Source organism: Hippocampus guttulatus, chromosome 9, assembly GCF_054856545.1.
Source record: "Hippocampus guttulatus isolate MCC_2025c chromosome 9, RoL_Hgut_1.0, whole genome shotgun sequence".
Classification (NCBI taxonomy): Eukaryota; Metazoa; Chordata; class Actinopteri; order Syngnathiformes; family Syngnathidae; genus Hippocampus; species Hippocampus guttulatus.
This window is the reverse complement of record NC_141269.1, coordinates 3,581,037-3,699,518: the sequence shown is the minus strand read 5'-3', so window position 1 is coordinate 3,699,518 and position 118,482 is coordinate 3,581,037. Positions and strand designations below refer to the sequence as shown.

The following is a 118,482-nucleotide window of genomic DNA, read 5'->3' as shown; positions in this document are numbered from 1 at the left end:
ACGTGTAAATGGTTTAAAACGTCCTTTCTTTATAAATCTTGTTTAATCAGAAAGTGCATTACTATATTTTTCAATACCAATTACTTGTTAAAGTTTGTACAATCAATGGGATCAGTATCAATGCATATATGTGAATGATAAAAGTAAATTGCACATTTGTTGAAGGAAATGTAAGGTGCTTCATGAAATGTTTTGTAAAAGATACATTAAATTTCAACATTTTCCAAATGTTCTTGTGCTTCTTCATACCAAAACAAAGGAAAGACATGTTGTTTTGGTTGTTTATAGCAAAATATGGTATCATTTTAATGGTCCGGCACACTTGACATCTACCGAGGCCGTATGTGGCCCACCATGTGAAATGAGTATGACACCAGTGATGTATAGTAAGGCGTTTTTAGCCGAAAAAAACAACCATGTACAGAAAGGGGTTTTTAGCTGAGAAAAACAACAATGTATAGAAAGGCGTTTTTAGCTGGAAAAAAAACGACCATGTGTAGTAAGGCGTTTTTAGACAAAAAAAAACCCCCGACCATGTATAGTAAGGCGTTTTTAGACGAAAAAAAACCAACCATGTATAGTAAGACGTTTATAGTAAAAAAAAAGACCATGTATAGTAAGTCGTTTTTAGACATAAAAAAAAAACGTGTATAGTAGGGCGTTTTTAGACAAAAAAACCAACCATGTAGAGTAAGGCGTTTTTAACCGAAAAAAACCGACCATGTATAGTTAGGCGTTTTTAGATGAAAAAAATGACCATGTATGTTAAGGCATTTTTTGCCGAAAAAAAAACCTACCATATAAAGTAAGGCGTTTTTAGCCGAAAAAAACCGACCATGTTCAGTAAGGCGTTTTTAGCTGAAATAAACGACCACGTATGGTAAGGCATTTTTAGCCAAAAAAAACCGACCATGTAAAGTAAGGCGTTTTTAGCCGAAAAAAACGACCATGTTCAGTAAGGCGTTTTTAGCTGAAATAAACGACCACGTATGGTAAGGCATTTTTAGCCGAAAAAAAAACGACCATGTTCAGGAAGGCGTTTTGAGTCAAAAAAAACAACCATGTAAAGTAAGGCGTTTTTAGTCGAAAAAAAACGACCATGTTCAGGAAGGCGTTTCTAGCTGAAATAAACGACCACGTAGGGCAAGGCATTTTTAGTCGAAAAAAAACAAACATGTATAGTAAGCAGTTTTTTGCAGAAAAAAAAACAACCATGTATAGTAAGCCCTTTTTCGTAAAAAAAAAGACCATGTATAGTAAGTCGTTTTTAGCCGAAAAAAAACGACCATGTATAGTAAGAGGTTTTTAGCCGAAAAAAACAACCATGTATAGTAAGGCGTTTTTAGCCGAAAAAACCCCAACCATGTATAGTAAGCCGTTTTTAGTAAAAAAAAAGAAAAGACCATGTATAGTAAGTCGTTTTTAGACATAAAAAAAAATGACCGTGTATAGTAGGGCGTTTTTAGACAAAAAAAACAACCATGTATAGTAAGCCGTTTTTAGCTGAAAAAAACCCTGACCATGTTTAGTAAGGCGTTTTTAGCCGAAATAAAGGACCACGTATAGTAAGGCATTTTTAGCCGAAAAAAACGACCATGTTTAGTAAGGCGTTTTCAGCCGGAAAAAAACGACCATGTATAGTAAGGGGTTTTTAGACGAAAAAAAACGATCATGTATAGTAAGGCGTTTTTAGCCCAAAAAAACCGACCATGTACTGGATAGTAAGGCGTTTTTAGCCGAAATAAACGACCATGTATAGTAAGGCATTTTTAGCCGAAAAAAACGACCATGTTTAGTAAGGCGTTTTTAGCCGGAAAAAAACGACCATGTATAGTAAGGTGTTTTTAGCCGAAAAAAACGACCATGTATAGTAAGGCGTTTTTTACCGAAAAAAAACCCAACCATGTATAGTAAGCCGTTTTTAGCTGAAAAAAACCCCGACCATGTTTAGTAAGGCGTTTTTAGCCGAAATAAAGGACCACGTATAGTAAGGCGTTTTTAGCCGAAAAAAACGACCATGTTTAGTCAGCCGTTTTTATCCGAAGCAAAAACGACCATGTATAGTAAGGCGTTTTTAGCCCAAAAAACGACCACGTATAGTAAGGCGTTTTTAGCCCAAAAAAACCACGATGGATAGGAAGGTTGTTTGTGAATTGTTCGTTGGTGTGAGTGCAAAGATTTGTCTGGAGAAGAGGATCAGAAAATGGATGGCCACGCTTGTTTCTGAAAACACAGAAGCCCGGAGCCGGAATCGAACCCTGCACTTCTGCACTGTGACGCAGACACACTAACCATTCGACTACCAGGCCGCCGTGAACGCCTCACATAGTTCCGATACAAGACACTTTTTTTTCAAAATACAAGGGCATGAATTGTCAAGATTTTTTTTGTGTGTTGGAAGGCATTTTTCACAATAAAAAATGACCATTTATAGCAAGGCGTTTTTTTACAGCCAAAATGATGACCATGTATTGTCAGGTGTTTTGTGAATTGTTAGTTGGTGTGAATGAGAGCGAAAAAATTGATGGCCCCACATGTTTTTGAGAACAAATCGCCAGAGCTGGAATTGAACCGAGCACCTCTGCACTGGGATACAGACCCACTAACCACTCGACTAGCTGGATGGACGTGAGCAATCAACATTGTCTCAATATGACACTTTTTTTTTCAAGACACCATTCCTAGGCTTTTTTTTCTTTGTAAAGAAAGGCATTTTTCACAATAAAAAACAACCATGTCCAAAAAGGAGTATTTTTGCTGAAAAAAATGTTGATGCATCATTGCCTAATGTGAATTGTTCCTTGGTGTGAGTGAGAGCGTGAAGAGAATAAAAAAAAGATGGCCACACATGTTTTTGACAACACACAAACGGCCTGAGCCAGAATCGAAGCCTGCACCTCTGCATTGGGACGCGGACGCACAAACCACTTTACTAACAGGGTTGTAATGAACATCCTGCGTAGACCCTATGTGATAAAGTAAGGCTTTTTTAGCCGAAAAAGACGACCATATATAGTAAGGCGTTTTCAGCGCAAAAAACGACCATGTATATATAGTAAGGCGTTTTTGGACGAAAAAAACGACCATGTATAGTAAGGCGTTTTTAGACGAAAAAGACGACCAAAAAAACGACCATGTATAGTAAGGCGTTTTTAGCCGAAAAAAATGACCATGTTTAGTAAGGCATTTTTAGCCGGAAAAAAACGACCAAAAAAACGACCATGTATACTAAGGCGTTTTTAGATGAATAAAAACGACCATGGATAGTAAGGCGTTTTTAGACGAAAAAAAAAGACCAAAAACGCCTTACTATACATGGTCGTTTTTTTTCGTCTAAAAATGCCTTACTATAATACATGGTCGTTTTTTTGGTCGTTTTTTTTCGTCTAAAAACGCCTTACTATACATGGTCATTTTTTTTCGTCTAAAAATGCCTTACTATACATGGTCGTTTTTTTGGTCGGTTTTTTTCGTCTAAAAACGCCTTACTATACATGGTCGTTTTTTTTCGTCTAAAAACGCCTTACTATATATGGTCGTTTTTTTTCGTCTAAAAACGCCTTACTATACATGGTCGGTTTTTTTTGGTCGTCTTTTTCGGCTAAAAACACCTTACTACTATATATTGTCATTTTTTTCAGCTAAAAGCGCCTTACTATACATGGTCATTTTTTTCGGCTAAAAGCGCCTTACTATTTATGGTCGTTTTTTTCGTCTAAAAACGCCTTACTATACATGGTCGTTTTTTTCGTCTAAAAACGCCTTACTATACATGGTCGTTATTTTGGTCATTTTGTTCTTCTAAAAACGCCTTACTATATACATGGTTGTTTTTTTCGTCTAAAAACCCCTTATATACATGGTCGTTTTTTTGGTCGTTTTTTTCGTCTAAAAACACCTTACTATACATGGTCGTTTTTTTCGTCTAAAAACACCTTACTATACTTGTTCCTTTTTTTCCGGCTCAAAACACCTTACTATTCATGGTCGTTTTATTCGTTGAAAAACGCCTTACTACACATGGTCGGTTTTTTTTCCAGCTAAAAACGCCTTTCTATACATGGTCGTTTTTCTCGGCTAAAAACGCCTTACTAAACATGGTCGTTTTTTTCGGCTATCAACGCCTTACTATACATGGTCGTTTTTTTCGGCTAAAAACGCCTTACTAAACGCCTTACTGTACATGGTCGTTTTTTTCGGCTAAAAACGGCTTACTATGCATGGTCATTTTTTTCGGGTAAAAACGCCTTAGTATAAAAGGTCGTGTTTTTCGTTGAAAAACGCCTTACTATACATGGCCGTTTTTTTTGGGTTAAAACGCCTTCCCATCCATGGTCGTTTTTTTTTCCCGGCTAAAAACGCCTTACTAAATAAACATGGTAGTTTTTTTTCGGCTAAAAACGCCTTACTATACATGGTCGTTTTTTCGTTGAAAAACGCCTTACGATACATGGTCGTTTTCTTTGGGCTAAAAACGCCTTACTATACATTGTCGGTTTTTTCCTCTAAAAACGGCTCATCGTTCACTTCAAAGAGCCGATCTTTGCACCGGCGCGTTCGCGACCGACACATCACTTGTGAAAATGTAGGTGATCGAACAGTCAGAGGTGCTGCCAAAAAGAAACCTTTCTGCACTGAAATACAATGAAATTAATTTTGATTCCGTTTGCTGCAACACAAACCGGATACTTCATACTTGACCATAAAGTTAATTTAAAACTTAGTACCTCAATTCAAAAACAAAATCTGACATTGAAAAAAAAGTTGTTTTGTATTTGTAAGACTGAATATGAAAATAAACAGAATTTCATTTTCAGTGAGGATCAAATACAGTTTCAAAGAAAAAAAAGTATTTTGTTTCAAATTCAGATTGTACAATTCAGATTCAGTTATTCAATATGATTCAGAGTAAAATATACAAATCCATCCATTATCCGAGCCACTGACCTTCAATTCACGTCATTCAAATTCAGTATAAACTCTTTAAAAGTTATTCACGTTTAATTTTTGGTGGCAAATATTCCGCCCCACAGCGTCACACCTAGTTTAGTTTTGGTTGTAAAGTGTCCTAGAGTGTCTTGAAAGACGCTTATAAATCCATTCATCCATCCATTTTCCGAACCGCTTAATCCTCACTAGGGTCGCGGGGGTTGCTGGAGCCTATCCCAGCCGTCTTCGGGCAGTAGGCGGGGGACACCCTGAATCAGTTGCCAGCCAATCGCAGGGCACACAGAGGCGAACAACCATCCACGCCCACAGTCACACCTTGGGACAATTTAGAGCGTACGCTTATAAATGAAATGTATTATTATTATTATTATAAGAAATTTCAGGGGTTATTTTTACTGACTATTCATTGTTCATGACATGTACAAATGTTTGTTTTCCTAACACACTGTCCATTCTTGTTTTCTTACAGTTTTCACAGTCGCTGTGAGACCTAACAGCCTAACATCTTGGGCCTCAGACCAGGAAATTGATGTCACAATCAAAAGATGGCTACATCTACATCACTGCAGGACCGTCATTCATTGAGGTATGTGGGCCGAGTGTACGTGCCGTGTCTGCCCCAGAGCTGGGCCAGACCAATTTTGCTGACTGGGTTGACTAGCATGAAAGCTAACGTGAACGTACCCGCCGCAAGGGAAGCGCCCCCGTCCAAGGTGTTCCGTCGCCGCCGGGGGCTTAACGCTGATGAATGACTCCCTTAATGTCGCCAAACACTTTATCTCTGCTTCATCTGTTTTCATTAGGCAGCGCCGACCTTTGGCTGGCCGGGAACGTGCCGCAACTTTCATTATTAGCACCCACCACCCCCGCCCTCCCGTCGGCCCCGTAAAAAACACGGCGTGACAGAAGCGATACCTTCCGACGACGAGGATAAATTAGAACAAGTGATTTCGGTCAGAGATGATCCGACAACTCACATTTTAAGCCTCTCCAGTGGACTGGGTGGAACTGGAAACATTTGATTTTCATTTGCTCCCCCCCCCCCCCCCCCCCTATTTCCTTTTCATTGTCCTCGGAAATTGACGTAGAAAGAGTGCGATGGAGGCCACTCAAAACTCGACTGCAGTCTGGAAGGACTTTTGACAGGTGGGACTGAAAGTGTCTGCTTTGTGCTCTGATATTGACGTGCAATTTAAATTTTAATCTTGAGACACAATTATGTCCAACGATAAAGATGTATCCTTACAATGAGCCAGTCTTGTGTGTGTGCATTTGTCTTGGGTTTTTTTTCTTTTTTTTGGGGTTGTACTAACTGACATTTGTATACATTTTTTTCCAACATTTTCTTTCAGGGCGCATTTATTGACTCAACTGCCGGCGGCAACTGGAATCTACTGGGCTCATGTATTTTGCCATCCGTCTATCTGAACGTCTGATCCCCGCAAGGGTCGCGAAGAATGTTTAATATTTGTTGCGACAAAATTATTGCAATTATACACACAATAATGTAGTCATATACTATTGGCGCTGTCCAACAAAAAGCATCTTGTATCATCATGTTGGCTTTTCGACCGGTGACGGGTAGACAGACACTTCGCCCCAACGTAGTCCATGAAAGGTGTTTTAACAATACCCGGTCACTGAAGGATGTTGCCAAGTGTGAGGAAACTCGAAAAGACAAGAAGACATTTTAATATTTGATGTAAGCTTTACTTTCAATCCTGTTACATTTAGATCCGGCATGTTGAACATAATACCAACGGAACAAATACAAAAAAAAAAAGTACAAATGATCTATTTACCAGTTCTCGTCACAACCCTGTACAGCCTTAACCATGGAGTAATAATAATAATAATCATCATCATATAAAAAAAAAGCTTTGTACAGCATATACCAATTGTTACCAAAGCAAATGCGGCAGGTTGAGCCTTTTTCCCCCCTCTCAATCGTAAAAACGCCAAAATCAAGAAAACAAGTGCTAAGATACCGAGGGACTAAATGTTGAGGTCATGCTAACAGTGGGGAGTGCAAAGTGTTTATACCAAAATTGATGACATTTGAAATCCTCAAAGAAACTATTTTTATTATTATTGTGTGTGTGTGGGGGGGGGGTCTTGATTGAATTGCAATTAGCATCTATTTAAAAAATAAAAAAGACACTGATAGTGAGTTGGCAAACAACAGGGAGACAAAACAAATCAGGACGTGACGGATTGCATCCTAACATCACGTCCCGCGGCTACGTACGTTTTGGTCGAAAACAATTCTCCCATCCAATCTGGCACAATTTAATGTCGAAAATAATTTTAAAAAAATGATTTCAAAATGCATTTGTGTCATGGACAAAAAAAAAAAAGGTAGACTTTGAGTACCTTGACAAGGGATTCAGGCTCTGAAGGCCACATGATGCTGTTCGGTGAGAAACATGTAACTCCACATTTTAGGATATTTAGTACATGTGTGTATGTGTATGTGTGTTAAAGAGGGGCTTTTCTTCCCTCTGAATTTAGAACACGTTTGTCCATTTTGGGAAGGAAAAAAAAACAAAAATAAAAACTAGAAAAAAACTATTCTTTGTACTTTTGTCGAAAAAAAATATTTTTGTTCAGTTTTTCAAAACCAATGGCAAAAACATTTTTTTGAACGAGAGAAAATTGTTTTGATAATACGAAGAAAATCAAAATGTGGAGATACACGTTGCCACTCTACAACTTAATGGATAAAGCTTTTCAAAAATCAAATTGAATTTCAAACAAAACGCTCTGCTGCCCCGTTCTATTCAGAACAGGTCCATCGAGTCTCATCGTGAAATAAAAGTGCAGCGTCGTGCAAAAAAAAAAATAATAATAATAAAGATGCAGATCACAAATTTAGCCTGGGGTCCCTTTTAGCTCCCAGGATGAGCTTCACCTCTGGCTCTCTAATACACACAATTTGTGCCCATTTAATTATCGGGTCTGCATGGGCGGAGCCTAATGGTGTCATGTTTGAGTTGTTTTCCCAGCCAGTGCGTTTGAAGCTTGCTAAGTGCTTTTGCCTTAGACGTGTTCACAAAAGTAAGTGCTGAGTTGATGTTTTCAGGGATGGGGTGAAACTTGCTACTATTAGGGTTTGGCATGATAGTCAATGACAGAGGTGTTGGGTTTAAAACTGTTCTGAGATCCATTAGTGATATTTACTTGCTTACAAATTTGGGTTTTGTCACTGTCGTAGAAATGGAACTGCGTTGTGCACCAAGGACCACCCTCTCGATAGATACTGGTGGTGTTCCACAAGGCTCTATACTTGGTCTCCTCTACATATATCTCAAAATTACTTGGCAGTATGAAAACTAGGCAAGAGCAGTCGGGTCCTTGGTTTACAACTCCACCGACATGAAATTTCAAGGTTACAAATGTCACGTAGTTAATTTGAGCGGTGGCGTAAGAACACGTCTTGCCTCTCACAGAAGGCTCAGGATCAACGAGCACCATGGTTACTGTTTTTCATTTGATTGTTTTTTTTCCCCATTTATAGCCTACAAGTAGTTTTTTTTTTTAAATTTACAACTGCTTTAGCATCGCATAGCGATCACTCGTGAACAAATTCGGGTTACATCACAACTCAGTTGTAAAGAGAGGACCTAAAAAAAAAAATCGACAAAGGAATTTTGATCAAAAGCACACCCCGTCGTTCGCGTGTCTGCTGGAAGATAAAGGGCGAGCGATGGATATTAGCAAAATTATATTGCATGACAAAGGCTCAGTACAAAGAAACAAAATGGGGGGAAAAAAATCACAAAAAGTAAAAAGAAAGAGGCAATTTTCAGTCTTTTAGCACACACAATGTCCCTGTTCACACTTTTTTTTTAAAACATCAACAAAAATACATTCATTCAAGTCATTTTGGAACAGTTTTTTTGTAGTTATTTAGCTTCTTTTTTATACAGAAAAATTACAAAAAGCTTCAAAAAGCACCATTTGAATCGACTCTGCGGCGACCAAGCAAACTCCAGCCGGCCGCCTCCGCTAACCCGTTAGCACGGTACATAGAATTTTGTCGTTGGGGATCGGGTGAGTGCAAAAATTATCTTGAATCAGGATGTCAAATTTTTTAGGTTTGATTCTCATAGCTTAGCAGGGGGAAATAAAGAGGTGACGTCAGGCAGCAGCTAAGCAAAACATGGTTTGACCATCATACAAAAGAAAATGACAAAAATTACAAAATATGGGTAAGGGCTACAAAACTATGTACAAGATTGATAAATAAGTGCGTGGTTTGAGGCGTCTGCTTTGGAAACGAGCCTTTGTCCGTTTCATTGGTTCCATCTGTGCCGCAACGCCCCAAAAACCCAACCCAAAACTCAACATTAGCTTCCTATGCTAGCTTGAAACACAGAAAGAGGCATGCTATCTTGATGCAGCTTTAAAACGAGCTAGCAAAGTTTTAGCTTCCTGGAGCTAAGCGCTCGTCCAACGTAGCCGTCGTAAAATTCAATAAACTTAGAGGAGGAAAAAAAAAAAGCAGCTTTTGGATATAAATGTATTTTCTGTTAGCATGTACAGCTCTTAGAAATGTTTGTGGTGGTCTGATTGAATCAAAACAAAACAAGTCAAACAGTCTCAGCCCTCTCCGTAAGTCCCAGATAGGCCAGGAAGGAGTGTTTGTGGGTGGCAGGAGAGGGGGCAGCGGAGTGGGTGGCGGCAGGGAGGCGGGGCAGGGGGTGGAATGTGAAGCTGTGGGTGAACAGGGTGGTGAGGGGGATCAGGTGCACCCGCTCGCAGTCCCCGTACGGGTCCACGTCGTCGTCGCCGCCGCCCAACGGGGGCCGGCTGTGGGGGCGCGCCAGGCGAGTGCGGGTCAAGGCGACAGAGCGCAGCGCCCGGGACGCAGCGAGTCCGCCTGGCGTCTCCCGGCCGGGCCCGCCACCTCCCTCCTCCGCCGCCTCTGCCCGGGGGGTGGGCGGTGCGTGCTTGAGCCTCTTGTGCAGGTTGAGGTTGTCCTTGCGCTTGCAGCGGTACGGGCAGCGGTCGCAGTGGAACGGCCGCTCGCCCGTGTGCACGCGCACATGCTCGATGAGCTTGTTGGCCGTCTTGGACAAGTAGCCGCAGCGCTCGCAGCGGTAGTGGTTGCCCAGGCGGTGGGAGCGCGCGTGGGCCTCCAGGGAGGGGCGGTCGGGCCACAGTCCCCGGCAGATGCGGCAGCGGTGCTCCGTCTGGAGGTGCGTCTTCAGGTGGCACTCCATGGCCACCGGACGACTGCTGGAGTAGATGCAGAAGGGGCACCTGGAAGGAGCGGCGCAAAAAAAAAAAAAAAAAAAAAAGGGGTCGGGGTAGGAGGACACCAGAACGGTTGAAGGCGGCGAGAGCAGTGAGAGGGGACGCGGACGGATATTGATTGTGATGGACAGGAGGGGCGTGGGTGAGGAATGGAGCGGCACTTACATTTTTAAATAGCACCTTTCATCTGCTCTGGGCCCCAAAGCGCCTCACAAACCCTGCAGAACAGAATCACAGGGTTTTTCCTGCATATGAAATTTGGAGGCGGCCGCCTGCGCCTAATTTCAGGCCGCCTCCGGCTCGAAAACCTCTGACATCACGACAACTGTTATTATTTGACCGGCCTTGCACTAAATTGGGTCTCATCTTTAACTGCCATCGCGCCACAGCGAGCCTGGATCAGAAACGGGTGCGAGTTGCTCCGCGAACCAAAGACGACGACGGAGAGGAAGACAAAGCCGAAGGAGACAATGAATGAAGATGGTGATGAAGAGCAAGAAGAAGACAACTGCGAAGGACGAGACGAAACGGACAATGACAGAAATGAAGACGATTAAGAAGACAGGAGGAAAATGAGAAATAAAACGAGAGAGGACAATTTACAAAGACGCCGGCAGGCTGTAGAGGAGGAAAAAGAAGGCGCACGAATGACAAGATTTTCTTTCCAAATGCGCCGGACAATTTTTGCTTGGGGTGGCGTGGACCCGAAGGAGGTTTCCCTTGACATGAACCCAAAATGGACGCTACAAAAACCAAGTTTGTTGGTTTTAAGAAACATGTTGTCACTCGTGTTTCTAAGTTAGCAGCACCTCTGTTATCATGAACTAAGTTGGTCATTATTTTAGTTTTCCGAGCCAAACTTCGTTTGAGATAACGCTATGCTTGTGTGATGGGTGAGGGAGGGGCCGGGGAGGGGGGGGGGGGTGGGGGGATGGGCGGCGTTTAGGAGAGGTGTGACTGTACTTGCTTTCCTTACTTGAGTCCTCCGGCGGGGACGCTGTGACACTTCTTGTGCTCCAGCAGCTGCTCGGGCGTCTTCAGGAACTTGTGGCACACGTCGCACTCGAACATCCGCGCGATGAGGTGGATCTGCAGGTGGCGCTCGTACATGCTGCGCGTCTTGCACACAAACGTGCAGAACACGCACTCGAAGCCTGGGCAGAGAGGCGTCAAAGTGAGCGCTTCTTACTTTGGGCAAATGCTCAGCAATCCTCAACCTGTTCAGGTTTTTTTTCCTTTTTTGGTTGCGTGTTTTTCATAGGGCAGAATGATTTAGAACAAGAACCTACATGCAACCCCCGCCTGTGAATAGATAGTGTTTGTGTTCCACAAGGCTCTGTACTTGGTCCATGCTACATTGTCGGAATGTTACAACATTCGAGGTTTTGAGGTCATGTAAGCGGTGTATTTACTGTTTTCTACTGAATTTCATTCAAACTTATAGGAGAGTGAAAATGTCCCCAATGTCCATAAGATGGAGCCTGCCTGTATTTTTTGCATTTGAGCCCTTTTACCTTTATCGGATTTGTCCTCCGTGCCCGAGCCCGCGTGGCTCCCGGCGCTGGATTGGCTGCCAGCCGAGGAGGGTGGGGCCAGCAGACTCTTGAGCTCTTCGCCGCCCTCTGAGCTGTTGAGCGAGTCGCTGAGCGCCGAGAGGGATGACGACGTGCTCTTGGTCTCGCTCAGGGGACTCCTCGAATTCAGGCCTGGAATGTTACCAGATGAGAAGGGGGACAGGAGGTCAGATGACCAAAGGGAAATTTCTCACTGAATTATTACAAAATATATGAAATAGCATACTGTGTTTTCCGCACTAATAAGGCGCACCTAAAAGCATTCAATTTTCTCAAAAGCTGACAGTGCGCCTCAGAATCCGATGCGCCTTCTTTATGGATCAATATTCTGATTTCCTGGACGTAGTATTTCTAATGTTTTGTAAAGCGCTTTCATACAGCTGCAGCGATTGTGAAAGCTCGATATACTGTAGATTAAGCTGTATTGTATTGTATTCCTTTAGCGTAGCTCCATCTAGTGGATGCATAACGCATATATATAACAACCACATATGAAAACAGTTTTCAAATAAGCCATTCATTGAAGGTGCGCCTTGTACTCCCAAGCGCCTCATAGTGCTTTGTTCATCTATTCTATGCCAGTGGTGATAGGCAGAACAATTAAACACTCTCCGTTTGAATTTTGAGATTATTGAACAGTGTCCTCATTTTTGTTTCGGGGTGTGCTGTGAGATTCTCGACTGCAAAATAGGCGTTTTGCCTCTGACAGCCACCATGGGAATAACCTCACATTTATCTTTGATGCCGACACACAACTGCGATTGAGGTTTTGCCGGCAGGGCAATCGAGCAGCGGCATGCGATTATTGATCCACGTCTTTCATTCACCGGGAAGTGGCAGTGAGGGGAATTCAAAGTACAGGGACAGAGAGGGTCACGGCCAAAAATGGCAGAGGCGCGCCCCAACAAAGGGCTTTCGCTCCAAAACGTCAACGATAGGGAAGCCCCCACACTTGCTGAGTCTGGTGGCGTAGACTCGGTTTGGGACTCCGCGGGGGGTTAAGCTCTTTGAACTGCAGACGCGCCGGCTGAGCTCGGCCACTCTGGTTCTGAACCACACAGTCGACTGACAGAGACTAAAAGGTGGCGTGTCACTCAAGAGTTGCACGATGCTGTGGGTGGTGTGCTAATTCCCACGATGGGGGACACTGGGGCTACGCAGAGGGAGGGGGGGGGCACGGGAGGCAAACCTTTTCGATTTAAAACCAGACAGATGGGCCATGTCATTGAGAGATCAAAAAGAAGAAGAAAAAAGTTAAAATCTGATTTTGATGTGTGATTTGATCACATTTGGATGTTTTAATACATTCATGAACAGGGTTTTTCATTATCAATACTGAACCAAATAAGTAGATCCAAAACATACAGTAAGCATGTTTGACTATTTTAATGCATTTGGTATTTTTAACATCTACATTCTAATTCAATTCTTTCATATAAACATTTTTTTCTTTATAATAGTCAAATTAACGAATGGCAAATGAATAAGAACAAAAATGAACAACTAAAATTCCGCAATTATTTTGAGAAATTCATGCAATCCTTTTTTTGTAACATACAGTAATTTAATCAACCGATTACTTCTATGAAATAAAAATAGTAAATGCATTTTAACGAACCAATTTATGAGGAAAAAAAAAAAGCCAAATCAAGGCAACAACCAACAACCAATATTTAACTATTTAGCTATACCATCTTTTAGAATGAAGACAGACATTTGAATTCACAACTGGGGTCGAGCACCAAATATTCCCAGACTGTTGCTAATGTGAATGGCGGGTGGCCAGATATGGTGGGGCCATCCTTTCGCCAGCGTAAAGCAGATTTCTCGCCTCACCCTTCGGGGCGAGAAGGGCCAGCGGCCTTGCCGGATAAACGAGGCCACCGTGGCCCGTGAAGACCCTCCTCATGTTGCCAATCCCACGCGCACGCACTCAATAAGCCCGGCGGCACGCACGTGCGTGCACGGACTTACGGTCACAGTGGGAAAAGCCAAAGAGCAGCAATAAAACATGTTTTGGGACAAAAACGCTTGCCATCCATCAGCAAAGGATCACACGAGGAGCTCCAAATGTCAAAACAGTAAATAAATAAATCAAGAAACGCCTACTGGAGTTCGTATCGGAGGCAAAGGAAAGAATTTTGCTTCCGGTTTTTATTCGAACAAACTTGGTCAGAGCTCAAGTTTGAGTCTTACAACAAAGTGAGCAATCGAACTTTTGTTCTCAGCAAGTTTGCTCTCGTTTTTATTCAACCCAGCCGGTCACTGCTTTCTTTCTTGAACAAAGTTCAACGTCAACCGTTTTAATCACCAAGTTTGCCATAAATTCATTTGGATAAACCCAGTTTGCATTTCCTTTTCGAAAAACCAAGTTTGCCTCCATTTTGTTTGGGTAAACCGCCTTCGCTGTTACTCAAATATGAAGAACCGAAACTTGTTTTTATAAACCCATGCTCCAAAAATAAAATTGGAATCCCCTTCCCCAATATAGAGAGTTCACATTAACTATTTCTTTCATCAACCAACTTTACTTTTATTTAAAAAAAAAAAAAAAAAAAAAAAAAACGACCCCTGTGAGCATTGCAGACTAGACGACTGAATGAACAGTTTTATGCAACGTTTGTTTTTTTTTGTTTTTGTTTTTTAAACCAAGTCTCCCACGGCTTTGTTTCAATAAAGTTGACTTTGTCGTTTATGAAGCACGTTCGCCGTCACTTTGGTTGAATGAACCGAGGCGACCTAACATTGTATTAGGTTTGGAACTAACCTGAACCCTTTCATGCACCCTGTCACCCGATAACGTGAAAAGCCGTCCGCTGTAGTAACCGCTGTGCCTCAAACAGTTCAGTTACTTTGAGAAGTCATCAACATGTTCAATGTAACCGTCGATTTTTTTAATGGACCAAGTTTGACGTTCCTGTGCTAAAAAAAAAAAAAAAAAAAAAAAGTTGGTTCATTATGACAAAAATATTCTGCACCATTGTTTTGATAATGCGAGTTTGTGTTCATAAAGCGAGCTTGTCGTAACTTTGAATGAACTGAAATGACCCAAGTTAATCTCTCCTAGGATTCAATAACCAAGTTCACTTTGTTACTCGGCTTTCAAAAAATGTTTGGTGTAACTTTTGGGGTGGCTTCAATTCTTGATCCATTTTGTAAATTTTAGGGAACGAGGAACCTCGCTCGACGAGTTGTCGTCAACTCTGTTTTTTTGGTTTGCATTGCACAGCATCACCGAGTGCCAACAAAGGAGCCGCTTCCTGCGCCGACAGGTTTCGAGTCAGGCTTTTGAGCCATTTCAAAAAAAGGTGGGGCGGGGCGGGGGCCGTACCTGCGTGTCCGCTGCTGATGTGGCTCTTCATGTCGCCCTCCTCCATGCATACAAAGTCGCAGACGCTGCAGCAGAGCGAGAACATCCACTGCTCCCTGTCCACATGGAGCGACATGTGGCCCACGAACTGGGCGTTGAGCTCCGTCTGGAAGCCGCAAACATGGCAGCTGCCGGAGAGAGCGCCAGAGAGAGGGAGACGCAATGTGTCAAGCCACGCCGCCGCGCATTTGCTAAGTGGCACAGCTTGGCTTCTTTGGAGAGCTTGGAAGCAGATTAGCGCAATGATGGATTTCTTAAAACCCAGGAAAAAAAAACACGGGAAGTCATTTCACTGGAGAAGGAAAAAAAAAATATAGAACAGAATCATGACACCTGTCTTGATGCTAAGCTAAGCTTCTGTCTCCTGGCGACAGAAATACGGAGCATAACGACGAGACTATTTTAGTCGTAGACATAGCGAAGGCTTTTATTAATTGATCTACAGCCAGAACAAGAGGAAGATCTTTTCTTTCTAAGTTTGTTTGGCCAAATATTGACACGAATCAGGGGAAGGAAAAAAAAACAAAAAAAAACGGACGTGTGTTTCCTCGCCACATCTTGCTCATGTTTGGTGTCAAAACAGATTTTGAAGTGGCAGACAGCGATACTTTTATTTTGCTGGCAATAATGATGACATTTTAATTGTTCCGCTTAAAATCATTTTGTTGACCTATTTAACCCTTTCGTGCAACTTGTAACCTGATTACATGGTCAGCTAGCCGTCCACTGGAGTAACCGCCGTTCCGTGAAAGGGTTAATTGACTTCTTAACTCATTCAGTACCAGCCAATTCTGGACCAAGTCTGAAAAGACGTTTAAAAACGTCTTTGGGAGTGAATGAGGTAAGTTAATTGCTGCCAAAACATAAACTGGACCTGGAGACATTTAAGAAATAAACTGTAATGGCAAAATATTTCACGTTCAAACTGATAAATGTCATAGAGCAAATGTTCATTAAGTGAGAATTTTATGGCTGTTTTATTTTTATTTATGTTCAACACGCCCCAACTTCACTGGAATTGGGTTTGTACATTTTAATCAAATATACTTTGATTTCATTTGCATTTAATACATTTGTAGCATTTTTAAATGTTTAGCTCCAGATTTCCTTTTTTGAATTATCGATCTATATCTTAGCATCTATAAATAGCCGTATTAATTACTGGGTGTTCTATTTTCATATTTTAGTTTCTGAAATCATAGTTTATTCAAGACCATTTTTTGGACGACTTTTGCCTAAAAAGAAACATTACGGATTAGAAACCCTAAAGTTGAACACCACTGAAGTTAGAAATTAAATGAACAAAAACTGCAAAGCAAATCCCGTGAAGGCTCGCGACACTTCAGCTATGGGCACATCCAATTTCCTTTTTTGTGCGTGTGTGTGTGTGTTTTACATTTCACACTGAACATCATACTTGATCTTTGAGGTTCCACAATCTAAAAATACCAGGTCAAAATAGTTCTTGCTCTTTTTGAATGAGAGCAACCAAAACATCGCTCCGGTTCAAAGTGTGTCATGAGCAGTGGTTCTCAAACTTTACACCAAATGCCACCTCCCAAAAATACTCAGCTCTTCCATGTACCACCAAAATACACAAGTGCAGTAGATGTTTGTGTTTTTTTTTAACCCCTTTCGGGCACCGCGGTTACTACAGTGGACAGCTTATCATGTTGTCAGGTGACAGGGCGCATTAGGTTATATTCCTAAAGAGGACATTTAATCACCGGTGTCACCTGTAGTAGTAGGCGCAGTTCTTGCGCTCGGCGCCGTCCGGGGCGGCGGCGACGGCGCTGACGATCTGCTCGGCGTCCGTGTTGACCAGCTTGACGGAGTGGATGGTCAGGTGCTGATTGAGGTTGGCCCTGCACTTGGCGGCGTAGGGGCACAAGTGACACTTGTACTTCCTCTCCTCTGCCACAAAAAAACAAAACAAAAAAACACCCACACGCAAACAGTTGCGCACATTAGTCGCACTCTGGAGCCGGTTGAGATCTAATTACTTAGCCCTGCCTCACCTTCACTAAACCCGCTGTCCATTTAATCCTGAGAGGATGGGGCGGGGGGGGGGGGGTGTTCATGAGCTACGTTGAAAACAGCACCGAGAAGAGAATCAAACCTCCTTTTTTGCAAGGCGGATCCCCTCAAACGCTGTCGACGGTAAGAAATGCTCGTGTCGTTTTCTTTTCTTTTTTTTTTGTCAAATATCTTATCAGATTAATTTTCGTTGTTATTGCTGTTTTCTTGAAAATATGTACCAGTACCAGCACACCAGTGCCTTCTTGAAGCACGTAGGCACTTGATTGGCCCCGAGGACACAAAGCCAAGTAACCTTTATGTCACCGGGGAGACCAAAAAGACCACCACGGTGACATATGCCCCAGTTCTGCTCTCTGTGGTGTGGCCAAGCTGTTCGCAAGCCAACAAGCTCAGATGTGTGTGTGTGTGTGTGTGTGTGTGTGTGTGTGTGTGTGTGTGTGTGTGTGTGTGTGTGTACGAGCATGTCCAATTGTGTCGGGGGGCATTTTCTACACGGGTCTCAATTTGCGCGCTTCTTGATTAGGAGCGCTACGCAATGCTCACACCAGGAGCAGAGGAAGTCTTTGTTTCCCCTCCGTTTTAATCAGCTTTGGAGTGAAATCCCGCAAGCGGGACGGGAAGAAGCAACGGCGAAGAGGATGGATGGTGGATGTGGTCTGGGGACGTGAGAAGTTAAGAATTCTTGCGTCCGCGTGCGTGTGTGCATCATTCAGATGGCGTAATGAGACGAGGGCGGGGGGGGGGGGGGGGTGGTGACTTTTCCCGGTGAGACTAATCACGGTTGTAATCACTTTAAAGGAAGGCTAATCTAGTCTAGTCAACCTCATTCACCGATGCTCGCACTGGCGAGTCCGCGCGTGCGTACGGATTGACCGATAAACCGTGAGACAATTTCCAACATTTCCGTTTAAAATGGTAATGACTTTCAAGATGATTTTTTCCGAGACTCAAATTGTTCTAAGGCTCCTTTTTGAGGCCGCCCGCTCAGTTAAGACAACATGAGCCATCGCATCCACGATGCTGCAAGATCATTGTGGTACCTGAACGACAGACGGACGGCATCATGTCCGCTGGGGCGCCAAAAGTAACTTCATTTTTGGATACACATGATTGAAATGTTGACACATAACATTTCTTTATTTTGGGGAACAGCGGACAAAAATGACAGTTCAGTTGACCACATTTTAATCATGAACAAACGATGTACATGTTCGAATCAAGTCAATCAGAACTTTTTTTCCCCAGATGTTAGTTTAAACTCGGCGGCCTGGTCGGTCAAGTGGTTTGCGTGTCGACCTCACAGTGCAGAGGTGGGTTTTCTCCGGGTACTCCGTTTTTTTCCCACATTCCAAAAACAGGCATGGCAGGCTGATTGAACACTCTAAAATTGTCCCTAGGTGTGAGTGTGAGCGCGGATGGTTGTTCGTCTCTGTGTGCCCTGCGATTGTCTGGCGACCGGTTCAGGGTGTCCCCCGCCTACTGCCCGAAGACGGCTGGGATAGGCTCCAGCACCCCCCCGAGACCCTTGTGAGGATAAAGCGGATCGGAAAAAGGATGCAACATACGCATATGTTCAAATAAAGTAAATCCAAGGGATTTGTTTTTTTCCCCCCAGTCTGACATTTCGCCTTTTTTTTTCGGGCGGCGGCCCTGTAGGGTGACCACAATCCATGGGCATAATACTACTACTACTGCTAATGATAAAAATGGGAGGGGTGAGAGTTGAAATGTTGTCATTTTCCAGTGCCTTGTTACCTGTGTGTAGGGCCAAGTGTCGCGATAGCGTCTGTTGCCTCCCAAACACTTTGCCGCAGACGGGACACGTGAAGAGCTGCTCGTTGAGCCGCCACCGGGCGATCCCGTTGCCCGGTTCGCCGTCTTCCTTTTCGGAGTCTGCGACACAAAAGAAAAAGACCGCCGTCGTTGGTTGCATTGATACCACCGATGTCACTGCAACGACGGGACACATTTAAAAGCCTCCCGTTATGTCGTAGAACAAGCGGACCGATTTGAGGAAAAAAAGATTGGGGTGAAACTTTGTGTTTTCTTCTCTCTATCTCAGCATTAACATGTACACCGTATTTTGGGTTGTTGGTTTTGTTTTGTTTTTTTTGGGTGGGATAATTGCTTTTTCAGCAGAGTAGTTATCTTTTCTAATATGATTTTCCATCGAATACGTGATTTTATATATATATATATATATATATATATATATATATAAAACTGTAAAAATAGAGCTATATATACTGTATACATATACAGTATATATAGCTCTATTTTTACGGTTTAATATGTTGTTTCTTTCTCCTTTTCTGTCATTTTCCTTTTTTGAAAATATAAAATGTGCTTTCTTTCCTTACATTTACAGTTTTCTAATACTTCTTTTCCATCAAATATGTTTTCATATTTTTAAACATTGTTAAATTTGTAATCAGAAAATATTTTCATGAAAAAATGAATGTAAGATGTGTATTGTTTTTGATTTTTTTTTTACTTATTCATCAAACATTTGAGTGTTTCTGTTCTCATATTCCTTCCTTTTCTAGCCTATATTTTAATGTATAATAAATATATTGACATTTTGACAGCGATTTGTGTATTTTCCATCTTGTAACTTTTGTCAATGTTTTGATTTTTTATTTAACAGTTTGAACAAATAGTTGTTGTTTTTTAAGAAAGGGGGTGCTACATTTGGCTGGTCTTATTTTTTCTCTTCCTCGTGATATTAATTATTAATTCTAAAAATGTATGAAAAAAAACCTATAAAATATTTTAAATCAATCATTTTGTATTCGTAAACCAGGAGCAGGTCACGTTGACCGATGAACATTTTTTTTTTTTTGTGGAGCCGGGGGGGGGGGGGGGGGGGGGGGTTGGAGTAGGATAGGGATACCCAAAATGCAGGGGGATAAAAAGGCGGTCTGATATTTTCCCTGACGTTCTAATGGGACGAAGCCCATCAAGGCATCCGCCTCACAGGTGAGAAGAGAGTCACGGGTCCGCTCACGTCAGCCGACGACAAGCCCGCCAAACAGCAAGTCGATGAAGCCAATTAGGTCGAGCTGCGGGGCTTAACGTGGCTAACGGTCTAATTAGTACCACTGAAGACAGGACAGACGGGGACGGACGGGATTGTGGTCAACCCAGCACGACTTAACGAGACAACATGAAAACCACACGCAGTCGGGGTTTGGTTTTTGTTTCCACTGCAGGGAGGGTTGCTACCTACAGTCAATAACGATCAACAATAAAACAATACACTGTATGTAGCGTTTGGGACTTGAATCGGATGACTTCATCCAACGGAGGATAACATCCCACATCAACAAAGTCATTTTAGTTTTGGCTTAGATGTTTCGACTCGTTTTGTGTATTTTTCATCTAATATTCTGATAGATTTTCCTAAATTGCAGTATTTTCACATCGTAATTGTCCAAATATATTTATTATATGACTCATATTTACTTAGATTTCATTATTTTCAGATTTGTTTGGGAACAAAACTTGTGTATTTTCACCTATTTTTTTGGTGTTTAATTTTGAACGTATTTTTAGCTTTGTTATAGTTTGCCATTTAGTCTTATACTGTTGCTTTTTTTTTTTGTATTTGTATTCCCCCCCCCCCCCCAGGTTTTCACGATTGACGAAAACATTCCTTCCGTCTTGTCCAAGCCATTCCTCAAAGAATCTAACCTCATGCAGAAAAAAAACAAAAAAACAAAACGTGCCCAGCACAGTAAAAAGATGCAATGACAGTTGATCAATTTAAGTGGATAAAAGTCCAAACCTTGAATATGAAATATTAAAAAAGGCAAATGTGTTGCTTTCATTGTATTTATTCAGTAATTTTTTTGGGCTATTTTATATTTTGTCATGCTTTTTCATTTTTTCGTTCACTCATGAAGTTTCATTGACCGTACTTGTATTTTCAGTCTAACCTTTTGGCAACTGTCCAACGACGTAGCGGCCGGAAAATACCCCCCAATGCCGCATTCCCAATAACAAGCATTCAAATGTTCAAGACAAGTGGAACGAGGAAGCGCGGTTCACACGCAGAGCAGATAACGACTTAAAAGAGGAGTTGAGTTAAAGGGAGCAGCAAGAGGGTTCAAAAGCACAAGGGAACCGGCGGTGTGTGTGTGTGTGTGGGGGGGGGGGGGGGGGTTGAATTAACTTCCAGGCCACTCTTTGACACCCAGGAGCCAATCAGCTTTCCATTAACTGGCAGTGGGACAGGTAAAGCTGGCACAGGCTAATTAACCTCCGGACCGCCGTCTGCCACAGCAAAGGGGACTGCGGGCGGGGCAGGCCCCGGGCAAGGGCCGCACGGAGCCCAAAGGCTCGTCTGAGATCTAAGCGAGGAGCTGGAGGTTGACGCAGTGTAGTTAATTGAGATGTGTGTGCAAATGTCTTTGTCTCCTCCTCTGTTTCACTACGAAAAGAGTGTGTGTGGGTGTGTTACCGTGGAAAGGCGCCCGGGTGGAAGAGGTGGCCTCTGCCGGGGAGGAGCTCTTGGAGCGCGAGTTGAAGGGTGATTGTCGAAAGCACTCGTCCAAGAACGGACTGGAAAAGACGCAGAGGAGACCAAGGCCGCGTTTTCAACATGTATTTTTTTCAATATGGACTTTTTTGTTTTAACAATACAATACTTAATCATCGACGCACCTGTTGATTCCCACCATGTTACCGTCCTTGTGGTTGTTGGCTTTGCTCACTTTTTCTGGAAAACAAAAATAAGACGAGCACACTTAAGCACATAACGATAGGAATTGCCGATTTCGGTATTTGTTGTGTTTTGAAATGAAATGAATGGAAATGCAATTAACCTGACCCCCTCCCGCCACCAGGGGGAAAAACACACACACACACACAAAAAAAAGCATTCTATAATATTGAGTACATAATTAAAATGAAGAAAAAAAAATCAAACAAAATGAATGGCCATTGTGCTGCTCCTGCCTGCCTTGGCCACCAGGGGCAATGTAAGATATACAGAAGGCCATACTGTTCACGGGCCTCCATACAGGCTAACTGTCGACATCTCAGCTAGGTTTATATATTGAAAACATGGCAACATATTTTTTAGTCAGTAAAAACTTGATCACGAGCACTTTGGACCAGTTGCAGCTGTCAAATTGATTTGTATTTTTTTCCCCCCTCTCAGAACTGTAAAGAAGCTGTGACAACCCCTCTCTTCTTGCCACGGTGCGATCCAACAACATCCCTGGCCTTACCTGATTGACATTTAGCAGCGGTTCGAACATGCTAAGTCAAATCAGACAGAAAACATGCTGCCGACAGCCACGAAAGAGAAGGAGAAGCCGCACGTGCGACTTTCAAGGAGACGAGGAGCATCTCCAAAGCGGCCGAGCGCCCCCCCCCCCCCCCCCCCCGGCGTTCTCGCCGACCTTGCCACCGACGCATTTCTGAGGCCTTACCGCTGCGGGTAATTCATATTGATTGTTCATTGTGTGACAGCCTTGCACCGAGACCCCCGCACCCACCCACCTTCCACCATGTACCATTTCCCTTTGCATCCAGATCCTCCTTTGTGGCATTTGCTGCAGTTTGCCAGGCCCCAGAGATGCCCCGGTCTGCCTGGGTGGCAGCCCCCACCCCACCCCACCCGCATTTTGTCACACCACTCGCCAAGGACAGAGGTCTCTTTCCACGTTGCCATGGCGATGCGGCACGGGAGAAATGTAAAGGCGGGAGGGGGGTGGGGGGGGGGGGGGGAGTGTGCGCAGCCAAGTGTGCTTCAGCCGGCATGTCTGAAAACGAGTCAAGGGAGACAGAATGAGAGAAGGAGTGGATTGTGGCTGACATTTGTACAGCCCCGGCGGGGAGGTGGGGGCGTGTAAAGGTGGGTACGTACGCAAGGCTACATGCCTAAAGATAACCTCGTGTGTTAATTGTGTGGAAAATGTTCTGCCCTTCATGAAGAAGTACAAACAAGTGGCCCAACCGCTTCAATCTCAGCCATGTGGGCACTTGTGATGTTGTACAGGAGAAGTAGTTTTACTCGACTCTAAAACCAGAGGATGGAAATGGAAATGGAAAGTTTTATCGTGGTGGGAATCCACAGTGACTGATAAGCAACTTCATCAAGCACTGGAGATGTTTTGAAAATGAAGTACGTCTCCATTGAATATGTCCATCCATTTTCCAATCCGCTTTATCCTCACAAGGGTCGCGGGGCATGCCGGAGCCTATCCCAGCTGTCTTCGGGCCGTAGGCGGGGGACACCCTGAACCGGTCGCCAGACAATCGCAGGGCACACACAGACGAACAACCATCCGCGCTCACACTCCCACCTAGGGACAATTTTGAGCATTCAATCAGCCTGCCATGAATGTTTTTGGAATGTGGGTGGAAATTGGAGTACCCGGAGAAAACCCACACAGGCACGGGGAGAACATTCAAACTCCACACAGGAAGGCCGGAGCTAGAATTGAACCCGGTACCTGTGCACTGTGCGGTCGACGCGCTAACCACTTATATGTATGATTCCTTTTGTGGTGCGTTTTCGTTTTACAGTCCACTTCAACTCACGTGTCTTTAAACACTCGAAAGCACGGGCGCTTTCACAACATAGGAACTCGCATCTGCACATTGCAACGTTGGGCACGTTAATCGTTTTTCTTCGATGAGAATGTTTTTAATGAAAATCATGATGACATGTCGATGAATTGCCCAGCCTTATCCATAATGACAGAATGTGAAACTTTTACATCATAATTGTCCACAGCAGTGACCGACTCAATTAAAGACTCGTCTAACGAAAGAAATGAATTTGGAATAAATGTCCAAAGTAGTGACGGATGCCCAACTTCATCAGGACTCACACCTATTTAAGCTTCAATGTCAGCCATGTGGTCACTCGTGATATGTCGCGTCCTTGACTTTACAACGGCGAGGACAGAAATGGAAGGTTTTACAGCCCGCACGCACGCGCGCGCACACACACGCACGCACACCTGCCGTCCTCGCTGTTGCTTGAGGCGGTTGGACAAACGTGTTTCGAAACACACCTGACAATTTGAAGAGGAGCTCGGAGGCCATTTTGACCGAGATGTCCTGGGAGAAGAGGTCCTTTTGGGGGCGCGCCAGAGGCTCCGGGGCCAGCTCTGTCTTCTCGCGCGCCCCTAAAGTGCCGAAAGCCAGCAGGTGGGGAGGCGGAGCAGGTGGGGGGACGGGCGACGAGACTTCGGCGGGGGCCGGGTCCACCTCCATGGGCTCCGCTTTTACCTTCACCTTCTGGAAGTGGCCGTCTTTGTTGTTCTCTGTGCGGGAAGAAGATTCGCTCGTCATGCTTGAAGCACAAAAAAATGGCAAGCTGAACTGTCGAAGTCTCTTGCTCCAAATATCCATTGCTTCCGAAACCTTGACTATCGATGCTAACGTTAGCATGCTACGCTGACCTTTTCATAAGGCAAAGCTACGACGGGTAATTCTCTTCGTTTTGTGTAGTCTGACCGCAAACTTTCAGTGGGAGTAGCGCCACACAGATTGATGCCTGTTTTAGAGGAGCGCTTCAACATTTGCCAAACCGCTGCTCAGCGAAGCGAGTCGACAGACGTTCACCGCCGCCATACGGCGCTTGTATCTCAAGTTTGCGATTGGACAAATGACAGCTCGTATCGCGAAGAAGACTCGGGAGTTGGATCACATGTATCTCGACGCATCACTGTTCTGTAACTGCGCACATAAATTCTGCCTTAATCAACATTTTCCTTTTATGTGCACGAGTCTTGATGTCAACGTTGTACTACCCGGCGTGTCATCTCACACGCCGAGACTCACTTCAGTGGACAGTTATTCACAAGCTGTTTTTATTGCTCGATAACGTGTCATTTCGCGCACAGGCACACAGCGTTCAGTCTCAGTGCACCGATGCTGCAGTGTGACTGACGCTCAACTTCAACAAGACTCATGAAGGAAATCTCCTTTGAATGTACATTGGAGTGATCGATGCACAAATGTGATGTCAAGACTTCGACTGCATTCAAATAAAAATCACCGTAGCGACCGGCGCTCCGTGTCATCAAGAATTTGTACACACGCACAGAAGGAAACAGCGTTTGAAGCGACGTCCACTGTGAGTGAATGAGGACTGCGCATTAAAGGAAACCGCTTTTGAATAGCTGCCCACTCATGATGTTGGACCTGTAGTTAAGTCACATCTGCATTACGAATACGCCGCCGCCTAAGGTCGGAGAGCGAGGAGAGTCGGTCGGCGGGGGCATTCCGAACAGACGCCACGTCTCGCTTAACTATTTTGAGCGCGCCTGCTTCACGTCACCTTTTCAGCTGGACTCGCCCATTGAGTCAACGGCGTTTGTGCTCAGTCAAGCCAATCATCGACGTCGTGGCTATCATACACATTTTGGCGGACCCCGACACCACAGACGCCCCCCCCCCCCCCCATCAGATGCTGACGTGACCTCGCAGTGCCCTCGAGGCCAGATAAACACACAGCTAAGTGTATAAAAGCTATTTGGACTGCTCCTTGGATTTGCAGGTTGTATTTCTGCCGATATGAATGACAGAGAGAGAAGCTCAAATGTAGACATTTATTCAAAAGAATATGTATGATGAATCACATTCTCGGGAGTAATAACGTGTGAATGTGGTTACGACCATTTGGTTCGAGGCCAAAAAGCTTGCGCACATTTCACAGCAATTAAAATTTGATGGCTTAAATTGCATTTGGTGGCAAACAGATTGCAACCGTCGGATGTGTTAACGAACGCACACACGGTGCTTTGTAATAATTATGCCCGCTAGTGCTGGTTTGAGGTAGCAATATAGCAAGTCTTGACATTTTTACTTTGAGTATCGTGTACAAAAATGAGTCTGCTTTGTCAACAGAACATTGGGATGTTTCTCAAAGAGGGAAGCAACTGTTGAGGAGAGTACAATACTTTTTGGACCAACTGCTATGAAAAGTACAAAATGTCAGTTGACATCGAGACATTGCTTTTTGTACTACACCCCCCCCCCCTTTTTTTTTGTTAACCCTTTCATGCACCAATAATATAAGCTGGAACCTGATAGGCTCTCCACTCTAGTAACCGCTGTCACTGAAAGGGCTAAAATCAAAATCTCCATATATTCCAATTTAATTTAAAAAAATTAATTGTGTGTATACACATATACTTTATATATTTCTGGGAAAATGAAATGACCGCAGTGAATCAATGTATCCTTGGGTCAAAACAAAGCTGTAAACCAAATCATCAAAAATAAATAAATAAAACAATTTGAAAATGCCGGTAGCAAACAAACAAAGGCACAAGAAACCCTTGGGGGAGTTCATAAAAGTCCAGGTGTCAGTTTGATTGGAGGGCAGAACAAAGAGAGAGGATACAGACAGCCATCAAACGCCTCTAATCCCTTAATCGGGCGGTCGTGTCGGTCTCGGAGATGTAGTGGCGGTGGGGGACGGTGCTTGGCAGGCTTTAAGGGGGTATAGCGGGTCAACCAGGGGACGCTTGAGCATCAGTCACTGGATCGCTACCTTCAATAACTCAGGAGGAAAAAAAAAACACATGCTAAATGTCACGACGATGAACTTGAACTCCTACACCCCGCCGACACAAACATGTTTACCGGCGTTACCCGGAGATGGCACGCCATGGGTGGGAGGTATCTGATGGAGAACACCCGGATCCCCTCTCTCAAGTCCACTTGTCACCACATAAAAGAGGAAAAATATAGCCCGACTCCCACGCCGATGATACTTTTTCTTTGACCTCATGTTCTGTTGCCATAAAAAGAAGTCCGCTTACACCCTCACCCTGCTTCAGACTACAACGGAACCACCCAAACCCAAAAGTGCTACAATTTGGAAAAATAAGCCTCCAAAGTCAAATAAAACCATCAGCAACCAAGCGGAGAAAGTAATGTGTAAAAATTTAGGGCTGAAAGGAGTATTTTTTGAAATATCTGGGAACGTTTGGGGGGCTTGTTTTTGTTTCAGGAACTACAAGTATCGAGAACTAAAATTTCCTGCAATTGCAAATGAAAGTTTCTGTTTGCTTTTTTAGTGCCTTTGCTTTTACTTTTTTTCCGGAGACGCAGGAACTGTTGGAAACATTTCGCTCTTGGGGGGGGGGGGGGCAAAAGAAAAAATGTTCATGATTTTTGGGAGGCCCACAAAATCTTTCTTCCAGGTACATGCACAAGGTTACTTGAAGCCCCGGAAATGTGCGTAGAAGCAATTTTTGCTTTGTGAGAGACTTGTCGTCACTTTTATAACACGCACAGCTGTTGAAGAGCCGTAGAACTTCACTTTTCCGTTCCTTTTGTTCTAGCATATATATTTTTAGCAAGCGTGCTGTAAAATATTGCAAGGCCTTCGAGTATTTCACAACTGCTGAAGCTTTTAAAAACTAGGAAGAGTGCTCCCGTTGGGTCCCGCTAAACACCCCTCGCATAAAAAATGAGCTCAATTAATGCGACAACAATTTCTGTCTTTTTTTGGCGTCCTTGATTGTGAAGCCACTTGATGCTTTTTTTTTCTTCAGTGGTTGAACCTGTAAATGAGTCAACGCGCTTTCTGGAGTGAAGGTGGCTTGTTGTTGATGAAATATTAAATGTAGTAAATCCGCCAGTGAACTCTTGAGCGGTGCTTGAGCTCAATACTGTAAATACAGTACGTTCAATGTGTGAAGAGGCGAGGAAGATTCCGTTTCCTGCACTATTCTTTTTTTTTTTTTATTTCAAAACAGATTGAAGAAAATCGTCTGTCGCATAATTCGAATTGTTTCTGCACGGAATGGGTCTATTATGCATTCGGCGCATATTGTATGTTGAGTTTTAAACTGTACCGTACTGATAATGGGATTCAAAATCGTCATCAGATTGCTTGCATTTCCCCTTTTCACCCCTAGGAGTACTAACCAGTAGAAAGTGTATTTGAAAAATGTTTTTAAGACCCAGGCAACATCACCAACTACCGGTTAACCATTTACTAACTCACCCAATTTGCATAGTTTTTTTTTTCTGGAGAGCCCAGCAGCAATTCCCTAGAAAATTCCATTTATCACGATTTCTGTAATAAGATATCGCTAAAATGCCCATTTAAGTGACAATATTAGCGGAGGAGTCGCTAGCGGTGGCCAGCGGCTGATAGCTGGCCTATTGTATACGGTACGCTGAATAAAATAACTTATAAGAAATAAATCAATGACAGGCAAATATTTGACGGTTTTACCACCAACCGATTTTTGCAGATTTTAAAAGCGCTAATGTTGGCCGATTAATCGGTCGGCACCCCGTTTACACCAATCGGTTTGGTTCAGTTTGGTTGAAGGCAGTGTCGGCTGTGCTTTCAGGAAGAAAACGAACGAAAAGTTTGTGGAATTGTAGGTGGTAACGCAACTTAAAAAAGTGAGCCTGACTGGCTCCGTGCAATGTATTGCACATATATTAGGAATAAATGACAACGGCCAGCTGTTATTTCATGTCGAACTAAGTGAGAAAGCGCCGGAGGTTGTTGTGTTTTAAAGCGATAAACTCTTGACTTCCCATGTCAACAACGATTCAGTCGAGCGCGGCGCACACGCACACTGACGGGTAAATAAAGGCAATAAAGTTAATAACCCCCAAAAAACGCATTGGCCCACTTTGACGCGTCGGCATGCAAACCTGGCCGCGGCGTAGGAGTAGGCGGAAGGCTAAAGGGGGGTGGGGGGGGGGGGCATTGTCAAACGATGCCAGAAAAAGAACACCTGGGGGTAGTGTAGGGGAGAGGGGAGACGGCTCAATTCAAAGTGACAATCCTCCCTCCCCTACATGGTACATCCGAGTCTACCCCCGTCCTTGCTCTGTTATTCCGCATCCATCCTGCCCCCCCCCCCCCCCATGCACATCTCCTTCCTCCACTCTCTCCAACCTGCTCGTCAGACAGGGGGTGAAGAGTTCAGGCCGCTTCAAAGGGCTGCAGTGTGGAGACGGCGTGTCATGTGGGAGCCTGCAGACTTCACACACATCTGCTGCAGCTACCATTGAGCCCCAGTTAAACCAGCTCGCAAACAGCCATAAACATAAGTCACCAAATAAGGTTGACGCAACAACCCAAAAGTGCTACGCTGTGAGGCAGCGGCGGTGATAAACAAGGAGACAGAAAGAACTACGCTCAGGTTGAGAAGCTGGGAGGGGTCAGTGAGCGGCCACACACCGAAGGGGGCACGGTGAGGACAGCCGCCCAAAACCAAGTGCAGGGTTTACATGACGCCAGATTACGCCACCGGTGTCAATTGACATGCATTGTGTTGCGTGGTGTGTTGTGCGCGAGTGCGTGTGTACGTGTGGTATGTTTGCATCCAGTGTGGGTGCTACTTTTTCGGAGGGGTGTAAGGAAGGATGAATCAGAAAACTGGTTGGGATTAAAAAGATGTGAGTGCATCAGATCAAATCAAATCGTTCTCCTTTTAAAAAAAAAAAAATCCACAAATACCACACTCGGGCAGCTTTGATTTGCGAGGCTTCCTGGCGGTAACGTGAGACGGGTGTGAGATGAGACGTCAACGATGTACAACGAACGTGGTATTTGAATTTGGCTTTGCAAAGCACACAAATTACTTTTGACTTCTCCACCAAGTGTCAAGCGAGTAAAATTGAGAGTAAAACTCCCTTTACTTGGTGTTTGTCCAGTTCGCGCCAGAGACTCCTCCAGGTTGAGCTGCACATGTGAGGAAGTAAATACAAATAAAACTGTTAACTTTTATAAAATGCTATCAATAAATCTCCAAAGTTTTAACTTTGACAGAATATATCAGGCCATGGCCATGTTACATTACTTTGACACCATCTGGTGGCATCTTGGTGCGGTGCCATGCATCGATGATAAACTCGAGGGGGAGGGGCTTAGTCAGGCCAGAGCCTTGTCTAATCTTGCGTCGTCTTTTGGCAATTACAAACCTTTTCGTGTGAGCGTTAGTTACGTGAGGATTTTCGCACGGGGCTCACTCGCTATGCCGGAGCTTCACTGTCCTTGCGTCGGTGCCTATTGAATCATCCTTTGATAGCCAACGGTAGTCAATCACTCTTGTTTGAGGTGAATGTGCAGGCAGGTCATTTGTAGTCTGCAAGCTCCTCAATGGTCAGACTGGCTTTTGATTCCAACGAGTGCCAGCGAGCACAACGTGTGATTTCACACCTATGGCAGCAACACCGAGCTGGCAAGTGGGCGTCACGGCTGTTACCCGCATTGATGCCACTCTGTCAGGGCGCCACCGTACATCGCCCCCCCCCCCCCCGCCCCCCTCCCTTACCCCACAAACACCAGAGCCCATCTGCTGGCGCGCCTTTAGCCGGTGGCGCCGGGGACTATTTAGCCCAGCGTAATTAGCCCCCAGACACTGGCAGCCTGTTTTTTTTGTTTTGTTTTTATTATTAGTTTTTAAACAGATGTGGGTGGTTGCATGACCGTCCAATGTGTGATAAGAAAGCGAGGAGCGATGGAGTGGAGGGTTGTGAGTTTGGGGGCTGGGGAGGGAGGGGGGGGGGGTGACCTAGTTAAAAACGGGATGATGCAATTCATGTTACCACACAATGTGCAGTAATGATGACAACACGGGTTGTGTTCATATCATATATCCCCAACTCTATCACAGTTCATCTTTTGTGATGATTTTTAAGCAATCATCAGCACCGAGCGCTCCTAGAGAAAGCATCATTAAGAGCAGGAAGACGGGGCAGAGAAGGTCCGCTACTAAGCGGTAGCAACAGAACATATGCCAGTGAGTGTGTGTAGAATGTCGTTTGTACGTATTGCTGCTCTCGCAGTTGTTACTCATTTTATTATCATTCCGATAGCCCATCTGTGGCATTTTGCAATTTCTAATATAATTTCTGCAACTGAAGATTTTTTTGTGGTCGATTAATCGATCATTCAAATCCACCCTTTTATTGAAAAGGCCTACATTGATTTCCTGCACACAACTACGGTATGACACATTGGGACGCTCTGGCTAAGACTTAAACCCGCTCTGACTGACAAATCACATTGAGGGCCCCCCCCCCCCTCAATGTGATTTGCGTATTATGCATCCTTATTGCATTATGGCTGCTCTCCCGCTGACCCCTCTGCAGTGGACATAGAGAGGAGGTGATTGTGCGGACGCCCTTGAACCTCATGACTGTAATCACATGTGACTGTGAACGCGCTGACCTTTCCCTGGCCCCCTTCTCCTCATCCTTACATCTCCTCCTACCCCCACCCCGGGGTCACTCCAGGGCCCAGACTCTTGTCAAGGCTGTCACTCTCCACAATCCTCTCCATCCACCCTCCCGTTGCCCTGGCAACCACAGGCACTGCGCTCTGAGGACAGAGAGCGAGCGAGCATCAGATGAACGTTTCGCCATCTTTTGTCTAACTTGGGTCAACCGAGCAGCGGCACAGGAAAATAGTGTAAAATGACATGAAAGATCCTGTCCGTACACAGGAGGTGGAAGCTGTACAAATACAGGATAGATGTACTTTCTACACAAATAGTCAAGATACTCAAATGGCAAAAATACCACATCGGAGACTTAACGACGGCATTCGTCTGCCTTTGCCTTTCGCACGAAACACAGCAAGCTGTATCCGCGAGCCCTTTCACGCAGCAACTCAGCATCGCTGCAATGAGATGCAGTTCATCTTTCACTTCCAGGCCATGTTGCAGACTGTGAACCCCAATATACAATACAATACAATACAATACATGCTGATTTATATAACGCTTTCACAACAGCGGCAGCTGTAACAAAGCTCTTAACAAAACAGTTAAGATAAGATAAGATAAGATAACCTTTATTAGTCTCGCAATGGAGAAATTCCCAATTCACAGCAGCAAAGTTATCAAAGGAAGTAAATAACATAAACAGTAACATAAAGTAAAATAATAAACATAACACATAACCTAAAACACGGACAGTCGTGCAGTCCTAACCACTTTTCCGTCACACGCTTTGTTGTTTGAGATGAAAGAGGAGAGAATCAAAGTGTCCTTTAACCAGTGGATAAGAGACGTCATACTCAAAATGTGTACAGGTCGGCTACAAGCTAAGTAATATGGGTTTTTATGGTCACTCACTTTTCTGTCGGCGTTTCGAGTTGCGTCCCTTCAGTGTAGTACCGCGCTGCGCCATAACATGCCTGAGTTTAACTTGAGCAGATGAAGCATAGATGAAGCATAATTCAGCGTTCATGTAGCAGAGAGAATATATGCCTGTGAATACAGTTGTATGTTCCGTTTGCCTTGCTGGTCCGTGTTGGTTGTTTAAATGCTTACTACCATATTTTCCACACTAAAAGGGGCACTGGATTATGAGGCGCATCTTCAATGAATGGCCTATTTTGTCATTTTTTTCATACATTGGGCGCACCGCATTATAAGACGCAATGCATCCACTAGATGGAGCTACGCACAAGGAAACACCAACAGAACGATCAGATGTCAAAAAACTTATTTAATAAAGCAGCAACACAGTTCACGTAACCAACAGCTAGTTATAACATTGACTTGTTAACGTTGAGCTCTCTTGCTTCTGCTCTATTTCCGTGTTCAACTGCGTAACCGATCGCCTTAAGTTTGAACTCTGCGATGTCAGTATGTCTCGAGCAAGGAGCCATTTTGGGGTCAAAGTATTACCGTAATGACCATACACAAGGCGCATCGGATTTTAAGGTGCGCTGTGAGCTTTATAAGAAAATGGAAGGCTATTAGGTGCGCCTTTTAGTGCGGAAAACACGGTACTTTAGTTCGACAAAATTTGATGGTTTAATTGCACCTGGTTGGTGTTGAAATATACAAAATGTAATTGTGTTCTCTGGATCGGTTTGACAGTCAACTTTTCAACTTGGAGGCTTTGCAACCACCTGGTCAACAATTTTGTCGTCTGAACGTGAGAAGCTCCATGAACTCCTCTGGGTAGCTTTGCTCTGCTCAACACAAAGCCGGAATCGAGTAAAGAGCTCAGAACAATCAAGAGAGATTCCCCCATTCTTTTGTCAAAATCAAGGGAGACCACTCTTTGCTGAGCAATGAACCGACAGTGACACCCAATTCCTACGATGCACCCAAATCATCTAAATCAAAGCCGATTTTCCAATTCAAATTTTGTTACACCCGAGGTAGAAACACCACACTAGTTTTGGTGCCCACAAAGAGGTGACGCAAGCTACAATGAAGTCAAAGGAAACTCCTGATCCGCAGCAGTGGAATAGGAAGACGATTGTGTGCTAGCAGCAGCTTATTACTGAGTTTATCACAAGCATGCCAACCAGAATGTTTGTTTTTTTTAATTTTTATTTAGACGTTTTCCAAATATCAACTCAACACTGAACTCGTTGGCACACAGTTGACATTTTTAAATTGCCTGAGAGTCACTCTGCAGCAATGGACAAACAACACACTCCAAGTCGACCTGGCATTCACAGCTCATTTTGGACTCAAACAAGCAGAGGCAGAGCGATTTAGCAATGACGCACCAGTTTCCAGAGGCGAAATCATTTTGCGCCATTACCATGGGGGGGGGGGTTCTCGATTGCATTAGACCAAGAGTCTCATTTTCTAATTGGTGGCCTCAGAATTTATTTATTTTTAGGTTGGGGGCAAAACAGTACAAACAATCTTTAATATACCTAATAGGCTGGATTTACACTGCAGGGTCCAAGGACTATAATTCCAATTTTTTTGCTCTCAAGTGACATATGCTTCATGGCAGTGTGAAGGGAAAAAAAGCAAACAAAAAATAGATTAAGTATACCACAAAAGAAAGCCACCCATATTGTACCCCCTTTCAAAGTGTTTCAGTCTGGCGGAGTACAGCTAAGAATGCAACTTGTTGTTTGGCCCAACCCGCAGAACGCCGTAGCAAAAAATATCAATAACAGTGCGTGACCTGGAAGCGTCTCGAAGAATTCTCTCAGTAAATGCAATCGTTTAAGAGATACCAATACCAGGGAGGTCATGTTGTTGTTGTGAGCCATTTCACACAAAAACTACTGGCTGTAGCTTGGCGTGTGGGTCAAGGAGGATTTTAATCGTTTAACATTGCTAAGCACGGCATTTTTTTTTCTTATTACGCTTGAAGGTATGCGAGCTACAGACTGCACTTCTAGCAGTCTACAGTCATTATAAATAAAGCGTGTTCCTCAGTTGCAATCCTATGATGGCAAAGGAACCAAAATTTGTTTGCAAGTCAGAACTTGCGGGAGTTTATGACCAACCTTCAATCATGAATTATTTCTATGGAAAATAAATTTTCTTTTGGAAAACAAATACCAAAATTGGCGAGTGGTTAGCGCGTCGACCTCACAGTGTAGAGGTCGTGGGTTGGATCCCAGCTCCCTGTGTGAAGTTTGCATGTTCTCCCCAGGCCTGCGTGGGTTTTCTCCGGGTACTCCGGTTTCCTCCCACATTCCAAAAACATGCGTGGCAGGCTGATTGAATGCTCTAAATTGTTCCTAGGTGTCAGTGAGAGCGCTGATGGTTGTTCATCTGTGTGCCCTGCGACCGGTTCATGGTGTCCCCGCCTACAGCCGAAGACAGCGGGGGATAGGCTCCAGCACCCCCCCATGACCCTTGTGAGGATAAGCGGATCAGAAGGTGGATGGATGGATGGATGGATAAATACAAATATAAAAACATAAAAGATTGAGTTAGTCGGGTTGGCCGTTTACCACGTAGTCCAGTTGGAGCATCGGCTCCATACTGCTTGCGAGTGTATTCATTGTGTATTTGACTGTTCGGCCAGCCTGTTTTACAGGTTTCAAATGATCAGGATCGTTGTCATCAATAATGTATTGATACCAGACGATGGGATGCCACAGTGGTACCTTGCCCTGACATGTACAGATGCCCAAGTGTGTATTCATTCTACCTGAAAGCTTGATCAGCAACTCTGAGGCCACTTTCATGTTGATGTCTTGGCTCAGTAAGCTGTTGGCAGCCGGTGGGCTCCCTTGGGTGGGTTTGAGGGACCGCGGGCGGTCGGAAGCTGCTGCCGCGGAGCCCGTTATCCCATCCTGGCAGAATGTCCCGGGGAAGCTTGGTGGGATTTGACACTGGGAGGCCGGTCTTGGACTCAAGGCTTCCTCTGTTTTGGGTTCTTCCTTCACGTGGAAGGGCGACTTCAATGCCTCCCTCTGGTTGGCTGCTGTGGAGAATAAAAAGATGGTGTAATTGTGTTTGTAAATTGGCAATGTGAACCGCGTACACGTTGAAAAAAAAAAAATAAGCAAGCAACATTAAGCATACATTGGCGGCTTCACTGCATGGGGAACACCAGCAGTCCGTGAACCACACTTTGAGAAACATCAACTAATCCCCACCTCAAATCATTTATTTCGCTGACTTTACTCTCAACTTTCGTCCTCCTGCACGTCTGTGATCCCTCTCCCATAGTGCGACTCTCGCGCAACTTGCGTACACGGCGATATAAATCACGGCTTCGTCATCCTTATCTGGCAATCGCCGAAGGACGCAGCCTTCTGGAGCTTCTGGAGAGAGCTGTCACACCAACGCCGCCACCGTCGCTTCGCAGATGTCTTCAAGAGAAACTGGGCCACATCTAATCCGCCTTAGATGAATAATTAATAATTAGCCACGGAGCCACCTCCAATAAAAGTCCGCTTTGTATCTCATGTCGCATCTCATTACACAGTGTGCCAAACCAAGACTTTCGAAAGACAACTAGCTTCAAATTTCCGTAAAAAAGTACACCGTGTTATGGCTGACTGTTTGTCATGGCACAGCCTTAAATAGCGCTTCTGTGAGATAAAGATTGTCTGGGTTAAGGGCCATCGTTCAGAATCAGAAGCCTGTCCACTTGCCACTGTCCACAGTAGAAATCAACACCCCCACCACAGGACCATCTCACCTAACATCTCTACCAGCCAAAGGCCCGCCAACCCTTTCATCCCGCCTCATCCATCTGCGCCGACTCGGGGCCCCTCTGATTAATGAGTGTCATGCCGTCGGGGTAGAGGGCTCAGCAAAAACGGGACAGGTGCCGTGTGGTGAGCAATGCCACAGTGCCACACCATGGCAAGCCGGGGCGCAGGGGGTACATGTAATTCAAGAGGGAGAAAAGCCAGCGAGGGGGGTGGGGGGTGTTGGTGGCAGGGCAACCTTCAAGTTCACGGGCAGTGGTGCGGGGGTCGCAGCCTGTACCAGCTGGAAATGTCACGTCGTCGGATGTAGGCGGGCAGGCTAAGTATAACCTGGTCAGCACCTGGAAGGACGTCCTCTAATTAGAAGCATGTCAGGCCATGTTGGATCTGACGGGGACAGGACATTTACTCGCCCATTTTACAAAACACATAATTTTTATTTATTTTTTTACATGAGCAGATACATGCACTCATATAAAAACAGAAGGCAAAGCTGCAAGCAGAAATGAACTAGCCCTCACCCGCATTCCATTTTTCATGGCCATTCTCCTGTACAGTATAGACAGGTCAGGCCCCCGCAGAAGATAAACAATCCTGCCGAAGAATGTGAGTACTCTTACTGTATATGTAATTTAATGTCAAAAAGTGTTGCTGCACTGTTTGTGTTCAAACATCAGTCGTATATATGTGGGCGCCATGGTGGTCGACTGTTTAACCCGTCCGTTTCACAGTGCACAGGTTGGAATCCAGCCCTTTGCTCCTCCCTTTGTCGTCATGGACAGAGAGAACAATTCTCCCACCCAGCCAATCAATCAAACTTGTAGAGCGCTTTTCATACAAGACCATAGAACTTGAAAATGCTTGACATTGTTAAGAATCAACCGACCTGCGGCCACCCCTACTACCCACAAGCTAAAATTATGGTAAACTCAATTGAGATAGAAAGAGCGTATGAAACCAAGTTTCTCGGATTAGTAATAGACTCAAAACTATGTTGGAAGCCACATATCGATAACGTAAAAAGAAAAATAGCCAAAACCGTAGGGATCCTCTACAAAACCAAGGAAGTGCTAAATAAGAGATCTTTGTACACATTATACACTTCATTATTATTACCATATATGACATACTGTGTGGAAATATGGGGAAATGCCTGCAAAACAAACACACTCCCTATTCTGAACCTACAAAAAAAAAAGCAATTCGAATTATTAATAGATCAAAATATACGGAACCCACAAATCCACTATTTATCAAATTAAATACGATGAAATTTTATGACCTGGTTGACTTTAAAATCGCCCAATTAATGTACAAAGCACACAATAACCTGCTCTGCCAAAACATTCAGAAGTTTTTCGAAATTCGAGAAAGCAGCTATGATTTAAGAGGTACCAACTTATTCAAAAAACTCAAAACAAGAACAAACATCAAGCAAAGAAGTGTATCTTTCAAAGGTGTTAATCTGTGGAATAATCTCGAAACGGACCTGAAAATGAGTAAATCGCTTGCTGAGTTCAAAAACAAATTCAAAAAAATAGTACAAACAACCTACATCAATCAGAGTTAAAAGGATAAATTCAAAACATTAAATATAATGATAAATCAGAACTAAGTTGATAAATAGAGAAAGGTATATAAATATCCATTATGAATACAAGAGAAAATTGACACAAGAGTGTCAGGGTGTGGAAGTATATAATCCCGATACAAACCAAAAGTTGTAAAAATATCACGGTTAAGGGTAAAGTATGAGCCTTAATGGAGACTTCTTTCTTCTTACTTTTTTCTTTTCTGATTGATATAAAAATGATTTATTAGATACAATCACATAACGGGGTAGGACTAGATAAGTTTTTTACTTCTTCCTACTCCCTTGAACATAATAACTGTGTTGAATGAAGATTGATTTCTTTCTTTTTACTTTTTTTATCTACCTTATTTTCTGTCAAATTATTACTGTATATATGTTTTATGTTCAATAAACAAACAAACAAACAAGGACCCAAGCACGCAAATGCGCATGGACAATATATGAAGGTAAAAGAGGAGCAGATGACGAAAAGAACGAGGAGACATGAAACGTTCCAGTAAAGTGCTGCTTCTACAAGTAGTAGACTATTGGCTCGTTGCAAGTCGCCATGGTAACAAAAGCTGAACTGGTCGTTGGCCCTACGGTATCAGGGGTGGGGCGATGACACAGGACCGCCCCTTCAAAACGGGCTCATTTCAAACAGTGTGACAAGTGGACGTTCAGAGTACTGTATTTCTTTATCCCACGTGTGTTTTGATGTAAGAATGCCCTTTTATTAGGATCAATGGGAGTCATTCGCAACTGCGAAAGGAATATGCATCATATGAGAATTTGTAAAGATACGCAGGCGCCCAGAGTGTAACAACTTTTGCTTGTCTTAAAATCAGCCAGAGCCAGAATTTCCTAATAGCATACCGACGCTTCTCCCGAGCTTTTAACACTCTTCTTAACAAAAAGAACAAGCGTTCCGCACAAGTAACGGTTCAATCCCGACAAGGCCGAGCTCATGCTGCAGCCTTTTTTTTGTCTGTCAGAATCTCACAAACACAACACGGGAGACAAGTGTCCAGTTTTTCTCGCATGTCATCGTGTGAATCGAGCCGAGAAGCAGACGGAGGGTGTCTTTCTGGGTGACTGGCCATCTCGAGCTCTCGAGTCTGCTCCCTTTCTGCCGCCGCCGCGACGCTATCAGTCTGTCTGCGTGGTATCACAGCCTTCTGACACCTGCCACCGACGCTACATACATTGGTGTTCTTTTTGCCCGCGCCTCCGCCGCCTCCCGCTTTTCTCGCCTGGTGCCTCATCCGTCTCGCTGCCAGGCGCTTGTCCGCCGCGCCTCACCTCACGCTCCGCGGCCAGGCCCGCCGTCAAATAACTTCATTAGCTTTCCACCTCTGTCACGCCGACCTGCTCTCCCTCTGACAATTGGCTGCTGTTTTATACCGGAGGTAGAAAGAGGGGGGGGGGGGGGGGGGGGGGAAGCACAGGGCTGCGTCGGGCAGGTTTGAGAACCCAACAGGAGCTGATGGCGTGCAAGACGCCGGACAGTGATACTGATGGCTGCAGAGGAGATGTATGGACAAGAGAGGTCATGCTCAAAAGGTCCTTCCCGTGTGTGCGCGCTCTCATGCGGAGCAGGAAATGGGAAGACTATTCAGATCCACGACGTATGATATAGACAGCGACAAGGACTCCAAATATATCAAGTACCGGTACAATGTCACCAAGGACAGACTGTTTTCATTATATCAGCGGTACGCCCACTTCATCGCACTCGTCCACTCTATTATGAATATTGGTCCGTGTGTTTTGACCTTTTTGTCTGCTCACGTGCGATGCTTTTAGGTCACCGAGCAGACTACGGCGTTCCCCTGATAAATCGCAGTTCACCTACTGAATATTGCAGATTAAACATAGATAGGGAATTAACATCAAAAAACAGGATTAAAAAAAAAAGTGTTAAGAATAGAGTGCTTTTATAAAGTGGAATTAGTGTATTACTGTAGTTATTTGCGTGTTTGATTGATGGGGTGTGGTCTTATGAATGACGTCCGCTGATGGAGTTTGGTTGGCTTAGTCTGCGTCTGGGCTCGAGTTGGCGGCAACGTGGCGGACATTTGCCACCTTGAACGAACCCTGACGTGAATGCACATTTTTCTACCTGCGCCAATCGTGAGAAGTGTTCGCCCCCCAGTGGGGTAGGGGTCGAAGTGGCAAACACTGAGTAGCCCTCGCTTTGTCGCAACGCCCTTGCTCCACCATTAGTCATAATGGTATCGAGATGTGACCGCTCCCCGTTAACCGAGTGATATCAACCAGAGTGGGACAAGTGGATGTTAAATGTACTCTCAATCCTTCAATTTATCCATCCATCCATCCATCCATTTTCCGAACCGCTTGATCCTCACTAGGGTCGCGGGGGGTGCTGGAGCCTATCCCAGCCATCTCCGGGCAGTAGGCGGGGGACACCCTGAATCAGTTGCCAGCCAATCGCAGGGCACACAGAGACGAACAACCATCCACGCCCACACTCACACCTAGGGACAATTTAGAGCGTCCAATCAGCCTGACATGCATGTTTTTGGAATGTGGGAGGAAACCGGAGCACCCGGAGAAAACCCACGCAGGCCCGGGGAGAACATGCAAACTCCACACAGGGAGGCCGGAGCTGGAATCGAACCCGGTACCTCTGCACTGTGAAGCCGACGTGCTAACCACTGGACTACCGGGCCGCTCCTTCAATTTAATCTTAGCCAAAGAATGTTGGGTCTTTTATTCAGACACTTGTTGAAATTGTGCCCCAAAAAATTGAATAATTTGCCTCCTTTTAGGTTTCGAGCTGTTCTTCATGTGGATGATTAGCTTAGGAGTTTAATTAACTGCGTCGCTAATAGCAATTTGGTGCAAATTGATGACATTGAAATCCGAAGCACGGAAGCACACACTGCTACTGTTCTGTCACATGTCCTGTGCGGTGTTAGATTTCTGCCCGTGGTGCTTATTGCAGTGTCAGGAAAGCATTATATGCACAGTATTCCCCTGTGGGGCAACAACAATCAGAGCTACAACACCTCCCACCATGCCCCCGCATGCCAATTACTCACACCCAGCCACGGTCGAGCTCGCTGTGCCTATGTCAGTGGAGCGGGAGCACGGGGGGAGGGAGGGAATGGGTGATATCTGGATGATGCCCACATGATTAAGTCTGGTCCACTGGGAACGGGGAAGCGAGCGGGCGGCGTGGCTTTCATCGCAAAAATCAAAATGTGCATCACGCTGGATGGCTGATGGCCGAGTCAGCACGCCATCATACAAAATCAAAATCTATCGCCACCACGCTCAAAAGAAAGTGCCCACTAAACATGCTGGTTTTTTGTTTGTTTTTTTTAAATCTGAAAATGGTGTCAGAAGTAGGATTCGTGGCCCGCCCAGTTGGGAGGACCCCTGCGCCATGTGATGATGATTAAAATGTGTAATTATGTTTTGATCCCAATTTGGTGTCAGAAGTGCTATCCGGGGAGTGCCTAGTTGGAAGGATTCTTGAGACAAGTGACCTGTGTGCAATGGACCCCAGCGATAAGAACAACAAGTTGTCCATCTTTATCCCAACATGGTGTCAGAAGTGGGATCTGTTGGCTGTCCTGTTCAAGGAACTCTGGAGACAATGGCAATCATGTCCAAACTGTGCGTATGCACCAATTTGAGCACAAAACGTGCGTTCGTATGTTTGGCCCGTAAATGTTATTTATCCATAACTTCGAACTTGAATCGGTGCATATTCTGCAAACAAATTTAGAATAGCGTCAGACCACGCCTACACAAATAATGAAGAATTAGCTTTTTGGGAGGCGGGACATCTTTTACGCAAAATGCACAACATATTTATATAAACACTAATAATAATTTTTACAGGAATAACAAATTGAGAATTTGCTAATGAGTTGACTAATGTACTAAATAAATGAAGGACCCTTCCCCTCACTTTCACCACTCAATGCGTGTGTTATATTTATTCCCGACTAAAATTCCTCCACATTTATTAGTTGATGAGGGCCAATGTGTGTTAGACCTGAGAGATGACTGGAACGGAACGCGGTGTCAGAAGCGGCATCCGTAGCAGGTCCAGTAAAAAGGAAAGGTCCCAATATTCTTCTGATGTCAGGGTTCAGTAGGAGTTCACTGGCTTGTTCATGTGGAGGGAAGTGGATGCAAGTCCCTGCCTTTGCCTTCTCTCGCTCTCTCTGGCCTGCCTTGCTCAGATGTCACTTCATCTGTCTGGTCTTTATATCTTTCACCCTCCGCCTCCCTTGCTTGGCCTTGGGGGACCGAGGCAGGGAACCGGGGGTGTAAAAAGTAGAAGGAATGAGCTACCCATGAAGACACTCAATCTGGCTTGGCAGGGAGGAATGGAGTTCGGAAATCCCGAGAGGAGCTCCCTCACCTTCCCTGACACCCCCCCCCCCCCCGGCCCCCTCCCGCACCAATGTTTTAAAAAGAAATTAGCCCCATTTCTTCTGAGCAGTCCCCCTTCTTTCGACAAAGCAGATACTTTGTGATCAAAGGTATGGTATTCATTAAAGTCCATAATCATCACGTCTTTTTTTTATTTTTTCAATTTTTCATGTCCGCCCACGTTCACCTTGAATGACGGTTCGAACTTAAGATGTCCGCCGCTGGACTGACATTGGAAGGAGTCACCGCTGGCTCCTCCCTGGAGGAGTCTGAGCTTGATTGCGCAGTCTGGGAGTGGAGTGCAACCCCCCCCCCACCCCCACCAATGGGGCATTTGGAGTCGGGGGCACAAGCGGGGGGGGGGGGGGGGGGGGGGGGGGGTCAGTTAGTGAACTGAGTCGTTCTAGTCCCCCTGGCGCATCCTGGCTGGGTCACAGGATGGTGAGCCAAGGGCGCTAATCATTCCAAATTATAAATTCCTTTTTAATTATGCATACATTTTTAATTAATCTAATGTTCCTGGGTTTTTTTCCGGAAGATCTCAATCTAATTACACAGCATTAAGCGCGAGATTGGCAGCGGTCGTCTCGACCCCGCCGCTGAACCTCCCCTAACCTTTTCCCATCAATCTTCCCATCGTCTCCGAGTGCTGCTTTTCATATTGTGCAACACTACAAAAATATTCTCAACAGCATCGAGATTTAACAATCCCAAACAACAGCGTGCACGTCAAGTTTGCCCAAACAATCTTCCCTTCTTTCAAAGTTCAAAAATCCATTCTCAAGCAGAATGGCAGCTCATTATTATCCAGCGTGGAGTCCCAGATTAAAAGAAAATTAAATATTTTTCTCGTAAGCCTGTGCTGAGCAGTTTAAATTAGTTTTATTTTAATTTTTTTTAATGCTCCGTTTGGATGCATTTGAACCTTAGAATTCCCAGTTGGTATATTAACCCCCAGATGGCACGGCATGAATTTGTCTTCATGCAAAGAATGTTCCGCAGCTCAGTGTGAAGGTCTTTCCAAAACAGTGATATGCGAGTTGCATATCAACCCTGTTGTATAGTTATACAGTATATTTTACGATGGACTGGTGAGACGGATTGAGGCGGCACTCTTGCTACATAGATGGGTTGTTTTTTTTCCCTCACAATTATGCTGGTACATTGTAAAGAATTAAAGCTCATTTGCTATCGTGTTTTAGAAAAGGAAACCAAGATTCAAATGGTTACTTTCGAGAACTACGATTCTTTTGCTAACATACGACTAAAATTCAAATGAGATCATCTAAGATTCATTTGCGAACATGATTTAGAGACAAAAACCAAGGTTCATTTTGCCGGAGAATCATTTGCTAAATTGCTTCAGAGACGAGAGCTAAGATTAATTTGTTTACATATTTAAGAGAACTAAGGTTCATATTCGGGTTGTCACGTGTAATACCAAAGCATTTTCCGATTTCAGATGACTCTTTATTAAACGATCGTTGTTGTTTGTTTGGTATTGTTTGTCGCCAGCAACACAATTAAACAGTTAAGCAATATCACACGAGAGGGAAATGATGTTGTAGTCCAACTTTTTGAAACTGATTCAGTTTCCGGTTCGGCCATTGTTTTCCCAAGTTAAAACAGATGTTTGCAAATGACTTATCTTGATTAAACCCAAAAGAGCAGTCTGCTTTCACGAAGCACTGGAGAAATCACAGAATAATTACGACTGAGAGGCTAGAATCAGAGAATTTGGACAGTTTTAAGATAAACAATTGCTTTAAACCGGATGATTCTGAATTGATGGGCAGGGGCCCAAAAGCTGGCCATGGACAGCTAGTAAAAAAATTACATGCATTTGTATTCTGACTTTTTTTTCCCGGAAAAGTCTGACAATTACCAAGTTTCTACACAGGACATCCAATATAGGGTAAGTGTCGAAAATGTTAGTCACTTGTGCGGGCTCTCGTCCGTAGCTGCTCAATTGTAGTGCGGCTCAGTTTTTGGCTAACAGATGTCACAGCGATCAATATGCTTTTGGCAGTAAAGATCACACAGTTGAAATGGCATTTAAAAATGTGTGCATGTATTTTCAGAGGCCATTTTGGGGGAAAAAAAAACATTTTACAGAGTGGGCGAGTGGTTAGCACTTCGACCTCACAGTGCAGAGATACCGGGTTCAATTCCAGCTCCGGCCTTCCTGTGTAGAGTTTGCATGTTCAACCCCCCATGCTTGCGTGGGGGGTTCCAAAAACATGCTTGGCAGGCTGATTGAACACTCCAAATTGTTCCTAGGTGTGAGCGCGGATGGTTGTTTCCTCTCTGTGTGCCCTGCGATTGGCTGGCAACCGGTTCAGATTGTCCCCCTGCCTACTACTGCTCGAAGACGGCTGGGATAGGCTCCAGCACGCCCCGCGACCCTTGTGAGGATAAAGCGGATCGGAAAATGGAGAGAGAGAGATTCTTAACTTCTACAAAATAGATAGTATGCTAGGTGCTGACTGGTAACCAGTTCAGGATGTACCCCATCTACTGCCCTAGCATGCCCATGCCCTGGGTGACCACAGGCAGGTGGGTTGGACTTTGCAACAATAGGAAGTTGCGGGTCCCAGGGTGACAACAGTTGAGGATCACTGCTCGAGACAATTACTCGATTCTTTAAATATTTGTGAAGAGATTAGTTGTCAATTAATTAATTAATTAATTGTGCTATATGGCAACATGCTTTACCGAACTAAGTTTCATATGCTTACATTGGATGGACCCTCGAGACAAGTGACACACTATGTGATGGCCCCGTGAAAACTACTGTCAGAAGTGGCAGACCAGTTGGAAGCACCTTGGTACAACTACAATAAAGCACTAAAGGATAGTCCTAACTTGTACTAACCCGATAGCTTCATAAGCAGGTCAGTGGCCGTCTTGGTCGTGATGTCCGGGCTGAAGAGTGAAGCCGTAGGTGGACCACTGGGGCTGGAGTGTACCCCGATGCTTGTACCGACGCCCGGCAGGTCCAAGGAGTTGGCGCTGCTCCTGGGTCGCTCCCTGCCGATGCTAAAGGGGGACAGCGCAGAAAGGTCCCGCTCCAGCGGCTCCTCTTTGATGTGGACGTGATTGGAGGACGCATCGCCTGGCGGGGACGACTGCAGCCGGGCTTCCAGGTGCGGAGGGGACACCTGGGTCCCCCTCGGGTCAGCTGTGCCGCCGGCGTCGCCCATCAGGGAGCCCTCGCCCTCCGTGTCGGTGGTGAGCTCCTCTTTCACCTTGACGTCACTGCGGGGAAAGTGCTGATGGCAGCGCATGTGGAGCTTCAGGCTGAAGTGACGGGAGGATGTGAATGGGCAGAGTTCGCACTGGAACGTCTCACCCCGGTCTTGGTGCTGATGTACCTGGAAGAGGGAAGGCGAGGTGTCGCATTTTAATACAGTACATTGGTGTCTTCACGAGATGCACTTTCAGGTGTTTATTGAAAACGTACCACTGTCGCGCTACCTGTGGTATTATTGCGTTTTTTTTTGGACAATGGAAGCGCGACGATGACAAGTACAGACTCATGTCGTGGAAAAAAAGAGCAGATTTCCTTTTTAAGGTTAAATTCTGGAGATCTATTGAGCATGATTTGGACTTTCGGACAGGGGGGTAATTATCAACCTCACCTTCATGTGGGACTTAAGATTGTCTTTGCGGGCACAGCGGAAGGGACACAACGGACACTGGTGGCTTTTCAAGCCTGTGTGGATGACCATGTGTCTCTTCCAGTAGCTCTTGCGCTTGATGACCAGGCCGCAAACAGGACACTGGAACGGTTTGCCACCGTCCTCCGGCGAACCTTGCGGGGGGGGCAACAAAATGGCTGTAAGTGACATTTACAAAAGCCCAATTAAAATCCGGCTTTTATGTACTGTGTGATAATGTCGCAGCTTTGTTCCTGTAAAGAAATACAATTCAGAATCTTTTCAGTGCGCTCAGGTCCGCAATAAACCTTTATGAAGACCATCAGGGTAAATGCCAGCTGGAAACGCGTGCACAAATTTAAGGCGTTTTAAAAATTTTTATTTATATATATCTATATATATATATTTTTTTTTTAAGCGTCTCGATTATTGATGTTGGCTTTGTATCCGGCATCCATTACCGCTTAATTGGTCTTTATTAGAAAGAAACATGATGGCATTACAAATTCTACGTGGGCCTGTCAGGATGGGCCTTCATGAGTATTCCAATCGTGTTCCTTGGACGAAAAAAAAAAAAAACATCTGGTAATCAGTGTTTGGCGAAATAACTGCGCTCAGCCATTCATTGACCTGAGGTGTAAAAGCTCGAGACTGCCTATTTGCAACAATAAATGGCCATCTGCAGCCAGAGCTGAGAGGGACGGTGGAAAGAAAAAAAGAGAGAGAGAAGGGGGGAAAAAAAGGATTCTGCTTGCTCCAAACAGCAGAAATAGAAAGAAACCTTGGTACCTTGAGACTTTGTAAAATTTATTTGCTCACGAGTTTTAGACAAAAGATTAACACGCAAAGACACTTGAGAAAACTAAGATTTTTTTTTCTCACACTTTTGAGAGCAATCATTTGCTGTCATGTTATAGAGAAGTACGGCATGTTTTAGAGAAGAGAACAGAGATGTCTACATTGTACGGTAACGTGCGACAGAGACCAAAAATTCAAATTCTGTTATGATGGAGACTCAAAAACTTGCTCTCCAGGAAAGAACAAAGAGCCGTTTACTGAAATGGTCTGGAAAAGTAAGATTCATCCGCAAACATGCTTCAGGAGAAGTAATATTCATTTGCTACGGTGTTTTATAGACGGGTACCAAGATTTATATGCTATCAGGGTGAAGAGAAGTGCAAATGAATATACATTTTTTAAGAGAGCACTGATTCATATGCTAACATGGTTTTGCGACGTAAGATTCTTATGAAAACATGTTTTAAGACAGGTGACTGCCGTTACCGATGACGACCGGATTAAGTACACCCAATACTGAAAAGCATTAAAGGGAATTAAAAACAAAAATGGTTTTTGCAAAATTAATCTTGAAACGACATCTCGCCATGCTAAAACTTTGAGGTACAATTTAAATGCATTTATTTTGGTTTTGCTGCATGTCCACGCAGAAGGAGGAAGGTCAGACAAGTCCTTTGAGAGTTACCGTTGACTTTATTACACAACACTTAGTGACCTGTTTTCACCCCTGGCACTCAACATCACACTCATACTGACAATAATAAAAATGAAAGTCAAATCGAAATAAAAACTAACGATAATGAAAAATCCCAAACTATTACGACGCTGGTTTTAAGAAGAGCACTGCAATTTAGAATACACCAACATCCTTTGTAGAAATAAGGACCGGTATTCTGGCAGGTTTTAGAGAACTACGGTAAGTTTCATCAGCGAGAGATGAGCTCCAAGCGTTATATGCTGAACTAAGATCCATTGACAAAAATGTTTTAGACCGGTGGTCCCCAACCTGCGGGCCGCGGACTGGTACCGGTCCATGGGTCATTTGGTACCGGAGCGCACAGAAAGAATAAAGAACTTACATTGCTTCCGTTTTATTTATTTCGGAATCTGAAAGATGTTTTATTTTGAAAAATTACCAGATTTTCTGTCAAATCCGTTTGTCACTCTTTGACGCAGGTCAAAGTGTGCTTCTCGGTCACGTGATTGGTTACCGCTAAAATGAAACCCCGGAGCTAGCAAAATAAGTAAAAAAACAAACGTCTTTGGTAAGGGGAAAAGGCCCAGCCAGGAGACAGAAGAGGAGCCTATGACTTGCAAGAAAACGAAGGCTACATTTATTAGACAGGATCAGGAGTCTTACTTAAAATACGGATTTATCTCAACGGGAAATTCCCACGCACCAAGTCCACTCTGCATAATATGCGGCGAAGGTGAGTCGTATTTTTCATGCACTTTGTATTTGCGGTATCTTATTTTGAAGGCACGTTTAAACGTTACCATAGCGACTAGAGTGCTGCGGTCAGATAGGACGTTCCTCGTGTCATGATTAGGGTCTTTCGAAAATACCACAGTTTTCATACAGGTCATATCATTTTATTTTGTTGTATTTATCCGCCACACCTTAAAAGGCCGGTCCCTGATAATATTGTCTGACATTACACTGGTCGGTGGGGAAAAAAAGGTTGGTGACCGCCACTGTAGACAACAGAACTATACGTGAACATTTGTTAGAGAACAAATCGCAATTTGTGAACATTATTGAGATAACTAAGATTCATTGGGTGACATGTTTTCAAGAAGACAATCATGACTCGCATGTCTCAGAGAAAAATTACATCCGCTAATGTTTTAGAGAAAAGAATCAAGAGTCATTTGGCTGACATGTTTTACGAAACCAAGATGAATTTACTAACACGTTTTAGGGAAGACAAGCAAGGCTCGCACGAAAGGCAGAGGACAGAAAAAGAAACGCTAAGGTGACATCATTTAACAAGCACCGATTCGGTCTCGAGCAGATTGTTGATTAACAAAAGTGCCTTTTCGCCCAACGCACTTAAATTGTGTCTTAATAGCTTCTTTTCAAAGGTACGATATATCACGTCGTCATGTGCAACCTTTTAAAGCACTCTCTTGTTGTGTCGTCTCTCGCACGGACTAACACAGCAGCGCCGAAGCCTTCGGGAAAATGTACAGAATTAAATCAACGCCTGCGGGCCAGGGTGAAATTGAGGATTTATTGCGCAGGGTCGCTTTTGATGGTGAAGGGCTTTCTGTGTGGCTCCGTTTAGCCCAGGCCATCACTTTGAATCGCGCCGCAACGAAAATGCATATGCAAATCACAGCACATTTGGAGTTACGGCGTTAAATCAATCAACAACGGACGAACCTCCGGCGCGGCGGCGCTACTTGCTGCGGCATAAAACCTGCCGTCTTCCATTTCTTTTTACACCTAGAATGTCTTTCTTGTAGGACATATAGACCACAAGGGTTTTGGTCGATGAAGGAAAGAGTGAAAAGAAAAACGGAACATATATAAATACAATTTACTTTCTTTTTTTGCGTAACTTCATGATATATTCTTCTACAAATTCTTGTAAAAAACAAATTCAGATTTTTCTTGGAAAACAAAATTACAATGTTCCCCTAAAAAGATTTTTCTCACAATTACAACAAAAACGAGGACAAATGATCCACCAATTTTTATTCCGCAAATTGAATCATTACTTTTAAGCATAATCCTGAATCAAAACGTTATCATTGAAAAATGAAGATGTCTTTGGTTGAGTGTTTTGGTGTTAAAATTTCGAATGTTTAATTGCTGTGTATTCTGTCTTTTTTTTTTTTTGTTTGTTATTTAAACAGCAACATTTTATTAGTTGACAAACCAAATGAAACAAGCTGGCTGTCGAACTCTGCTCGTTTGTCTTTATTTTTCATTTCCTCAAAGTGATGTTACACGACACAGTCTCCCATTTCGTTATAGTGAGCGTGAGAATAGGCGTTGAAAAGGCGACTTTGGAAATTTCAAACCACGCATTTGTGGAAGCTGACGAATTTATTTTAGTGGGATTATGAATTGTCTGAAATTCAGACTTTATTCTCATGAAATGTTTTTCTTGCGATATCATGACTTTCTTTTCGTAACAGTACGGCTTTTGTATCCGACTTCTGTCTCCACTTTGACTTTTTTCTTGCAGTTACTACTCAATTAACGATCTTAAAAGTCCTTCGCATAGGTCAAATCAATTTCCGGCTTAATTAATTTAGCTTTGCGCGAATACAAGCTCAGAGTGCAAAACAACATGAAGATGACTGCGAGTGAAATGCGGTGAAGGAAAAACAAAATGGAGTGGGGAGGGCTAAATGAAAAAGGAGCAGACGAAATGAGCACTAAATGGGCTTTATGGTGGGAGTGGCGAGGGGAGGCCTATAAAAAACAAGGCATGGCTGTCAATAATCAAGGTCACATTTTTCAGTCTGGCGACCAAACAACATACCTGCACTTTTACAGCACCGCCCGACCTTGACGGCTCGCCGGGTTACAGCATCCCCCCCCCCCCCACCCGCCCTCTCTTTCACCATCACCTTTTTAACATGCAGATCACACAATATTACATCGGCCGCCTCATCCGTCTGAAGTCAATTTCATCCCGCCATTTTAGATTTGCTCGGGGTTGCGACACAATCCTTCAAAAGTGGCCATCCATCTCTTTGAAAACATTCTGTTCTTCCCTAAAGGCCACTTAGTCTCTCTCTCTCTCTCTCTTTTTCCCTGTTTGGGTTACATGTCCACGTCTTCCAGAATAAACGGCGCGCAGGCGGCAAATGTACACACATCTGTATTCAGTCAGTGGAAAGTATGACGCGTTTGGCCTTCAGGTCTGCCCTCCCAATCAGTGCACCGACGGCTCCGGTTAGCGGGGTTTCGCGCTGCCCGGACCCACACGAGGGAGGGCTCCACCCGCTGCTTTTTTGGCAGCTCCCCCGAGCGCAAACGAGACCGTCGAGGAAGGCGGCGAGGTCTCGGTCGGGAGACCCCCGTGGAGCTCGCACTGCCCTTTTGTGAGACCCGCTTGGTTGGCTGATGCCTCGGTGTCTTTTCTGTGAAGGTAATTAAGACTGCAGCGGCTGAAACTAGTGGCGTTTCAAGGAGTGTTATCGCCACACGGGGGGGGGGAGGACGTTTATGACACTAATGTCTGAGAAAAGTCGGACTATCGTGAGTTATTTTTCCAGTAATAATGATACGACTTTTTTTGAATAAATATTCTGACTTTAGTCTCTTAAAATGTATATATACTACCACTTTTAAGAGGATATTTCAACATTACAGCCAACCCCCGCCATTTGCGGGGGGGGGGGGGGGGGGGAGTGACCAAGCCGGCCCACGAACAGTGCACATTGAAATCATTGAGGGCAGGGGGTTGGAGGTCAGAACTGGGCGATAGAACAATATATATGGCGAAAATGATCCTCTCGTGTCTATCATCACTTGTCCTCGACTAGGTGAACATTTCTGATGCAGATGATGGCAAACGGCAAAAATAAATAAAATGGAATGACAAAGGAAGCTTGATTTGATGGAGAACGCTTTCGCTTACTACGCTTGTTTCACACAGCTGACTCCAGGTGGCAGACTGAACAATTTGGGGAAATGTTAATCATCCATAGTCGCCGTTCGGGATTTCCCGATTACATTTCATTGCACCAGAGTCTGAGTTACCTGATTTTGAGGATCTGCAATACCGTGGCAAAGTAGGAGGGAGAAAAGAGCACATCCAAATTGTCTTAAACACAGTGTACAAATAATCCCTTTTGGGACATTTTTGTTTTGCGGTGGGGAGAGATTTTTCGAAAGCAAAATGGGTGCCTTGACTCAAAGGTTAGAAGTAGATCATATCAATTACCTGCTTGACTGTTGGGTTTTCCTCTTCCTTTGGGTGTAGAGGGCAACAACAGCTCCAGGCCCTGGGTGGGTGTCGACGGGGTGGGGGTTTTGTGGTTCTTGTCCAGCAGGGGCTTGACATCCTCTTGGAGGACGCCACCGCCGCCCGACAGTGGGGAGCCTTCCTTCTTCTCGCTGAGCAGGTTCCCCGCCGCCCTGGCCGCCACCTCTTTGAGCAAGGCGGCCGATGAGGTCATGGACACGAGCGACAGGAAGGACGTGGCCGAGTTCTGCTGGTCAGCGGGCGCACCGGGCGCCGACGAACCGTGACTGCGCTCGCTGACTTTCTTGGAAAGTGCGGCCAAAGTGGAGCTCGCCGACTGCGGGCTGAACGGAGAGTTAAAGGCATCGAAGCGCACCACGTCGTCGCCTCGGGGGCCGGACCCTCCGAGGGGCGGCACGACAGACGAAGCAGCGGTGGTGGAGGTGGTGGTGGCGGCGGCGGACACAGCACTCTTGTCTTGAAGCACCGCGTTGGCCGCCGCTTTTAACTTCTGGATGGCCGAGTCCGGGGAGAGGCTGGACCCGCTGGGCGTCGAACGGCCGGTGGGCGGCCACTTGTCGGCGACACCCGCCCATACGAACCCACCGCCGTTGCTGTGGGAGTTGAAGTGGTCCGGCGGCTCTTGTTTAACGTTGGTAAGCGAGGGGGCCAACGAGGCAGGCGAAGCAGAGCCACTGTTGTTGTTGGCCAGCTTGCGAGCGAGCGCGCTTAGCTGTTGAGCGTGGTGTGAGGACGGGGAGAGGGTCAGCGGCGAGGCGAGGCCCATCGGCGGGGACTCGCCTCCCCGTGAGGCCCGCCCGAGGAGGTCCCCCGCATCGAGCTTCAGTGACCCGGCCTCCAAGAGGCGGCGCAGGTTGCTGCTGAGGGGCTTCCCGAGGGCGCGGGATGCCGCCTCACCGTACAGCGATGACACCACCGACGAGACGGCGTCCTGCGGCGAGAAGGCGCCGCTGCCCAGTCCCAGGAGTTCCAAGGAGGCGCGGTGGACGGGCGTGGGGCAGCCTGTGGGGCTCTCCTGGTTGGCATCTGGTGACGAGCCCCTCGGCAGGAAGAGTTCGTCCTGGGTGTCACCGTAGGACGAAGACTCAGAGCGCGTGTCGGACGCATTTCCGAACCAGCCTTCCTCCTCCGCAGCGCCGCCGTCAGGCCCTCCTTCGTCATTGCTGTCCACATCTAAAGATGGAGATATTACGATGAGAAAAATGTGCAAATGCTGAGATTAGCTTGAACACACATCCCACTCTAGAATTAAGGCCAAATCCTTTTTTAGACAGTGGCCAGGAATCAGTTTGCGGACGATAGATAGGGGGGGAGGAAGAAAATGAATAAATAAATGAGGAATATGACATCACCAAGTCCCTGACCTTTAACCGAATCGAACATGCCTCTTAGCAGGTAAATTTTGTGTCCGAGAGAATTTTTTGTGCTACGTTGGTGTGCTGCTGTTTGGCTTAGCAACAACATTAGTTCCCATGTGTGCATCTGTGAACTGAGGGCATCGCAGGTAAGAGGCAGAGTCAGTCAGAACGGTGCAAATGAGTCACACGCGAAAAAATGACAACAATTGCCTTGCTAAAAATGAGCTACCCTTTCGAACATTCACAACACAATGACCACCTTTTTGCCAAAATAAAAATTTTCACATCACTACTAGAGAGTGCCCCCTACCCTCAAAAAGTTTTTGTTTAGTTTGCAAGATGTTTGAAGCAAATTTCATTTGTCAGACTTTTTTTTTTCCCCCCCAAACCTTATTCTTCCCAATCATGGACTCAAGGAGTAACAGCGTTACCATGACAACACAATCCATCTGGGAGGCTAGACAGCAAAGATTAGGGTAATGGAGGTTACAGAACCCCATTAATATTCATGAGCCCGCAAGATACCAACGGGGAGCCAATAAGGATAGGGTTAAGGTCACCCAGGGTCATTAATATACACTTTGTGTATCAATATTCATAAGCAAAATATTACAGCTTGCCAGACAAGGGCGAACAAAGAGGAGTGAGCGTTCCTGATACATATTAACAAAATGGTCAAGGGAAGGTTTCCTGCCTTTGTATGTTACTGGCCAAAAAAATAAATAAAATAAAATAAATCATTCGATCCAAACAATTGAAAAAATGCAAATGTCTTCACCTTTCACAGACCCACTGACCCACTCTGTGTTTACAGGCAAAAGCAAAACGGTTGCCAGGAAACGGAGCCCCGGCAACCTTGTGATCGGGCTCTGAACGGTACACGGTGGTCGTCGAAAGGTGAACAAAGTCACTGCCACCACCGCTCCCCCGCCTGCATGGGACCTCCAGACCGGTTTCCTGACATTTGGTTGAACGGGAACTTGGTTGAGAAAATGTCTGCATCAGCAATCGGACGAGATCCAAATCAAAGTCTCTTGTTCACAAAAGGTCGGTCAATACGCAGCTCTGGTTGAGAGAGCCCAATAAGGAAGGGAAAAGTAAATGTCCCAAAAGAAAAGTAGTTGTGGCTTTAACCATCATTTCATCACAAATGACATTGGAAGTAAACATTTAAATCCCTGCATCCCTCAGATCACGACTTTAACATCCGCCGAGCTATGACAGCTATTTTGACGTGACCCGTTTGTCTTATAGATATGCTACAAGTCAATAAAAAAAATACTTGGACATATTAGGGGTGGCCATCTCTCCACAAAAGCTGATTCGATACTGCATCGATACGGCACTGATACGGCGATATGTTCACCTTGTCTACTTGTGGTTAAGTTAGGATTAAGGTTTCTGTTTTCCAGGGAAGGTAGAACGATTTGATTCGGTTCGACTTGGTGGGATTACGATTCGATTCGATTCGATATGGTACAACTCCGTTTGAGAGATGTCATGATTTTTTTTTTTTTTTGTGGTCATTTTACAACAAATGAAACGATTCGATGCACTTGGATCTTTTAAATTAAAAAAAAAATGAATTTCTGATTCTAACCTTCTATTATAATTTTTCTTAGCGCATCACAGTGTCCTATCACTGGTGAGCTAGAACAGACCCGTTTAGCTACTCATTTTGTCCTTGTTGAGGATAACACGCTCATATTTTTTTTAAATAACGGCAATTCACATTAATCAAGGCATCTGCGTAACAGTCTCTTATGTCAAACTTGCCTCGGTCTCCCCTCTTCCTGCGTCTGTAAATGGAGGGGAAAAATGGACTTGCCTCCAATTAACTCCAAGAGGCGGTTTATTTACTCAACTCTGCAAGCAGCCAATCATATTGTGCTCTGCCTAGGAGTCACTTCAGAAAAGAAAAGCAATGAAAACGTGTGTTATTGAGTATTCATTGGAATATTACTGCATTATGATATTTTCGGTATGTGTGGCAAGAATTTTGCAATAGTCCGTAATTAGAGGACTCCGCACTTCACTCTCCAAGTAACCGCATGACTTATCCATAGCGTCCACCCTAATAAAAAATGTGAACAGAAGGATGTATCTCTCTAAAGGTCCCTTTGCAATCTGAGTTGAACTGACCAGTACTGAAAGAAAGTCCGAGAAAAGTGCCAGTGTGAGTGAGTCATGCAGGGCAAGGCTCGACCCATTTCCGTGTGACATGCGGAAAAGCAGCGAGGGCCGCTAATGGCTGTAATGTGGTTAGTGGCAAATCACTAGATTGCTGACCCGATGTGTCTCAAAGCTTTTTTTTGGGGGGGGGGGGGGCAGAGGGGGGCTTACTCTTGAACCTCGAAGTGAGAGACGAGCCAAATATTGCTGCCAATCCGGGTTTTTGCGACAACCCTTCAAAGTTTTGGCCTCACCGTAGTCAATACAGTGGTACCTCTACTTGCGAACGTCTCTTCATACGAAATTTTCAAGTTACGAAACGCCTCAACAGGAAAATATTGCCTCTTGTTACATAAGAAATTTCGAGAAACGAAAGGTAAAAATAGCTAATCGCAGCTCGGAGTTTCATGAACACAACATACTTCTATGTCGCTCACAATGCTGATGTTTACCTTGGGCATTTTCAAAGGATTGTTCAAAGCCGACAAAAGCAATGATAACAAAAATAATACATTTATAAGCGCCTTTCAAACCACTCAAGGACACCTTACAATCAAACAAGAGCAGTAAAATGTACTTGCCGCAGTTCTTCACAAAACGCCAGGCAAAAACCACTTCTGAGAGAGAACATGAAGTAAAGAGGGCAAAAAACGTTGAGGACGCAGTTAAAAGTTAAATGACCGTTTTTATTCTTTTCTCTGTTTTGTTTTGTTTTTTTACACTATGCACAATTCTCATTTATTGTGCAATAATCTAATTGTAGCATGTATGTTTCAAATTATGAAGCGTTTTTATGCCTAAATTTTGGGGAGACTTGGAACGGATTAGGGCATTTAAATTGAAAATGCGTCTCTACTTTCAAAATTTTCGATTTAAGAAAATCCTTCCAGAACCAATTAATTGCATAAGTAGAGGTACCACTGTACAAAGAAAAAAAAAACATCTATAATACATCACAATATATACGTTTTTGGAATGTGGGAGAAGGCCAGACTACCTGAACAAAAAAACCCATTCAAACCTGGGACCTTTTGAAGGCGAGGCTGGCTTGCAAGCCATTACTCCCCCATACTACCGAGTACATGCATTCAAGTCAAAATGGTGACACGGACAAGGGTTTTTCATTTGGCAACAGCTCATCCCTGAGAACCTGCCACACAGCCTCAGAGATGATTTAAAGCGGATTGCACATTGGCGACAGCTATAAGTGCCCAGCCTGCGGTACGGCGACCGCTCCCCTCCGCTGACAGAGTGGCTGCGACACGGGCCGCGGCAGCTAGCATCTGCTACAGGAAAGGGGAAGCGTTTTTAACGTTTTGTCAAGGCAAAACAGCCCGCGGGGCGAACAGCGGTCTGGCCGCGTTATCACTCACACGCACACATACGCGGGTGATTCAGCAGCACGGCGGCCAGGAATGTTCACGGGTCACACGGACGTTATAATTCTGGTGCATTGGAGACAAAGAGGGAGCCTTATCGAGTCAAAGTGCAAACGCCGGCTGCACAAATAGCGGGTCGTAATATGGTCGACGTACTGCAGGCTGCGTTGCGCCGTGCCAGGGATGTGTTTGCTGTATTAACCTTTCAACAAGCCAAGCAACGGGGAGTCAACGCCTGGAAAGGCAGCTAAAACGGAGCGACGCTGCAGCAGAAACACTCTCCATTTGTGGATTTGGCATCTTTTTCATTATTTGAGGTCGGGGGGAGGGGGTTGGGGTGTCATCAGTCAAGGCCATGTCCACAAAAACACATCCCCCTTTCCCCTTTTTTCGGTGCTGGTGTTCTGTTTAACTGACATTTTAACTGAATTTTCTGCCTTCGGAGGTAAGAAGAAAACGCCCAAATCGTGGATATTGACGGGGGATTCCATAACACTGGGACACGTTTGCAGAGTTGAGCACCTGGACACTTTTTGAGTACTTCCCCCGTTACGTTGTGTTGTAAGCCAATATCCCCAATATTTTATAGGCACTATTTTTTTTTTCCAGCAACGTCTCATACATCAAGTGAGTCGTGCGTGACAGTGAAACAGCACACGACGATTATAAGCAGTCAAAACTCAAAGAATTCCTGTTACCGATGTCAGGTCTGAGAGTAGGAAGACCCGTGAAATGGAGAGGACCAATGAAGGCCAAGGTTCGTAACAGGACATCCTTGTGTTGTATATCGTTTGTACGTTTTGTATCGAGTTGATATAAACACGCATTTTCCGATAAAACCTTTGGCCCGCTCGGTATGCACACAAAGCTGGTGTTCAAATCATTAAAGTTCCTGTAAAGTGAAAATTAAAAAAAAAAAAAAAGATTTCACCGCAGAGAAGGGTATTCACAATCCTTCCAAAATTGGAATGATTATAAAAGTTGTGAATATATAAAATGTTTTTTGCTTAAACCCTCTTGTGGCGGCAGTCCCGGTCCACGCCCTCCCCACCCTCCTTATGCCTTTCTCTGCGTGACGTGCGCACATTCACAGTCAACGACGAGGTGCTCTCAAGTGGCCATGGCAGCAGATTTTCTGAAGGGAAGTTGCACCTTCACGGTGTAGGGATAGCGAGATGGCTAGCCGCAAGTTGCAACTGCAAAGATTAATGCCACACTTAAGTACTATCAGAATCAGAATCAGAATCAGAATCATCTTTATTTGCCAAGTATGTAGAACACACAAGGAATTTGTCTCCGGTATAACACGCTGCATTAGTATCATCGTAAACAACAAATCATTGAACCATTTTAGAGTAACCAGTAGCAGTATTTGTAGTACAAGAACGTCGGGGGTACATGACATGTTTTGCCTTCTGTGTAAAAAAGGAAAGGAAAGGAAGAGGATAAAAATTGCTCTTCTATTACGGCTGATCCATCTTTACATTTTCACAATAGCTGTAACAAAGCACGTTACACAACATTACACAGAAAATAAGAATAGAACGGAACACATTAAAAAAAAAAACATGGAATGGTTCAGAGATGTCATAACAAGCATACTGTACATGGTGTCACAGATGTCTGATACAAGCTAAGTTTTCAAGTAAACAAGAAGCGGTCGCGCCCATGCGGCACCTTAGCCAAAACAGTAATCCAGAGATTGGTTCAATTCTCCTGTCCCATGTGTCAATTTGTATCTTTGTTGAATATGGACTGATAACAACATACAGACGGCTAATTGGTGGGGCCCTACAGGAGGTACAGTATTTGCAGTATGCGCTAGCACTTTTAAACCCACTAGGGCTCGGCTGATTTCATTTTTTATCGAAGGCAAAATTGTCCTATTTACGATTGAATGAAATACATTGACCAAATTTGAATTTCCTTTCTGTCACCAAATTGTCAGGCGTGCCGGAGGCGTGGACCAGAAAACGCCCTGGGTCCGCCGGAACGCCCAGAGAGGTGCAACGCGGTCTGCCAAATTTCCCAACGGTAAACGAGACTTGTGCCGGCCGGCACGATAATGAAGAAGCGCCAGTTTTTCGCCTGTCGCCGAATATAGGGCCCATTATGTTAGGTCGTAACAGCGGGCTCCATCTTGGGAGTTGCAGTCAGGGGAAAAGGAGGGAAAAAGCAAGGACTGGACTAAAGGTAGGTCGAGTTGGCGGGGGGGGAGGTCACCCACCACATGACTTGTGTTAGGCTGCTGTGCTCACACGCCCACACACACATACAAAGCCATTCTGTCACTTAGCCAGGCATGAAAATTGGCCTCACTGACCTCGGGCCCTCAAGAGTGGAGAGGGAGGAGACGGGAAGGCGAAAGGGACGGATGGAAGGATGAAAAAAGGGGAGGGCGGGAAAGAAGAGGAGGCCATTAGCCGATTAAGGGTGGACGGGGGAGAGGGGTGGGCATCAATACGGCGGCGATGTCAAAAGGAGAAAGACGTGTCCAAGAGTGACTACATGACGGAGGAGATAGAAGCGCAGGGCAGCAAATGCTGACATCAGAAGATAAGCGAGAATGCAGCAACTAGCAACGGCCGTTTCGAGAGAGACAGCGCGACGAACAAACAACTGTTCATTTCTACCATCGCTTCTCAAATTGTGCTTTCAACCCCAACATTTGACAACCAAATGGAAAAAACAGACATTATGTGTGATTACAAGAGTTAATTCTTGTTGCGAACCAAAACAGCAGCACCGGCCTCGGTGGAGCATCTCGCCGTATCCAGTCAACGAGTAAGATTATCAGAAGTTATTTTGTGCAGCTTTAAATTAAATCTCTGTTCGTGTATTATTTTCGAATGGTTCATGGAGTCACCTGATCTAAACTCAACAGAAAATGATTCTCACACCATTACTTTTTTTATAATCTGGCCCACGAGACTTTAATTGGAGCACAAACGTTTCCCTCCCCTTGGTTTAGACCACAGATGTTAAACTCGAGGCCCGCGGGGCCAGATCTGGCCCAGCACATGATGTGTCAACTTCCATGAGCCTTTCGAAAAAAATTTAAATTCTCATATGTAATAAATAAGAGATATATTCTAAGCATTTCCTTGTTACCAAGCCCCTCATGACAGTAACTTCATCAACAGTTGAGTCCAGTTATTCTTAACTTTGTCAATGGTTTCAGTCCTAACGGCCCTCCAAGTGAAACGGTAACTGTGGCCCGCACCATGAATGATTTTGACACCCCTGGTTTAGAGGTTTCAAATTAAGTTTGACCAAGCAGATGCTCAAAAATGCAGAAATCATGTCGCTAAAATCCATTTTCTTACAAACTACTTCGGGTCTCTCAGACGGATGGATGCACAACAACTTCATCCACCCATTTTCAACACCTCTTGTCCCGTTATGACCTTTCACACTGCACTCGCTCTTGATGGAGGAGTCGTGCGGCAACGCGAATGACTGGGTTGCAGCATGCCCATATTTAGAAGTGCTGCCGAAGCAACTACCAGGAAGTAAAACGGGTGATTTTGCCGCCGGTTAGATCGCACCGTGACAAGATGTATGTAACTTTCACTGTTGCAAAAGAAAGCCCCGACTTTGCTCATTTTCAGGGGGAGGACACAAGAGCGTCACAAATGCCATTACTTGTAAAATAAGTCCCCCAAAATAACACAAAATCACTCCGCCTGCTCCTCTCCAATTCGAGGTGACTTGCCGACACGGCAGAAGTCATCCTGCTGTGCCGCGCCGTGCCGTCCCACCCAGCGACGCCCCATTGCGTTGCCCCCGCCCCCTCAGCACATTCACAATGAATGCGTTTGACGAGGGGGCGCCGCACCATGCTAAATGCAGTGTGAAAAGGGTTTTATGCTTGTGAATACCTCATTTTGGCTGCAGTCGTGAGAGACGCTTACATGTAGAGTTTTTACCAAATGTTAACTTCCCTTCACGGCAACTAAACGGCAAACCCGGCAGCATTTTGTCATCTTTTTTTCCAGCCTCTTAAGAATCCACTCTCTCATTTAATGCAACGAATACTCCATGCACGGCAGGTTAAACACTTAACACCGGCGGGGAGTCACATTTATACCAGTGATGAATATGCCTCCCGTGTTGTTATTTAAATGTCGTATTTATTCATTTACTTATTTTTTGCCTGACACCATTACAGGAACACAAAGAGGGAAAATATTAGTCCAAATGAATGCAGGTAATTGCATCAGAGCAATGATGTAAATGAAGCTTGACCCTCTTTAAACAGCTATTTTTAGTTAAATGTCTGGCCAGATGCATAAAATGGAGGCATTGCGGAGTTGTACTTGTTCGCGTTGGAGACACATTGTGTATAGAAACAGCCTGTACGAATATTAACAAGTAGAACACCTTTTCTTTATTATTATTATTTTTTTTTACTGGCATCACTGCGTGTCTGATGGCCCGGTGGTCCAGTGGTTAGCGCGTCGACCTCACATTGCAGAGGTACCGGGTTTAATTCCGGCTCCGGCCTCCCTGTGTGGAGTTTGCATGTTGTCCCCGGTCCCGCATGGGTTTTCTCCGGGTACTCTGGTTTTCTCCCACATTCCAAAAACATGCATGGGAGGCTGATTGAACACTCTAAATTGTCCCTCGGTGTGAGTGTGAGTGCGGATGGTTGTTTGTCTCTGTGTGCCCTGCGATTGTCTGGCAACCGGTTCAGGGGTGTCCCCCGCGTTCGGCCCGAAGACGGCTGGGATAGGCTCCAGCACCCCCTGCGACTCTTGTGAGGATAAAGCGGATCAGAAAATGGATCACTGCGTGTCTCACACTTGCTGTACTTACAAAACTATGCTGTATAAAACCAATCTTTCGTTGAGGTTGCCTCAAAACTTTAGTCATGTTTTTGTTGCATCTTATAACGAATAGGCGCAGAGAGGCATATTTTCCAAGAGTAATTTTGATCAGACTCCTAATGGTAAACCTTTTGGGCATTAGAGTACAGAGAAGGGATGACCAACTCCGGTCCTCGAGAGCCCCTATCCTGTATGTTTTAGATGCTTCCTTCCTCCAATACACTTGATTCTAATGATCAGCTAACAATCCCGATCATTTGAATCAGGCGAATTTGATGCTTAGATCATTTGACTATGTGATCATTTCAACTGAAGTTATGTTTTGGTGTCCGTTTGGCTTGACTTTGTCGTTTTGAGATGCGACCTACAAGCTCCAAGTGGGATATTTCCGACTTCCCCCTGCAGCCTCGAATGCAAGCACTCCCAGTTAGCCGCAACGGGAAATGGCGACATTAAAAAGCGCGAGAGGGCTAAAGTGAAGGATTCTCGACGAAGCCGCCCGGATCCACTGTGTGCCAATTAATAGAATTACCTTCCTCCTCGGGAGGACTGTTAGTCATTTGCAGAGACTCGGTGGCCGCCACTGGAGCGTCTCTCCCACCATATTGTCCAGCGAGCGCTAATAAGGCAGTCCTGACCGCCGGGCGCACTCATTAGCATAGCCTGCAGCCGTAGCAACCCCTGCCAGGGCCCAGCCGGACACTTAATTACTGCCACAGCACCTTCTTCACGACATCCATACTCGTTGCCTTCCTTCCTGCGTTCTCACCCCCTTGCCCTAACCTTCTTAACCCACCCGCAAGAAAGACACCACTACGGGGAAGATGTGTGGTGAGGCATTTTTCCGATGTGAGGGCTTTAGTTAAGTATCTGCTGGTGGTCAGAGGTGAGGAAATAAAACGAAAAGTGCATTGCTTTGTTGCTAGCATCATTTTAGATTAGCATTCGGACTTCACAGACGGTGGGGTCTATTCAAAATTTGAAAAGTGATCACCATCACATCGTACATCCCGGTCGTGCTGGCACTCGTTAGCTTTGTTTTTTTAATTGTTGTTGTTTTCAAACAGAACTCAATGTAGTCATCATTTTAATGTAGGCTTTGTCAGGATTTATTATGGGGGGGGTTGGGGGAGTATGTTGTGTCATGAGTATGGGTGCCGTTTGTTTATTTATTTTTGGTAGATTGGGGGTTGGGGTTTCAAGGATAGGGGCACGCCAACATTGTCGGAGAGTTGAAGGGGGTATGTGGTTTGAAAAGATATGGTAAGGCTGTTCTGCATGAAATCGGCATAGTGTGACACTAGATCGCATTTTTTTGGGGGGGTATATATTATAGTGTGTGGGGGTGGATAGGTATGCGCCAAATCTCTTAGTAGCAACATGACAGCGCCACTAATGTTCAGGTGTAGAAGTGGGTGGCCAAAAAGGTTTGGGGAAAGGCTCTTGGTTGGCATTTTCTCAAAAATAAAAATAAATTGTGTCTTCACCCTCCATCATTCCGTCACCATGGTGCATCCACAAAAGCAAAGACAAAAATAATGTACAGCGTATCCATCTCCCACCGGAATACGCTTTGTATTCCCATGGGTGGACTGGCAGATATAAGCGCAGAATGTCCATTTTTTTTTTTTTTTTGCCAATATGGCGATTTACAAACAATACATAGACGCCTGACACACTCCCACCTTCCACCCTCCTACTCGCTCTCACTTCTCTCGCGCACAGACACACATCCGGGCACACGCGCAGACACACACACACAATCACCTCTGTGAGCTGCTTCGGCATGCCAGAAAACTACACAGCAGGGTGATGGCCTGTTCTTTTCACACTTTTCTTGCCCAAAAGAATTGCAGCCTGTCTTCTCGAGATTGCCACTTTGACACCCGTGCCTACTGTGATCCGTTTTCAACAGCCACGGGCGAGTCCTGCAAATTTTCCAGAGTCGTCACGAGATACAAAGTAGGGGTAGTAGTGCTCTACTAATGTTGGGGTGTAGAGGGGAAAACACGTAAAACACTCGACAGGGTTTGTTTTGATTTTGCCGACAGTTGAGGTGTCACAGATAGGGGTGACCCAACTCTGTTGTGGTGTCAAAGGGGCTGCGTGGCTTCAAAATTCGAGGGAAGGCCGTTCTACAATGGAAAACGAACGGAGCTGGACATTAAACAGATTGTTTGGCTTTTTAATTGATTGGTTGCGGTGGATTGGGGGTGCTGTAGTGTCAGGAATAAGGGTGCGCTAACTTGGGGTGTTGACTGTTGGCTTAAAAAGTCTGTTCTACAACAAAAAAAATTTTTTTGTTTGTTGTCAAGGATTGATTGTGCTATGTCAATGTACTAAAAGGGATTTTAAAAAATACTTACAGGGTTTGCTATTTTTTTTGTGGGTTGGAGAGTTCACCACCTTAACTTCCTCTCCGCCATCCTTTTTCAAGATGAAAAGAAAAACATCTCGTTTTGACTTGGCCGTCGCCACGTGAACGCACCCCCAATGCTTGTCTCTCAGCATCCCCCGCACTGAGCAGAGGAGCCAAGAGAATGAGCGAGGGGGGCGGGGGTGTGGAAACTGGGCACCTTTTGTTCAGCGGCCGCTATTGGTTTGACATCCGTTTGGCCAGGGCACCACGAAAGGACGACGAGAACACTAATCAGGATTTGTCCTGGTCCCTGCTCCTACTAGCACTCCAATGCCGAAAAAGGCAGCAAAGGAGAAAGAGAGAAACTAGCGAGAAAAGCTAACGGCTAATTTACATGCAGGTCCAGGGAGAATGAGGGAAGTGGGTGGCAGTGTTATTTTGTTTCCAATCTCAATGTTAAACCAGGGCAGCGGATGGGAATGAGAGGCACCGTGGGCCACATGCTGTTCCGCCGACACCCGCCTCGCCTTTTCTATACGGAGACACATGGGCGACGACACGCTTGTTTACGCGCCGCAAACGCGGCTCGCCAGCGCTCGCCGTAACCAGGTTGCGACCCGAGGCTGCCGCATTCAAAGCCATCCTTCACTCGCCCCGACGCTCGGTGGCATAATGATCGCTATGACAACCGTCACTTAGAGCTGCGGGTAGGTGGAGGAGACGTGTCAGCTTCTTGTCTTCGCGCTGATGATCTCATTTCTGGCTGGCGGATACGACAAGGTCAAAGCGCTCAAAGTGCGAAGAGAGTAGATGCCCGCGACATGCCCGGGACGCGACGGAGTTTTCAAACAATTACATGGTCCTGGTAATAGGGTGATAAGAACAGATTGTAGCGGTGCGCCGCATTTGCCGTTGTGCGTGGCTTGAAAAGTTTAGGAAAGGCTTTTACATCAACATCACTAAACGGGGTTTGTTATCATTTTTGAGGGGGGGGCAAGGAAAGGGATGGACCTATTATTGGTTAGGCTGATAATTAGCATTGGCATGGTGACACATATCGGCATCTGCCTTTTTCTAACCCGCTGCGTGGTAAGAGATCATCTTAAAACTGGATAAATCTCCGGCAATTATGCATTTATGTATTTAAGTTGTTATTTAATTTCATAAGACATCCTGCTGAGCCTGTGTGCTCCCTGCACATTTTATGAGGATTTTGAGATCAAGACGTCTATTGTCCTACTCTGTCATAATATTGGTTTGGGAAAGGCAGCTCTGAATTGTAGTAATCAATATAGTTCCAATACACAGGTACAGAATGCAAGAAGTGGGCTTGTCAGGGGTGCCCAATTCTTGTCCTCGAGAGCTCCTATCCAGCCTGTTTTACATGTTTCAGCTCCTCCAATACACCCGATTCAAATGATCAGCTCATCAGCAAGCTTTGCAGAACCCTGATAACGAACTTGATCATTTGAATCAGGTGTGTTGGACGTGGGAAACATTCATCCATTATCCGAACCGCTTATCCTCATTTGGATTGCGGGCGCGCCGGAGGCTATCCCAGCTGACTTCGTGCAGTAAGGATGGTAGAACCTGAACTGGCTGCCAATCGCAGGGCACACGTAGACGAAAACAACCATTCTTGCTCACACTCAAATTTGGAGTGTTCAATCAACCTGCCATGCATAATTTTGGAATGTGGGGGGGGAAATCTGGATGACCCGCAGAAAACCTACACAGGCACAGGGAGAACATGGAAACTCCACACAGGGAGGCCCAAAGCCCGGAATGAAACCCTGCACCACTGTGCTGTGAGGCGGCCGTGCTAACCAGTCGCCCACTCTGCCGCCCCGGAGGGAAACATAAAATAAAAATTATTATTTTCAAAGGGAGCAAATACTTTTGCATAGCACCGTACGTTGCTTTTTCCTGAGTAGTAGACTTCCCAAAACGTTTGAAGCCATGTTTCCTTTTCATCACCTCAACAGAGTTGTCGCATCCCTACCAGCCCATAATAAATAAATAAATAAATAAATAAAATCACTGCTCCCATGTATGATTCCAAATGCATTTCCCACCTCATCGACGGCAGCGCCACCAAAATGATTTTAAACTCTGTCTCTGCTTTTTTGGGGGGGGGGGGGGGGGGGTGATGACATAATACAGTGTTTCACCGTCTCTGTCCACTGTCCCCATTTAACTGCATCCGAGAGGCAGATGTTTAGCACGCCTGGTGAAAAGACGTTCGCCCCCATGGCTTCCTCTTGACTGCAATGTGAAAACACGCAGAGGAAGGAGAGAGATGGAGGGTTGTGGTGATGCTTTCGACTGGCTAGTGCATTAAAGGCTAAATAGAGGCAGGCTGCGCATGAGATGCCGCCTGCACTCGTCTACCCACACAGGAAGTGAGGTCACAGCACAGTGCCGTGCCAAGCAGAATGCGCACGTTTGGCAAGGGGGGGGGCAAAGATCACCGTGTTGGCCAGGAGCCATTTGAAGGAGCTTGCAAATGTATACCCATATGCTGATTAATACTGCCTCAGACTTATTTTCCCACTTTAGGAAACAGATCTTGGTTAACTACACGGCGCCTTGGTTTTCAGTCACAATGGAACATGTAATGTGATTGCTTGCCTGCAGTTTGAGGCATCACACACAAAAAACGAAGGAAAAAGCCAACGACTTGTGGAGTTGATCCTTTTCATGCTTACTGAGCTGAGGACTCCGGGTGGTGATCGATGTCACTGGCAATTTCACAGCTACAAGCTAACTATGCTGGCATCTGCTTTGTGATTTATTTTATTTATTTATATTGCATTCAAAGGGTTATTTAATTCAATGGATAATAAACAGCTCAACAGTTTTTTTCCAGTTTCGCAGTTAGTTTCACTTCCTGTTCTATGGCTGTAAGCACACCTTTGCCCCATTTTCCATCATTTTGAAAAGGGCAAGGGAAAAAAATTAACTGCATGCAGAGGTAACGAATTTGTGCTCGGAATTTATTTATAAAAATGCATTGCGCGTATTGTCCTTTCCAATGCCGCAGATAGTTACATTTCTTCTTCTCGGGTTATTATCGCATTTGCCATCTTTTCCATCACTGGCACCCACACAAATATAATAAATAAATAAAATCACCCCCCGCCCCTACCCCCCAAAAAACAAACGGGGATAGGAGCCAAGCTTTCCGCGTGTCAAAGTCTCACAAGATTTGCCGACGCATTGCATGGCAACATCCGTGATGATCACTTATTTGACTTCGAGGTGTATTTCACTTCTTTCTGTAGGTCTGCCCAAATTGTACCACTTTTCGAGCGTTCCGCTAAGGAGGCTCCACTGTGTGCCAAAGCCTCTGTGACGTGGTGCCACGTGCCAAGTACAGTAAATGAAAAATGTAATTAAAGTTGAATCAGATGCAACAATTTGAGCCACAATCTTTCCTATTTCACACACCGGTTAGGCAATTGCGTGCATGTTCTGCATTGATCAAGTGGCCACTCGCTCTCCTCTCGGATGATTTAAGCAGGGTTTGTTTTGTTTTTTTTAATTCCCCCTACAAAGTGATTTAGCGGCTTTCTAGGAGCAAAACGTGAGCGTCCACCGATAAATCACCGCACTGTTTAGAACGGGCGTCTGGCACCGAACAGCACCTCCTCCACTTCCTCCTCTCATGCTCTCCATCCCTCATGCCTGTTAAAGGCTTGTCCTGCGGGGCCTGGATGCACTTGTGTGGTGCAACAACAACAGAGAAACCGCCCAAAGCTCTTTGCAGCTCTTCCTACCCACTCCCCTCCCCACCCCCCCCGCCCAACCATCTATCTATCTAACGCGCACTCTCACCGCCACCAGCAGCTTACTCTCTCGCTCTGTCTTTCCCAGCTGCACCGGCGAGCTTTTATCCGTGTGAAACGCTGCCAGCCGAAAGCTTCGCTACTCCTGCGAGAATGCCGCTACTCGCCAAAAAGCGCTGCTCTGCGAGCTGTAGATCTCCGTGTTGCAACTTGTCAACACAGAGGGGGAAGAAAAAAAAATCATTAGTGAGACTCGGGCACTTCCATTCTATGTGGAGAGAGAAATACGGGTGGGTGTTGTGATTGATACCAGATCGGCAGATACATTAGCAACATTTTTATGTTGCCAGAGTGTTTTTATCGCAACTAAAAATGTTGTCTCTGGCAGTAGCTTGAACCTAGCCATGCATTTACCATTACCGGTAAATAAATGACACAGGTGGCACAGTCTAAAAACACTTGCGGTCATTGTATACGTGGAATTGACACGGAGCTAGTACATCTTTTAAATCATAGCTGATTTTATGATTCAAATCATGCTTTTTTTTTTTTTTTTTTTTACATAACAAGGACTTCATTTGATCAACCCATTGATTTAAAAAAAAAAAAAAAACGTTGAATTTGCGATTGCAGAACCCACCATCAATATCGTACAAAAACACAAAATAACAGCATGCATTTCTGGAGCATTTCGGAATCCATTTCCCCCCTAATAATATATCAAAAAATATTACTTTTCAAAATACATCACACTCACCAGAGAAGCTGATTATTAAAATATGAATGTGTGCTGCTCGCTACAGACGTGTTTGTGACGAGTTTTGACTAACCAATTGGCACAGCACAATGAATTCAATGGCAGCATTATAGTTAATGCTTTACAGTGCGTTGAGTTACGAGCGTGGTCACAGAATGAAATAAACTCTCATCTCAAAGCACCCCTGGTCGAGTTATCCGCAGATTTTATTGAGATGCACAGCTTTTTCTGCCTAGCCACAACCGTATAAAGCCCTGCTATGGGAGTTCAGGTGCACAGTCCTTAGGCACCGCGGTGTTCAAGTCGGAGGAAGTTTTGAAGAAGCGGCACGTGAGCACCTTTTATGCACTGTGCGCCTTTGGTGACCTCGCTCAGCAATTTTTTTTATTTTTGGTGGGGGGGGGTTCAACTTTTGTGACTTTTGTTCTGGAGGATTCTGCACTGCAAGGCTAACAACTCGCAGCTATAGGAATTTCACGACACTTTTCTGTGGCATTCTATTGATTCACTCGACAGGCGAAAACTATGAAAACAAAGCAAGCATACTTTAACTAGTGGAGCTTCATATACAGTCACCTTTTTTTAGTAGTTATTTATTTATGGTTAGGTGTTTGGCATGTAATGGTTTTGCAGGGGGTAGGGGACTATAAAGTAGGATATATTATATATATGTGTGTGTGTGTAAAAAAAAAAAAAGCAATAATGTGTTGCTTTCATTGCATTGACTTATCAAATTTGTAAACGCCCGGATGGGCCAATATCTGTAAACTATGCGGTGGAACAAAACAGGGGACATACTGGACCAGGGCCATCGGGCCACCATTAATATTGGACCCGGTGAGATCGATACTTTGCCTCACCCCAGTGAGGGAGTTAAAAGTAGTTCACGTCGCATTCCTAACATAAAACAACACATTGAGTGAGTAAAGTGTACTTTCAAGTTCAAGTACAAAAGCGGCTGACTTGTCTTTGAGCACTCTCATTTGTCTCGAGCAGCAAATAAGGTGAACATTTATGTGTCGCCATCGATCCAAACATAGGGGCCTTACTACTTTGGTGAAACCGGGACCATTAAACCTTACCCCGCTAACTGTTAATCCTCATCGGCCTCAGTGATTTCAGGTACTATCAACCCCCCCAATCCCGCCCCCACACACACCGGTGCAGCAATAGCCGCCTGTGACAGCGCATGGTGAATTCATTTCCCAGTTCGAGCTTGTGTATCATTATTTGCTTGAGCTCCGATCGACCGACAGAGCCAGAGACCTCAATGACCATCCATCTGAGGGGATGGGGGGGGGGTTGCGAGTACGAGGGGAAGGGGGAATTCTGGGCAGAAATTTCCCCTTATAATTTACGCCAAGGGCAAAATGGAAACCTCCTCTCATTTTCCTTTCCTCTTAATCCAACGTTTTCAACTCCAGGCCGCAGCAAGGTCATTATAATCATAGCGAGTGGAAGGCGGCCAGAGCGCAGCCCGCCGTGGCACCGAGGTAGGCAGCGAACGAGTCAGTGGTGTTGGGCTGACAAAAGGAAAGCAGAATTGGCGAAAACGGATCGAAAATGTTCCATTTCACACGGAGATGCTGTGTTGCTACCGACTGATAAAGTTCAAAATCAGACACACAAAACCTTGTCACTTGAAAAAAAAACCATCATAACAACCAGAAAAAAAAAAACAATAGTTTAACTTCTGGCTAGCAATCTGATTTTGACAGTAGGTTAAAGATTCATCAAAATTTACTGCTCGCTATTTTCAGTTTTTATGTTTTGTTTTCATTAAATCTGCTCCAAATTACACAGAAGTGGTCATCCATGTGAATTATTTTCTTTGCTTATGTTAACTGTTCGTTTGATGGCGGCGTGGGCACCCGCAGCGGCTCCTCTTGTTGTCTGGTTGACAGGGAAGAAATTTCATCTGTCCTGTATGTTGCACATAGAGCACATTTGACAATAAAGTTGTACTTGACTTGACTTTTGGTACCCAATGTGAACTCTAAAATCAAGGTATATACCGAATTTAATTTTTGTGTTCCCTTGCAAGGCTAAATAGATTTACTGAAAATGCAGATTTGGTCTATGGTGAGGCTGTCAGGCTCAAATGTTCCTCTCTGATTGGGCCTCTCCTTTTTTTTTTTTTTTTACATTTTTGTTACATGTAAAGAAAAATAAATGAATGAATGAAAATGTGCCGAGACATGCCAAAAATGTTGAGAATTTTGAAAAACAATTTTAATGAAGGATGGGTATTCTCAGGAAATCATACCATTCATTGAGTGTAATGTTTACATAAATTTACTTTAAAATTAACTATTATATAGTTGTTGTTTTGTTTTTTTAATTTAGAGTGTTCATACTCAAGGCACATGGGGCAAAACGATGCAGAGGAAAACAAAAGTTGCAGCTCAACTTCTCATGGCTGTAGAGCGTAGAGTTGATTGAATCCACAGCGCTCCGTGTTGCCTCAATTACTTCCAGACAAAATTGATCAGCCACGTTATCAAAAAGTGATTTGCCAAATTTTGCCCGCAGTTGTGTCAAAATGAAGTGACATACGGAACAACTAAGCAGTGTTGCATTTTGTACTTTTATCGTCAGTTGACTCTAACATCATAAGTAAAAATCGAATTAAATGGGCAGTTCATAAATACGAAAAATCTCTCTCCTCACTTTTAAGATAAGATGACCAAAGTCATCAAACGAAGACACGATAAGCTGTTTCCAAGAGAGTGCTCACCTCCTTGGCGAAACGTGGAGGATAGAACCAACGGAGACACCAAGAGACCTTCGACAAAGCTGCCGCAGCTCTACTTCCTGTCAATTGAGCTGCGTGCCTTCACACGGACTCAAGAATGGGCAACTTTCCGGACCTTGTTTCCGATCTCAACTGCAGTGTGAGTCACATGCAACGCGGTCCCGGTTCTTTGATATGCTAATGAATGAAGTCAAGATGCGACCACATGGGCAGCAACTAAATACGTGACACGGGCAATGGATGAAATACTGAAAACTATTTGGCAGGCATCAGACAAAATCTCTAGGCCGATTCGGTCTTTGAAGGAAAGGCAAAACTGACCCCAAGCGGCTGCTTCGAACCAAAATTACAGACGTTCCATGTCTCTTTAACCGTGAGACTTTTTGGAGGGTCTACTCATGACAGCACCACGAGATTTGACAGACATGTCCAAGTGAAAACTGGCTCGAGAGCTGAATTTACGCAAAAAATTTGGGAGGGCGCTCTCAAGTTAAATTTGAGAGCCTCACACAGCCCTTGCAGAAAGTTCAGCTATATTTTTTAGAAAATAACAATAACAAACAAAAAGGTCAAAATACAATCACAAAAAATAAAATGTAAGTTAAAAAAAAATCCAAATAAAAAACATTGACCCCAAAATTGCTCCTATGTCTGCCAGTACCAAATTCACCAGGATAAACACACCTGCAAAATCAAGAGCCAAAAGAAGACCCGATTAGTGGGGTCGTATCTCTAAGCGGTCAAAGAACCTTTCTGGAACACGTTTGAGCGGAAACTTTTAGTTCCAGGAAGAACAAGTACCAAGCACTGCGGAGATGATCGTGTGAAATGACAGCTTATGACCGTCATGATGCCTTGTAAGGCCACACTCCATCTTGACACTACGAAGCTTTGCCCTTTCCAAGTTGTGTTGTCGGCGGCCGATGCTGACAAACAATACGCAGCGGTGGCGTCCTTGTTTGATGCGTCCCTTGCGTAATTTACGGACGGGCGTTTAATAAGGAAGTAAAAATGACACAGACACACACACACGCACACACACACACACACACACAAAAAGACTGCCGCAAGGTCATGGAGTAAGAATGAGAGTGGTTTTCACGATGGCAACAAAGGTCATGTTTACTTGTCAAGAGTGACGGAGCCATACTGTATCGTGACCTCCAGAGCTGGCTTATGCACCCAGACACAGACACACACACACACACGCACGCAAAGTTTACATGCTCACGTTACCATGCTGCACACACATACACTTGCGTGAAAAATAGTCGCCTTACACAAACTGTGCGGCAGACAAAGTAACAGCACAAACTGAACTATTATTATCAGTCTACAACATACAGTCAGTATACAGAGTAGGCATTCAAAATTCAAAGCGTGCCAAAAAAACAAGTGCACAGTAGACTGCAGATTACGACATCGATAAAGAGTTGAACATGAGCCGCGCACAAAGACATCCACCCATAAAATCACGTAACATGAATTTTCTTTCCAACTTAACATGAGCAGCTAACCAGTTGGATGCGAGCTGGCTAGTTAGCGCCAAAGCTAACGTAGCACTGCAGCCTACGTTTTTACTCAGTCCCCAGACAGATGGGACTTTGGAACAATGGGAACATAAATGGGGAAAAAATAAAACTCTAACAGTGGGTTGGTGCTTTAGAGACAGGGTCCGGTCTTTTAGCTCCAGAAACCGAGAACAAGCTAGTACCAAGAACTGGAACTGAATCTTTGGTTTACAATGGCGAGGCTGGGACAAGTGGACTGAAATGCCTGAATTTCAAAAGTGGGTTTTGCACCTTAGCGCCAATGGTTTTCACCGTGGAAAATTTGGGAAAGCACTGCAAGCACAAAATATGTTTGGAGTGATGGAACTCGAAGGGTTAGTGCAACAACCAATCATATGAGTGAGTTTGACTAAATAAATGGATTGTGATGATAATATTGGGGAAGCCAGCAAGGAACGTTAAAGGAGCTTTTGTTACAGCTGAGGGGGCACGACTCCTTCTAGTGACCGGTGAAGAATTCAGCTTTCACTGTCGATCAGTCCGACGCTCTAAAATTAAACTGCGCAGCTGACAATCAGTCACAATCATTTTTGTTGCCGTTTCAAAACTCTTTAGGCAAGCTGATCAATTTTCTGTGCCGGTTTGCACCAATCGTTCAGATGACGTATTTCAAGATGCAAAGTCAGTCTGCACAATTGACCTTCGCTTTGCTCACTCAAATTGCGTCAGCTCAACAATCAATTTGCATTCACTCCTCCCACAACGCGCAAAATTAACCTTGCTTGGATATAGTACGTTTGGCAGACGTAATCCTGGTCAACAATTGGTGTGACAGCAATTTTCCCCGCTCATCCTGCACATGCTACACAAGTAGCCCCTCACACATAGAAGGTGACGATAAGTCCGACAAGGACAACCAATCGTCGTCTGCTGCACGTGTGAAATGACAACACCGCGTCTTGCTCCCGTATTGTACACCATTCATGTGCAAAAATAGCCTTTTACGGGTTCCTTTTCCAAACGCATTAAGCTCACTCTCCGGCGAGCACAGGTGACGAGAATACAGCAGCGCGTCAGTTAGCGTGAGAAACTAGCATGCCAGGACTCACAATATAGTATTACTCAGTTATCCTTCGCGTGCAAACAGATGGACTCAAATTCACCAGTCAGAGAAGATCCAAACTAAAGTCCTTCACAGTACTTATGAGTCCTAACAAGCAAATTTGATCTGTTAGACATTGTTTTTTTTTACGTCAGATGACTTTTGTGATGCAACTCATCCATTATTTTTTTTTCCACGCAGGAAATTTTTAGTCTTTGGCTTTTATGCTATGATGGCACCAGAGAAGGGTACCAGTGATGGCAAAGAGAGGAAAGAAAATCTATCTGACGAGACCTAGCGGTAGCTTAGTAATGGCGGTTTCATCCTGGCTGCTGAGTAGAACCTGGCTAAGTCAGCAATAGATGAACACTTGGAATCCAAAGGATGAGCAGTGTTGAGTTTTTAAGGTAGTTTGTGACAAAACCCGCCAGGGAACGCAAGTCTCCTTGATTTCTTGTGCAAATTAGACACATGCTGGCTTTGCCTCAGCCGCTCAGTCTAACATTCCAGGTGGATGCCATTTATACAAAACGCCGCAGAAATGCATAAAAATGGACAAGGAGGCTAAACGCAACTAACGGTAACAAATCCTAAACTCCTGGCTGTACTGTTAAGTACGATTTTGTGACGGGAACAGAGCAGCGCTCACCTATCTGCCTCACAGTCGCAACATTCAGGGATCAAATCTTGGGTCACACATGCCATTTTGGTGTTTACCTCTTCTCTTGCCTAAGAGTCAGCTTCATGCAGACCTAAATTGAAGTCCTGGGCTTCAAATCCAGGTTGAGAAAGTAAAAATGCTTGCCACAGTTTAGCTTTAGTCGCAGGTGCTTCGACTCAACAAGCAGGTAAACAAGCTTTTGAGTGAAAGCACCTGCGGCTAAAGCCAAACAGTGGCAGGGTTTTTACTCTCTGGACCAGGATTTGACACCTCTGCAGTAAATTGATGTTAGCTTGCCAGCATCTGAGTACAAACTCCATGTCTTGGATGTTTTTTTCATACAAAAACAGGTAGGTTTCGACATTAACGGTAGCCCGATGCTCCGGGGCCACGAGACTGTGGCGGGCCACCTGAAGTTCATTGAAGCTGGCCCAAATGGGCCAGTACTTTATTTTCCCCTTATATAAATACAATAAAATCATGCTTTTTAAATATTTATTAGGATGTATTTTGAGTTTCATCCACTTCAATTGATCAATGAACGTGTATCTTTTTACTGGGGGTGCAAACATTTTATTTTTTTTTTGCATGTCAGGCGTTCCTCAAGGAATGACCTGAGCAAGATATGAGACAAAAAAAAAGTCAAATGTTAAGTATTCAGTTCGATTTTATGCTGCACATAAAAACAAATGAACTAAACAGAACTAATAATTTCTGCAAGGCTGAAATAATATTAGTATTAGGACGCTAAATATGAAATTGCATTGATACTTAAGACATTAAAATGTACGTCCTGAATATACTGGTGCCAGGGCCTGGCAGGGCCACCACAACTTGGCTCACGGTGGCCCTGCCTTAATGTAGGACCCTGACAGGTGATGGCTTGTTTTAAAAGTCAGTCCTGTACACGCTCCGACTCACCCGTCCGTCATCCTCATGGAGGACAAGCACTATAAAAACATAAAGGGGGAGGGGGGGGGGGGGGGGGCAACAACAATGACAGCTCGGCACAGGAACAGATCAGTTCTATTCTTTTTCACTATAACTAAACCTACATCGTGTCAAAAGATACATTAAACAATGTCATAATATCCGGGGCGGAGCGAAGTGTACGTGAACAGTATACTCGGCATAAACACAACATTGATCAATCATGATAACACTTATTGATAGCAACATCTGATCCGTCTCAGTATGAAAAAAAAAATGCCAAAAACACTCCAGTTTCTTTAACCAGCTCCGAGATGATTAAACGACCGCTGTGTCCGCGTCCGTCCGTCCTCCCTGCCATCCCAGCTGTCGGAGAACTATTGTGGGGAATACTTGCTTTGTGCAACACCGGCTTCGCTACGAGCCGTGGCTTGATACAGTCGTGAGCGGCTATACGCTGTCATTTCACATTGCAGTGCCAGTGACTGCCGCGAGTGTGTGCACGTCGCAAGGGCACCGCGGCGAGAGAGTAGGGGTGACGCGGTGAGTTGTGAGGAAAAAAAAATAATAAAGAATAGCCAACGAAGGGACTGCTAATTCGGGCTAGGGGTCGCTGCCTCGGGAGGCACCGTTGTGAACCGGTGAGTCCACATCAAAGGGGGACGGGGCGCATCGTGGAAGTTGCAAGGCAGGGAGGAGGAAGAAGAAGAAAGGGAAAGAGAAACAAACACTTGTGACAAGTATTGTGATCACTAAAGGGGGACAAGGCGTAATTCACGACAAAGTCATACTAACCACTAAGCTATGTCATAATGATGGCGCAAAATACCAGGACAAAGAGAGTACCTCGATAATGCGTATGGAAATTTTGAATGAGGTGATTTTGGTGACAAGAAAAAATGTCCAAAATGAGTTGTTGCATGTAAAGTTGATTTTGTGTTCAGCAGTTTTGGGCTACTTTTTAATGTACTGTCAAAAACATAAATATATGAAGTGCACATATTTAGCGGGGTACTACACAGGCCCCGATGAAGAATTGTCATCTCCTTCCGGTATTTAAATTGCCCATCCCTGCCTTAGATTGTACAGTCCACTTTTCACAATACTATGGATGTAACTGTGTCACAGCAGAGCGTCACCAACAATGGAGAGTAAATTAGCAGGTCATTTCATAAGTGTCAAAAGAGAAAATAACCGGTGAGTTGGCTGAATAGGAGGGTGATGCAATTTTGCACAGGAACTTGATTACTAAAACAATAGCCAAGAAAGACACATCATCACCTCGTCTTCGAAACCAATTGATCACAGTACTCAGGTTTTTTTGCCAGTCAATGCCAAAAGTAAGGATACGCAGTAAAGATTCTGTACAACAGCGGCACCCAGTTTTGCCTGTTCCATACGTAATTACGGACCCGTTTATCTGCAACTCTTGTCCAGCCTGCGGCATCCAGACTAATATTCCGTAAGACTTTGCTATAGAAGATTTACACAGGAATAATACATTCCTCATTAATTTAATGTTCACGCAACTTCGAGAATGGAACGACAAATCTCAAAACTGAGGCAGACATACGAACCACAAGATCACTGAGCTGCCCAGCTTTTGCATTTTTATCACCAACATGTTATTTCAAACTTTCTGTGTCTACTTAACGAGGGTTTGATGGCAGACACCGTTACCTTCCGGGTTCCGGGTTCAAACCCCGGCTGACACATGCTTGTGCATGTGTCCTTCTGCATCCCTCATCCAAAAGTCAGGCGGAACCCAAAACAAACCAGTGGTACACCTCACAATGCTGACATTTTTGAACCCCAGGTGGTGCTGCAAAAATACATTGTATGGTATCACAACAATACAAGCAACTGAAAAAGACTCCAGTCATTCCTTCGCCGTGAACCCACAGCGACCCTAGAGTGCAACTGCAGCCCTCTTCCCCCTCCACTCATTCCCTGCCTGTGCCAATATGGGAATCCAAACATATGATGGTGGGTCAAATTTGAAGAGACAAAGTAGGAAGCTCGCTAAAGGAAGGGGGTTCGTGTTGTTTTTATTATTAAAAAGGGGGCTACTGCGGCACGGCATTGGCATTTGTGTCGCTCCCCCCTCGTCTAACGGCGTTATTGATCCAAGTCTGTCTGCAATGAATGGCTGCAAAGGGGAAGAAGAGAAAGAGGAGAAGAAGGAGGGGGGGACCATGAACTTCAGGTGACCGACCATGGCCACTCTTGACAGGGGAGTAGCTAGAAAATGGTGGAAAAAATCTTTCCATACTTTCTTTTTTTTTTTTTTAAGCAATGAAGTTGAGGTGCTAGCTAAAGCTAGCCGAGCTTCGGTGCGGGGAGCAAGCAGCGCAGACTCCGGCTCGTCTGATCCGGCTGACCCTTCGTTTTATTGCGGTCACACTCCCCGGGTTCTCCGCCCCTCCGCCCCCCGGAGAAGCCACCTAACCAGGCGGACATGTTGGCGAAAACACCGCGGTGGCGTTCTCTCCCCCCCCCCCCCCCCCCCAACTACCACCATCACCGTCGTCTTCCTCCTCCTCCTCCTCTGCCCCCGCACACATACAACCAACAACCTTTAGCGAGCCATGGGGTTCTTTTTTCGGAGGGGGGGGGGGGGGGAGAAAAATCGATTATGAACGTCTCGCTCGCTTACGGTTCCTCCCGCTGCTCTTGGGGGCTGGCTAAAGCGTCGCCAACAACATGGCTGCCTCGCTCGGACCCGCAAAAAAAAAAGAAAAAAAAAGAACCCGGAGAGGAATATAACCTAGCCTCTTTTGTCTCTTTCACCTCTTTAACCCCACAGAGAATGGCGCACACAAGCCGCGGGACTTACGTGAAGGCAAGCGCTTGGGTTGCTCCTGCTTCCTCCTTGGCATTTTCCCCCCCAAAACGCTTGTTTTTAAATCACATTCTCGTCCTGGCCCGGGGAGACGGAAGAAAAGAGCCTCGCTCCCATTTGAAGGAGACCGGAGGGAACGGACGGCGGGAAGGCAGGCGGGCAGCCGCTACTCCTCGGCTCGGTCAGGCACCTGGCTGGCTTCGCTCGGTTCAGAGTGGGACCGTCGGTCGAGGAGGGGGACGAGAAATAGGGGAGCCCGGGCCGCGGAGGAGGGGGCGCCGCCTGGGCCGCTTTTGCCTTTGCTCGCTCGGCTGTCTTGACTGCTGTGCGCCTCGGAGCCCCCCTAACTAACACTAATGCGGGGGATCAAAGGGCAGCAACAGCAGAGCAGACGGGCGCGCGCGCACGCTCGCTCACGCGCGCGCGCCATGTTCTCTTGCCCGCGCACGTACACACACTCGGCGAGTGGTTGAGGTGCTCGCCCCCGCGACGAGCAAGGTGCCCCCCAAAAGCTTTGTATGGACAACAGCCGCCTACTTCTTCACCATATTGTCATCCACGTATCGGAAGCATTTAAATTCATAGTAACGTTCTGTACTATGCATATGTACTTCCCCCCCATCAATATTATTATACTTCCCACTTTGCATAATCCGACATATATTACTGAGAAATAATTACCCATATTTATTACTTGCATACATTTTAGTCTTGTGTTCTTAGGCTATCTATCTATCTATCTATCGTCCGTCCATCTTTTAAAGCGCACCTCCTCACTGGCACGTTCCATGTGTTTTATGACTGCAGTATTATATGCTCCACAATCTCCATTAAGACGCAGGGCTGCCCCTAAGTCTCATTTTGAACAACGTCGGCCTTTCTTAAGGGTCTCCTGTTTTTACTTTAATGTCCTCTGCTGTTTCTTTGTTCGTGAGCATCCTTTCAACCCGTTGAGATGCTTTTTGTCAATATCGTATTATGTGACAGAGTCTCCATTTTGCAGGAGCTTTACTCTCAGTCTACTCTGAAATAAAAGTGGTTTTCCTTGTTGTTATCTGCTTTTTTTTTGTATGTTGTTAGTACATTTCCTTACAACTGGTGCATTAAATGACGCGCTTTTTACAATATTACACTCCACAGTCTCCACTTGACTGCAGAGCTGCCCTCAGTCTCCCTGAATTTAGCATCACATACAAATGTCTTGTATGTGTTCCATTTTCTGGCTGCCCTCAGTCTCTTCTTGAATAAAACAAAGTAAATACAGGATACCTTTGTTGATTGTCATTGCTGCCGTTTGTTATCGCGTCCCCTCTTAGTTGGTGCATTCAAGGAGCCACGTTTCCCCCAGACTCCTGAACCTCCTTTCTCGATTGTTTTCGACTGACCTTGCGTCAACGTGAATTTGACGCTGGTATTCGCCACGTCATACACACCCTAATGCTCCATCTTTTCCTCATTAGCCTGTATTTGTCTTGCAGCTGGGAAATCTGAGAGCTGTCAATGGTTACATATCCCTGGAGTCGTGATTAATGACCTTTAGGTGCGCACCCCGAGCAAGGTCGTGTCCGCATTGCCATGGCGACTATCAGTGTGCTCGCAAACTGCTGACGAGCTTTGTCAGAGTGGTCGGAAAACAGGGGGTGACCTACACATGGGAGCCAAACTTAAGTAGATGAAAATGTGTCACCCATTTGATGATCGTAGCAATGTTTGTAAGACATTGAATGGAGATTGATGTCAAATATGATGAATAGTGATCGTGTTCTCCTCTGTGCTGGTAAGTGTTTGTCTCGAGAATTGTTGTCGGTTTAAAAAAAACAAATAGCACTACAGAATAACCTGCATGTTGTTTGATGACAGTGAAAAACATATTTTTTCTGACACTTTTTGTCAAATATTCCAGGTCCATTGACAAATAAAAACAACAAACAACATATTTTGGCAGCAGTGATTTGACCGATGTGTGACACCACCATGTGATGCTGTCAGCAAGATGCGGCATCTGGAAAGGTGAAGTTTTGTTTCCAAGTTAGTTCGTTTTTTTGCAAGAAAGGAGATCATTTAGACAAGACAGTTGCGGTGTATAGCCTTATATATATACATTTATTGCACATCTTTGCAACATACATGTCATTGTAGCGATATTTTTGCGCCATATTGCGCCAACTGTGGTTCACTTATTTTTACACTTAAATGCCATGCCACTTAGGAATGTGAAATAACCTGTCCCATCGCATCCCGCTCAGCCCCCATTTAATCATGTTGTTCTGTTTCCCAATTAGCAGAAAATCCAACGTGTCTTTGTCACCTACAGGCGGCCAAGAGGGTTAATTTGAGTTTTTCCCACTAATTGCCACGGTAACGAGCCTCCTGCGTCGGGGCGGGGGAGGCAGGGTGTGAGGCTGAGGCATGGTAGGATGCAAGGAAGCAGGGAAAGATGGATGGAGGGATGCAGAAAAAGGCTGAGGTGTGAATGAACGCGGCAGGCCGAGGAGGAGGCGGTCCTGAGGAGTCCAACGGCGACCAGCCATGTGGGGAGGGGCTACAACCTGAGCTGTGAAAAAAATATCCCCAACCCCCCTAAAAACAAGATTTAAAAAAAAAAAAAAACTCAGACCACTCTGATGAGAAAATAAGAATGGATAATCGCTGGACATCTTTGTGACGCCTCTTATTGTACTCTATTGTGTGATTCATGTCCGCCTCCCACACTCACTTTACCTTGTTACTTGCTCTTTAACAAGACACTTCTTAGGTAGGACTCAGGAGGCATTTATTAATTTTTATTTTAATACATTTGAAAATTATGGTAAATTTTATTTTTAAATTAGGTTCAACTAATTTCAAATGTATATTAATTTAAAACATAAATCCTTGTTCTAAAAATTAAATTACATTCGATCTTCAAACTTAAGTGTTTTCAATCGAATTATCAAAATTCAATTGAATGCATTCTTTGAAATACATCAAATTAAAACTCAGTATTAACATTGTAAAATGACATTTAATAAATTATAACATGAAATGAGATTAATAAAAACATTTAATGGTATTTAGATTAAAAAAGATTTATACTTATATACACATATATATACTTATATTAATTAGCAAAGTGTTTCCTCATCTCATTTTAAACATTAGATTAATTTCAATTCGGCTCTATTCACCGGCCCTCTAACACATGCAAATATGTTCAATCTAAACATTTTGTTTGATTTTCCAATGAGATGCAATGATATTTCAAATATGAAATAGTATGTTTTGCGAAGTATATTTTTGCTTTTTTTCCGCCTTTTGATATTTTTTCGATTGACATTTTTTAAATTGGAGCGACTCAACTCATTGGACGGCAGCACCTTCAAAGCACCAACCTCGCTCACTCGCACAGTCAAAGTCTATGTGAGCCACTTCCTTCTCCTCGCCGACGCCAGCGTGACACAGGCAGGTGGCCAACTTCCTGCCCTTTAACCTTCAACGGCTTCTCTCCTCAACACACATAAGAGGAGGAGCCTAGGTTGCCCCGGGTGAACTGGGCCAGAGGTCTTATGAAAGGCCCCGGAGGGAAGTGAAGGTCCTGTGACATGAGGGCAAGAGTTATTTTAAAGCTTGTCAACAAGGACATATAATCATACATACAGTCATATATTTAGGCCGATTTCAGTTTGTCATTTATGTAAAAGCCTCTGCCAAGGCTGCACTGGATATACATTTTTGTTTGGCTATCAGGGCGGCATGGTGGACGACCGATTAGCACATCGGCCTCACAGTACAGAGGTGCAGGGTTGAATATAAATATACATATCAAATGAAGTCAATCTAACTTGACGATTGGTCATGGGAAGGGGAAACGGAGAAATAATGTTACATAGTGGCCTTTTATAGATATTGCTGAAATTAGACATCATGCTCGCCAATTAGCATAGTTGCTTCAGTTCAATTTGAATGTTTCGGGAAAACGCAAACAACCCCATTTGTATTTTCTTTTATTTACTTGGTTGCAGCCAGTTAAAAATGACTCGGGCGAACATGCTAGAATAGAAAACAACAACAAAAGATGACTCTCTTGCTCGCACAGTTAGCCAAATACTTCAAGGTGCTTATTTGTCACTCTTAACTGAAGTTTATAAAACTTGCACAGAACATAAGGAAATCCAACACTGCATGTTTAACCAACAAAATATTGAAATAAATCATCTAAATTTGTCTTCTGAAAGTCTGCTAGCTTGATGCCAACTATTATGTCAGAGCTAGCAGGACGAGGCAGTGCCGCCATGCTCTCCCCTGCACGTGAAGAGTAGAAAAACAACAATTACACACAACAAAGTAGGTATCGGTAATGGTCAAAATTGAAATATAGGAGAAGCTATTTTGGGATCATATTTTTATATCCGACTCCAGAGGAGTCCGTGCCTCACTTGTTATAAACCTCACCATACGGCATTGCCGGCGAGTGGAAATGAGCACAGCCGTTGAGACGTGCAAAGATTAACCGACAACTGAATCAATCATGATTATAAATGAATTGTTTAGATACCTACTTTGATGTAAAATTTTCCAAATCCTCAGAATTTCACCCTCTCAACGGTAAATATTTTCCACTTTTTGTCAAGCTCTATGAAATCAGAGTGACTACCTTTGTGTGAATATAGTGGACATCTGCTTTTACTTTGGAAAGCACTGATCAACATTTTTGCACATTGCCTCATAATAATCAAGAGATTAATCAACTATCAAAACCATCCTAAATTGAAGCCCCATTTTGTTGCATAACAGCTTCCACTGTTTGGATAACCGGGCAGGTAAAAAGGAGGCTTTATTTATTGATTTATTTTTAAAAATCATTATCAGCGAGCTGCGTGAGTGTGTGCCGAGGACATCCGCCTCCTCTGTCTCCCCATTGCTTGCCCCAAGCCCAACCCCCTTCCCAGGCAGCCCTCCAATGGGAGCGCCTTCAGGTGCTGACCTTATCCGCTGGAGGTCAAAGCCAGGTCAAGGGATCTGTCGCTAGGCGACCGTCAGATAAGCGGCGAGGCAGGCCCGTTGTCATAATCTGGTTGGTTTGCGGACAGGAACACGGTCTACGGCGCGGTGGTGGTACGAGAGGCAATTGAAATATTAAAAGCGGCCACGCTGAGCTCCTGGCAGCGCAGCTTGGCAAAGGCGTTGGTTTGACACCCGTGCCAACTGTCGCGCAGTAACATGAACCCCTTTGGCGCTTTTGCGTGGCTGCCTCTCTGTTTGTTGTCGGGTCACTGCGGGAAAAAGAACCGGCCGGAGCGTTGGATATTTTCAACAACAACAAAAAAAAAGTCATTACACAGGAGCGTTTTATTTTAATGAAGCTACACTGACATTATCTACAAAGTAGGCCACACTGAAAGGAATGATGAGACGACATGGAAAAAAAAAAATTCCCCCTATTTTTTGAAACCAATTTTGGATCTTGTTTTTTCTCCCTTTACAATTATTTAATTTGTTCTATGGAGTTGGCGTTTGAGTTGTGTATTCGGGAAGGGTCAGAGTTATAGCTAGGTTAGGGTTAGTAGGATTGAGGGTCTGACCAATCTGGATGTTTTGAGGCTTATATACAGTATATATTATATATATATACGGTATACTGTATATACAGTCAAACCTCTGTTTTCGTCCATAATCCGTTCCAGAAGGCTGTCCGAAAACCGAACCGCTTTAAAAAGAGCGTGCTCTTTTAAAAAAAAATGTTTATTGAACTCGTCTGCTCACAATGGAAAGCGACCCGAGGAAGCGTCATTTCCTCCTGTAAGGAAGGCGAGAGGAGTCAAGTGGTACATTCAAGTGGTACATTCAAGTCCGCTCAGTTTGTTCAAGAAATGAAATTTGTCGAAATTTTTGGTCGAAAAGCGAATTGGTCGAGAACGGAGACGTTCGAAAACCGAGGTTTGATTGTACATATGTGTATATATATATATATATACACAGAGAGAGAGAGTGCGCTAACTAGCTAGCTAGCCAGCAAACTGGATAGATCAGGTCAATGTTAAGGTGATGTGCTACCCTGCGTTTTGTTCTTTGAACGAAATGCCACATTTCCACTCCAGACATGTTCATTCATACTGTAAAATGACAAGAAACTCATCGCACCATAAACTGAGCCATTCCACACTGAATTAACTGGTAATGCATCGAACCAAATCGAAATACTCCGCTGTAAAATTAACCATCCTTGAATTGTATTGTACACTCCGTGTATCAAGATCCGCACTGACTAATTTTTATTGGCGAGATTCACACCCTTTGCGATGCTATACAAAAAACATGAGAAGTTCTTTCAGTGTACTGTAGCCAAATTTTGTCACAGTAAATTAGTGTGTTCCTCTTTTAAGGTTTAGGGTAGGAAGGCAACTAGTTGTCTGCTAGCCTCCAACCTTTAAAAACAGAACAAAGACTGTTTGACCAGAGATCGGAAGAAGAAGAAGAAGGAGGAGGGCTGCAAGAGAGAGAGAGAGAGAGAGAGAGAGAGAGAGAGAGAGAGTTGTTGCATCTTCACACAAACATGGTCTGTTCTCCCACTCTGCCATTCCGCCACCTGGACCCAGCTATGTGGGAGCGACACCAAACACGACCATTTTGTGTTTCACGCCGCGCTCCAAGACGATTCTGGCATGGCATCTGTGTGTCGCATCGCAGCTTCCTCGTTTTTTTTCTTCTTTTTCCCCCGGTACACTCTGTCAAGCATGGACCTGCTCGGGAACTGGACGCAGGCCTTCCAAGGCCGTGTAGGGACATTCGGATGATGAGGCTTTATATAGGCCGACAGTAAATATCAGAAGAGGGAGTAAGTCACATATGCGCAAAGAAGTAAATCAGTAAATATCTCAAGTCTTCAGATTAACTTTCAAGGAAGTCCCAAGTAACTGTGGCAAAATGCAACTCAAGTTGAGTCCCCGCTAAATTTCTAGCAAGTGAAGTTTGACAAATCATTCCTTGGATTAGCAAATCATACAATCTTGCTCAGTCACAACATATACTGTATTTGCACTCACTATATCCTTTACTTGCGTTCGTTGTACACATTCCCAATCACATTTCGACAGGCAATATAACAATACTCACAGGTGTACTTTCTTTATCCTCTGAGAAAAACGACTAATACTACTGCAGTTTTCTGAGTCACTTATACTAGTTTTGAAACTTTGCTTGTGTCTGCATGAATGTATTATCTTGCGAGTCACGCACACACGAGGCAATTTGTGAATCATGATGCACTGTGATTACTCTGGCCAAGTTATCAAGTGGAGGTCTTCCTTTCCTGTGGTTAATTTAAAGGGAATGAATGGAGCTGCTTTCGTTCGCCAGGAAGTAAGTGTTCACACCCACAATGGAGTAGACTGCCCTTTCTGACAGAGTCTGTCTATGAACATAGCAAAAGAAAGAAAAATCTGCCTAAGCACACAGTTTGACCGTGTTTTCAGCGAGAATTGTCCTGGCATGAAAATAGCACAATCGCAGTTCGAAAAATTTATATTTTACACGCAACAGATAAATTATTAACTTGAAAATAAACCAGAGAATTTTGCTACATAGAATGAAAATGTAGTATGACAGTAAAAGTACTTACTGCCAGAAAATGTGGAGCAGTACGTCTATGTAGCAGTACGTGGACCCACAAATTCACCTATTCGCAAATGTTTTTTCAACTTTTATTTTAAATATTTACAAATTTCATTTTTTGGTGGGGTGAGGAAGGAACTCATGCCCCTTTTCACTTCCTGGTGGTTTATACCTGCTTATTCAAGAATTTTGTGGGGTTAAAATATAAATATATACAGTATATATATATATTTTTTTAAGGGCATCAATTATACGCATATTTTTGCTGTTTGTGAATCAGCTAGTCATGCTGTTAAAATGTTAGCCCATGCTGAGCTATAACACCCCTTTCGTTTATCTTTTATTGTTCTTTCTTATCATAATGAATGGGTAGTTCTTGGACCTTGTCTCTCACCAAATCAGGACATTGAGTCCAAATTCATGACAAAATTGGACTGAAGTGCCTAATAGAACTCTGCCACACACGTTAGCCGGGAATACAGTAGAGCAATCTTCTCTCACCAGCCCCTCTTGAATATTCATCGGTATCAAAGGAACTTACGACCCATCCGTCTTGCATCTATCCACACTCATATAAAAAAGCAAGTGCGTTGAGGGAGCAGGGGGGGGGAATATATGGAACTAATAGTACATCTTAAAACGGTGGGAGAGGAGTGGGCACGGTAGTGGGTGGACGGTCGGGTGGTATGTTTTACACTAATTTCCTCATCCTTTTTCACAGGAGTGCCATGTTACAAGAGAATTCCTAAGGCGAGCCAATGGCCTGATAAATCTGCCCGAGTGCCGCTTTCTCTCAATTCGTCTCTGCGGAATGTCAGCTGGCCAGCGTCCAGATGGCAGAGAAGCGCTTTTTCACAATGCGCCAATCCAGCAGAAGAGATCCGTAGCGATGGATGGACAGATAGATAGATAGATAGATAGATAGATAGATAGATAGATAGATAGATAGATAGATAGCCAGACAGATAGATAGATAGCTAGCTAGCGAGCCAGCTAGCTAGAGGTGTGTGGTATTTTCCATCTGGCATTTTACCCAACTTTTGTAATGAAATCAAAACGAGAATATCGTGCCCTCCTGTCGCGATGATGATGTAGTCACAATATGCACACTGATTGCTTAACACTGCGTACAACTTGCATAATTTAATCAGACCCGGCACAAGAGCCATATTAAAATTTCAGCCTTTAACGCAATTGTTGGGACAAAGAAAAGCGAGCGAGCTCTTCTCCGTCTTAAATGAGAACACGGGGGGTGGCATTGTTTTTCACGTGGCGGCCTATGAATGTGAGAACATGCCTCCACCTCCGACCCACCGGTGATCAATAGAGAAATTGTTACGGCCTTCACCTCCAAACTGTCTGGAGAGCGCCGTTGTCTTCATCCGAGCAGACACCACACAGCCCATTAATTACTTGTATTAGCATCCATTTTGGGAAATAACGTTCACCAGGGCTTTGCATGCGCGTCATCTGTCAGCGTCTAGAGGTTATCTGCCAAGTTGATGAACAGAGAGATTGGCTACGAAACACAAGGTGGGACAGTATGGCAATATGTTATAGTACGGCGGCACAGCTCATCAGGAAAGAGAGGACGAGTGGCTTTGTTCCAAATGTCACCATGCATATTTATGGGTGCGCTGGAGTGGCTTTTTGTATAAGCACCATTCACCATCTATCAAGAAAAAAAAAACAAAAAAACAAAAAAATAAACAATACGACGGTGTCACTGACAACTTGGTAGCAGAGTGACAAAGTGTAAAAATATGCGCTTTGGGGAGGATACATTTGTGGATATGGTTATCTCTTTCTTTTTTTTTTGTTTTTGCGTTTCATGATGTACTGTTAGCATAGCTTTTGGTACACAAGGGTATCTATATTAAGAGAGACTACTGCGAACAATAGAAAAGGAAAAACAATCATCTGGGCTCTTTTATAGTTTGTCATGAAATCAGGACTGGATTTTTTTTCTGGAATTTACATTGCACACAGTAAGAATAGTTAGAATATATAACGGTAACTATGTATAAAAACATGTTACTGTATATTTTAATTGTACATTGTAGCCATGCCTTTTTAAACAGGTGCAGGTTTTAGTTATTGCTTTGGTAAAATTTCTGTTACGAAATCAGGACTCGCATAAAGATTTTCCTGTCATTCCATGATGTAGGAGTCCATAGTGTGGCTCTAAAAACATATGGGGGCTCAATTTAGAAACTTAGCCAAAGTTCATCATCGAAGATGGGCTGAGTTCAAAGAAGTCGCAAGAAATGTTGCTAAAATGTTGTGGGCAGCACAGTGTTTGACTGGTTATCATGTCCGCCTCATAATGCAGAGGTCCGGGGTTCAATTTCGGGCTCTCGCCTCCCTGTCTTGGCTTTCTCCGGGTATTCCGGTTTCCTTCCACATTCCAAAAACATGTGTGGCAGGTTAACGGAGCACTCTTAATTGTCCCGTACTGTGATTGTGAGCGGGAATGGCTGTTTGTCTATGTGTGCGTTGCGATTGGCTGGCAACCAGTTCAAGGTGTACCCTGTTGTCTGCTTGAAGTCAGCTCGGATAGGCTCCAGCATGTCCATGACCCTCGTGAGGATAAAGCAGATCAGATAACGGATGGATGGATGTTGAAAAAAAATGATGTGTTGATATGTTGAGATTTCTGTATCTCATGTTTTGCAACAATATACAGGTGGGACCGTTTCTCTTCTCGGCCCTGTTGAGATAGTACAAGATGAGGTGACGCAAGGACGGTGGGGGTGGGGTGAAAAAGAGCAGGCTCAACTGAGTGCAAAAACCTCAAGAGGTTTGTGTCTAACCGTGTAGCGCAGGCCAGCTAGTCTGAATGTCTGCTCGCGCCGATCCTCGGGGAGGGACTCGGCTCCGGGGTGGCAGCCGAGCGGAGATGCTGGGACCTCTCCGGGGAACGCGCAGTAGACGGACGGAATTGTCGATCTCACTATTTGATCCTTGGTTGGGAAGCTATGGAGAAGATCAGCTAGCTGGCTCTCCAATGTACAGTATTTGCTGTCAATCTTTTTTCATTCATCGATGAATCTGTTGATTAATTGAATAATCTGATAAAAATGAACAAGTTCTAATTTCCAAGCCTACATTCAAAAATAGGACATTACTGTATGTCAAATTGAAAGTACAGACAATGCATAATATGTTATGATTCCGTTTCCAGTTTTGGCCATAACATGTCAGAAAATCAGCAGAAATGTTGATCATTGCTTCAGCCAGAAGTTTGTGATAGATTTGTTTTGTTTTCATTCAACAAAAAGATTAAGTGTGCTTTCAGGCAGGACAAGACAAGAGGTTGAAATTCAGATGATTCAAACACAATTTCTCGATAATTGAATAGTTGTCAACTAATTGATACCCCGTTCCAAACGATACGTACCATCGATGTGCACTTTTTTTTTTTAAGGGACTGTGGTCACAGCCTTCAAAGGAGAGTTTGAAAGAGTACCGAGAACTGTCTGCATTACAACCGCAGGTCCTGTAGAAACATACTGTATACCAGTTGGTCCGTCTTTGTAGGATCATTAGGATACCGTAAAAGTGTCCAAGAACAATAACCATACGTACTAATCATCAGGAAAAGAAGTCAGACATAAAACTGACCCGCAACATATGACTTTGCGTGCATACAAAATTAACAGAATGCAAGATTATGGCAACCCTGCATGGCCCCTTAAGGCCTGTCAACAGCCAGTTGTCAGAAGGCAACTCATCCCAGGGAAGGGGTGCCATGCGTCATTGGCATGCCAATAATCAGGAGCAAAGCCCAAGGGAGAGGGGGTAGCATGTGGCACTCTGGTTTGTACGCAGACTGGCCTCAACATATTTTCCCATCATGCCACGAGGTATTGACTTGGGCATGCACAAAATTGCGCAATGTGCTATCCTATGCTACGTTTTTAGCATTCAGCCTGGTTCTACCGGCGTGGGAATAGAACAGACGTTCATAAACATCACCGTGTTTTCCCCAAATTCTCATGTTATGTTGTGACGATGGTGTGCAAGTTCTTTCGAATACATATCCAATTTTTACTGGACTCAGTAACTGTGATATTATGAAAATACACGATACACCATAATGCTCCATAACGTGAATCTTTTCTCAACTCAACTGTATTTATAGAGCACTTTCAAACAGCCATCGCTGCATACAAAGTGCTGTACATGGAGCAATTTAACATATACAATAAACAGTAAAACAAATCGGTAACAAAGACGGTAGAAAGCACCAAACAGTAAAACCAAGAACAAATCTAAGTCATGCTGAGTCGAATGCCAAAGAATACAAGCGAGTTTTGAGGAGGGTTTTGAAGATGGGCAGCGAGGAGGCTTGCCGAATGTTCAGTGGGAGGTCATTCCAGAGAGATTTTAAGTAATTTTAGATCGACAAGAGTCATGTGAGGAGTACAAAACATTGAATATTCATTAATCGGTACTGAGGTGTATACCTGGCTCTCAACCACTGGTGTTTATGACTTAAGGACTTGTTGTAGTGACCCAAGTTGAACGCAGCGGCGGATAGCGAATTAACCTCTAGCCTCGGCGACGCTAGACTTGCCTTGCTAACAAGCAACCCGTCTCCATACACTCTCTCACCCTCTGTTTTAACATCCACTCGTACGTCCGTCCTCGTGTATCTTTTGGCCCCATTTCCTTCCTGTGACATCGTTTTTCATGTAGCACCCAAGCTGTGCGCCATTTGGGTCAGGCACCGCGGCCGACCGCGGCGTTATCAGATGCGACACCATCTCTTAACCTTCGCCCGACAGTCTGGACGGAGCGGCAATTACAATGACAATTTTAAAAAAAAATTCAAAGCACTGAAAGGAGCCATGTTTTGCCATTTTCCCCCAATATATTACAGTGCACAGATGTATTAATCCATCCTCATAACTGTTATTTTTCATTTTGAGAGTGTGCTGTGGTTATATTTTGTTTAGGACTTATGTTTATCTTAGAGTATTCTTATGTTCTTCTCTTTCACCATTTTAACATTCTGCTGTGGTTCTTCCTAGACCAACAAGTGCATGTTTCTGAGGCAACCTGTAAAGATTCAAATTCTCCCCTGAACACCGTCACCGCTGTTCCATCGAAATTTGAATGATACATAACTTGGACTATTTTACAGGTTTACATTTCACAGCTACTCTTTAAAGACCAACATGTGCATGTTTTTGAGAGGAGGTGTTTAATTGAGGACAACACTCAGCGAATAATTGAAGCATGGTGACAGGATCACATATGATAGGCTCGATTCGTCTACATGGCATTTGGGGACCACAGCGTATAAATACAAATACCTGTAGATTGAATTCATTTTTATTTGAATCAGAAAGAATCATTTTAATAAATATTTTTCAGTTTACTTTTCTAAATCAATAAAGTCCCTTTGTATATTTATATTTTTTCAGATTTTGGAAATTAATTGGATGGATGGCTAGATAGGAATATTTTAATTCTTCCTCATTGATTCCGGTAGGTATTGCGTTTCCGTCCTTTTTGGTCTCGCTACTACGCCGTACCAAAAACGTTGATTGGTTGAGCCACCGCCGGTCCAGCATTCCGGTGGCATCGTCTGACAACGTTTGAAAGGTACTGTGAAACTCCTTCATGAACATACAGTATACTAAAATGATACCTAGTAATTTCAAACTACTGGATGCGCTTTTCCGATTTTAATTAATTATCTTATTATGTTATGTATTTTACTGACACCGTAAACCGATTCACCCAGCTTTAAGTCCTCAAGTTGTCCAAACTACTTCGGTAAAATGGTTAGCCGCTAATGAGCAAGCGCCGTCCACAATCCCACCAAATCATGCCTGTTAGCCCCTACATGCTAAGTGGTACGATGCCCCGTTGAATAAACAGGGTCTAGCTGCTAGAAAGCACGTTAATGCTAACGCGCTTAGCCTTCAAAGAAGCCCAAGTGCAGCAGCCTGTTTGGTTAGCCCAGCTAGCCGCTAACGTGGCTAGGTGTAACAAGCAGCTAGTGTGGCTAACCGACAGAGGATTCTCGTGTGGCACAAAAAAGTCAACTCATGATCTTATGCGCTTTAATTATTAGTCCACAATTAATCCAAAATTTTATGCATACATATATATATAAATTGACATGTAGATACATTTCATTTATTAGATTATAATAATCAACTGGATCTAACCTAACCCTTTCGCCTTGTTGCTTCGTAACCCTGAGCCAGGATGAGTCTCAGAAAGCAAACCCCCAGTGACTTCCTGAAGCAGATCATCGGCAGGCCAGTGGTGGTCAAGCTGAACTCTGGTGTCGATTACCGAGGTAGCCTAAGCGGTTTGACTTCTATACCTGATTAATTTTGTGAAGTCGGTGTACTAAATAACAGTCATCCCGTGTGTTCAGGTGTCCTGGCTTGCCTGGATGGTTACATGAACATCGCCATAGAGCAGACAGAGGAGTATGTCAACGGGCAGCTCAAAAACAAATACGGTGATGCCTTTCTAAGAGGAAACAATGGTAAGAGACATTCCACAATGCGTCACAAAATTATTTCAATTACTTAAAAGGTGTGCAAACATTTAAATTTTTCAAACAGATTTTTTTTGTCAACTATTTGACAAAGATGATTTTGATGCATTGTCAATTATGACAATGCATCAAAGGACCACTAAAGAAAGTTATGTCGCCAGAATGTTGATCACTTAAACCCACAAACTCAAATGTATATGTTTCGTGTCTCCACAGTTCTTTATATCAGCACACAGAAGAGGAAAATCTAGTGATGCGCTCTTGTTTTTTGTGTCATTTTGGTTTGTTTGTTATGGATGTTATTTTTGTGTTTGACCACAATCCGAAGAATGTTTTGTAAATGTGGAATAGTGAATAAATCCTGAGTTTTACAATGCATCTTGAGTTTGAAACCTTTTTTTATGTTGTGGGCTTCAAGGAAATGCCTTCATTAACGGCGCGAGCATCGTAACAAAACATTCTTGAAGGGGAACAGTATGGAAAAGTGGCATGAATTGCCTGTTACCAAATAATTTTTGAGGCCGATTCCAAGATTTGGCAGATTAAAACCGCAACCGATTAAAACGCTGTCCATAATACCCCCCCCCCCCCCCCCAAATAATTATCCCAAATCGGGGGGAGAATTATATGCGGGTGTTTGAATGACACAAAACGCATCACCTCATTTAGCCATTTACCAGCGCCGAGACTGGGTGTGGGCAAATCCGATCCTAGAAAGCCGCAGTCCTGCTTGTTTTCGAAGGTTCCCTCTTCCAACACACCTGATTCAAATAAACACCATATCAGCAAGCTCTATTCAAAATGCTTTTTTAAAGGAATTAAACCTCAGGCTAATATGTCGATTTAATGGTGGCACTTAAAGAGCCAAGTTTTTTTTTTGGGGGGGGGGGGGGTGGTACTTGGTATAAAAAGTTAAAACAAAAACCTCCGTAGATGAAATGCCTGTGGCCGGTGGCAACCTAATGAAGCAGTGGCCGGTGGCAACCTAATGAAGTTACTGACTACCTTTTGAAGTACAAGGCTTCAGAAGAGGAATGAGAAGCTAATAATATTGTGCTAATTGCTCTTAATGGCAGAAACTTATCAGAATCATCTTTATTGGCCAAGTATGTAGAACACACAAGGAATTTGTCTCCGGTATAACACGCTGCATGAGTATCATCATAAACAAGGACATGACAAATAGGTATGGAAGGACATTTCGTAACGTAAGTGAACCGTAGTGCGGTGGTACCACCCAGTGACAACTGTGAGACAATGTGCCAAGTATCAAGCAGAGCTAAAGTGATCAGTGGTAGAATACAATACTATGACAATTGGTGCAGAAAATCATTGAACCATTTTAGAGTGACCAGTAGCAGTATTTGTTGTACAAGAAGAGTGACTACGTCAGTGACTGTTTAGGGAGTTAATGGCTAGAGGGAAGAAGCTATTTAAGTGTCTGCTGGATTTGGTGCGCATGGATCTGTAGCGCCTGCCTGAGGGGAGTAGCTAGAAAAGGTGGTGGGCAGGGTGCGGGGGATCCAGGAGGATTTTCCGGGCCCTTGTCTTCATTCTTGCAGTGTGCAAGTCCTCAAGAGTGGGTAGGGCGGTGCCAATGATTTTGGTCATATTACGGGATGACCTTTTGAATGGACAAAAAAGAAAAATGTATAACGAATAGGGACAAAAAAAAAGAGAGCTATGTGCTAGTCTTTTGACACCTATTCTAGTGCCGCACAGTGCGGCAGAAATCCGGCACTTTAGACGGCCGTTCAAAAATCCATTACTGCTTACGGCGCGATAGAAGCGTGACTGGGGGACGCATATAACACGTCAACTCCCACTTGCACTCATGTAGTGGCCAGGGTCGCTTGTTTACTCAACTGCAGAGAGAAGCGCCTTTTAGGCTGTTGACGATATCTGATAAAAAAAAAGAATTGATGCCTGCTTATAATTGCTGTTTAAAAAATAAGTGAGCGGGGGTTGTACAAACTATGCAATGTTTCCCACATTGTCAAAGAAATCAAGCCTTCCTTCTCTCGTTCACTAACAGGGCGTTTATAATTACAGTTGAATTGGCCTGTTAAAAATCTGGCCACCAATTACTTGTAGGCTGCGTCGTCCACTGAATTCAAAATAAAAGACTCACTCAAAATACTGTAGATGCCCATCTACACTTGTGTCTTTGCAGTATGTCCTCAAATAGGGGCCGTCCCCGTTTGATGAGTCGCTAACTGCATCATCAATGTTGTCAAATAGATGCCTCCTTTTTCTATTGCCAAAAGGGTGTTTATTGGAGGAACACATAAAAAAAAAAAATTAAAATAAAAAAATTTGATTGGGCACAAATGCGCTTATTGGTGGTGAGGCCTTTAATTTTACGATGACTGCTAATCGCGACAGACATCAACTTTTAGAGCCACTGCTCAATCAGTTGATGCGGCATTGTTCACAGCATTGACATGAAACTGCTGAGCACATTTGATCGCGACTGCTAACCAGAACAGCAGCACCCACTAAATTAAAAAAAAAAGTTAATGACGTTCTGACACCACTTTTGTCGTTTCTCCCGATTGGGAGGAAAATCAAGCGTCGTACGTGGTGAGAAGTGTGTAATTTTTGTTAAGTGGGATGAGTTTGATTGCGGGGACACCGTATATTTTTGTAACATTGTTCAACATCCGCATTGGCCTAATTAAACTCAGACCTCTTTCGTGTGATTAATTTGGCTGCGTGGGCATCAAGCGAAAAGCGTTTTCTCGAGAGGGGCGTGTTTTTTTTTTCTTCCCGTTTTACAACCTGTACATGCGTAGTCGAGCCCCTTGGCGGGAGACAAAAGGCTGCCAAGGTCAGCAGGCCCAGCTTGACAATGAAGGACACATTATTGATCAAACCGCGTGGAGCTACAGCTGTAAAGAAAAAAACAAGAGTGCGGGGATGGAGGGAGGGAAGGGAGGGGGGGCTATACAGGAAGATGTAGGCATTGACTAATGTGTACACACACAGAAATGCATTGTGCAGGACTGAGAGCCATAATGGCGCCCGGTGATAGTGTGAGGCAAATATTTACCCACTGGAGCTATAGCCGAGTGTGACCCGGCGGTGAACCCTTTTAATTAAAACACTGCACACATGTGACATGACATCATGTGCCAAAGAGAAAAAAAAAAAAAAAAAGCAAACACGCTTTAATACTCGTGTGCGTAATTGTACTATATATTTGGCGATAGTTTGGTACTTTAGATTGGTTATTTATTTGGGGCTGTGTACTTTTGCGCTTTATGTAATACCACTAATGATTACTTCACCTACAATTACTTAAATTTTTTATTTTTTTTTGCATATCATTGAAATTAATAGTGGTGTTTTGAAATAATGAACATAGAAAAATTGAAATTGTTTACACATTGTCCCTTGAAGGTACGGCTCAGTTTTAGAGGTTATAATGCAATGATGAGTATACGATTTTTCAAAATGGATTATCTTCAACGTACTGTAAATGTAGCAGCTCTCTCTCTCTCTTTCAAATCGGTTCTCCTTACTCCCGTAACTGTTATACTGCATATAACAGGAGAGGGGCCGAGGTGAGCTGTGAATAGCTAAAATCTGTGTAAATGACACTCCCCATCCCCTAAAAAGGTTAATAATTGGCTCTAAACTCTAAACAATCAAAAGTGACCCAGATTTATGTTTGTACTGGACGTCATTGGATTGTGTCCCAAATATTTTTGGCCAGGATGCAACTGCGAGGTGGTCACAAGAGGCAAGAGGACAAAGGAGACTGGCGTTAGGTGGCCGCTTGGTATTGTGTGAAGAAAACGCGATGAAATGAGCCAAAGCTGACAGTACCACCTTCTGTCTAAACCGCAGTACTACACCGATGTTATGAGGATATGGCGTTTTAAAGTCTCTGGTCAAGACACAATTTTGTTTTGTTTTCACATTAAAGTTTCCAGATGGAGAGACATTTTCGTTCCAACATCCTCTCTCCACATTTCTCATCTGATTAAAACCATTACAACTTTAAATTGATCAAGCCATTTCAGATATTTAGCCGAGCTATATGTTAACCTATTGCTAGCATGTTAGCCTCTCATTAGAAATAGTAAAACCAACAAATGCTTGTGTTGTGATTTCAACTGCGTGCGAGGGCCAGAGCGTGTTCTTTATTTAGCCCGGAGCAAAGTCGACCTTAAGCAAAAATGCAACCTTTGCCCTTCTTAACGCGGCAGGGAGTTATGCCCGCCACGCGCGCCAGCTTCCCGTGTGCCACCTTGGCTATGCTAACAGAGGCGCGATGCAGATGGCGAGGGTCGGACGGTGTGTGACCTGCAAGCGGCCTTCGGGAGGCCAGAACAAAACAATATCCTAACCCTCGCTGCACCTTCATATGTTGTCTGCTAGTTAGCAAGAGCCAGTGCGGAACAAAAAGGCAGGCGAACAACTGTTCCGTGCTCCCTGTGTGTTTCATAACATGAGAGAAACAGATACAAAAGTATAGTTGAATATTATGCAAGAATTTATTCTGAGTTTTTTTTCCCCCCCAGAAGCTATCTTGAAATTGTCTAGATTGTATTGCATGGTAGGATTTTTATAAAGCTACAAATAGCACAGAATCAACATTTAACAAGGGGCTTTTTCTTGCTAATGGCTACTTGTGCTCTCATCCAGGTTGGCCTGCAATCTGTGGATTAAACACAAACTAAGCCAGCACTCAAGCAATTAGCCTCCATTACACCAGCACCCCAATTGCCAATTTGTCTGCGGGTGAGAGGTAATACACGGTGTGCCTGGCAAGCACCCAAAACTGTAATATGTTTATTTGGGCCGAGAGGGGTGTGGGGGGGGGGGGGGGGGTTCTCGCCAGAGAGAATATTGAGACTAGTATATGAGAGAACAGGTTTCGTTACATTCGTGACAATGAAATTAGTATGGTACTAAACACCGGATGAGTCACAAGGTCAGACTGGAAACTTGCATTGGCGCACGCATTCGTTGTGGACGTGGGCCAGTGTGGACATTTGTGTGTGACGATATATTAGAATTCAAACAGCCTGTTAAATTCAATGACAACACACACACACACACTCCATGAATGTGTCACTGTGACACTTAACATGCGGCAAACGGGAGAGTGCACAGGAAGTGCTCTCCAGGTGACACTTTACACATACGCTCGCACACTTCACACAATAACGTTCTTATTTATTTTTTGATGGTAAAAGACACTTTGAGGGCAGGCGGGGAGAGACTTTGAAAATTTGAAGGCTTCCATGTTTACATGCAAAAGGCAATGTCATTTGATGTCGCTTTTATTTATCGGTCAACATACTTTTGGCGCGATGACATCATCAACATTATTATTAGTAGTCGCCTATTTTTTTCTAATGTCAGGTTTTTAGGGGGGGGTTCTCGGTCAACATACATTTAGAGTTTATAGTCTTACTACAATACTATTATCATTAGCACCCTACTGATCATAAGCGATAGTGTTTTTTTAGACTGATTTAATGTTTTATTTATTTAATCTTATTTTATTATTGTTTTACTACGACAAAAAAAAAAAACGTTTTTGCATTTTTTGTCCTGAGTACGCTCGTGTAACTACATCCTCTTCTCTACATTTTCACCATCGATCCTCGTTCGCCATCCAGTGGCCAAATTCGGCGTTGCAACACATCCTTCCAAGCCGCACAAAATGTTTAAGTGAGGCCTCTTGAATCCTCCTGCCAATTGACCTGGATTTCTTCCCTTTTCCACACTGTCACCAAACAGCAAAGAGGCACCCGGAGATGTCAAATTGCTGTCAGATCCTCCCTGCAGCTATTCCCATCACCACCACCACCACCCAGCCCCCGAAAGTAATAATAATCATAAAAAGTGGGTCCCCTTTTTTTATAAGAGATCTCGTTTGAAGCTACTCGGAAATGAAAAATTTAAAAGACCTGGCTGCTTCAATGCCTCTTCCATGAATAATTAAGAAATACGCATTCTTGGATAATGGAGAGGGGGGATTTTAAACGTGAGGATGTAAATTCATTGAGGAGGCACATATTTATCTGTGTGTGTGTGCGTATGTGTGTGTTTGGGTGGTTGTCTGGAGACTGTAAAACAGTCACTGCCAGCTATTCTTCGTGGTAAATTTACTGTGGAGGATGGAAATCCAAGAGAGACTTTTAAAATTCTGATTAAAATAAACTGGAACGTGACACGGGAATTTTAGTTACTCAACTGCAGTCCTGGGTAGGCATCCAAGATGGAGGGGGGGAGGGGGTCATCCATTTTTGGATGGTGAATGATGGTTTTTTTCGACCTAAAGATTTTTATTTTATATATTTTTTTAGATACATATATGGGGGGGAAACCCCTGCATATACGCGGTTCGGCATTAGCAAATTTCAAAACGAAAGTATTACTTTGCCGTCATCTTGTGGCATCGTGGTGTCAAGGAACTATGTGTTGCGTTTCATTTCGACTAAAATACTTTTTATTGTCATCTTTTGGAATCAATAAGCAATTATACATATTTTTTGGGCGTAATGCACAGTAACCTGGAAGTGATATTAAAATGTTTCATGGATCACAGTTTGTAGTGTATTTACTAATGAAACTATTCATGTTTTGGCAATTACATAGAAAAGAATGACACACTTTGGCGGCTGCTGCTGTTTTGGTTGGCAACCGAGTGCAAATGGGCTCAAGAGTGCCAGAGCAAACGACCTTTCCACAAGAGTCCAATCGTAAAAAACGATCAACTCCGCATGCCGGCTGTGTAAATGATGAAGATAGAGCGCGTCACGTGGCGACGCCGCCTCCCGCGCGGTCGAGCGGGCCACATAAAAATCCCCTTCAAGGATGAGTTCTGGCCCGCCGTGTCACAGTCCCCCTCATTCAATCGTAAATCAGCGAGCCCACCTTTAACTCGTGGTGACTCACTCACGCCGCGGCTCCTCAACTGTAAAGTCCGCGGACAGCTTTACGAGCAGCGAGTGCGCGCGAGTGAGTCTGGGACTGAAGAGATGCGGAAAGCTCAGGAGTGTTAAATCAGGACAACGTGCCGTTTGTGGCTCTGACCGACACACATTCTTCTTCTCCCGTGTCCTTCTCTACTTTGCCCCCTTAACCAACCGCCTTACATCTTTCCTCTCTACTCACGAACCTATCTGAGCAAAACAATAAATCTGATATTGTGTATTGTCATACAGATTGATCAATTGCTTGTGTTTATTAAAAAATACACGGGAAGAGGAACTGGGGGGGGGGGGGGATCGCAATACTGTATTGAGAGAGGTGTCGCAATTAGCCCTACAAATTAGTCTACTTTTACACGTGTCCTCTCTCCTCGCCCTCTTTCCTAACTCTTTATTTTTTACATTGCCCCTTTTCCTTCCTTCCCTTCCTTATCCATAATCCCTTCTTTGTGTCTCTCCTTTCATCCTTCCTGTAGCTTCCTCCTTTATCTTGAACTCCATTATGTCCCGCCTCAGCCGCCTGACATAACATGCTAACTGTTAGCATCGCTGGTCACGGTTTTACACTTTTTAGACAGACGATACAAGAATACTCAAGGTCATATATTATGTTTCCTTCGACGAAAAATGAGTAAAATCACAATACTGTATCTGACTGAGTCACTTACAGCAGTAGAAGTCGGTTCTTCTTCATTTGTGTCTGCGTGATTGTACAGCATTATACCGTCTCCTGGTGGCCAAGGCGACAACAAGTGTCACGATGCGTGGTGGTGGCGGACCTCAAAAAGCAGGCAGGAGGGAGGAGCAGGTTGTACTTGATGAATTGTATTAAAACAGAGAAAACTAAATCCTAAACAAACAAAGTCCAAAGGATCAAACAAAACACATGACTAAAGATAAAACATAACAATGACCAAAACCCGACCGAAACAAACATGACAGTAGCATACAAACAGCCACAAACAAACATGACAGTAGCCAAGAGCAAACAATGACCCGACAATGAGTGCTCGGGCTGGGAGTCCTTTTAAAGCCACTAATTACCTAACGACCAACAGGTGTGCAGCTGCAGGTAGAAGCCCCACAGTGCCACCTGCTGGTCACAAACCGAAACATGACAACAAGAAAGAGCTGTACAATGAATAGGATTGCAGAATTCAACCAGGATGCGAAAACTGTTTAATTTTTTTATATTCTACATAATTATAGTATTACTCTATGTTTTTATAAAAACCTATAGTTCCAAAGAAAAATCGTCCAAAAGTTTGAAAAATGTTTATTCCTGCTGAGATTTTCAACCCAAATTTAGTCCAAAGAACAGCAGCACAATGATTTGGATTGCAGCATTGCTCCTCTCCTATGCTCCTTTTGCTTTCTGTCCCTCCTCCCTTACCCTCCTTCCTCTCTGTCTCCTTGTATCACTCCTCAATCCTCTTTTAAACGTCTCAGGAGATCTTCCTTTCCATGACCCACCCGCTCCTCCTCCTCACCCACACCCCCTGTCACTCTCACAGTCACATCCAAAAATAAACGCCAGCCTCCCAACTGCAGGGTCAAGGCCAGGCGAGTTTGCACGACTCCTGGCAATGTTTGCTCTTTGGCGCCCTCTGCCTCTAATTAACCATATCTACAACTTCGTGACAACGTTTTCATATGTTTTCAGTGGATTCTTTTGGGGCTTTGATGAATGGAGTGGAGTACATTTCAACACCACTAGGGGTCAGGCTGACACCAAATACTGTATCATCAAGTACTGCGGAGTTTCCGTGAGCACCGTGACAGAGAAACGATACTCGTTGAAACTCAGAATGTTGTATGATTTGGTTTTAAAATATAGAAAGTAAAAATGCAATACTGTTTTGACAGTTTGATAATCATGTCAATATTTTTGCAGTAATGTATTAAGTGCATACATGTTATTTGTATAGATGTGAAATAGATAAACAAGTACAATTATTTGTTTTTGTCTTTAAAAATACAAATATTTTTAACAGTTCATTTTTTCAAATACTACAAAGGGTATAAAAAACACTCAACTAACGTCTTGACAAAATATTTGTCAGACGTTCATAATTAAACATGATCAAGGTTCCTTTCACAAGCACAATTCATTGAGTTAAAATGATTGTTTTCATAAAAACATATTTTTACACTCGAAAAAGAAATCTACAAAAGTTTTTCTATTATTTATCTTTACAACCAGGTGTTTTTGTGTCACGTAAGCTTTTTAAAAATGTGTTTCAACAAACTGCTTATTTTTTTTAATACTAAAAACTATTCATTAAATTTATTTGGTTACATTTTGGAGAAAATGTCCCCAGAAACCTAGCACCACCCACCAACACTTAAAACGTGATCGATTCATTCAAATTTTTATTTTAATGAACCAGTCTAACATGCAATTTCTTCACCATACATACATTTTACATCACGTTGAGCAGAAAGGCTGTAACAACCATATAATGAAAATAGTAATATCAATATCAAGATTATTATATAATTAACTCATTCACTACCATTTTTTGGGGGGCTTGGGGGGTGTCTTTCAATTCCAGGAATGGAATTCATGGAGTGTGTGTGTGTGTGTGTGTGTGTGTGTGTGTGTGTGTGTGTGTATTCAAATTATTTATCATGCGGTGGGGTAAAGGGAGAGTGTGTTCTTTCTTATATCATGCAAACCACAAGACTAAGCCCTGTAAAACTACTACTGCTCCCAAAAAAGTGCATTATTTGAATATAGCTCGCCACCTTTTGGTATATCGGGGGACATTTCAGCATTTACTTGTGCTCCGCCTATGGCCCACGGGCCACCGGTTGCCCTCCGTTTGTAGTGACACCTTCCAGTGCACTAACAAAAGCCCTTTGTGGTTCACACACAAGATGGTCTGGACTAGTTTTCACTGGCAGCCCGCTAACGGTGTTGTTGCTTAATGGCCGTGCAGGTAGATCGGCCCCTCTGGGCAAAAACACATTAACCTATTTGGAGGGTGTGAATTCGTGATGGTGTTATTAGCGGAACACTCGGAGCACCTCCACCTTGTATGCTCGGCGACGCGTGTGAAGGATGTTCGCACGATCCGTCGTCGTTCGGATCGGCAGACGAAAAAAAAAAGAAAAAAAAAAAGCCTCAGTCGGCCTTTTTTTCTGGCAAATGGATCCGGGATTCAACTTCATTGTGCGAGGGAAGCTTGGAAACTAAAGGAGGAGGGGAAGGGTGGGCGGCAATTAAACTGATGCCATCCAACGGCTCCATCCAATTAGCCAATTAAAGCTAATCACAGTTTGAGCGTTTGGCACTTCCCATAATGAGCCATTTATCACAAGGCTTATTCTGCTGAGGACACCAAGGCACGAGAGAAAAGGAAGCGGCAAACTCCCACCTTTGGCGCCCTCTAAATCTGGCCGAAAAAAGTGGTTTAGCGAGGGGGTGGGGCCTGGGGGGGAGGCTGGGCGTGGCCTGAAAAGTACAACAAAAACAAGTTGGATTGCGATTGTAACAATCAATAGAAATCAGTTATTTGGAGGAATGACAAGCGTCAGTGTCCGTGTGATTAGTCACGCATGAGTCAAACGACTCAAATTTCATTTCCATTTTAGCTTAGAATTACAAGTTGATCGTCTCCTGGGCCAAATAATTGGTGAAATGAAAGTTTGAGACAACATTTTGGTTCAGAATTTTTTTACGTTCGGACCAAATTATGTTGACATTCTTTTGGTGGGTTTTTTTCTTCGACCACATTTCTGTTGAAATTTGCTGATTTCAAAAGTTCAAGGCTTTGACAATGCGACCAAATTTTAGATTGGGTCTGAATTTTTCACATTTTTGATTAAAGTTCGAGTCCAAATTCTTTTGTTACTTTGAGATCAAATGTCTTTTGAAATTTTTGCTTAGAATTCTGAATTACTGACGTTTGTACCAAAATTCTACAAAAAAAAAAAAAAGAAAGAAAGAAAAAAATGATCACATTACTGTTGGAATTTTTGCTCAGAATTTCAAGAATCAAAACTTTAGAACCAACTTTTAGGTTGGGATTCCGAGTTTATTTCCTTTCAAATTTGTCTCAAAAGGTTTTGGTGAGATTTCCTAATTTTTACTCTGAATTTGTGGACCATATTTTGCAATGGGGAGGGTGGTCAGCTTAAAAATGTTTTGGGGACGGCACAAAGTTGTTCATCATTTCAATATAAACTTATGTATAAATATGTTTTTTTGTGAAAGTTTCAGTTTGAAATTGAAAATTTGTAAACTTTTGGACTAAATATAAGGTCTCGATGTTGAGATTTTCGACTTTTGAAAAACAGATTTTTTTTTTTCAGGAAAGAATTTGAAGATTTTTATGTTTTAATCTTACATTTAAAGTTTTTAACATTTTGGATCCAATTTCAAGTCAGGATTTCTTCAAACTCGAGGATTTTTTTGTTGTTGTTTTTGGACCAATAATATTGGTTGGAAAATGTATGCCAAAATTCGGAGTCTTTTGTCTTTTGGATCAAATTTTAATTCAGCAATACAAGTTCTCCAAAAAGTTTTTTGAAATGTTTACATCCAAATTAAGAAACAACAAAAACAAAACGAGAATTATAATAATCATAATTTTGGTCCACAATTTCGTTTCAGATTTATTTGGGAATTGCAAATGTTTTGACTTTTGCTACCAAAATGTTTTGGACCACAGTTGTGATTTATGTCTGAATTTGAAGTTGTTCAACTTTTGGACCGTGGACACGAAAGCGGCGACCTTGGGGTCAACTCACGGCACCCCGATTGTACCCTGGCGCACGAACTACCTGGAGTCCTCCCGTTTCACCGGTGTAAGTGAATTTCCGTCGCCGTTTGCATTATTCAAGCGGCGGGGAATTATTTATCCGATGTTTATTATTTATATTTAGACAAGTTAGCTTGTCCGCGGGGAGCAGGTCTCATTTTCAGGCCGCTATTTTGTAAACAGGCAGTCACACGGGCGACAGTTCCTCTGATTTAAAGAGACAGGCCTACTTACGCAGAGTGATGCCTACCTTGAATTCAAATGGAAAGCCCATCAATTTTTCATCGCGCTCTCCCGTGCGACGTTTGCGTCGTCGCGCTGCGCTGTGCTCTCTCTCTCTCTCTTTTGCATCCTGTCCCCTTCCCCCACCCCCACCAAATCCGGACAATGGGGGACGGGGAGTTGAACTGGAAAGACCACAAGTGAAGAAAGAAACACAGGGGAAACAGTTTCGATGATCAGAATTGGAGTATAGTTGCTTCAAAATTAAACTTATGAACAGCCATTTTATTTCATTCGTCTTATCGTAACACTTTTAAGGATTCATTTCCAATGTCTGAAGTTCATGATGGAACCAGGAAAGTTAGGAAGGCTTCTGGTTTCTTTCGAGTGTTTGGACTGCAGGAAAGGTCGAAAATGAGTTCTGTGGTACTTTGTCAGGACTGAAAAGCGCAGAGAGGGAGGGTAATACTTTTTTTATTTTATGATTATTATTTTTCAATAAATCAACTGCAGATATTAGTGAAACTTGAACAACAAATGTGTGGTTAAACTTAGCATTGGTGATGAACACAACTGAGTTATTTTTGATCGTTTCATTGTTGTCGTTGACATTTTTATTTGGGATCTTTTCGATTCTTAATCCGCTTGAGGTCCAGGTTTTTTTGACTGTTGGACCAAATGTTCGCTCGAAATGTAGGTAAGAATGAACAGTTTCTGGCCGCTTTGGGATGAAATTTGTCAAACTTCCAAATTGTTCAAATGGAGGAGGATTTTGTTGTTGTCGTCACAATTTTTGACAGAGTTGTTTGACTTTGGGACGTTTGGGTATTGAAAAATTGCTTTTAAATTTCAACTAGCCTCTTGAAATTTTGAATTGAATGTGACTTTAGGACAAAAATTTGGTTGACAAAGGTGAGCATTTTTTTTTTCAAATTTTACACTGAATTTGGAAATTTTAGGTTGAATTTTTGACCGTCAATCTGTTTCATTTCTGATGGTCCCCCGTGTATTTATAATTCTTTGTGAGAAGAAAATAAAGTTACTTAAATCAAGGAAAACTGCCGAAAAACTTGTGAATTACAATTTAAGATTTGGTTGCTAAGTCAGTAAGTAAAGAAATATGAATAATAAACAAAACATTTTAGAAAAGGAACAAAAACACTTAAGAAATTGTGGCATAAAAATTGGTCTCCAGGTTAAAAAAATATACATGATATTTTTTCCTCATTCCAAAAGTGGAACAAATGGAAATTCTGACCTGGTCCTAAAGTTGAACCGCTGCAAATTATGACCTACAATTTCAATAACATTTTGTCCAAAAGTCTATGAATGGCATACAATTTAGTGAAAACAATGCAGAATTGCGTCCTTAAATTTCCCAGAAAAGTTGGCCTAAAAGGAGAACCGCTAGGAACCAAAACCTAAAATAGGGTGCAGAAATTGGAAAAATAGATTTTAACACGAATGCGGTCTTGAAACTTTTCAATTCCATCTCCAAATTTCAAGAACATTTTTGTACACAAGTCTCCGAATTCTGAAAACTTTCCAATGAATCCATTCGCGACATGAACAAAGTTTGCTGGCATGACACTCAAAAGTTATAAATGAGAATATTTTGGATAAACAGAAATGAAAAGGAATGGTTCAGAATAGAAGTCAGCCGCTGTCACACCACAAAATGTTGAGGGAAACGTGAAATTCTTCACATCGGCGTTACCAACTATGGTTACGTTTTGCCCTTTATGGGTACTTTGAAAAAGTCATCAAAGGAACAAGCGGAGGTCTGCGTGTTGGCCCACACTGCAGCTGAGCGGCAGAGTAGAAAGACGGGCCGCGTGGTCGGACCAGACAAGCGTGTGCGTGTTTGTTCGCCAAAAAAAGGCTCGGTGAACAAAATGGCTTTTCAAAGGGAATAACGTAGAACAACATCATGTCAGCTTTGAGTCGCACTTCTATATTTCCTTTCGGGCTGACATTAATTTTGAAAGGGGGTGGGTTTGTGTGTGTGTGTGTGTGTATTTCTTTTCTTTTTTTGAAGAGGGGTGGGCCGGGGTGGGGTGTGGGGGGCCGAACGCCTCCGAAAAGAAACGCACGAAAGACACGAAGCGGCACGGGTGTCAAAATGGCGGTGAAGAATTGATGAGGACAGAGCGCGTCTTAGGGCGTCTGAGAGGACGAGCGCTGTTCGAAAAGGAAAAAGAAGTTCCGTGCGGATGAATTTTAATGCCCCCCCCTCCCTCCACTCCCCCCTCCAACTCTTGACAATTCTTTGTCGCCCTTCTTCCCCTTTTCTTTGTCTTCGGCGGTGACATCCAAACAGACACATGTGGCCTGTACACACGGAGAAGAAAGATGATGGAGGAAGAGGAGGATGAGAGTGGGACGGGAGGGGGTCGGGGGTCTTTATAAAAGATTCATCACAAATGTCTCTAATCCACGACTGCATTGTCAAGGAGATGTTATAAAGCACACATTGTAAATGGATTCTTCCCTCACTGACTCAAGTCATTTCAGCGAAGGGACAAGAGGGGGGTGCGGGGGTGTTAACCGTGATGACGGGGGATTGGGAGGAGGGGGGGGGGTGACAGAAGACGAGTGCAAGCAGATGAGCAGCACTCAACGTCGGGACGGACTCTACATGATACGACGTCCCGTCCCTAAGCGCATCCCTGCAAATGTACGAGCTGGCCACGCTCCCACTTGGGCGGGGGGGTGGGGGGGGGGGGGGGTTGCATTGCACCGTCCATTCCAGGAGGGTGTTGCTTTTAATTAGTACAGAGTCGTTCATCAAATATTCGTTGTTTGAATTTTGGAGCATACTTTGAGTTCTTGAGTTTTGGACCAAATGTTGTTGAAATCTTAGTATGAGTTTTTGCTGGAAAAGCAGTTTTCAAACTTTTGGTAGATTTTTTTTGAGGGGGGTATGGGGTTTGATTTGTGAGTTTTGAACCACATTAAAAAAAAAAGTAATTAAAACGAATGACAACAACAAAAACTGGTCCAAATCCCAGGTTGTTATATGTTCTAGATGGGAATTGGAAGTTGTTTGAGTTTCGTAGAAATTCGTTCAGAATTTCTATGAATCCAACTTGTGTAATTTGAAATTTGATGAGGTTGACACAGACTAAAAAAAAACAAAACGAATAACTTTTCATCAAATATTTGTTCAAATTTAGGATGTTATCTTACGGATGGTATGTTATGTGAAATTCTTGGCCCCCACCTCCCTCCCTATATCAGTATTTGATCTGTTTAAATGTGTTGCCTCACCGTTTGTGTTCAAATATCCTTTGCTTCTAAAACTGTGACTATCGATGCTAACAGTTGGCATTTCAATCACGTTTTGCGCTGTATGTTAGCATTAAGCTCAGCGGACTTTTGTATGAGACACGGCTATGTCCATCCATCCATTTTCCGAACCACTTGATCCTCACTAGGGTCGCGGGACACAGCTATGTTAAAATATGTAATGCTCGAAGCAGAGCGACAGCAAACCTCAGTTGGCAGTAGCATGAAACAGCTTGAAGCCTCTTTTATTGAAAAACTGTTCAATACAATTTGCCAAACTTCCGCTCCATCTGAAGTGAGTTGAATTGACTTGTGAATGGGTCTTGAGATTACGGCTTGTTTCACGGGGACCCCCCCCCCCCCCCCGAAAGGGCACAACTCTGAATTCGGATTTGCCCGAATAGTAAAAAGAAACAACAAAAATAATCATCCAAACACTTGACGCTTTGTACTTGTATCATTTCAAACACCGCCACAGACGCAAAGTGTGGTTGTTCCCGCAGTGTCGCCGAGCTGATCGCTCGGCGCCCTCTCTTTGACATTTTCGCGGCCTACTTTGAAAGCTGAGACCGCTCGGCGCCGCTCGCCCATTTATTCGCCACCGCGGGCAACGGCAGGTAAAACAATATGGAAGCTTTATAACGTTATCTTTGGCTGCGAGCACCGGGGCCATCAATATCACACTTCCTCTGCTGGAGGACACAGAATTTGAGCAGGAAGGTCCGCGCCGCCTTTCATCTCACATCAAAATCAGCTGCCGCCGTCCCGCAGCAAAGTGACACAAAGTCTCTCGTGCTTTTAGTGGCACTTTGGAAGATAAGACCTCAGTGGAGCAAAGAATAATCACGCCTCTCTACTCTCTATTCGTGCCCCCTCGATCACATTCCATATCACGTCTGATTTATTCATTCCTTCGTGGTAGAGATGGGGGGGGGGCAAGGAAGTCACAGCAAAGGGGCCCACCCGCACCCCCCAATGCCAATAGGAGAATGCTCGTGGTAAAAAGCGAATGTACTGGAATGATCACAGAATTTTTATATACAGTATATATATATATATATATACTGTATATATAAAACTTCAAATATGTTGGTCCATAAGTCAGAATTCTAACTTGAAATTTGGTCCAAAATTCAACCAATTAAGAATTCCAACCTGAAATCTGAGGGAAAATTTGGTCGATACACACTAAAGTCAAATAACTCTTATTATGACCTAAAAGTTCGTCCAAAAGTCACTTAAAATAAAAAAATTGTGCAAAATTTAAATAACCCCAAATTCAGACTTAACATTTAAACACAAAATTGGTGTAAAAATCAAACAACATGAAATTCGCACCTAAAATAATTTTTAAAAGGGCCAAAATTCACATAAACAGGGAATTCCATCTTACAAATCGAACAATAACTGAAATGTAAGTAGAATCTGGCCCTATGTCAACAAACTTACAATGCCAACCTAAAATACTGCAAAAATTTCGTCCGAAAGTCAAACGCCTCTGATTTCCAACTGAAATTTGATCCAAAAAGCAAACAGCTTGAACCTAAAATTTGATCCGCTACCTACTTGGGCCACAATCTCAGCGGACTGTAACCAAAAGTGAAAATATACTTTCATATCCACATCGCATCCTCACCAAACCGGATTCTTGATTTACAAATATGCCACCACCAGTGTACAAAGTTTTTACGAAACTGGAGTTGTTTTTTGTGTGTGTGTGTGTGTGTGTGTGTTACCTTGTTAACAAACAACAACACCACAACAGCTCGTACTTGGAACTCTTTTCGTGTCCATGTAACGGCCACTTAGGAGCGCCGATCTCCGCCACCCTTCCTCGCATCTGCGAGCGCATCTGCGTCCCCCAACTGGTGCTCAATTAAAAACACATGAACCAGGCGCTCGTTAGTTTACGGGGACGATAATGCAGTTTGTGTGTCACCGTCGATCCGGGGCATGACGCCCAAACTTTCAAAGCGCGTATGAATAATTGTAGAGGAGCGCAAAAAAAAAAAAAAAAAATAGAAAGAAAAGGGGGACGAGAGGTTGTCGGCGGGGCTGTGCTGAAGACGAAAAGGAGAAGTGTATGTGAGAAAATGACATTGTTATTCATGCGAGTCTTTGTCACATGTCGACAGGGAGCGATGCGTCCCCCAGGGCGGGCTTTGACATGCCGGCGTTCAAACAAAGTCAACAACTGTTTTACTCTGACGTACACTTTTAGTCTTGCTAGAGGCGAGGTTTGCCTGCCTTACATTTGCCCGGAACATAAAGATCTCCTCCTCGCAAGCCAGTTTGCCGTATTTGCAGTACATGAAACAAGCAGGAGCTCCGGGGAGGGGGGGGGGGGTGTTTCGTATGGAGTGTTGAAAGCGCACATCAGCGCGGTGATAACATAGTTACATGTTTATTGGTGTCAATAACACGGAGAGTTGTGTTTCCACTGTTAAGGTGAACTGATGTTCACTGTGAAAACTTTACCCGACAACAAGGACCATTATGAAGAAGTACGAGGGCCACTTTTCATTTATTTCTGTTGATAATGATACAAAACAAAATTGAAGTAAATCTATTTACTTTTGACAATGTACACGAGTGCAGGTTCAGATCCTGAGTTGATACTATGCAAGAACATTTTAATTGGAATTTTTAGGGGCTTTATGGTGACAACATGGACGCACATGTCCTTGGCCTTCCGGTAAGATTTTCAGAATCAAATTAGCTGTGAGCCATCTATTTACAAGGGAAAGGTGATATGTTAAGTTTGAAAAGTTCTTTGGCATCGTTTGGGGTATATTAAGGGTTTAAACTATAATCAGTGGAAATCAAAAGCATCTTTGTGGGGCGACTACACGAAACATTTTCTTCTTTTTCCTACGTATTTCCATTGCAATTACAACTAGATGCTTGACCGTTGTGTCCAATAGGTAGTAGGCAACAAATGGCGCCATTGATTTCTATTGAAAAAGACAGTACAGAACACATTGCAGGAAAATGAACCCGTTACTCTTGCTTTTTACTTTTAAATGCAAATTGGCTGCTGCTTCATTATAACGTGTGGTGAAACTTCATCAGACACATTGATTTTCGGGCGGCGGCACCGCAGTAAGCCCCATAGGCAAAAAGGTTTGTCTTGATGCTAACTAACGTTCATGGCGGCTTGGGGCTAGCGCGGTGCGAGAGCTACACAGCACATCTGGAGAGGTAACATTTACATAAGCTTCTCTTTGTAAACGGGAAGCTTCATTAGCATCATGGCGCTTTGAACTGGAGACAAGGCCGCGAGAAAGGCGCTTTGGTGGATTGGCGAGCCGCGCGACCGTTTTCTCGCATCCTGTTTACGAAGAGTGTTCCAGGAAGGCGGTGAAGATGCAGAGGGAAAAAAAGCAGAGGAATAAGCTGATCTTCAAGACTTTTTTTTTTTTTTTAATCAACCGCAATGAACTAAAGAGATAGCTACCTGGCTGGTAGGATAAAAGACTAGCTAGCTGGACAGCTAGCTAGAGATAAGTAGGACAAAGTAGTACAACACATAGGTGGCAGAGTACTTAGCGAAAGTAATAGCTGTATAATGAGACAAAGAGAGAACTACATAGAACCGGTGAGATGGAAACATACAAACTATGCACCATACTAACTCAGCAAAGAGAGCAGGATCTTGAGCCAGTTTATGCTAGGTAGCAGCTAAGAGAAAAAATGGCGACATAACATTTATACATAGCGAGATAACTTGATCGCTACTTAGATACCATGAACAGATAGATTGGCATACCATAGTAGCAAACAAGAGAAATAGTTAAATACCAGAAAAGAACCAGATACGCTAGCTATCTTCAGCGCTAAATAGGTAACAGGAAAGCTTTCCAGAGAGTCGTACAGTCGGCCAGTTCAAGTGATAAAAACCTAAACGGAAGGTTCGAGAGAAAATTACACAGAAAAAGATCATGCTAGGTAGCAGGCTAGCCAAGTGGGTTTCACCTACACCCAGTAAACACATTTTACCTGAGGTTATCCCAGCAGTCAAGTTAAATTATTCAACATTTTATGCATGAAAGGCCACAAAATCACATTTACTTCCTTCACTATAGTGGCTTCTTTTCTGGCTTTATTTTTATCTACATCTCCCATAGCCTGCTCTGTGCCAGTGATCTTCTCATTTCGTACAATAAAAGGCCATGACCCAAAACGTGGGAGCGCTTTAATCCCGAAACTGCATTTCTGACCCTGAACAATTGACAAATTGGAAAAAGAAGTGAAAGGTTTTCTTTAAGGAATGGCTGCACGTGCGCGTGTGTGAGTGTGTTTTACTTTTTAAAAATGTAAAGCAGACTGTGGTTTTGTGTTACTTTTTAAAAATGTAAAGCTGACTGTGTTAAAACACACATACACACACAACACACGAGTAAATTATTGACATTTTTTAGTCTAAAACCTGTCTAGCTCTTGTAAACAAGTGTAATTCGGTGCATGGTTAGCGCAAATACCACATGTCCATGTGTAATTTAGACATCATTTATTTATTTGGCCGCCTCTCCATCGGCTGACAGAGGTGAGAGATGCTCTGTTAGATTTTATGCTGTATTTCTAGGCGCTCAATTCTAATTTAGAGATTCTGTGCAATTTTTTGGGCTGAAAATATATAAAGGGCATTATTGCTGTAGTTTTACTTTGCAATGCATAAACATATTTTAAAATTGTTAAAACACATACCAGTGTATTACAATTTACTGGATTCCAGTTTTTTTTTTTTTTTTAATTATACGTAGCATTTGATCCTGGACAGAGATGTACAAAGCTCCAACACGGAACATATTGGGTAAGGACAGGAAGTGTAACCAATTTGTGCTCTAGCCACGGGTAAATAAATCCAGTGCTGCTCAGCCTCTGGCTAGCCGACATCATAACTAGTGAGATGCTTGTGGCAATATGTCAAACATCTTGATAAAATGTCTCATTCAGGGGCTTCAGATATAAATGTTGGGGAAAAGCCTAGCTTTGTTGTTTTAAAATGGATGCTCATGCGACCCAAACCTTTCCTACCCAGCCACAGGCCAACTGGAATGATAACGAACAATCCAAATTCCTCCTCCGTCTCCCCCGAAAAACCTCTGGACTCACCCCCACAGCCTCCTTGTATGATTAAGGGTCAAGTGTGCCACCTCATCTCCAAGCCCTCATTAAAAAAAAGTGGGGTGGGCTGGACAGGGGGTGGATAGGCGTCACAGAAGAGAAAGCGAGGCCGCGACGCCTACACTGGCACACGGGTGCTAATGAAAGCCATGAATCACTGTGTGCTCTTTTTAAAAGAACATATTAGCGGCATCATTAACTCTGCACAAAGGCCAATAGACAGGTCGCCCCACCAGCAGGCCCCTTGCCCCACCCTCTTGCCACCCACTCTGAGCGCTCTTTGCCTTTCATATCCCCTGGAGCCATCCCTCATTAGGGGGACCAGTTTGACTGTGTCTCTCGGATAGATTTGACTGAGATCTAAGGCGTAAGCGGAGTGCACGAAATGTTTAATTATAACTATGGCCCCCTTCCCCAAAAACGACATAGCCAGCGAAAGAGTACTCGCTAGCTGAGGAGACAAATGACGAGTTTGAAAGACAAAAAATAGATAGCCATCGAGAGGTGTAAATAGATAACAAGAAAATAGGTAGGTAACTATGGTGCATGCAGCTAGTTCAGCACCTGGGTAGCAGTAGAAAGAAAAGCGGTAGAAATTTCATCTAAAAAATTGTCAAGAGATTTTCACTCGGACAGTTGACAAAGGCCCAAACACAGGAACAGATCGACTTTCACTGCCGGCAGGAGGTGCAGTTCTCCATGAAGCCACTCGGTGTGCGCTCCCCACTGTCACCCGACCTCTGCAACTTCTGCTGGCCCTTTTATTGATTGTATATGCAAATTACAAGTAACATATCAGAAACAGACTCCCATCTTCATGAACATGCCGCACCCCTGGATCCCATTGGGTCAACACCTCAGACAAAGCATTCTCTTGGTACCAGCACCAACATCCATAAACCAACAGAAACGTAGACATTTTAACGAGCGGTGTTTCCATGAACTGACACGTCTGTGACCTGGCTTCGTGGCCATGATGGACTATGTAAGTACTCCCTTCCGTCCAAAGTTAAATCTTTCTTTTTTTCCTAACAAAAATACATGACTAGGATAGATAGCAGTACAGCTAGCTAGAAAGATAAATCATTGGCTAGTCTGAGAGACAACCAGACAGTTAGCCAGAGAGTGAAGTAGAAAGCTAGTCAGAGAGAAGAAAATGGCTTCATTGAAGGAGGGCTAACTATAGACACAAATACTTTAAAGGGCACCTAGGTCACTAACTGCAGTCAAATTATCTCTAGATAGCTTCAAAGTCTGCCGGAAATGCCTACATAGGCCACAAGAAAGATAGCTAGACCATTCAATGTTAGCTAAATGGAGATATGAACAGATAACCATCGAGAGAGAGCAACAGGGTTCGCTGGATACCAGCGGCTACCTAAAGAGATGCGTAGCTATTGTAGCTAACCAACCAGGGAACTTGATGCGGCAGAAAGATGCATGGCTACGTAGGTAACAGGACAGCTAGCTAATGAGAAGGCAAATAAAAGCTAGCGCTAAGTGGCTCAATACATTTGATAATCCCAAAAGTAACCTTTGCAAGGAAACTGGTGAGCAGAGTTAGCGTTTGTTGCGATTTGGTTTTTCAAAACCCATTTTGACAGACACGCTCCCATTAACCTGCCACTTCCTGTTTGAACCAAAACAAGTCACCCCCATCGACCCCCCTGCAGACACCCTACAGCGCCTGCCTGTGGTGAGTCTTCAGGGGCAGTGACCTTTTCACACAGCCTCAGGACAAAGTGGCTTGCCCTGAAGCGACAACCACCACTTCTTACCTCCCCCCACTATCAAGCCCAACCTCACTTACTCCAGGACCTGTTGTTACTGGCGCACCCGCCCTCACTATCCACCAATGTACATTGGGGAGTCGGCCCGGGCCTCATTAGGAGCACCATGATGAAACGACCTGAAAGGCCCAAGCGCTGACTAGAAACACAGTAGCATGAACCGGCACAGCTCATCTCATCGCCGTTAAATCATGGATAACCTTTCTCCCCGCTATCTTATAACGGTCGAACCCCCCTCTTCTCGTCTCCTTTTTCCAACCCCTTATTCCCCGCTTCCTTCTGCTGTGCCTATTACTGCTACGCTGCGCAATTGTTACTCTTACTGCTCCGCTCGCAAAGAGGCATCAAAGTTTAACGCCGACAACTTGGCGCAGTTCTCGGTCGCATTGCGTAGATTTCAGCTAGTCTGTCTGAGATTTACGTCATGCGGTGCAATTCCATTTTTTTATTCTCAACTTTGCTGTCGAGTAACACACAACTTTCACGCTGAAGTAGAGTGTCAGAGCCATATTGTCACTGTCCAATGAAATTCATGAACAGGGGAAGGGGGGGTCTTGGTTGACTAAGTACTGAGCTAAACTAAACCTAAACCAGTGACTCTACCTCAACCAAACTGAACCAAACGTACACCCAAGATAAACTAACTCGATGTCCGAGTCACTCATCCCACCTTGCCTGAAGTGGCTACAGCTGTTCAATAAGACTCTGAGCAACAGCCTCAATGACTAGCAACTAGTTCCTCCGACACCGATCATCATGGAGTGTATCGAGAAACGGGTCCAGTGTGACATCATGTGCTGTCTCCCACCCATGTTGGACCCATATCACTTTTCATACAGTTAACACAGAGGCCACCACTGTCACGGGACTCCACAATGCCATCTCCCAAGTGGAACAGCATGAGCACTCTGCTAGGCTGCTCTTTACTCCCGGATTGACTGACAATGAAATTACTGGACACTGTACTTCCTCACCCACCTGTTGCTGGATCGAAGACTTTCTCTCTGACCATGTTTGGAGAGTCAGAGTGGGTCTCCATCAAGGTTATCATAGTTTACAAAAACTAACAAAATACATCATTTAAACGAAAACCAACAAACAAATCCTGCACTTATAGAACTAACTACAACTAATTATGCTGATCACGAAAATTAATGTTTGTTTTATATTGACTTATTTTGATATTGCTGTAGACATATTGAAAAAAATCCTAAAGCTAACACTAAAAGTAAAAGAAAAAAAACTAAGCATATTCAAATTTTTTTTAAAAAAACCCGATAAAAAAATAATAAACTCACTTTAAAAACCAATTAAAACTCAGTGAATTTTAATAACAAAAGTCAAAATAAAATAAACTATCATGACAAGTCCAAAACTATTCTCACGCTGGTCCCCATTTCTTCACAACCCTCAGCCTGAACAAGAGACAACTTTTATTTTATTTTGGGGGCAAATAATAATGAATTAAAAGAAAAATCTACATTCTTTACTTTAATTTCGCACCACTAAGAATTCATAATAACCTTTTTCTTTTGAATCCGAAAAATTAAATAAAACAATTCCATATATTTATGGCACTATTATTCTGCATTTTAAGTATCTTCTTTTCTCCCCACAGTGCTCCTTTGCCTTCTTTAATGTAATTTCTCTCTTTTTTTTTTTTTTGCGAGTCGATTATCATATACCCACTCCTCCATCTTAGGGCTTATTAACCTTTTTGTTGGAATATCTGGAGCATAAAGGGCTCATTAAACATTAACACACACACACTCACCCGAATGAAAAATTAAGAAAGCCAAAGTTTTATTAACCTGTCGTCATACTACTACTAATAATAATCTGCTCTTGTGTCTTTTTTGCACATTAAAGCGTTTGCGCTGCATAATAATGTATCTCGTCTCGCATTGATTAACTCAGCTTTAATATAACATTAGGTTTTCTCCCTTAAACTGGCTTTGTCGTAGAATTATGCTTTTAATACAAGGTGCAAACTTAGCAATGCGCGTTGCCCGCGGAAATGCAGATTCCTAATTATCAGCCGCAGCTGCACCGATTTTTATGAATATATTAAAAATGGCAGCCGTCCTGACCCCTCCATAGGTGTAGTTGATCCACAACACTCTGGCATTTCAAAAGTGGCTTTGAATTATTTAAAGGTAGAGTCGGTATAATGCTAGCGGTAGTTACGCCTCGCTGCTCGCTGATGACATTTTTAGATTTTTGGGCACTTAAACGTGTCGCTGTCGTCTCAAGAAAATCAACCCAGCAGCCCCTTTCCCGCCGGCTCTGATGGCATATCAAAGGAGAGAGGTGTCGCTTTGATTCTTTTGGCGGTTTGCGTGCCGAGCAGACTGTTAAGGATGGATATCTGCGGGCGCTTACACCTGCGAGTGAACACGCACAAGTTGCAGCTGTGGTTGAGCACCGATGTTGGGGGCAGTGCAATAAATGGCGAGCTGGCACGGAGGACCGCGTGGAACAGGCGTGACTTTAATGAGACAAAAGTTTTTGTTATTTTTAATGCGTTCCAGGGAGAGAGAGAGAGAGAAATAAAGACAAATTATTGGCACCAAAATAAATCCAAATGAATAAATTAACAAATGGTGGGCTTTATAGTGCAAATAAATACATAATGCAAGAACCAGAACCAGAAATCCATTACAAGCCCTATTGTGTGTGATTTAAAAAGATATACAATATTACAATTTCAATCTAGTATTGTCATTTGAACAATCGAATAGTCATAAAGTATGCTACCGCCAACTTGCCAAACGGAGATTTGCTTTTTCAGAGCTAAAAGCTTGTCCCAAAATAAAACCCAACACATGGCCGTCTGGTGGGACGCGTGGGCAAACCCCAATGTCATTCTCCTTTAAGTCATCTTCCGCCACGAAGCCGGCTTGAAAGCAACCCCCGCCGCAACCCTTACCGTCCCATGTGCAGCATACACTATAGCTTCCTTCCTTAATTAACACTCACTCTGTGGTGTAGCGTTGCAATAGCGAATGAATTTTTCAGGCCCCCCGTGTCGCCACCATTTTGAATAGGCCTTTAATCGAGACATTCCCGGCGACCGCTCAGGCATGACAAATGCAACAGCCGCTTAAAAGCAATGGCCAGTCACAAGGAGACGCTCCGAGACCCCCTCAAGACCCGCCGTCACTCGGCCCCAGATGATGAGCGAGAGCGTTTTCATCACACGTTGAGCTGGCGAGATTAGCCTGAAATGGTTTGATGGTGAAACATTAGCTCCCTTTAAATCTCACGCCCACCCAGCATTTTTCAAAAACGGAACGCGGGGTTAATAATTGAAGCCGGCCGGGCGCATACGCCTCAGAAGCCGTATTAATCGTCGCGGCGACCCGACGCTGCTTTTGACGTATTTCAACTGTTATCTTGAGGATGAGCTCATTATCCGTAGACAGAGACAAGATGGTAAATGTGAGTGGGGTCTTAATGGAGAAGTGTAAAAAAAATAATTAGCCCGAACACCGAAATCGCTTTAAAATTAAAGACAAAATATTCCGAAGCCGAAAGCTTTATTTATCGCCACGGGGCAAATTATAGCGTTTTTGTGAGAAAATGTATTTGGAAAGGCGATTTTTTTACCCCCCAAATTTGAAAAACAGTTTTCCCGATAAGTAATAATTAAACATGAATGAATCCGTAAGGCTTTGGAGAAGTTAGTTAGGGTGCAACAAAAAACGTTGTGACCGGAAAATCGGTTTTTGATTGAAAGGATGCGAGCGCATTTAATCGAGCCAAATCGAATCGTTCCTCTTGAAATATATCGAGATATGTATTGAATCGTATTTTATTGGCGCAATATATCGAAGAAGCAAATGGCACAGTTACAGTGCTCAAGAGTTCACGCTTCGAGAAACCGTATCAAATCATCTTTTGTGGAGAGATCCTCACTACTACAAGTTTGGGATGCAATCGTCTCATAAATGTAAAAATAAGTTAACCCATACATTGGCAATTCATTAGCAATAAGTAGCAATTATAGCTAGCTCATCGAGTGGTTAGTGGCAGTGCTGGTGGCTAATAGATTTGTGTGATTTTTTTTTTTAAGGACCCAATGAATGCTTTATAAATGATTCCCTCAGCCCCTAAAAAAACAAACAGAAAAAAAAACAAATAACTTAAGATGGTAAGTTAGGTTATGAGTAAGAACTGAACGTTTGTAAAAATTTGAATTGTTAATTGGTTGGAACAGTAAAATACACGTACACCACTTGACACACTATAACTTGTAGAATATTTTTTAAAAATCTAACTAACTACCTTTGATGCTAATAAA

At 43.8% G+C, this 118,482-nt stretch overlaps 2 protein-coding genes across 3 annotated transcripts; one reads left to right on the top strand and one right to left on the bottom strand.

Moving 5' to 3' along the window:
• Positions 1–6,638: 6,638 nt before the first annotated feature.
• Positions 6,639–78,383, bottom strand: znf827 (zinc finger protein 827). Of its 2 annotated transcripts, XM_086119603.1 has the most exons (15): positions 77,912–78,383; positions 51,433–52,647; positions 45,710–45,882; positions 44,944–45,442; positions 35,071–35,346; positions 24,225–24,476; positions 21,859–21,913; positions 21,656–21,756; positions 18,949–19,086; positions 16,890–17,067; positions 15,115–15,281; positions 11,724–11,915; positions 11,186–11,363; positions 10,375–10,427; positions 10,070–10,215 (listed from the first exon to the last, which is right to left on the bottom strand). In XM_086119603.1, exons 1-14 carry the CDS (start codon positions 77,952–77,954, stop codon positions 10,379–10,381), a joined length of 3,516 nt encoding a protein of 1,171 aa, XP_085975729.1. In that variant the 5' UTR covers positions 77,955–78,383; the 3' UTR covers positions 10,070–10,215; positions 10,375–10,378. The 2 variants fall into 2 exon arrangements, with proteins under 2 accessions (XP_085975728.1, XP_085975729.1); XM_086119602.1 differs by lacking the exon at positions 10,375–10,427 and having other exon boundaries at positions 6,639–10,215.
• Positions 78,384–91,035: 12,652 nt separating this feature from the next.
• lsm6 (LSM6 homolog, U6 small nuclear RNA and mRNA degradation associated) lies at positions 91,036–92,411 on the top strand. The gene is made up of 4 exons (XM_086120220.1): positions 91,036–91,120; positions 91,732–91,826; positions 91,908–92,021; positions 92,250–92,411. The coding sequence occupies exons 2-4, from the start codon at positions 91,733–91,735 to the stop codon at positions 92,282–92,284; spliced, it is 243 nt and encodes an 80-aa protein (XP_085976346.1). The 5' UTR covers positions 91,036–91,120; position 91,732; the 3' UTR covers positions 92,285–92,411.
• Positions 92,412–118,482: the final 26,071 nt, after the last annotated feature.

Bases quoted from the DNA above. Each gene is read 5' to 3' on its own strand.
- znf827 (XM_086119602.1), bottom strand. From the start codon at position 77,954: ATGCCAAGGAGGAAGCAGGAGCAACCCAAGCGCTTGCCTTCAC. The intron at 45,883-51,432 runs GTAATTGATATG...CCCCCCCGCAAG, and splicing joins AAAACCCAACAGTCAAGCAG to GTTCGCCGGAGGACGGTGGC. The intron at 11,364-11,723 runs GTAAAAGGGCTC...CTCTCTGCCCAG, and splicing joins GGAGGACAAATCCGATAAAG to GCTTCGAGTGCGTGTTCTGC.
- lsm6 (XM_086120220.1), top strand. From the start codon at position 91,733: ATGAGTCTCAGAAAGCAAACCCCCAGTGACTTCCTGAAGCAGATCATC. The intron at 91,827-91,907 runs GTAGCCTAAGCG...CCGTGTGTTCAG, and splicing joins CTCTGGTGTCGATTACCGAG to GTGTCCTGGCTTGCCTGGAT. The intron at 92,022-92,249 runs GTAAGAGACATT...GTGTCTCCACAG, and splicing joins CTTTCTAAGAGGAAACAATG to TTCTTTATATCAGCACACAG.